At 44.7% G+C, this 116,461-nt stretch overlaps 1 protein-coding gene across 3 annotated transcripts; it reads left to right on the top strand.

Annotated features, from left to right (window-relative positions):
• The first annotated feature begins 5,735 nt into the window (after positions 1-5,735).
• On the top strand, positions 5,736-69,977 carry CEMIP2 (cell migration inducing hyaluronidase 2). Of its 3 annotated transcripts, none has more exons than XM_081930391.1 (24): positions 5,736-5,849; positions 20,808-21,150; positions 24,761-24,901; positions 27,384-27,945; positions 33,278-33,447; positions 36,444-36,632; positions 39,061-39,230; positions 39,780-39,989; positions 46,586-46,791; positions 48,094-48,163; positions 51,447-51,575; positions 53,888-53,976; positions 55,146-55,277; positions 55,494-55,529; positions 55,790-55,945; positions 57,691-57,868; positions 58,012-58,227; positions 60,598-60,809; positions 61,585-61,764; positions 63,705-63,924; positions 65,183-65,281; positions 67,527-67,675; positions 69,286-69,389; positions 69,579-69,977. In XM_081930391.1, exons 2-24 carry the CDS (start codon positions 20,820-20,822, stop codon positions 69,773-69,775), a joined length of 4,146 nt encoding a protein of 1,381 aa, XP_081786517.1. In that variant the 5' UTR covers positions 5,736-5,849; positions 20,808-20,819; the 3' UTR covers positions 69,776-69,977. The 3 variants fall into 3 exon arrangements, with proteins under 3 accessions (XP_081786517.1, XP_081786518.1, XP_081786516.1); XM_081930392.1 differs by lacking the exon at positions 5,736-5,849 and adding an exon at positions 8,404-8,512; XM_081930390.1 differs by lacking the exon at positions 5,736-5,849 and adding an exon at positions 11,660-11,788.
• Positions 69,978-116,461: the final 46,484 nt, after the last annotated feature.

Below are 116,461 nucleotides of genomic sequence, written 5' to 3'. Positions count from 1 at the left end.
CATGAGATCATACATTTATTGTATATGAGCCAGTGGATGCTAAAGGTGTATTAGTACAAACATTATTCAGAATATGAAGATGGATTTGGTTTTTGCTACCTAGGAATTAGCAAATCATTTCATACCTGTAATATATAAAGTCTATACAAAAAAATACCCTTTGCCCCTCTGTCGTGGAAGCATATTAGTATAGTATAAGTACCCTACGCCATGGCTAATATAAGGTTGTATATGTCAGAGATGAGTGGACTCTGGCCCTCCAGTCAACAGACTATGATTTGCATCATCAGTGATCATTTGCCACATGGGCTGGGGCTGAGGAGCACTGAGGAGTCCAACAGTACAGGGAGGACCACAGGTTTCTCATTCCTGTTGTCTGTAGTTGAAATCTATTTTTACAGGAATTAGCTCACTTGCAACATAGAAACGCAGGTGACGCTGTGGTCTAAACCACCAAGCCTCTTGGACTTGCCAATCACAAGATCAGCAGTTTGAATCCACGTGACGGGGTGAGCTCCTGTTGCTGTGTCCCAGCTTCTGCCAACCTAGCAGTTCAAAAGCATACCAGTTCAAGCAGATAGGTACTGCTGCAGCAGGAAGGTAAACAGTGTTTCTGTGCACTCTGGCACTCATCATGGTGCCCTGTTGTGCCAGAAGTGGGTTAGTCATGCTGGCCACCTGACCCGGAAGGCTGTCTGTGGACAAATGCCAGCTCCCTTGGCCTGAAAGCAGAGATGAGCGCCACCCCGCATAGTCGAATTTGACTGGACATACCGTATTTTTCCGATATAAGACAGGGTTTTTTTATTTTAAAATTATGTTAAAAATTTGGGGGTCATTTATACACGGATAGCGCATGGGAGGGATGTGGGATTGGTTGCTGCCTGTGAGCCATAGATTGTCAGCTGGTATTTTATGTGTTATTGGTGGCTGCGGCAAGTGCTGATGTTGATTGGCTGTCGCTGCGGCACTAGGGCGGGCAAATGGCAGCTTCTGCTGGCACGGGGACAGACGATAGGTGTGTTTTGAGAAGCGTGCGAGTGGCACTGTAGGTCAGGTGGGTGAGCTATTTTCGCCAATCCCCCCTAAAATAAGCTCAACAACCCTGGGGCACCCCCCCTCAAAAAGCTCAACAACTCAGGGAAATCTCCCCCCATTTTAAAACTTGTGTGTCTCCCAAAATAGGGGCATGTTATACACAGAAAAATACAGTAACTGTCCAGGGGTCCTTTACCTTGCAACATCCACTTGTTTTTTAGCCAATTATCCCCAGCCACCATGGCTAACAAATAAGAACTCTGGGAATTGTAGTTTAGCGAGTTGCAGTCTAGCAGCATCTGGAGGGCTACAGGTTCACTATGTCTAAGCTGCCCCAAGCACAGGATGTAGAAGGAAGCTGATCTGGGAGAATATACTGAAGATCACATGTATACAAGATTGGTTGTATTCTAATCCATCTCCCCTCATGCTGCCAAGAGTGGTGAATTAAAGTTTACATTATTTTTATCCCATGAGTTTTCACAGCTGCTGCTTTCTGAACTGAGAGCTGATTTGGGCACCTGAAAAATAATATATGCAAGCTGAGTAAGAAATGCATGACAAAAGACATCTGAGTGGGGTGCTAGGTTTATTGGGCCTCTAATGGGTGGGCTTTGTTACTATGCTTAACCCATAACTGGTGGGCTAAAAATGCCAGTTTCATAATGGAGATCTGTGAATGGATTGTTGCAGACAAAGCACTGCACTTAGGTGTCAGCCATGACGGGCATAAGAGTCTAATGTAGGCTGCTTCAGTAATGTGAGCCCCAAGCTCAACCAGACCTTCTGGGCAAATAAATGTTCAGAGCTGAGGCAGGTTTTTATCCTTGTCCTGTGCCCACTTCACTTACATTGTTTAGGTGCAAGGGTTGCAATGTCTGTAAAATAACGCTCCCAGTAAGACTTCCCTCATATTTGGTATCCTAAGGGCTGCTTAGACTAAAGGAAATACTTCGTTAAACTATGGAATTCACTGCCACAAAATACAGAGAGGGCTGTCCAACTTGGTCAGCCTGAAAAGGACAAATTCATGGAGAATAAGGTACCGGTAAGTCTGTCTATGACATGTTTATAAATTACCTCTGGGAGAGGCATGTTGCACCCAAATCTGGTGAGCTTCCTATAGGCATTGGATTGCTCCCTGTGGGAACAGAATTCTAGACTAAGATAAGCTTTTGGTCTGATCTAGCGGGGCTGTTAGATTCTAGCGTCTCTTGTGGCATAACCTTGCTTACACCGGAGTCATTGAAAAGCTCATGTGATGACAAATCTTGCAGCTGTTAAGGCGCCCCAAGATTCTTTCTTTTTGCTGCAACAGTCTAACAGCTACCATGAAAAATGACACTGCGCTTCAGAAAGATGGCAAAGCTAGAACTCTTCTCTCTGACTTCTAAGTTTGAGAGATTTACATTTTTTTCTGAAGCACCTCAGTGAAAATACAGCGTTTTGAAGTGTAGCTTAAATCAAACCTGTTGGACTTTGTTAGAATGAATATGCATGCCCTCTGCTGACATATTGCTGGAATGACTAATAATAGTTAACTCTCCTAGAAGTGTTTGTAACCAGCCAGAAGCTCATGTAATGCATACATGTAAGGCATGAAAACTCAAAACCCAGTTTGAGTCTTACAAATTAAAAACTCGAGAGGGGAAAACTACCCTGTTTAAACAAATTACCAAAAATCCCCACTTTAAATCCCATATATAACTTGTCAACTTTATGTATTTAAAACCAATAAGATTATTTTAAATTTTTGTGTTACTATATTTATGGATTTTATAAATTGATTTTTATTTTACACTTTTAGTAACATTGTAACAGTAGTTCCTAAATCAGAAACAATGAGACATTTCAAAGTACCGGTACCTACCAGTAATACATTCTAAATTGAGGCAAATAGAAGAGAGAGAAAGTATCAATATATCACCCTTATAGCTGCTGTTACAGTAATTTATTTTTTTAAAAAATAGCATCTTTCAGTAAATCTTGACTTCCAAAGTAATTTTTCAAGCTAATTTCTTTCCATACAACTTATATAATTTGCTTATTGGTTGAAGTAATTAAAACTTTCAAATTCAGATTTTGTTCTTAAGTAAAAATATTTGCACATCAATTTATTTATGCACTATCTTATGTGAAAGCTGTAATCATGCATCCATATTGTTTTTCACATAGAATTACATCTAGTTACCCCCTACTACAGTAATTCCTGTATAGCAGTTAATGATTTTAGCTTCAGAAGAGAGAGATACCCCAGATTCCACATGCTGGTACCATGGGTGTAGTCAAGGGGGTAGTGCAGGGGGGCAACTACCCCCCCAGTCAATAAAAGTACTTAACTGAGGTTCTGTCTTCCCTAACAAAAGCCTGCCCCCCCCCACAAAAATCCTGGCTATGCCCATGGCTGGTACACTGTTCATTTTTTTAAAAAGCCAGAAACTGCTTTTTATACTGATCACCCCCACCTGTCTGCTATTTAGTTAGATTAGAGGAGTTTGTCACCTGTCATAATAATTTTGAAGATGATAAGGAGCTGGCTAAAAAGTTCAATGAATAAATGGTTATCTTATCCCCGTGAAGTGAGGATCTTTTCCTTTACTGAAATAATATGGTGTCTGTGCTTAAAACCCTTGAAATTGAGGCTAGCCTGGGTTCTGTGCAGTGACTCATCACGTAACATATTGGAACTCATAGCAAGGCAGCAAATTCACAGTTTAAAGTGGTTTTTATTTGAGAGCCAGCAAGAGAACGGGTATTCTGAAAGAAGCCCATGTACAGTAAAGGGACACAGATCAGTGGGACTTAGATAAATATTCCAGGCAAAGTCATTTGATCTGGACGTGTGTCTTCTAATTAACCAAATAGAGTGGAAGATGAGGAGTCACAGGGGTTGGGAGTGAATATGTATGAATTCAACAGTGCTTACTTTATTTTTTGGTTGCTGTTAATATTGTTTAAAGGTTATGTATGCTATAGTACTTTGTGAATCCTGTAATATGACTTTTGTTGCAATTGAGCCATTTAGCTTATTTTTTTCAGTTGTTTTTCTAATAGTTTTATAAATTGTAATTGTATAACTCATGATTCGTAATTGCTTAACCAATTATTTGTTAATTTTTCTATATAATTTCTGTTGTATTTATGATGTTCTATTATGTTATTGTTATTTGCTGTTTGTAAGTTGCTTGGCCATTCCGTTGAATGAAAAGCAGCATAGAAATATAATAAATCAAACAAATCCAATCTGTCATTTGTATAACTGCTCTAAAAGGCCAAAATGTTGAGCTGCTAAATAAGGTACACCCCTTTCTTTCTGTGTTGTTACAGTACTGAATGTAGCAGGAGCAAAAACAGTTGAGTATTTTTGTCTTGACATAAAACCACTGGAAGTGGCAAAATGAAATTGAACTGAAACTTATAACCTGACCTGTTTCCTGTCAAATTTGGATGTTCAGTCTTTCCCCTTTTGCATATCAAAATGTTTCAGACTGGAGACTTGATAGAAATAGCATTGATCAACATGTGTGCCGATCAGGATCCTGGGACCAGGCGCCTCCCCCAAATCCCACCCCAAATGGGGCTCCCCAAATTCCCAGAGGCTGTTGGGGCCGAGGGGGTGCCCCCCGTCCTCTCTCTGCAGGGTGCTGCAGCCCCCACCCCAGCCAGGCTTGCTGGGGCACCTGCTTTCCCTACTGATGTTAATTTGGGGGGGGGCAGAAATGGGGAGAGCCAGGGAAACGTCCCCAGGGGACTCTGCACCCCATCTCATCTCAGGACCCTCGGGAGGTTTGTGCAGTCGGGGGCAGCTGCACTTAAGGGGGGCACTGAGGCAGTTGGTTTGGGGGTCACAGCCTCCCCCTTAAAGCCGATGGGGCCGCATCCTGCCCCATTTGGGTCTCATTCCTGCCAAGCAACAGGGGCAGCAGACCCTCGCCCTCCTCTTGGCCGCTGGGGGTGGGTGGGGGGCAGCTGCTGCTGCTGGCCAGAGCCCGGCTGGGTCTTGGGGGCTCCTTCAGAGTTGCCCCCCTCCCCCTCCCTTGCGCATGCTCAAGGTCTCCTCTTGTGTCACTGTGTATTATTAAAGAATATTTTTTTAAAAAATGTGTGCCGATTTCAAGGCCTACTGTGAGATCTGGCTGCCACCAATGTCTGTGATGATGATGATAATAATAATAATTTTATTATTTGTACCCCACCCATCTGACTGGGGTGCCAGTAAGCACATTCTGTAGGGGAGGAGGCAAGGTTCTTTGCCTTCTAAAGCAGCAACAGCTCCTGACTTTGCATGTTTCCTAGAGCCACTGTGGTGTAGTGGTTAGCATGTCAGGCTAGCACCTGGGAGACCAGAGTTCAAAGCCCTACCTGACCATAAAGCTCACCTTGGACCTCTCAGCCTAGCCTACCTCACAGGGTTGTTGTGGGGGTTAAATGAGGGAAAGCAGCTTGAGTTCCTTGCAGAAAAGGGTGAGCTGTAAATGCAACAAATAAATAAATAATAGACAAAGCCCTTGCATTTATTAAGTAATTAAGGCTACATCCCATCATCTCACATGGTGCTCCCATGGAAACCGGCTTGTGGCTAATAGGTATTCTGAATCAGCGGATGTCATCATATGTGTTGAGATGGACAATACTCTCTCTCCCCAATCTCTTTTTATTGTTGCCAAAACAGCAACCAAAGCTCATAGCTACTGTGCCAGGAAGTACAAGACGGAGGACCCACCCGGCTCAACTTCCCGCTTGCTTGCTTGCTTGCCTGCTGCTGCCACTGCTGACTGGAGTGACGTGTGGAGCTCCCGTCCTCTCTTCTGGTAAGTGACTGCCAGAGATGACTGCTTTGGCTGTTGCTAATCAGCTCGCTGGGGAGACGGGGGTTGCTTTTGCTTTTTACTATTATGTTATGTGTCTTGGGTTTTTATGTTCTAAACAGCCATAAGATCTTTGGAAGCAGGGCGGTGTGTGTGTGTGTATGTGTGTGTGTGTGTGTGTGTATACATGGGAGACGGGAATGTGCTCTCCAGGATTTCAGCCTGGACTTTTCCCCCGTCCCGTCAGGAGATGCTAGTGACTGACCTTATGCATACAAGGCAGATGATCTACTTCTTAGCTATGTATGGCCTTAATCCTAAATTAGCTCTAATCATGATCATATATTTTCAAGTCATAATAGCCTTTTTAGAAAAAGAGGAGGGAAATGTATTTTATGTACATCTTGCATTGCTGTCAAAAAATCCCTGCTTATGAGATTTTTATTAGAAGCAGGAACAGCAGCAAATAATAATATTTTATTGGCTTTGGCCTTCTTCTGCATGGCCCAGTGAGTTTTATGGGAGGTAGGAGCTGAAGTTGGTCCATCTGGCTTGTTTTGTTAGTGCATTTTTGTAGCATTAAAACAAGGGATATTAAATTTAGAAATATGGAATGGAAGTTTTTGTAAAGGAGAAAACATTGGTTGAAACTGCAAGAGAAAAAAAGCACAACCCACCCGTAGTTAACTTCAAATGCCACTGACTGCATCAGCACAGTTAAAAAACATACTTAAGGTCAGTGGGATTTTGAGTGCTGAACTTTGGCTGAATCATCCACAAAGCAATTATGAAGAGGCAGTGAAATTAGTTGCTTTCCTCCATGTTATCTCATCCTAATGAAATTCAGTGTTATGCGTACCCCAAAAAATAAATTTGAGATTCCAGTTACAAATTATAGCATGCCTCTTTATGATTTTTTCATATGTCATGTATTTCATGAGGCAGCTTTCCTGGGTTTTATTTTTCCTGTAGCTTTACACTCCTCCTTCAAGAATTAAAGGCTAATGTCATGTATCATTAAAAGGTTTGCACATATGTGCAGCTGTATTCAGAGAAGTTCTCTGGGGACTCATGAATCATACTGCATCACAAACATTTTAGCTTTCCAGTAATTGTTGGCATAGTTGCCAGGGACAAGAACACATCAGCAATTATATTCAAACTCTATTTGACTTTTCCAGTTTTATTTGTGGAAGAAAACAACTTCTTGTGAAAGAGGCGTATAGGTAAAATTTACCAGGTGTGAAGTAACCCGAGTTTATTTCTGGACTGTTGGAGGCTGCATTACCTAATTAAAATATCCCATCCAATGTAGTCAGTACATTCAAATGATATACTGTATGTGAAATTGCAAGACCTGGTTTAAGCACCGTTGCATTGTGATCTTATATGTGTTTACTTAAGTGCAAGGGTCATTGGAACTTTGCAAAGTGCAAGTGAGATCACTGGAACTTTGCAAAGGATTGCCGACTTAGCCTTAATCCGTTTAAAAGAGAGATGGGGAGCCTGGGCCCAGATGCTGCTAGACTGCAGCTCCCAGCATTATTGGCGATTGACCACACTGCTTGGAGCTGATGGAATTTGGAGTCCAACATCATCTGCAGGACCAGACTCCTCATGCCTGGAGGGTTCTCTAAATGAGGGGAAGTAGTTGTGTTTATCATTGTGCATATATAAAATTTGCTTTATGACAGTTACCAGATTAATTCAATGAGGTACTGAAGTGTAAAATACTAAAAAGAGGTGCCAGATGTCACATGATTCAGATACTCACAGTAGCCTACAGACTTAATGCTATGTCAAAAAAGAGAACTTTGTGAAGTAGGCATGCATCAAACCCTGAGTTAGAGTCTGCAGATTGCAACATTTAAAATATATCAAGGATCGGTATTTTGTTTGGTTTGAATTTTCATAACCACTTTTCAATAAAATAAAATAAAATTACAGTGAAGATAAAACTTAAACCAATGTACTTAAAACAGTTGTTCCCTGAAAGAAATGTTACCATCAGTATCTCCATGCCAACCCAGTGATGTCATTAATTCACTTTTACACATGGGGAAGTGATATAGTGATTATCCTGTGAATCCGTGACTTAGCATGGATTTGAGCCTTAGTCCATGTACAACCGTCTGCCCAATGGTTCTGTGTCCATTGTTCTCATGCTGAGCAATTGCATCTCTCTAGACAAAGAGGGATCTATTCATAATCAGCAATACCAAATATACTAGCTCAAGTAAGGGATGAAGTCTTTGCATTTAAGGCAGCAATTGCCCCACTATGCCAGGGCTACTTCTGCCTAGGACTGTGATTCAATTCATTTTACACTGAAAAGTATCACTGATAGTAATAAAACATTGGATTTGAAATGGTTGCACAATCCCTTTACCAACAATATTTGGCTCGCATGGATGTGTCACATGAGACAATTCCTGTTTTTGTAAGTCAGAAAAATAAGAATCTGCCGTGACATCCTGAACAGAGAGGATGACAGATAATGCTTTTCCTGTTAGCAGCGTCAAGCCTTTATATTCATTCCCTGAAAGCTTAGATTGTTTGCTCATTTGTTGACTGCCCATATAGACAGAAAACTGCAACTATTATGTGAGAGAAAAGGATTTATAGTTCTTTGCAGATCATTAAGTGTTTTGTATACTCCTAACCAGGTAAGTGTAAAAAGTATTTTATTCTGCAATGTTATTTTGAAAGTTATAATTAAGTACTCAGATATTCTGCTATTAAAATATTTTCACTACTGTTGTATCAGAATGTGCAGGATTGTGACAACTGAAAGCTCAAGTGAGCTGCACTTTACTTTTCAATAAATATTTGTGTCTCAGGACCTCTAATTCTCGCTTATGTTTTATTTTTGTTGCATTCTGTTTCCAATTTGCCTATTTCGCCAATACTTTACTCCCTACCTGAAGTGCCCATATTTGTCATGGTTACTGAACCTTACTATGTTTTCAGTGAAACAAACAATGCTGTTTAAGGATATATGCATCCTCTCACAGGAAGCTAACTGACTGCAAAATCCAGATTTCCACTGACCCAATAGCTACTAGTTGTCAATAATTAAAAAGAGAAATTACACCTTTTTGTTTAACAGTTTCCATTGAATCGATGCCGCAAACCTGTGCTCAGTTGCCTGGTAAAGGTAAAGGGACCCCTGACCGACTCTGGGGTTGCGGTGCTCATCTCGTTTTATTGGCCGAGGGAGCCGGCGTACAGCTTCCAGGTGGCCAGCATGACTAAGCCGCTTCTGGCGAACCAGAGCAGCGCACGGAAACACCGTTTACCTTCCCACCGGAGTGGTACCTATTTATCTACTTGCACTTTGACGTGCTTTCGAACTGCTAGGTTGGCAGGAGCTGGGACTGAGCAACGGGAGCTCACCCCGTCGCGGGGAGTCAAACTGCCAACCTTCTGATCGGCAAGCCCTAGGCTCTGTGGTTTAACCCACAGCGCCACCTGCGTCCCTTTTACCAGTTGCCTGGTAGTAACTTTTAAATGGGTTTACTTCTGAATACACACAGGATTCCACTGAAAACATGTAAACATATTAAACAATAGCTGTTCTCCAACTTTGTAGTGAAGCTCTTTTTAAAATAGCATTTAATCCACTACATTATAATTGTGGTGCAATTACTGTAACTTCTTATGTTCTAATTTTCAGAAAGAACTCTACTTTTTTTGTTTTTCTTGGATCCAGAAGATAATTTTCTGACATGGCATCAGTTCAAACTGTAAATACCAATTGCATACAAAATGGCATTTTGCCATAAGGTCATATAACCTTCAGGAAGAAAAAGTTGAATTCCATGCTGCTTATTTAAGCAGAATGCATATCTGTATGCATAAATCCTTATTTATTTGCTTTGGATAAATAAATAGTATTTAGTGAATACTTTGATAATGACACAGCAGCAGAAAAATGTCAAACAAATATACATGGAAATAGAAGAAAACAGAAACAGTGACCACTTCTCAGGTGGTAATGCCAACACCTGCTTTTTTGGGCACCTGATGGCAGTTTTAAGTTCTACATTGTCAGCCACAGAGCTGTACAAGCTGACCTGTGAAAACAATGAAACAATTATTTGCTTTTACTGGGGTGAGTGTTTTAGGAAAACTTGCACACAATGATCCTGTTCTCTACTTTATCCATACTGGGCAAGATAGAACTGACCCAAAGTGTGGCCCTGAAATAGCACAGTATGGCAATGTCCACTGGGGTACTGCTACTCTTGCACCAGCAAGGTACCTTGGCCAGTGGTGAAAGGGGGGGGAATTAGTGCTGAGGCAAAGGAGGAGTTTTTCACGAGGAATCCCTTGCTTGGCTGTGTGCCTATGGAGTCGCTCTGTTGAGCGGGATGTTTGGGTTCTAGCCTGATGTTTTCCCTGCACCTTTGGAACCCCAAGTCATTGTTGCCGGCAGAACATCCAAAAGGCAAGCTTTGCAGCGTAGTGGGACTCAGCCCCACACCTCGCTTTCAGGCTTCACTTAGGCATCTGGCTGGTCCCTGCGAAAAAAGGGTGCTGGGCCAGAGGCCCCTTTTTCCAACCAAGCAGGGCTTGTTTTCCCACTGCAATGCACTTCCTTAGGGTTACCAGGCTGCTGCAGCCGATCACGGTGACCTTTCTGTTGCTGTTTCTGCTCTTGTGGTTGTAGCCTTTTCCCTAGCAAAAAGTTTGTTATGTCACTAACACAAGTCCTTATATGTGTGTAGCTGTTCTGAAGGGTGTTTGCGGCAGGACTTGAAATATTCTCTTGTGGAATCTTTTGGGTTCTCTGAGCACGCCTTTGAGGAAGGGCCAGAGCTCAGTGGCAGAAATCCTTTGCACACAGAAGCTCCCAGGCTTAATCTCTAGCCTATCCAAGCAGGGTCAGGAAACGTTCTCTGCCTAAAACCCTGGAGAGCAGCTGCCAGTTAGTGTAGGCAATAGCTAGCTAGACCAATGATCTTCCTCAGCATAAGGCACTTCCCTATGTTCCCATGCCTTCTACCCACTGGCAGGGATTTGTGGACACGGATCAGGGTCCTGTGTGTTATGGGTCAGCGGAAGCATGGACAAACAAGTCTTCGTTGGACTTTGCAAGACTTCTGAAGCAAATGATGGGTGCTACCTCACGTATGGCCAAGGGGATGGCCGAAGGGCCCCTTCCTGGAGCACAGCCCCATAAGAATCTGTAGGGTGCAGTGCTCCAAGTTCTGAGTCTACACAGGGGCGGGCGGGCAGGCAGGCAGTCTTTCAGGAAACCAGAGGACGCTGAGCATGGCCTGCTCACTGAGCAACGTTCCCTGGGAGGCAGCGCTGGCATGAGGAAGGTGCCTGAAGATGCTCTTTAAGGCCAAATCCCAAGGCAAGTCCTGCACGGCGCGCAGCACAGAAATCCGGGCAGCCACCGCGGGGAACTTGGGCGGGAGGCCGGCGGGCGGGCTGCGGGCGCGCCAAGCCCCGGGGGCCGAAGGAGCAGCTCTGCCCGTGTCGCGCCGGCCGGGCCCCGAAAAGGGGCGGCGGGGAGGGAAGCCCAGCGCGGCCTCGCCCGCTCGCTCCTCCTGGCTTGGCGCAGGCCCCAGGGCAGCTGCTGCCCGTCGAGCCGGCGCTCTTCCCCCTTCTGGATTCCTCCCTTCGGGCTCCGTCCCAGGGGCGCTGGGAGGACGCCAGGCTCGGCTCTCTCGGCGGAAGCGGCGCTTCGCCAGGGCGCCTCCCCCCCCCGCTCTCCCCGCCTGGCCGGGGGCGGCGCGGCGGCGAGGAGGCTCCTCCCGGAGGGCGGCGCGGGGCGGAGCGGGCCCGGGGCGGCGAGGCGAGGCGGCTGCGGCGGGGAGCCGGCGGCGTCGTCGCTGCGTGAGGAGGGAGGGAGCCCGCCATGCCTCAGCCCCCGCCGCCCTGAGCGCGCCTCCTTCGCCGCCTCTTCCCCGCCTGCGCTCGAGGCCTCGGTGAGTGCCGCCCCCGCCCCCGCCCGGCTCCGGGCCCCCTTCCTGCCCGGCCCCCTTCTCCTCCGCCCCTCCAGCCTCGCCTCGGCCGCCTCCGCTCCCTCTCGCGCCCCCTGGCCTCTGGGCCGGGGCTTCTCCCTCTGCTTTGCTGCTGCTGCTGCTGCTGCTTTCTGCCCTTTCTCTGGCTCGGAGCTCCTTCAGATCAGTTGGGCGAGAGGCGGGCATGTGGAAAGGAGGGGGGGGCATCAGAGCGGCCTGGTCCCGTGAGCCCCCCCCCCGGTCTTCGGGCGCTCCCAGAGGAGCATAGGCTTCCTGGAGGTTAGAGGGTGTGAGCCATTGGATTCCTGTGAAGAGAGCTTAGATGACATTGCATCCCACACTTTTCTGTCATCTCCCTCATCACTTTCCTTATTGCTAACAAAAAGAGTGGAATTGGATTATTGAGCAACGCGTCCTAATCAACTATTAGGCACAGCATGACTTTTAATGAGGTGGAATCCCACCTGAAAGTACAGGCAATGATCATTTTATGTGTGTTTAAAGAACTTGTGGCCATGCACATGCACAGCGCCGCAAACCCAGAAGTGGCAGGAAAGGGGGGCAGGACATGCTAATGTGCATTTATTTTTATAATACGTGCTCTGCCATCACGCACAATGACCCAGAATGCAACCCCCTCCTGCAAATTCCCTGTATCAACAGTTCCCACATTCCTCAGCAGTTTCTCATCTCAAACAGCAGGGACACCCCCCCCCAAAAAAAAATCTTCCACACTTCACTCTGAATGTGAATCTGATCTGCTCTCTTGGGGGGGGGGACTGTAGAAGTTTGGTAGTAGAGCATATGTGTTGTATGTAAAAGATCCAAGGTTTAATGCCTGTACGAATCACTGGTCTGATATCTGCTGCCAGTTAGTGTAGAAAATATTGGGCCAGTTAGACTTTCTGTCCATATCTGTACAAGATGGGTTCCTAGGTTCCTGACCTTTCCCAGCCCTCTTGGCACTGCAAGAAGGAAGCAATTTACAAGTTGCCTTCTTAAACTGAGAGGGAAGGAACCTGGCATCCTATACTATGTTGCTGTTAAGCCCATAGGAAGTTGACTTGCACTGAGTGGGAAGGGTCAGCTAGTCCAGCTCCCTACAGTGCAGAAATCACAGCTAAATGGATCAGCCTAGTTCAGTATTGTCTTCTCTGACTGGCAGCAACTATCCATGGTTTCCCAGCCTTTACCTAGAGATGCTGGAGTTTGAATCTGGGATCTGCTGCTGCTCAGCTACAGTTCTTCCTTTGTTGGAAGTGGTGATGCAAAAACAAAAACCAGTCACTACAGTAAGGAAGAGACTTCTCCCATCTCTCCAGTTATCCTACCTATGCACACTCCGACTTTTGCTTGAGACTTGGCAGTCACAACTCCCTCCAAAGGTGAATGGAATAAGGCAGCAGTCACTTACACTTGAACGCAAGCATGCAAGGATTCTTGGCTTCTCATACATGTATGAAAATTCTTGCATGTTTGGCAGTGTCCCTATTTATGGCCATTGCTTGCTGCTCATTTCATGAATTGCCTGAGATGCTGCCAGAAGTACTGATTTTGTTGCTGGAGCCCATTCTTCATCCCACGTTCTCTGGTACCCCCAGATAAAAGTAACTTGCTTGGACTTAATCTGCATTCCCTTCATCAGATGTAAGTTACTAGCTTTCATCTTGTTTTGATCATACTGTTTGATCAAGTATGAAGAATTACATTGTCAGCAAGTATGTTGATGATGTCCTCTTCTGCTAACAGTACAGAATAAAACTTATTTGGTGTTGTATGGTTCATGTTATTTGAGCCACCTCGCATGCATTTAGACTTTCATGAAGCCATATGAAAGCATGCAATGGAAAAGGCATTTCCTATCATCTTGTAGATAACCTTTATGGTGTGTGCCAGTCGGGGCAGTGGATATCTCTGATATCTCTAAACGTAGTGCTTTTTCTCAGGAAAAAGTAAAAGATGAATGCCAGGTAACCTATGCAACCACTTATAGGCAAAGTATGTGCAGGTGCACATAAAGGTTTGGCTAGTTTGGTTAGCAGTCATAGACCACATGAAATTTAATATTTTAATGAAGTTCATGCTATGCAGCAGTTGCTGATGTAGTAGAACCTCACATTGAAACTACACTGTAGGTATGATAAAACTGCTTCTTTACTGTGCCATTTGTTCTGGTGTAGTTGTGTCCAGAGTTGTGTACATGCTAGTAAATCTAGAAAGTGCAACTTGGCATCTAACAGACCTCATATGAAATGGTTTGGACACTTGTTAAATTTATTGGTCTCCATTAGCTCTCAATGTGAATAATCGTGGCAGGGCTGAAAGAGATTGTTGTGTCTAGGGATGGGTGGGCCACAGCAAGCTTTCCTCCTGTGTAGCTTTTTCAAGACAACAGAGAAGAGCTACAACCTGGCCTCATTCACAATCATGGCTAAGTAGGAATTAACCAGTGTGCTGGTGCACAGTTAGAAAATCTTGGCCACTTCTCTCCTCCCCAGCCACTCTGGGCGGCTTCCAACAAAGATGAAAGATGAAAAATACACTAAAATGTCACATGTTAAAAACTTCCCTGAACAGGGCTGCCTTCAGATGTCTTCTGAATGTCAGGTAGTTGTTTATCGCTTTGACATCTGATGGGAGGGCGTTCCACAGGGCGGGCGCCACTACCGAGAAGGCCCTCTGCCTGGTTCCCTGTAGCTTGGCCTCTTGCAGTGAGGGAACCGCCAGAAGGCCCTCGGAGCTGGACCTCAGTGTAGCCATGAAGATCTAACTGCACCAGCACACGGGTTAATTCCTTCTTAGGCATGGTTTGGTTTGGCTTAGCATTGCATGCAAGCCATTTCAAGGTTTAAAAAAATGTTTTTCTTAATACTGAAGTTGTGTCCAGTGGTACATCAAATAACCCAGACACTATCTCTGCCATGTGCCATGGTCCTTGTAGTATAAGATTCCTTGTTTTGAAAGGAACTTGATATGGAAAATCAAAATATTCCATTAGGTTGCATCTCTGTGCCCAGAGAGTAGCATCACTCCCCCAACTCACTCTCTCCCTCTTGATGCTACCCTAACATGAATTACTTCTCTCCCCCCCCCCCCCCCGCTGCTCCATCTCTGATGTTCTTTGTTACAAGTGAAATGTCATTTATTTATCTGGGGTATTCATCCAAAGGTCCCAGGAAAGAATTAAAAATATCACAATTAATATTAAAGATTTAAACAAAACAACAGTATAGTAGAAGGAAAATATTTCCTTGTACTTATTCCCTCCCCGCCACCCACCGCCTGCCACTTTGAAAGAATTTTTTTAAAAAATAAAAAACCCTACTCTCTTAATTGAGGTTAATGTTAATTGGCAGGAATATATATCCTGTTGGCTCCCAGTCTCTGGAATGCCCTTCTCTATATGTCTAGTTCATGTTGTTTTTGAGTGTTCGGTGCCAGCTTAAAAAAATATTATTTGCCCAGGCCTCTTAATTCAGCTGTTGCTGTTTTCTTGCTACTGATTCGTATGTTTACGGCATTACTTTCTTTCTTTTTTAAATTGTGGTTTTTATATTCTAAAGTCTCATTGGAAGTTGTTTTGAGGTGACAAGGATGTAGTAACTTCTTAGCCAGAAATGAATCAGCTGTCAAAGCAACTGCACAAGGACACTGAGCTCTGTGCCTGGCTGCTAACTTTGAACTTATACTGGTATATAAATATCACAGTGTATTGATTGACATGAAAATGTAATTGTAAGTACAGCTAGATGGCAGATAAGATAAAGACATCTATTCTAAAAACCCAACCATATGCACCTCTGTTTACTCCCAGGTAAATGTAGGATTGCAGCCAAGTAGTCTGAGGGCCTTCATTTCATGCTGACCTGCACCAGAGACCCACTTAAAACAAAATCACAGAGCAAATCTATGCATGACGTCAGAAGGTGGTAGACTCTTCTTCATTGGAGAGCAAAGGCTGGATGGCCATCTTTCAGGGATGCTTTAGTTGTGATTCCTGCATCACAGAGGCTTGGACTAGATGATGATGATGATGATGATGATGATAATAATAATAATAATAATTAATAATAATAATTTTATTTATACCCCGCCCTCCCCAGCCAAGACCGGGCTCAGGACGGCTAACAACCAATAATAAAAACAAGTTGATTAAAAGACAATTTAAAAGATTAAGACACAACATTAAAACATTAGGATGCAGCCTCTTCACAGGAGGAGAAAGGAAAGAGAAAGAGGAGGAAGGAATCAAACTGATTCTAAGCTAAAGGCCAGATGGAACAACTCTGTCTTACAGGCCCTGCAGAAAGAAATCAGATCCCGCAGGGCCCTGGTCTCATGAGACAGAGTGTTCCACCAGGCTGGAGCCAGTGTTGAGAAGGCCTTGGCTCTGATTGAGGCTAATCTAACTTCCTTAGGGCCCGGGACCTCTAGGGTGTGGCTATATATGGACCTTAAGGTCCTCCGTGGGGCATACCAGGGAGAGGCGGTCCCTTAGGTATGAGGGTCCTAGGCTGTGAAGGGCTTTAAAGGTCAAACGCAGCACCTTAAATCTGACCCTGTACTCCACCGGGAGCCAGTGCAGCTTGAAAAGCACTGGGTGAATATGCTCCCATGGCAGAGACCCTGTGAGGAGCTTCGCTGCAGCATTCTACACCCGCTGGAGTTTCTGGGACAGCCTCAAGGGCAGCCCCGTGTAGAGCGAATTACAATAGCCTGGAGGTGATTGTCATATGGATCACTGTGGCCAGGTCGGGGCGGGAAAGGTAAGGGACCAACTGCTTGATACGGCTTGATACGGCGAAGGTGGAAAAATGTCGCCTTGGCTGTTGTTGTAACCTGTGCCTCCAGGAAAGGGAGGCGTCAAGGATTACACCCAAACTCTTAACGGAAGGCAGTGGCACTAATTGGGCCCCCGCAAGAGATGGGAGTTGGTCCCTCATCCCCATGCCATCCCGACCCAGACAGAAGACCTCTGTCTTCAAAGGATTTAGTTTCAATCGGCTCCCACAAAATCATCCAGCCACAGCTTCCAAACATCTGGTCAGTGTGTCTGGGATCAAGTCGGTATGGCCATCCATCAGCAAATAGAGCTGAGTGTCATCAGCATATTGGTGACAGTCCAGCCCAAAGCTCCGGACAATCTGGGCAAGGGGGCGCATAAAGATGTTAAAAAGCATTGGGAAGAGGATTGTGCCCTGCGGCACGCCACACACCTAGTGGCCCCCATCATCTTGTTTGTTTTAGTCAAACTATCATTTTTGTAACTGCTGCTCATTTGCGCTGCACAAGTTATTAAGAAGCATTAATGTATTCAGGTGTCAGCAAAGTTTTGAAAGCAATGGAGTCCTGCAGATATTTTAATCTCCTGCTCAGTGATCACCTCCCTGTGACTTTACAGTTTTATAAATGTTTCTGATTCTGCATTCATTTGAAAGAGGAAGGAAATACTGAATACTTTATATTCTGAAGTTTCAAAATTAGAATAGCTGAAGGAAGAGAGAATACGTACTCTACAAATAAGTAATCTGGCATAAAAATTCTTTTGTTACTGCTTCAAATTAGGGGGTATGGGTGGGGATTTGGCTGAAATTTATACTGTTTTTTTGTCAGGCTCCAGAACAGCACCAACACTTGTGCTGAAAGAGGACTCTCAGAAAATGGCCCCAGGAAATAATTTGTATTATAGGTTCTTACTGTTATGAGCATTTGCCACACTTGGAAATGTGCATGCTGAGGCCTGGGCTGTTCAGAGAATTTACTTGACTATCCTGTGATTTGTGTCTGCTTTGTTTCCTGTTTAGAACAAAGGAAATGGGTTAAACACACCATGTCCAACTCCTTGGTTTTTATACTGGGCTGCCCATTTTGACTGAAGCCTTGGTGTCACAGGGAACAGGGGCAAGAAACATGAAGGACTTGTGTACCCTGCACTCCTTTTAATGTTTTGATCCTGTCTGGCAGGGCATTGTCTCCTCTGAAAGCGTTGGGCATAATGATCTTATCGCAGTGATGAATTGGACTCTGCAGCTTTGAAATTACAAAGAAAGCGTTCTTGCTATGTTTCTGCATAAGATTTGAGATTAGCTGCTATATTTCCTTTGTTTTTATTGTTGGCCCGTTTCAGTCCTTCTGAGCATGCCGTGTATAGTTGAGCACACCAGGCTTCAGTTGGCATACTCTGTACTTTCTTTTTTTTACAGGAATTAGAGCTTCATAGAAAGGTATCTGGGTTTAGGGTTAATCTTGCTTATTCAAGTTAAAGGCATCAAGATTCCATCTAAGGAAATGAGAGACCCACAGTGATTATCCGCAGTTACAGGGAATATTTAAAGCTTGCTAATACTTAGGAGGGTGGTTTACCCCTTGTTGGAGGGAGCAGGAAACAAGGCCATGCTCTCTTATTTGCAAGCTTCCAGGGGTCTCAACCCATAGTTGAGTGGGGGGCAGATGCTGGTTTTCTCTGAAACAGGAGATGCTGCACTAGGTGGACTTTGGATCTGATCCAGCAGGGCTCTCCACGTTTTTATATGGACCATATCCTGGTAATAGAGGAAATAAATTATCACATTAGCCTGTGTGTACAATTCGGAAACAGATCTGCAAGTGGAACTGAAAGTGGAAGACTGGCATAACATTTGAGAGAGCTGTTCATCTTTTATTATGTGCCAGTTTTACAAATTCAGATGGTAGGTGGCACATGATCTCTCTCTAGCTCATTTTAAAACCACTGTTGGGGCAGGTCAGTGCTGGGGAGGATGTATTCAAATAGCAGGTTTTCAGCATGGTGTGGTGAGGGATAAACAGGTCAGAAAAGCTTAGCAGGAATGACCATGCCTTGCTGTAACTGCTTGCATGGCAAAGAAAGAGGAAACTTGTGATAAAACGTTAAGAAATCGCTGAGAGTAGCCAAAAGGTAATGCCTTATAAGGTATTAGGACGGTTTGTGGGTGATTCAAAACCACAAGGGAAAAAGGAGGAAAACAGTTAGAAAGCTATTGCACTTGCTTAAAAGGGCTGTGAATATTAGTCAAGCCGCCCCTGGTGGAGCTAAAGCTAATCAGCATGAAGAAGGGGGGTATGTAACGGTGGGGGTACATATCAAGGGGAAAACATGAAATAGGTGGACCAGGAAGTTGGTAAACTGCAATTTCCTAAACAATAGGAGATTGTAGGAGGGAAATTTGGGTGGGATTTAGCGTATAAAGTACCTTTGTTGTGCCCTCTTTGCAGCATGAGCTGGGGAGTTGCTCATGCAGCGCTGTCTCAGGAATAAGCAACCTTTGGTTTTGCCTGATCTCAGTGTCTGACTCCTTCTCACAGAGCAATTGACTCCCTCTAGGGAGGACTCCTGGGGCAAATTTGTCCAACAGGTGGGGATCTGAAATTTGTATAGGACTTTTGGTTTGAACAGCAGCCAATTTCTCTGCTACCCCTCACTTGTCTTTTTCTTTTAACCAACTAGCCTGCTGAAGAGTTCTGGGGACCTTGAAAGCTTGCACACTATTTTCTGGCATCTTGGTTAGCCTAATAAAGATGTTTTCTTAATATATATTGGACTTGATTGGCACATCAGAAGCTCCAGCCTATATCTTGCTGTGTTTTAATGCCCTGGGGATGATACCATCACCAGTCCACCAATTGTTTCTTATTTAATGCTGGCAGCTCAGCAAGAGTTAGCTTAAAGTGGAATTCTTCAAAGGTAAAGTGTAGAATTTCTTCACTGCTGAGATGTTACGGACAGTGTGTTTACTTTCCTTGAATCTATTCATTGAATATTTGAGATATCCTGAAAAACAGAAAATTGTATAATTTTTTTCGGCAGGAGAAAGGAGGTCAGCTGCTAAAACTAATTCAGTTTATTATCCTAATAGTTTACTTGTGATTGCAGTTTATGATAGTCCTGTTAGCATGGCATGATATGGAGTAATGGTTTTTAACAGTGCTATAGATTTTGAAGCAAACTTCTTCAAAGGTTATTCTAATGGCTATAAAGACAGATCTTTTGTGTGTGATCTTGTGCAAATGTGGCAGAACCTGGATGAAAATTGGCATATGCTTTTGAGCTCTGTTTTTTGCAAAAAAAAATCCTCTAAATATTTGGGACTGGCCAGATGCTGACAAGCGTGCCCTGGGTGAAGGGGTGCTGCAGACTGGGGGGGGGCAGTGGTCTGTAGGGACCTGTACCAGCCAAGAGGCAAGAGTCAGAATCAGAGGAAGCTTCAGAGCTGGAGGAAGAGACAGACCAGGCAAGTGAAGGAGAGGGTGCCTCTCCACCCTCCCCTGTACCACTGTCTCCAAAAACCAGGAGAGAGCAGACGTAGCTTCTGTGCAGGCAGAGTGAGCGCAGCCCGTCAGGGGAAGGTGCATCAATTGGTGGAAGGGGGCTGGTCCCCAGTTGCTGCAACAGTGCCATAGAGTTCAGGCCTAGGAATAGCTGGCTAACCAATAGAGTGAGGTTTCCAGAGCTGTTACCTTGGATAATAAAAAGTTAACTTTCTGCTGTGTCCTTAGCTAGGAAGCACCATTGGCACTACATTAGCTTTGGAGTAACCTGGTGGAATACATAAAAAGGTAAAGGACCCCTGACAATTAAGTCCAGTCGCAGGCGACTTTGGGTTTGCGGCGCTCATTTCGCTTTACAGGCCGAGGGAGCCGGCGTTTGTCCGCAGTTTTTCAGGGTAACGCGGCCAGCACAATTAACACCGAAACCAGAGCAGTGCAAAGAAACGCTGTTTACCTTCCCGCTGGAGTGGTACCTATGAATCTACTTGCACTTTTGGGCGTGCTTTCGAACTGCTAGGTTGGCAGGAGCTGGAACCGAGCAACGGGAGCTCACCCCGTCGCGGGGATTCAAACTGCAGCTCCACCGGCGTCCCTGGTGGAATACATACTCCCACATAAATAATTCCAGGGCATAACTAAAACGACTCCTCGCACACTTCAACATTAATCTTTTTTCCCCCTTTTGTTTTTAATCCAGTGATTGCATAACATGCAAGCCACTGATCCCAGAGGGAGGACTCCTGCCTTCCTTCAGCCTCAGAATGGAAGCAGCCATAAATCTTCTGGCTATTTCCCAGGAAGAATTGTCCCATTTCGTCCTCCTCCTCCTCCAAAGAACCAAGCTTCAGCCAAATTTACCTCTGGAAGACAGGAAGCTCGTGCAACAGTAGCCTCCTCAGCAGATGGGCAGCGCAGTCAGGCGGAAGCGAGCAGAAAGAAAAGACACAAAAACACACTCATCTGCTTTGCTATGTCTAGCTTTTCGTTTTTTATTGCACTTGGCATTATTTTGGGGATAGCATCAAAATATGCTCCTGATGGTGAGTTTCCATTTCTACTACTTAGTACCACTACTAAGTGCCAATAGAAAAATCCAAATATTTGTACTGCTGTTCTGGAAGAAGATTGATAGTTTTCAAAACTTGTTTTTGTATAATTTATAATCGTATAATTTAAAACACACATAATTATTCCTCTGTTAAAAAACAAAAGAAAGGGACCGTTCTCTGTTGTTGACACTAGTGACTGTGATAAAGGCCCATTGGCTTCATCTGTTCTCACGTTCTGTGCTTCCACAGCAAAGTTACATAACGTATAGAACAGCAGTAGAGAACTACTTGTCAGCATCCATATAGTCTCGCTCAAGGTGGCATTTTCCAGAAAAGTGTATACCGTATTTTTCGCTCCATAAGACACACTTTTTCTCTCCTAAAAAGTAAGGGGAAATGTGTGTGCGTCCTATGGAGCGAATGCAGGGGGGAGGCAGGCAGGAAAAGCCGCACACAAGCTTCGTGCGGCTCTTGCGAGCTTTTCCTCAGGAGGGAGAAGGGACTGATGCGGCCAGTCAGTCCCTTCTCCCTCCTTGTAGAAAAGCCCGCAGGAGCTGCACGCTCCTTAAAGGGTGCACGGCTTTTGTGGGCTTTTGCGGGAGGTGGGGGTATTGCCATAGCCGCACGCAGCCTCTCCCGGCTGGAGAGGTTGCGCGCGGCTATGGCTCTTTGCTCTTTGGGGCTGGGGGGGGGACCCGGACTTCCCCGGCATCCCCAAGAAGCTCGCGGAGCAGCAGGAAGGCTGTGCGCCTTTCCGCTGCTCCCCGACCTGCTCTTTGGGGCAGTCGGTGGGCTTCCCCCCGCCAGCCCCAAAGAGCAGGTCAAAAGGAACTCCCGCCGCGCTCCGGAGGCTTCGGGTTGCCTTCACTGAAGCCTAGAGAGCAAGAGGGGTCGGTGCGCACCGACCCCTCTTGCTCTCCAGGCTTCCAAGGTAGCCGCCTGAAGGCGACTGAACGCACCTTGAACGGCATATTGTTTTAGAGGGGGAGAATTTTTTTTCTTGTTCTCCCCCTCTAAAACAAGGTGCGTCCTATGGTTTGGGTGCGTCCTATAGAGTGAAAAATACGGTAAATGTCTTTCCTAGTCTCATTACATGAACAGTGTTTTCTGAACAAAATACAGGACAGCATTGTACACACTGCAGTAGAAGCATGTCTGTCAAGAACACTGGCAGGAACAGCAAAGAACCAGAGCAGAATTTCTCCAGGTGATGAGTATTCTTGTGCAGCGTCATCACAGCTGATATTCCTTCACGCCATGTGCCCAACGGCTAGATGTCATCGTGCATTTAGGGTTGGATTCCCATAATGAGCCCCTTCAGCGGAAGCTCTGCACAAGGACTTTTGCTTGCACACTGAGACTTCCTGCCCCACCTCTTCCCCCTCTGTGCCCCACCCACACTTCCTGAGGTTGGGGGGAGGGAATCATTCCATCTGAACATAAAATTCCTCACATAAACCAATTATTTATGTATTTATTGCATTTATAGCCCAGCCCAAGGTGGTGTATATAGTTCTCTTGCCCATTTTATCCTCACAACAACCCTGTGCGGTAGTGAGGCTCAGAGTGAGTGACTGGCCCAAGTCATGCAGTTTTCATGGCTGAGTGGGAATTTGAACCCAGGTCCTGCTCCTACACTCTAACCATGCTTCTTATTTGACTAACCGTGCAGTTCTTGCTTGGTGGTAATTAAAGTAACTCCTCTCCTTATTAGTTCTGAGATTCACTCCTAGAATGTAAATCAATTACAATGAAGGGAGAAAGAGCTTCTAACCCATTTGAATCCCATGTTTATTTCTACACTGTTACTGGGTTGTTAAAATAACTTTTAGTATCTCTTATGTTAACGTGATAGAGTTGACTCCAGAGGAGAGACTGGATTAGAATTGTTTAAAAAATGCATCTCCCCTCCTCTTCAAACACATCCAATTATTTCTTCTTCTTTTAGCCTTCCCTTGGTCAATTAATGATTCCACAGTGGGTTACAATGTATAAATAAAACAGATCCAATCAGAGATCCCAACCACATAAAAATGCAAATGATAACAGTATTGCTTGCAAACCTGCACTCAGTAGGGGGCCATATTAAATCAAACTCCTGCAAAAACCTTGAGCGAAGAGATGGAGTTTAGACAGTGCATTTAAAACTAAGTCTCTAATAAAAATTACTACAGTGTCAAATAACATTTATTAAGTGTTTCTGATAACTGAAATAGTCAACAAGAATTGTTTAATTACTAAAATTCATTAATATAGTTTTAACCATTATTAGCATTTGCATTGATAATTGGCACAGATGGTTTGAAGAAGTGTGCTTAAGATGAGTGATGGGGAGAAATTCCTAATCTCAGATAACTGGAAAAGGGCAAAAGGGGAGGGATCACAAATGCAAGATCACACGGCAGTATTGCTGAGAACCAGTAGCACTATAATTTGATTTGTCCATGGTCTTTGACTGGCGGGTCATGGTCCTGTCAGAGGTTAGTCGTAACAGAATACGACCGCCATGCAAGTATAGGGTGAAAGATTGAGGAATGAAGTCCCCAAAGCATGTTTGGTTACAAGTGGGTCCTTGGTCTGAAAAGGTTGAAGACTAGAGGATTGAAAAAAAGACGGGCCTTCCAGAACTGGACCAAACGTCCACCTAATATTGTATTCTGTTTACAGCAATTGGACATGCAAGTAACAAGAAGCTAAAGAATAATAAGAAATCTATTGTAATTAAGGGGGAAAGCACTAAGCAAGAGAGGGAATCCAAAGTAATTATGTTTTATCAGCATGAGCCAAATAAGTGTAATAGCAGGAAGCAACTCCTAATAGTCAAGTGAAACTTACTGTAAAGCTTTCTCTAAAAGGAAACAGGAGCAACATGAGTGTAATTTTCACAATTTTATTGCATCCAAGTAAAGTATTGTATCAGGAAATTGTGAATCACTGGTAAGGAAGAATAGAGAGAAGGGAAATGAGTGGTTTGGCTGAATGAGTCAGTAACTTGTGGATATTGTACATGACTCATTGCAGTACATGGGGGCAGAATGGAGCTAATGGCTCCCTTTTTTCACAGAAGGGCTGAAAAGGAGACCATTGCAGGCTGTGATTAGAACAAAACAGAAAATGAGTATCTTAAACAGTAAAAAATGGCAATTGGATGAAGATGCCCTGTAAACACTGGGACCCATGTAAAAATGGTCTTAATGTGGGCCAAAACTCAGAAGCTGAAGAGCAATGGTATTTCCTAATGTGAAATGTATATCCAAATGAATTATGGGAACAGCTGAACAGAGAGAAAAACTGAACAAAAACCCCAGGCATTTTGCATTGCCCTCTGAAACTCAAAGAGGGCATGCTCCTTTCCAGGGGCTATAAAATGAAAAGGTAAGAAAGACTGCCGAGTATTGATTGACTAATGTGAAAGTGCAGATCACTTTACTTGAACGTCATTCAGATTCAGAGGATTTTTCTTATTCTCATGGGTAGAATGGAGAGCTTTTTACTGTGTCTTTATTCAAATCTGATACCAACAGAGTTGGATAAAAATACTTGAAGCATGAGTTGGCTGCCTTGATACTTCAGTTATAAGTGTTTCTTGCTTCTGTTGCAGAAAATTGTCCAGATCAAAATCCTCGCCTTAAGAACTGGAATCCTGGACATGATCGAGAAAACAAAGTTGTACTCAAACAGGGAGATTTGTTTCGCCTCAGTGTGGATGCTACAGTGCACTCTATAGTGATACAGGATGGAGGTATGTAAAGTGACATCCCAGCTTCAACATATCTTAGGGCCAAACTGACAAGATGAAGGAGCTGTGTTTACTTATCCCTATGTTTTTTCCATTTACAAGGAAAAAGGAGTGTATGTGTATAGCCTAAATTTTAGAATGGTATAATAATATAAGTCTAGAATAAAATACTTTTATAATTACAATGTTTTATATTTTATTTATTATAAAGTTACGATCACACACACACAGTTTTGCGTGTGAATATAGAAAGGCGTAAAGTGTTGGACTAGGACCTGGGGTGACCTGGGTGCTAGTCACTGCCTCTTGGCCTAACCTGCCTCACAGGGCGCCTGTGGGATTTCAGTGATGGAGAGAGAGAGCCATATGCATTACACTGTGCTCCTTTGGGGGGAAAGATGGGGTCTTGGTGTCGTCATGTGGCTGAAGGGAGCTGCACACTCCTCACTCTCCTTGGTTGTGCTTGGTCACCAAGACATTTTTCTCCTCAGCCCAGTTCTCTTCTGGTATCAGATCTGGGCCTTCAGGAGGAGATGGATAGGATTCTGTTCCCCTCATAGGCATAAACTTTCTCTTGTAAAGAAACATCTCCATCCCTACTTCCCCTCATCTTTTGTTCTGATAGTTTTGGGGAGGTGTACTAACACATTGAAAGGATATCCTGGGTAAACAATGTGAGGAAAAACTAACACTTTATTTTTCTCAATATTTCTTCCTATCTAAGGCATTTTCTATCGCAGCACTATATAAAATAATGTTGCACATAATCGGTCCATTTTTGAAATTGTTTTTTAGAATATAGCATTTGAAAAGATAGGGAACAATTAACATTGGAATCATGCAGTATTTCCAAATCTTGCAAGATTACATTACGAGAAGGGCGGGGGCAAAGTTCATAAAGTGGTGTCGTGAGTTAGCTCGTTGCTAGGGTATTACTTGGGGGACGCGGGTGGCGCTGTGGGTTAAAGCCTCAGCGCCTAGGGCTTGCCGATCGAAAGGTCGGCGGTTCGAATCCCCGCGGCGGGGTGCGCTCCCGCTGCTCGGTCCCAGCGCCTGCCAACCTAGCAGTTCGAAAGCACCTCCGGGTGCAAGTAGATAAATAGGGACCGCTTTCTAGCGGGAAGGTAAACGGCGTTTCCGTGTGCAGCTCTGGCTCGCCAGAGCAGCGATGTCACACTGGCCACGTGACCCGGAAGTGTCTCCGGACAGCGCTGGCCCCTGGCCTCTTGAGTGAGATGGGCGCACAACCCCAGAGTTTGGCAAGACTGGCCCGTACGGGCAGGGGTACCTTTACCTTTACCTTTTAAGGTATTACTCGGTAATTGTTTCAGTCATTTCTTTTACTGAAAATGCTATTTGGCGTGAGGGGAAAAAACATATGTCCCTAAAACGTAACTTGTATTTGTTATATTTGTGGATATTAACAGATCTCCAAGAAATGACTATCATACTGCAAATGACATAAATTTTTACCGTTTACATTCAGTACAAGTTACATTGGAACAGGGAGCGGGCAGAGCTGAGTAACAGAGCAGCTTCAGAACAGGCATTTGAACCCAATCCATCCAAAAGGAAGTTTCCTCCCAGTTTACTTCCTGTGCAGTAGAGAAAGAAACATTCTCTTCATAGCAGTTAACTTAGAGCATTTGTAGGAAAAAGCAATGGGAGAAGTTTACACTGAGCTCTGCCACCTCTCCCTCCCTTACCTGGGTGGCTCCTATGGGGAAGGTGGGGCGCTCACTGGGGCCTCTTCGGTTTCCACTGCCTGAGGCAGCTGCCTCACCCCATGTCATGGTGGACCGCCTCTGGCTTCAGATGTTTTGGCCTACAACTCCCGTCAGCCTGTAGTCCAAAATATCTGGACACCTGGTTGGTGGTTTCTGTTCTATCCATCCTTATCCTGCTAAATCCTCAGAGGAAAGTAAGCACGGCCATGTTACTTTGACAAGTGTTTTCACTTAATTTGCTTCTTCCTTTTAATATCCTTTCCAAGTCTATACGTCTGCATATCTTCCCCATCTAGCTACTTCTTTGTTATTATGTTGTCGTTCTGGTCTGTTTTCAACATTTATTACTCCTGACTTCCTTCGGTACATTTTTTGCAGCTGTGCCAGGCATATCAAATACCTGCAGATTAAAAATACTGCTTGGTCACCAGTGTTTAAGAGCCTTACACAGCAAGATTTGTTTGGTAACTTTGCAAGGGCAAGATCCGGCTCGTAGGATGCAGTGCAGAATGTTTTGTTCAGCTGCTTTTGGTTCTTTGTACTTTTCCTTCCTCTGATAACTCCTTGACAAACTGAGTTAAGCAGATTTCCATTCGAAAACTGCTTTGTGTATTGAAATATAATGCTCACTAATTTTTTTAAGCTTTGTTATTAATGCAGTGATTAGTGTTTTTTTCTATACCACAGCAAATTTTTATTCCTCAAAAAATAGTTGGTTAATACTTACTTTATCGGTTGCTTACCATTGTTCCCTATAGGATTGCTTGTCTTTGGAGATGATGAAAAGGGATCCAGAAATATAACACTACGAACACGGTTTATCCTGATAAAGGATGGTGGAGCGCTTCATATTGGAGCAGAGAAATGTCGTTATAAATCCAAAGCAACTATCACCTTATATGGCAGAATGGATGAAGGTGATTATGTGCCAACATTTGGCAAAAAGTTTGTGGGTGTTGGCCCTGGTGGAACACTGGAATTGCATGGAATTCAGAAGTTATCATGGACTTCTCTGTCAAAAACTCTGTATTCTTCAGGATTGGCCTCTGGCTCATATACTTTTGAAAAGGATTTTTCCCGAGGCCTCAATGTGAGAGTTATTGATCAAGACACTGCACAAGTTTTGGCAATGGACAGATTTGATACTTATGAATCTCAGAATGATAGCAGGAGACTTCAGGATTTCCTAAAAGGCCAAGATTTTGGTCGCATTGTTGCTATTGCTGTGGGAGATTCAGCTGCTAAAAACCTACTAGATGAAACCAGAACAACAATACAGAATCTTCTGGGAAGTAAGCTTGTCAAAGGATTGAGTTACAGGTAAAAAAAAAAAATGTATTCTGTGCTCTTGTGGGGAAAAAGAAACTAATTTAAATTTCCTTTGGAGTTCAACCTGTATGTTCTAGCTCATGTTTTGACTTATTCAAATGTATGAATATGATAGGTTGTGCTTCAGAATATATCTTTGGAGGCAGCACAAGGAAGATGGTTAGTTTAATATTTTAAAGTTATAAACCCTTGTGAATTATAACAACTCAGCTTGCAGTTGTAACTGTATACCCTTCCTCCCTTGAATTAGGGTATTTCAGTAATATGGCCATGCAACACTCCAAAATTTCATGCATATATTTTCCTTTGGGTATTCATCATGAAGCACCCCTATATTCAAATTTACATTGCATCAAAGTCTTCCCCCTCTGTTATTTTGCTTTTCATTGCAAGAATTAATACTAGCTATACAGACAAGTACCACAGCACTGCTTCTCTTCGTTGTTTTTGAATGTCTGTGTGCCAGTATTTGAAACTGTAAACTTGGTACACATATTTTTACAAATTTTGATTTTAAAATTGAGCTTAAATATTTATTTTCTTACATTTCTTCTATCATGGACACCAAAGCCCATCGTCCCTGGGTGGTCACCCATCCAGGCATTGACCAAACCTACCTAGCCTTCAGGACATGCTCTAGGAATATTGGAGGTTTTGGGCCGGGGAGAGCCAGAGGTTGCTAGTTGAAACCATATACATATTTATTGTTGATCGTTTGGTATAATAAAAGTAAATTCTTTTATTCAGTTCTTTGACTTGTATATTTAACAACTGATAGTCTGAAAGCAAAGTCTTTCCTTCGCACATGAGTCAACTAGTTGTGCTGTAATTAGTGGTTAATCCACCCCTGCATACACGCACTGCAAACATGACACATGCATTTGTTACATGATACATGTAATGTACCTACAGTTTTCCTACATACAAATACTATATGTGCAGGAAAATCATCTTCTAAGAAGCAGCCATAAGACTCACTTTGAATTATGTTCCTTCTGTGAAAGATCTTGAAAGCAGGCCCATTCTGTAAAATTCCCTGGTGTGCTTTTATTCTGCCCTGAAATGGCATTTAAAAGTCATGAGGAGAAAGAAAGGAAGGGAAGGGATTCCAAGGATAATGATGAAACATGCTGTGATTGGTTTACCTTCAGCTCTTGTAGTCCTGAAATTGTTTAAAAGAAAAATGTGGAAAGTTTATTTCATTTCTCTAGCTAACCTCTATGTAAGATTCCTCTGACTGTCCAATTGTTTTAGAAGACAGATAAAACCCTTTTCATTTTTCAAAACATTTTCTTTTATTGTTTGCTTTAATTTTTTTATCTGAAATTTCTGGATTGTATAAAAGGGTACTACTGCTTTATTTCAGTATGGATTCATTTCAGATTGTTTTTATAGTTCGTTGTAGGCCACCGTGATGACACTTAGTGCCGTTCTTTCATTTCAAGTGAGAGGTATCTCACTCTAATAAACTTGGTGCTATAATGGCATTAGAGGAAAGATTAAGGAGTAGATTGCTTTCCAGTGTTGTTTCCTAAGTGAAGTGGTGATTCATGCTGAGCATGAATTAAGAAGTGGTGGATATTTCTGATAGATTAGAGAGAGAATGTGTTGTTGCATGGGCTCCCTAGTAAATGTAAATTTGACTACTACTTTAACTTGGGGTGTTTTAGCAGGCTCTTTTACTTCAGACTTGCACTTCTTTGCCTCATGGGGTGACTGGGCTATTCAGGACCAGAGCTTTGGTCATCTTTATGTGTCACCTGAATATACAGGCATTGGAAGTTGAGCTAGGAATTTCCTTCTCATTCTATTTGTCCCCCTTTTAAATTTTTTTAAAAAGCATGTTCATCTTAGGATGCTGGCTTGGTAGCTGGCTGAGTACAGGCCAGAGTTGGGCAGCTGACTGGCCAGAGGGATTTGTCCCCCGGGGGCACTGCACCACATTGGCTCTCATATGCTGGCTAAAATTCTAGCCCTGTGAGGGCCTGTACTTGACAGCTGCACCACGTGGGTCTGGCTCCAACAACACTGAGCTCTTCCTTGCGCTTGAAAGGCAGAAGCTACAACTGCTGCAGAGCCAAGGTCACAAGCAAGCCGACTTCTGCTCATTGCTGTTTCATTCTTAACTGCTTGCTGAAGGCCCCCTACTACACTCCTTGAACTTTCCAACTTGTGGGAGGGTTGCATTTGCAGTGGCGCTTGAATCATGCCCTGTGCTTATACTAGAGAAACTAGAGTTGTATCCATGGGTGTTCCTCACACGGACAGCAGGGTCCTTGATCCAGTGGAGGCTTCCCTCAATGGAATAGGGTTGGGAAAAAGTTTCACAGTTTTCCTATTTTCTCAGGAGCCGCCCAACTCGGAAGCAAATTTTGGGGCATGCGGGAACTGATGGGGGTGATGAGGATTTTGCAGATACTGCCTTTCTCTTATCTACAGCCAGAAACTTCTTCGGGATCAAACAACCTTCCATTATCATGAATGCACCATTGGATGCAATGTAACCCAATACCTTATATTCTTAAATAGAATTGTAAGGAAACTATTCCATTGATTTGAAATTCTTGGATAATTGAAATACAGCAGCAGCAGACTTATGTGCCCAGCAAATGTATTCTGTAGTTCATAACCATGTTATATGAATGATGTAACATAGAGTGAAGACCTACCAAGAGCTACTGTTCTAGTTTAAAATAAGAATGCCAATTTTATAGCAGTTCGAAAGCATGTCAAAGTGCAAGTAGATAAATAGGTACTGCTCCGGTTGGAAAGTAAACGGCGTTTCCGTGTGATGTGCTGCTCTGGTTCGCCAGAAGCGGCTTAGTCAAGCTGGCCACATGACCCGGAAGCTGTCTGCGGACAAACGTCAGCTCCCTCGGCCATTAAAGCAAGATGAGCGCCGTAACCCAAGAGTCTGTCACGACTGGACCTAATGGTCAGGGGTCCCTTTACCTTTTTACTATGAAGCAACTGGGCTAAAAGCACTGGTCCGGCAGGGGGAGTAGAAATTCTACCTCTCCCCCCTTTCCTAACATCTTGCCATTCTCTATGTTGTTATTAAGGCTTAATTTGTGAGTCAGATCATTTCAGGCACTTTGCCGTACCAGCTGCTTCTCTCCTAGTTCCAAGCAGATATTTCAAATGAAACCATTAATTCTGCGTGAAAAGTAACTCTCCCTGAAAGCTTAAGCCTTTGCTCCAACTGAGGGTGAAGACAAAAGTCCTGTCAAAATATGGGGAGCCTTGAGCCCACATTTTCTGTCCTGAAAACTGATGCCTTGGAATGCAGTAAATGTTCATTCAAGCCATATCCAGTCACATTTTAGGGAGCCTGTGTGTGTCTTTACCTTAACATAGCCAGTTCTGCAGCTACTGACATCCTTGTGCAGCAGCCTGCATAGATGCAGTGTTACCGTTTTTGTATTCTGTGCTAGGTTCTTTGGTAATGCTCAGTTTGTGTCTTGCTTCACACACGCTGTCTGTGGTTCTCTATCAAGTTCAGCTTACAAATCTTCCTTAGCATTCTTGTGACTTGGCAGGGAGGGGAAGGGGTGTCCCTCAGCGATGGAGCATTTGCAGAATGCCCTAGAATATCTAGGTATAGGGCTGTTTGAAAGCCCTAGAGAGCCACTGCCTGTCAATGTCAAAAATACTGAGCTAGTCTGATCTGATACAAGGCAGTTTTTAAAGTTTCTATGAGGAGCTTATAATGTGGAAGCTGGAGGGACCTGGAAGCTTCTTTTAAGAGACACCTTCTCTCTCTCTCTCTCTCTCTCTCTCTCTCTCTCTCTCTCTCTCTCTCTCCCTCCCTCTCCCTCTCCCTCTCCCTCTCCCTCTCCCTCTCCCTCTCCCTCTCCCCCCTCATTTGCATATGAGATGGGGAATGTGTGTGCTCTTATGGTGTTTGCAGAGCAGTTCATGGTTTTGGAGCGCAGTCTTGCAGAGCCCTCACTGCTCTGATTTTGAAAGGGAAGCAGTCTGCTGTTGCCACTCCCTTGTCCCCTTTAAATCCATAACCTGCAACATTGCAGAGGTTCATAGTACAGTCTATGCCTTTTCACTGTAATGGTGTCAGCCCTCTCAGCAGACATCCTGCCAATTCAAACGAGAGTGGATAACATCCATATCTGAGGTGCCTAGACTTGCAGTTGGACTGTTATGTTTAAAACTGGTGACTGTACAAGCTTTTCATAAAGAACACTGAGCTAAAAATATCACACAACAGTTTTCTTGAGCAGTTGTGTGCTGTTTAAATTTAGCTCTCCACTTGTGAAGGTTCTAAATGTAGGAATTGCTGGAAATGTTGATACCAGTTGGCATGCAACTTGAGGGAAAAGAGGGATGGTTGGAAGAAAACGAAATCCCTTGGCTTTGGTGCTGCCAAGTCAGAGCTGGCTTAGATTAAAGCTAATAGGAAAATCAGGAGTAACTAGAGGCATGAACGTAATGCTAGGGCAGTATAGCTTTTCAAAGCTGGAGTTAGAGAAGAGAGTCTGGAGGAGGCTCTTGGCTTGCCTTCTGCTCTTGAACACGTAATTTATGGGGTGTCTACAATGAGGGCTCCATGCCAGCCTACTCAAATGTCCAGCTGCAGCACTGGCAATCTTTTATCAGCAAGGCTCCAGAAAATATAGGCATGGAAACCTTTTTCCATTATTGGTGTTCAGCATGGACCTACCAAAGAGTTTTCTTCAAGATGCCAAGGCACACAGTTAGTTCCACTGTGGTTCAAAATGCCAATCCTGTTTGCCTCTTTATTAGTGAGGCATAACACCCTCTCCATCCCTACCAGTTGTTTCAACACAATAGAAAATGTAATGAATTTCACAGAGTTAGGGATGTAGTATCTTTTACTGTTTTATGATTTTCCTTTTTATTGGATAATATACAAATATATGTAATTGGTTTCCATTTAGAGGAGAAAGTACTCCTTTCCAGACAATTATGGGATTTAATTAAAATCTAATATTTCCATCTCCCACACTGAGAGCTGGGCTTGCACTACTTTTTCACAAGCAATTGTGAGTGGGACACAACAGTCTATATACATCCTCAGGGTTTTTTTTGTGGGGGGAGGGATATGGCAAGTGTTGCAATTTTTTGTGACTTCTGACAAGGGAGATGATAGCAATAGTACTTACAGCCTTATGCCCCAAAGCTATAAAATTCTTTCTCCTTTTTTTAAAAACGGATTTTGAAGAATGTATCAGAAAACTAAGAATAACAGTTTCTAATACATTTGTACATGCTGCATTCTTGCTACTTGTAAACACCTGCACTAAGGAAGAGTTTTGTACTTAAACATGTATTTTATTTTTTCCAGGCAAGCCTGGGCTTTAGTTGGTGTAATTGGTGATGGAGATTCATCATGTAGTGAGTCTGTGAGAAACTCTGAAAACCACAGCACGGGAGGGAAAGCTGTCGCACAAAGAGAATTTTTTACTGTGGACGGTCAGAAGTTTGCTGTGAGAGCTTTCAGTGAATGGGATGATGGTATGAATATACTTTATTCTTTTTTAAAAAAGCAATACAGCTGATGCAATAATTGAAAACAATCTTGTATAGCTGGAACTACTTAACTCTGAACGCACCTTCCTTCCATGCACCTGTGCTGTCCACTGTCTGCTGTGATCCTGCTGGCAACCAGAAGTGTCTGTTCCAAAGCAAAAATCCAAAAGGGAATGTAGTTTATATTATTCTGTTCATGGAATCAAAGAATTGTAGAGTTGGAAGGGACCCTTAGGATCATCTAGTCCAACCCCCTGGGCAGGGAATATGCAGCTGCTCTATATGGGAATCGAACTTACGACCTTGGCATTATCAGCAGTCCTGTGCTTATAGCCAAAATAATAGAATACAGCAAGATGGAAGGATAGATCAACCTGCTGCCAATAATAATAATAATAATAATAATAATAATAATAATAATAAAAGTTTAACTTATTTGCAGATGTTGAATATTATTATAGTTCTTTGTTTCTATATATATTGAGTTGTTGCTTTGGAAAACTCAAAGAATCATAGAGTTGGAAGAGACCACAAGGGCCATCGAGTCCAACCCCCTGCCAAGCAGGAAACACCATCAGAGCACTCCTGACATATGGTTGCCAAGCCTTTGCTTAAAGACCTCCAAAGAAGGAGACTCCACCACACTCCTTGGCAGCAAATTCCACTGTCAAACAGCTCTTACTGCCAGGAAGTTCTTCCTAATGTTTAGGTGGAATCTTCTTTCTTGTAGTTTGGAACCAGTGCTCCGTGTCCGCTTCTCTGGAGCAGCAGAAAACAACCTTTCTCCCTCCTCTATGTGACATCCTTTTATATATTTGAACATGGCTATCATATCACCCCTTAACCTCCTCTTCTCCAGGCTAAACATGCCCAGCTCCCTTAGCCGTTCCTCATAAGGCATCGTTTCCAGGCCTTTGACCATTTTGATTGCCCTCCTCTGGACACGTTCAGAAATGTGCAAAAAAAGCGTCCCAAAGCACCAAAATCCTGACACACCTTTTCCACACAAAAGGTGGCAAACATATACCATCAGTCCTGGAAGTGTTCCAAGCTAAATCCCTAACACAGCTATTATATGGGGCTCAGATCTGGACTGGCACTTACCTTGTATCTATGGAAGCTGTCCAATCAAAGTTTATAAGGCAAATTATTTCTGTGCCACCTTATGTCCCAAACCCATCATTGCACTTAGAGGCCAATCTTCCTTTGGTAGAATTATGGATCTGGCGCAGGACATTTGACTTCTGGCTTCGCCTAAAATTCCCCTGGTCTAATATCGCTAGTGTTGCAAGACTGTCACAAGAGTGCCTGATCTAAAATAGTCTATCAAAAACTGCACAACCCCACAACAGCTACTCACCATGGGTTATAGTAAAGCAAACAGTCTAATTTGTCAACGCCTAAATGATATTGATCGTCAGAACAACTTGGCCACAATAAGGAAATTTTGCCCATGGTATGACCACTTTCCACTTTCCCACTTTGATTCTCTGGCACCCTATCTGCATAACCTAGCAATTCCAAAATACAGACACACTTTTACCCTCGCAAGATTGAATGTATTGCCCTTGGCTGTACTTGGGGGACGATTCCAACAGATTCCATACAAAAAACGCTTATGTCCCTGTGGAGATGGCAGAACTGAATCAGTAGTGCATGCCCTCCTGGCTTGCACTTTTTACAAAGACATTATGACATTATCACCCGTCTTTTATTGTCCATTCCGGGTCGCCCAACCACTTCCACAGTGTCTTTTCTCCTGGCAGATCAAGAGGAGCAGATGACAGCAAAGGTTGCAAGGTTTTTAGCTGGGGCAATCAGAATAAGGTCCACAATTTGACTGCTGATTCAGCAGTGTGTGTTATATAATTGACTGCTTATTTTGTTCTGTGTATGCCACAATGTTTTTTTGTTGCTATGGCTGATGGCTGACGCAAAAAAAAGTTTCATTCATTCATTCTTTCATATGCACACATACTGTTTAATAAAAGGTCAACAACTTTGGGAAGCCCCCCTCAAAACTAAGCTCAATAACTTTGACCTGCCCCCAACCCCCCCATGGGTAGATCAGTGCCACCCCCCCCCCGAGTAGATCACAGTCTCTTGGGAGTTGAATGTCCCTGAGATAGATGGTTCACTCTTTTTTCATTGGTCTCTTCCTTTGTCTTTAGTTCCCCACCATTCCATTCTCCTTCCTACCTTGTTTTCAGTTTGTTTCCTCTTAATCAGAATGGTGTGGTTATTGAGTCTCTATTTAGGCTGGTGTTTTGCAGGGTGTTTACCCCTTAGGAGTCTTTTTCTATTGTTGTTGTTTAGTCGTTTAGTCGTGTCTGCCTCTTCGTGACCCCCTGGACCAGAGCACGCCAGGCACTCCTTTCTTCCACTGCCTCCCGCAGTATGGTCAAACTCATGCTGGTAGCTTCTAGAACACTGTCCAACCATCTCGTCCTCCGTCGTCCCCTTCTCCTTGTGCCCTCCATCTTTCCCAACATCAGGGTCTTTTCCAGGGAGTCTTCTCTTCTCATGAGGTACCCAAAGTATTGGAGCCTCAGTTTCAGGATCTTTCCTTCCAGTGAGCACTCAGGGCTGATTTCCTTAAGAATAGATAGGTTTGATCTTCCTGCAGTCCATGGGACTCTCAAGAGTCTCCTCCTTTTCTACTAAAGACTTTTTGTTTTGCATTTCTGTGAATTTTTAAGTAAACCACAAGTCTGCTGACACCTCCCTCTGAAGCCTGGATGGTGCAGTGTTGTCTTTGCTTCAGTAAGCATGGGAATATTTTGGGGGGTGGGGGGAGTGGATAAGGAATCACATCAGAGAATAAGCAATTGATAATTTCCTCTTAGCTGCTGTACAATGTTTTTAATCTTGTTTATTGGTTTTAATGTGTAAATGTTTTGAGCATTTGCGGAAATGGTATTCATATGTTTTTAAAATAAATTAATATGTTTTGTTTGATTTTATTTATTTGTTTGTTTAAGGTGTTTCAAAATCAGGTTTCCAGGTGGAAGCAGTGCATGGTGTGATCCTGGATCTGTCAGAAGATGTTAGTACCTGGAAGCCTGAAGACCAGATTGTTGTTGCAAGCACTGATTATTCTATGTACCAGGCAGAAGAATTCACCCTCCTTCCTTGTTCAGAATGCAATAGATATCAAATAAAAGTTAAAGGTATGGTGCAAGCTTTTGCTTTCCATGTGTCTGTGGTCCTGATGCCTAGTATAAATGCAGCCACATTGACTTTCTGGCATTGATAAACTTTTCCAGCTGCTTAACATTCACTGCAGTCTAAGATCCTCATTTGACCCTGACGTGACACATACACACACCATTGTACGTATCAGCACAAAGGAAGGGAAGTTTCATATCTCAAGTGTAGCATATGCCAGTGCTAAATTGTGTTTTGCTCTGGACGTGATATAAATGCAGCTTGCCCTTTTGTGCAAAACAGCTTCCCTTTTTACTGATTAATGTCCTATGCGCTTTCCTTTCGCTCGGTTGTTTTGGGCTGCTCTCTTAACCACACAGGCATTTATCATTCTTTGCTGTGTCACTGCTCTTTCTTCCTTCAGTGTTTGTGCCATATCTGCAACATTAACAGCAGGAGATCTCTTGTATGGAGTTAGGAGATCAGGATAGTAGTTCCCCTCCCTCCCTATATCATTTATTCTGTTATCACCAGGTTGGGCATCGCTTTCTCTTGGGTGAAGACAGAGGCAAAGTTCCGCCTTTTCTCTCTCACCCAGTAGCATTTCTCCATCTTCCCCATGCAGAGGACCTACCTTTTGCTTGTTGAGCTCCATCTAGAAAAAGCAAACTGATCTGTGCAGCTTGGAGCTGTGGTGAGACTGGGAGTTATGGTTAGGTGATCACGGTAGAGATGGTTGGTGGTGTATATTTGGGGTTTCAAGGCTTGGATGTGGGGTGGCAGGAAGAGTTGGAACCATCCATACCTGGACCTCGTAACTGTAGGGGGAAGGGAGAGGTAATTCAAGCCAAGAGATGCAGGTAGCATTTGGATACACATTTAGCTGTGTGCAAAGGTAAATAGCCTAAAGTTCTAGGAAGTGCTGTCTTAGAAATTTTTATTTCCTCTTGTGGTCTGTGCAAGTTTCATATGATTTCTGAGGATTCTCTGGGGCAAAACTTTTCTGTTGTGCCCAGCTGCCCCTTTGGCTTGAAATACATATCTCCGCATCTTACTAGTGAAATTTAATTTCTGCTTCTCTTAATCCTTGGACTTCAGCATCTGCAGATGCTCTCTCACATGAATGAAGAAAGGCAAGCAAATTACTCCCATATGGAAGCAGTTCTTCAGCTTTCTGTTCATTTAATATCCAGTTTCCTTCAGTGTTCCAAAAAGGTGTCAAGAGCCTCATCCCTTCCTACTTTTCAAACGTCTACAGTCTTGCTAGGTTTTGATGGAAGAAATAAACTTAATTTGAGCTGTTAACATCTGGAGGTGTACATTAAGTTATTTTCTTTGTTACTTTTTGTAGTTTGCATGCTAACGAGTTTGATTTGAAACTGCATCTATGCTATGTGTGTTTAGAAAAAAATATGTTCCTTACATGGTTATGAAAGAGCTGTTGCACAGGTGGTCAATAAAAGTTTTACAGAACTTGTATTGCTAGACTGAAGTGTTAGCTGAACACTTTCAGAAAAGAGTAATTTGGAACTTAAAGCTTTTATTGAAGTGAGACCAAGATACATGATAGTTTAGCTTTTTTCCCATCTTGGTGCTTTGTTATTGTTCTACTCTATGCCATGAAACCAGCCCACTTAGCAAAGAGAATCTTCACTATGGCAAAAGTGGATTTGGTAAAAATACTGGATTCTGCTAGATAAAAGGCCACTTTTAAACAGGAGAAGTTTGATTTTGGGTTGTTTTTTTTAAGGCAAAGTAAAGGAATTTGTGATAAAACATTGAAGAGAGAGAGCAAGAAAGATATTAAATATTATATTTATCTGTAAAATTATTCCTAACTGTAGCTATGAGACCTGTGAAACCATATCATATTTTCAGCTTCTGAAGCTATTAAAGTAGCTCATTCACTTTCCTTGTCTAATGTAAGTGTCCTACCCTACATTTTGGTGTGAATGTTAAAACTACATAAACTCAGTATGATAAAGGATTTGGAAGAAAGTAATTCTTGACTGCCACATCAACTGTCTCTCATCTCCCATTTATGTTTTTGGTCATCCATCTGCACATGGCCATTGTAGACCACTTTTCATTCCAGATAGTGCTCCTAGAAATAATTTGTATGGCAAAATCATCTGTGAACAAAATAATGAACGCTTGAGTGGGCTTCATTCTTCAAATTTGTACAGATCCTAGGAAGGTTTTCATAAGATCAAACCATATGTGAAAACTTCAGCATACCTGTTCATTTTCTTTCTGACACATGGCAGGCATAGCACTAGATCACATGAACTCCAAGGTGGGACAAGATTCATCTTCCACTCCATAGCTCTGCCTTTCCAGGAATGAAGCTTAACTGTGTTAGCAGGTTGCATACATTCACAACAGATAAGAATCAGAGACCTCCATTTTTCACTTGCTTTGCCTTTGAACATGAACTTCTCTTTCAAACAGAAATCCCTCAGTTCCTTCATATAGGAGAAATTGTTGATGGAGTGGACATGAGGGCTGAGGTCGGAGTTCTTACTCGGAACATCTTAATAAAGGGAGAGATGGAAGATTCCTGTTACACTGGCAAAGAGTGCCAGTTCTTCCATTTTGATACTTTTGGTGGACATATCCAGGTATGGATGTGGGGGTGCTAAATTGCTTCCTGTCATTGCCCCAGTAACTTTTGCTGATGCAGACTTTGCATGGTGATTATTCCCTTCCTGTTTTGAGATATAATATTTAAGTTGCCATATTTCAAAAAGTAAAGACCAGGACACTCCAAAGTTGTTGATCCAGGAGAAAGCACTGGCACGGACAGGAATTCTGCTTTTGAAATCCCGGTAGTGTCCAGGAAAATCCAGACGTATGGCAGTCCTATTACATGTACAAGTAAGGCTTTACACTGAATACAACTATGGCAGTCTTGCCATTGGCAGGGATAGCCAATGTGGTGCCACTGGGGACGTGACCTGGAGCCTTACTCATTTCAAAACTGTGCTCTGTTTAATTCTCTTCAGTGTAATTGGATTTCCAGTGTAATAGTTTTGATGCCGCTCTGTATTGTTGAGTGTTTATCTGGGGGGAAGGGGTGCTTTAAAGCTTGTAAATCACTGAACTGTTGTTGATCTGGGGGGGGGGGAATGAATTGGTAAACAATGAGATTATTTTTTGTGCTCTTCCAGATTCTGAAGAATTTCACCTCTGTTCACCTCTCTTACGTGGAACTCAGACAAATGGGTCAGCAGGTCCATGGAGCTTACCCTGTTCACTTCCACCGCTGTGAAGATGTGGACGAGAAAGGAGGGTACAACTACAGGACTTATGTAGAAGGCCTCTCAATTCATCACTGCTTCTCTAGATGTGTGACCGTTCATGCAACAAATGGCTTGCTGGTAATAGCAGTGCTCCTTTGCCTTCCCCTCTACTTCAAACTTCCTCTGTTATTGACCTCTTTGGATCATGCCATGCTAACCATGGTTAGTTGCAAACTTCTATTTGCAACTGTGGTTAGAAATGGTGTTGCAAACTGCCAGTGGTGCAGGCATAACACGAATCAAGGTTACAGCTGCAAAGGGAAGGGAGGAGAGACTCTGGGGCATTCAGGATCACATGGCCATGGTTAGGAGATCGGGCAGTATTTCACCTGCACAAATCTCTGGATGTGGGTTTTTGGATTTATAACTGTGCTTATCTCTTTCAGTCCCTATGGATATTAATGTTTGTGAGGAGATTTCAGCCTAACTGTAGGATCTGATAAAGATGAATTGGGCAGTTTGTAATTGTTTACTTTTCTTCAGCAAAGAGGATGCACAGGTGTATGGAAGACACATCATCACTTGGCCTAAGCATCAGGATCATCTAGAAGCTTTTTAAATTTGATTGACTGGTCTTACGTGTGATGGGACGATGAGCTGCTTGTGCGTAAAATGCAAGTCCCTCAGAGTTTGATCAGGTTTTCAAACCTCTGCCTGTGACGGAGCCCCTCCAGCATGGCTGCGTCAATCACTAGTAGCATCCGAAAGTGGCTGCTTTCGGAAACGTTTCCAACATAAAAGCTCCTTAACGGAAACACGTCGTCTGGCCTCTCGGCGTGACAGTTTCCGTCGAGGTGTGGGTGTCCCTATAGGAGGTCCTGAGACCTCCCCACTGGTTTCGCTTGAAGCGTCTCTGAGCCATCCCTCCGACTCACTTTCCCTTGGAGTTCTTGCTCGCCCTCTACTGGTTCCTTCTTCCGCTGCTACTGCTCTCTCAACCTCAGGGAGCCTTTGCACCTGCGGCGCTTTAGATGTCAGTTCCCTGACATCCACCTCCCCTCCAGGGCCCCCTTCACCCCCTCCCATCTCCTCTCCTACTGGCGGTGAGGAGGTAAAACCCCTGAAAGAACCTCCCTCATCTTCCGACGTCGCGAACACTTCCTTCCACTTGTTGCTGTTCCTACTCTCCAGGTACTCTTCGTCATCAGAGTCCACTCCATCTTCCAACTCCGACTCCGCGAACCCTTCCATTTCCTCTTCCTCATCGGTGGTGCCGAAATACTCCCTCCTAAACCTTGCTATAGGCTGAGGTTTCCTCGGGAACCTTTGGTGGAACGTTTCTGTTAAAACCTCGTCATTGACTTCCTCTGCACTTACCCAGGTGTTTTCTGACTCCGGTTCCCCTTCCCACGCCACCAAATACTCCACCTGATTACCCTTCCACCTGGAATCGAGGATTTCCGCTACATGGTTGCGGCGTTCCCTCTCTTCCAAGGCTGGTCCCCTGACGTGCTCCCCTTCACGTCCCCCCCTGTATGGTGACAGTAACGACCTGTGGAACACTGGGTGCAATTTCATGTGGTTGGGTAATCGGAGTTTGAAAGCTACCGGGTTGACCTGCTGAATCACCTCAAAGGGTCCCAATCTTCTGGGCCTCAGTTTCTTACAACCCCCTTTGAACGGCAACCCTTGGGTTGACAACCACACTTGATCCCCCACCCTTATGGTTTCACCTTCCCTTCTGTTCTTGTCTGCCTGCTTCTTATATTGTGCCTTGGCCCTTTCTAAGTTGAGCTGGAGCTGCTGATGGATGGCTTCCATCTCTTCTACAAAATGTTCAGCCGCTGGAACGCTCCATCTCTCCCCTCCTTCCCCTGGAAATGCCCTGGGGTGACACCCGTAATTAGCCAAAAAGGGACTCATCCCTGTGGACACATTCTCCGCATTATTGTAGGCAAATTCTGCCAACGCCAACTTTTCGACCCAATCGTTCTCTCTGTCATTGACATAACACCTAAGATATTGTTGAAGAATGCCATTTGCCCTTTCCGCCTGCCCGTTGGTTTCAGGGTGCCGGGCAGTTGAAAAATTAACTTCCACGTGTAGCAAGCTCATGAGCTTCCTCCAGAACCTGGAAGTAAATTGTTTGCCTCGATCTGAGATCACCCTCGAGGGAGCCCCGTGCAACCTAAAGATATGTTCCACAAACAACTTCGCCGTTTCTTCCGCTGTGACTGCATGTGAGCATGCTACAAAATGGCACATCTTAGTTAACAGGTCTACTACTACCATGATGGCTGTTTTCCCCTTGGACCTTGGCAGATCCGTCATAAAATCTATTGATATCGCTTCCCAAGGCCGTTCTGGTGTGGGTAAAGGTTCTAATAACCCTGCCGGCGCCCTTCTTTCCCCTTTGGCTCGCTGACATTGGTCACACCCTCTTACATACTCCCTTACATCTTCCCTCACCTTAGGCCACCAAAATTCCCTGGTAACCAACCACATGGTTTTGTGTTGCCCAAAATGTCCCGCCGTGGGGCTATCATGCAACTGCTTGAGTACTCTCCCCCTCAATTCACCTTCGGGTATATACAGTGCCCCTTTGTAATACAATGCCCCATTTCTTTCCTCAAAACCTCCGGGGCTCTCGCCCTCCCCCCTGAGACCTCTGAGCTTATCCTGGGCATATTCATCATTTTCCGTTTCCTCCACCAGTTCCCGTTGCCCCACCAGCGCCGCCCCACACACCCAGCGGTGCTCCGGGATGACATGTCTCTCTTCGATCACCTCCTCCCCTTCCCAATATTCTGGTTTGCGTGAGAGCGCATCCGCCCTGACGTTTTCTGGGCCTGGCACATAACAAATCTCAAAGTTAAATTTGGAGAATTCCTGTGCCCATCTCACTTGTCGTTGGTTGAGCACTCGAGCTGTTCTCCAATACTCTAAATTTTTGTGGTCGGTGCACACTTGCACCTTGTGTTGTGCCCCAATTAATAAATGTCTCCACCTCCGGAATGCTTCGTGAATGGCAAGTAGTTCCCTGTCATACACCGTGTAATTCCTCTCGGACTTATTCAGTTTCCGCGAGAAGAATGCACACGGTCTCCACTCCGACGCACTCCTCCCCGGTTGAAGAAGGACCGCCCCTATAGCCCGGTCGGATGCATCTGTTTCCACTCTCATGGGTTTTTGTAAATCCACATGCAGAAGTTGTTCTTCCGAGGCGAAAGCCCTTTTCAGTTCTTCAAAGGCTCGATCCGCCTCCACCGTCCAAACAAATTTCTTCTTGCTGCTGAGGCAGTCGGTGATGGGCGCCGTCAAGTGGGCAAAGTTCTTGATGAACTTCCGATAAAAGTTCCCAAACCCCAAGAATCTTTGCACGTCCTTCTTGGTCTTCGGTGTCTTCCATTCCAGTACCGCTTGAACCTTGCCTGGATCCATGGCCAATCCCTTGTCTGACAAGCGGTACCCCAGGAATTCCACCTCCTTGGTATGAAACTGGCACTTCTCCAGTTTCACCCACAGCTGGTTGGCTTGCAGCCTGCCCAACACTTCTCGAACGTCCCTCACATGCTGTTCCTCATCTTCCGAATACACCAACACGTCGTCTAAAAAGGCCACACAGTTCTTGTAGAGCAAAGGTCCCACAACGTGGTTTATAAAAGCTTGAAAACAGGCGGAGCCCCCTTGTAGACCGAAGGGCATAACGAGGTATTCAAAGGCTCCCAAAGGGGTAAACATGGTGGTCTTCCATTCATCTCCCTTCCTTATGCGTATCAGATTGTACGCCCCCCGCAGGTCCAGTTTTGTAAAAATCTTTCCCTTCCTTACTCTGGTCAAAATGTCGTCAATTCGGGGCATAGGGAAAGCCAGGGGCTCCGACACTGCATTGAGGGCCCTGAAGTCACACACCAGTCTCGGTTTGTCTGTGTTCTTTTTGTCCACAAAGAACACTGGGCTGCCCCCCACCGCTCGGGACTCTCTGATGAAACCTCGCTTCAAGTTTTTGTCAATGAACTCCCTCAGCTCCTGCATCTCCCTGTCTGACATGGCGTACAGCTTGCCTACTGGGAGTTGGGCCCCTGGGAGTAGGTTGATTTGACAGTCAAAGGGTCTATGCGGTGGCAGTTTGTCTGCTTCCCTTTCGCTGAATACGTTGCTCAGATCTGCGTATTGCGGGGGCACCTTCCCTTTGCCCATCACTTCCATCCCCGCTAGGGTGACTCTGTCTCCTCCCGAGACCTTCCCCTCCTTGCAGTGTTCTAGGCAATGCGCTGACCCAAAGGAGACCACCCTCTGATGCCAGCCCACTAGCGGATCGTGTAGCGCCAGCCAGCTCATCCCCAAAATGATGGGCGCTCCTCCCAGGATGGCCACATTAAACGCTATCTGTTCGGTGTGCCTTGCCACTCTCATTATCATCGGGACAGTCTGTTGGCTAACTTCTCCCCCCAACAGCTCTCTGCCGTCAATCGTAGTCACCTGCAAGGGGTTACTTAAAGGGATGGTCTGTATCTGGTGCTCAGCTGCAAACTCCTTACTCATGAAATTACAGGAGCTGCCTGAATCCAAAAGCGCCTTGACCTTTAGTGGGTGTCCGTTTGGCAGTTCTAGTAACACCTCTATCACTAAAGCAGGTCTGGGAGGTTCTGGCATGGGCACTTTCATTGCTCTTTGGCCTGGCTGCTGTGCCCCGACGGTGGCAGCCAGGCGTTGGCTTTTACTTGCTCCTTGCTTTCCTCTTCCTTTCCCCCAACAGCTCCTGCCATCCCTTGCCATTCCTTTCTTTGTGGGCAGACTCTGGCAAAGTGCCCTGGCTGTTGGCAGAGATAACATCTCTTGGCGCTCTTTCCCTCCTTCTTCCGCCCTTCACTGGGATTTGAAACTGCGCGCGCCCGCGCTGTTCCAACTTCCATCGGCTCTGCCGGCGGGAAAGATGGCTCTGGAATGTCTGGAATGCGGAACTCCCTCCAACGGTCTCCTTTCCCTTCCCGCCTTTCCAAAGCCCTCGCCTCCTGGCGCGCTCCTATGGCCAGCGCAGATTTGGTTAATTGGTCCATAGACTCCGCCCTGGGCCCCCGGGAAAGCTCATCTTTGACGGTTGAAGAAAGCCCCTCTTCGAAAAGCATTTGGATGGGCTCCGCCGATAGGTCCCACCCCAATTTATGAATCAGCATAGTAAATTCAGTCCAGTACTCACGGACAGATCTGCTTCCTTGCTGGCAAGCCATTAACTGCCTTCGCACCACCCCCTGCTCAATATCGCTGGAAAACATCAGGTCCATGGCACGAAAAAACTTCCTCGTGTCCTTTAAGATCTCATTATTCGCTGCCATCAGGGGTCTAACCCAATCTTTCGCCCCGGATTCGAGATGGCCAATCACATACGCCACTCGCGATTCCTCGTCGGGGAAGTCATCAAACTGCAAGTTTAGAGCGTATTGCATCTCTGTTCTAAAGGCATGATAGTTCCTGGGATCCCCCCCGAATTTCTGCACCAATCCTGGTACCTTTCTGGCGAGCGGGGTGGTTTTCTCCTTTCCCTTTTCTGCATCCTGAGCCCTCCTCTCCTCAAGCCTCGCCGTTTGCAGCGCCAACTGGATCTCCAACGCTCTGTACCTTTCTTCCAGGCTTGGACCCCCTCCAGCTGCTCCTGCACCCCCGGTTCCGGCTGGGTTGCTCATGATGCTTCTCTCTGCACAAGCTGGCTTTCGGTGACTTTCGGATTGCTGTGATGGGACGATGAGCTGCTTGTGCGTAAAATGCAAGTCCCTCAGAGTTTGATCAGGTTTTCAAACCTCTGCCTGTGACGGAGCCCCTCCAGCATGGCTGCGTCAATCACTAGTAGCATCCGAAAGTGGCTGCTTTCGGAAACGTTTCCAACATAAAAGCTCCTTAACGGAAACACGTCGTCTGGCCTCTCGGCGTGACAGTTTCCGTCGAGGTGTGGGTGTCCCTATAGGAGGTCCTGAGACCTCCCCACTGGTTTCGCTTGAAGCGTCTCTGAGCCATCCCTCCGACTCACTTTCCCTTGGAGTTCTTGCTCGCCCTCTACTGGTTCCTTCTTCCGCTGCTACTGCTCTCTCAACCTCAGGGAGCCTTTGCACCTGCGGCGCTTTAGATGTCAGTTCCCTGACATTACGTTTTGATGATAACACTAAGACCCACTTCAATGTTCTTGGCCCTGGGAACCTGGAATCATGAGATTGCCTTTCCATGTTATCAATTGCTTGTATGAAGTGTTGGCTAGATGATTTGATCAAGTGCTAACCATGTCATGGAAATAATATTGGGGAGTGGGACAGGGCTTTCCTAGCACATCAACCAAATAACATGCCACTGGCTAATGTGTCCCTATGAATACATGTGAAAATAGGGTTTAATGTTTTCATAAGATTTTGTTTTGTTTTGGGAGTATGCTAGAATATTTTTTTATAATTTTTGAAATCTGCATTTTGCTCCTGAACCTCATGATTATTGTCAGCTATCTATCAACACATCTGGATAAAGTGATGTATGAGACATAGTATGTAAACATATCTGGCAAGAATTTGAAGCCTAAGTTCATCCTAAAGTTCTGCATTTGTGGGCAGAAAATGTGTGTGGTTCATTATTCTGATTTAACTATTACATTGCTAACAGTGAAGTGTCTGTCCTACTGTAGCTGTGTCGAAATAGTGAAGATGTAATGCAGTATAGGCTTTTGGGAATGACATAAACGTTTATTTCTGCAGATAAAAGACACCATTGGATATGACACACTAGGTCATTGTTTTTTCCTGGAGGATGGCATTGAGCAGAGGAATACACTGTATCATAACTTAGGGCTAGTCACCAAACCAGGCACACTCCTTCCCACTGACAGGAACAGCACAATGTGCCTGGCCATGAAGGATCATGTCTATGGAGCCTATGACCCAGTTCCAACCACTGACTGCATGTGAGTGACTGGCTAAATGATTGGAGGGGGGGGGGCCTGGAATTTCAGGTGCTGATTATTTGATTGGTAATCTATACAGAGGTAACTTCTTTTCAATAAACTACCCACAGTCTGTGTACATGGCTTCAGTGCTGGTATGTTGAAGGAGGCACTGTTGTACAGTGGCTAGCTCTCTATGCTGAGCCATTGAAGACTTGGATTCAAATCAGTGCTGAGCAGTGTAATTCATTAGGCAACTTTAGGCTAGCCAAAGAGATTGATTTGACAGGTTTGTTGAAATATGAGCTTAGCTGAATATATATTGCAACATTTAGCCTGTCTGAAGTCCGTGGAATGCAGCAGGAAAGGTAGTGGGACGAAGACTTTGTGGCTTGGATCCAGAGCTGCCATGCTCCAATTCTCAGGGCTCTCTTCCATTCACGGAATGGCTTTAATCCAGTGAAGGTTTCCACCGGTGGAAAGGAAGGTGGTTTTCATTGATTTCCCTTTCCCCTTGTAGCCATTTCCCATGCTGCTCCAGAGGGCCCCCCCCTCTCCAGAGCACATTTGGAGAAACATTGGAGAGAACTGGTGAAAATCATTCTCCTCTACCTTTTCCCACCAGCAGGTGCATCCTGTGAGAGACATTCCACTCCTGAGATCTCAAGATCCAAGCCAAATATTCCTGTTTTAGGAAACAAAATGCATAGCGTTCCAAACGACAAAAGGCTATTAATGAAGAGATTGTGTTAAATACATCCTCTCTTCCACAGCTGATTCAGATAGTATGTGATTTTACTTCAGGGCCTTAAGTTTCAGTATAGGAAAGCTATATTTGAATTGTTTATCTACTCTTTTAAGCATTGTTGCTCAATCTGCAGAGATCCCCCACCCCAGTAAAAATGAATGTTGCTTAAATTTGCAAGTTTACACTCTTACTGGGAGCCAGTGTGGTGTAGTGGTTAAGAGCAGTAGTCTCGTAATCTGGGGAACCGGGTTCGCTTCCCCGCTCCTCCACATGCAGCTGCTGGGTGACCTTGGCCCAGTCACACTTCTCTGAAGTCTCTCAGCCCCACTCACCCCACAGAGTGTTTGTTGTGGGGGAAGAAGGGAAAGGAGAATGTTAGCCGCTTTGAGACTCCTTCGGGTAGTGATAAAGCGGGATATCAAATCCAAACTACTACTACTACTACTACTACTACTACTACTACTACTATTCTTCTTCTTCTTCTTCTACTACTACTACTACTACTACTACTGTGAGACATATGAGTATCTGTAGGACCTGCTGCTTACACTCTTTCCATTTGTGTCACTTTGCAGGGCTGTTTCCACATTTTGGATTGCTCATCCCAACAATCACCTTATAAATAATGTGGCTGCCGGCTCTCAGGTGAGGCTCTTGGAGCACTGTGTTAACTAATTCCACAAAATGGAAACATACTGGAAGCATATAACGTTCATTCATCTCCCTTTGTTTTCTTATCATAATGTCCTCATTTTTATATTTAATATGCATAAATGATGCACTGTTCAGAAAAGCTCATAAAACCTATATTATAAATCACGGGTTGGATTTGAACTAAGTTAGTTGAACCCAATTAGTTTCAGTGGTAATTAACAGGGCAGTCCTAACCCATGTCTTATTAAATTCAGTGGGGCATACTTCTAGGTAATTGGGATTAAGTTTGCAGCCTAAATTCAGCGAATTTAGCCTGGATCCATTTCCATGTATTTTGCTGAATAATATTTTTCACTTTGCAGACCTTTTTCTTCATGTACAAAGATGTTTAAAGAAGATTTGTTTTTATCTTTTACAAGCCAGTAAAACTGTGTTACTTCAAATGCATTGAAAAATCTCCCTATTCCAAAGAAAAATGTTACTTTTTGCAAATGAGAGGTTGTTAATTTAAGCATAAATCTCTGTGGTCTAACTGGTTGGATGTCTGTTTATTTTAAATGGTAGCTTCGTTTTAGGGTGCTGAGACCTAAATTGGTTAGATTTTATTTGAAAACTCATTTGACTCAATATTTTACTTACACAGGTAGAGTGCCGTACTATTCACTATGCAGTAAGAAACAATGAAATTTACATTTTCTGTTCTTACGGTATTCGTTAGTGGGTTTTGTAATGAAGCTGGAGATTAGGGCCTCAGACTAATCTTAACTCAGAAAGAGTCCCATTGAATCCATTGGAGCCTACAGAGAGGGGTCTATGGGGAGTTAGGGGAGGGGTAGTACCTCTGGTTGTGCTCCTTCTGGGGTAGCTGGTCCACTTTGTACGCTGCTTTCTGGGAGCTCCTGCAGCCATGCTGGTGTCCAATGCATTGCTCTGCTTTCCTTTGGACCCCATCAGTGAGGCTGAGAGGGGGGGTCTTGGCATCTGGGCAGCCCAGGACCTCCAGACACACTGCCCAGCCTTGTGTCCCAGGAAGGCCACTTCAGTGCTGCTAATGGAGCACTTTGACTTCACCCCCAGAGGAACACTCCATTGTCTCCCAAGGCAAGCAGATGCCAACAACTCTCAAGTAAGTAGGGGTAGGAGTGCAGCCTTAAATGTAATGAGAAATGTAAAGTGTATCAAGGAAAAGGAATAACACATGTGTGTTAGAATTCAGAATAAAGATGATTGTGGTGATAACTGCATTTTCCTTTAAAAGAAAAGAGTATTTATGAGTTACTATCAAACTAGATAATAAGTTGGGAGTCCCAGTAGTGGTAATGTTTGTTTGGTATATGAGTTAAAAAGCAGAAGCTGTCCTTTATTGTCTGTCAGTTTAAAGACAGTTTGAAGGGTTGAATCAGAATTCAGGATGAAAAGACCAGATGTGAAGAGCTTATGCATGAACCAAGAGTGAGTGCTTACATGCATGGGGGTTCATAGGTTAGTGGGGAGCACTGAAAATTTGGGTTGTATGTTAAGGCAAGCTTAACTATTTTGACATTTTGAGGTGTAAAATATATGGGGAAATCCAGGGAAGATTTGAAACTGATGAATAAATATTGTGAAGGTTTCAAAGAAGCTAGAGCTTTGCCCAGGGCGTTCTCTGCTGGGAATTTTCCAGGCTGGGTCTTAGGGGTACAGATAGTGTTTTCCACTCAGGCTGCAAGGCGACCCTGGAGAATCACCCTGGAGACCTTTTGCAGCCACTCTTAGAGCTGCACTGCTAGTTCTGGTTGTTTTTTTGCAGTGGCCTCTTTGCACCCCATGGTTATGGGTGCTTTTCTGTCCCCAGACTCTGTGCCTACAAATGGAAACGATTTCTGCACAGCCTCCTAGGCTGCAAATGACAAAGAGATTCATGCAGCCCAGGAAAAGTGTCTCTAACATGTGCAGCCAAGAAGGCTTCACCCTCGGGAAAGGAGGGGAAAGAACTAGGTGGCTTGATGGTTTAATTCAAGCAGACCACTGAGAGGGTTTCAGTGTGTGTGTATGGGTCTTGTTGTTGTTGCTTGCTTGCTTGCTTGCATGCTTGTTTACTTGATTGTTTGACTTGACTGGTTCACCATGCAAACCTTCACTTGCCTCAACTTGGACTGGACAAGGAGACATACTGCAAGGGCCAGGGAATTTTTTGTTTGATCCTGTGCTGGAGAAGGAAAAAGCTTTCTGAATCTACTTTCCTTTGAAGGAGAAAACCTGTCAACAATCCTTTAAGAACTGAATTTTTTTTATAAATATTATTGCTTTCCTTGGCAACCCCAGGAAGAACAGTAGGAAATGAATTTTATAACAACAGCATGATATGAATGATATAAAAGTAGTTATTGTTAATGTTTTAAGATAAGACCATGAGAAGAGCCCTGCTGAGTCCTGCTTGTCCAGCTTAGTCCAGCAGGAGTTTGTAGAATTAGGGGCCATCCCCGTATCCTGGGGTCGGCATTCAACAAAGTGCTGTGTGAAGAATTAATTCTTTTTGTCTGTCTTAATTATTTCTCTTGTTGTAACAGAAAGACTCCTCTCTCTACATCCTGTACAATTCTATAAAGCTTTTATAATGTTCCTCCTTACTCACCTTTTTTTCTAAACCTGAAAGCCCTGATAGTTGTCACTTTCGGTAAAGGGAAGGTGATTCAGCCCCCTGATCATTTTTGCTGCCTCTTTCTTGAGGTTCTTGAGGGATAATTAACAGAACTTTAAGCTGTATTCCAGGTGTGTATAAAAGTATTACTATACTAACTTTTTTAAAAAATCAATCTCTGGCATGGAATTCAATTTACTCAGTGAGCAACAGCTTAAGAGAAAATTTTTACTGAGCTATTCACCACATTCTTAAGAGTTTTCTTAGATAGTAACCACCAGCTGACACCCCATCAATGTGAAGTTGGGGGGGTGTCCCAATGTTCAACACTTGCTATTTTGTTGCCCATTCACCTATTTTGGAGAGATACTTTTTGAACTCATTGCACTATATTTTGGGTTTTACTACCCTAAATAATTTGCTAGCATCTGTAGCTTGGGTCCCCTTGTTGCTCACCCCTAATGCCAGAAAATTTATGAACAAGTTTAAAAACACTCACCAGTCCTTGGAGGACTGTAATTAGCTGGGAGTAGGAAGCATAATGTGCTTTCTAGGATTAGAAAGCACATTATGTAGTAGCAATTATGATTGTGTTGCTGTGTTCCTATCCAAACGGATCCATGACTAAGTTTATTTATCACCTCTTGTTTCCAGGATGCTGGCATATGGTACATATTTCACAAAGTGCCTACAGGAGAGTCTCATGGGTTGTTTCCTGAAACCAAAGCTGAACTAACACCACTAGGAATTTTCTATAACAACAAGGTGCACTCCAACTTTAAGGTAAATAATTCTTCAAATGAACTGAAAAATTATGTATGATTTATGTCTAAAGTACTATATTTTTCTCTCTATAAAGCGCACCTGACCATAAGGCACACCTAGTTTTTAGAGGAAGAAAACAAGAAAAAAAAATATTCTGAATCAAATGTTGTTGGAGAGGAGTTTTAAGTGGGGAGGGAAGAAAAAACACTGAAGGGACAAGGAGCACATGTGGGGTGTATGGAAAAGGAGGTGGCTAATGATGCAGGAGAGGGGTTTAAGGGGAGGGAGGAAAGGAAGGCAAATGTTCTCTCCCCCCCCCCCCCGCCCAAGCCAGCCCTCTCTCTCTCACCTGCATGTTTTCTGGCACCTGCGCGTCCATGGCATGCTTCCCTGGACGCAGCACCGGAGCACAGAGAGGAGGAGGTGGCGACAGCTGTCATTTGCGCTCCTAGCCGCTGGAAGCTGAGCTGGGTGGGCTGGAGCCTGCGCGCCGTCACCTCGCAGCAAGCAGACACGCTGAATAAGGGGAATGGGCCATCACTGGTCTGATCCGAGCAAACACAGCAACCGAAAACACAAGAGGGTGGGCAGTAAGACCCTGAGGGAGAGGGCAGGAAAGGAATTCACTGCAGCTGTGCGCTCCCTGCCAGAAAGGTACAAGAGCAGCAGCTGACTTTAACTGCCCAGTTAAAACCGTATACAGCTAGGAGCACAAAACAAAATAGGAGTCGCAATTGAATCCTTAGGAAGGTGCTACAATAATTAGACAAGGGGAACAGGGCTGATGAACAAATGGTAGCTGTGGGATGCCGTACAGATTGAGAGGCTCCACACACAAGGACACTCAAATGCCCAAACACCCCCTTTAACCACGCACTCTGCCGTGCAGCAACACGACACACACTCCTCCACACACACACACACCAAAATATGCCCGATACAGGAACCCCAGCAGCCTCCTCTCTGCAGCCTTCCCTCCTCCGTGACATACGATCCGATTTTCACCCCTGCACTTTGGCGATTCAGCTCCAGGGACCACACATTCGCTCTATAAGACGCCCAGACATTTCCCCTTACTTTTTAGGAGGAAAAAAGTGCGTCTTATGGATTGAAAAATACGGTAATTGCAAATGATGATGATGAATATCATTTACCGTACTTTTCCATGTATAACATGCCCCTGTGTATAACACACAAACCCCGCCAATTTTGGGGGACCAAAATTAAGAAAAGGGGGGATTCCCCAAGTTCTTGAGCTTTGGGGGGGGCATAGTTGTTGGGCTTTTTTATGGGGAAATGCAAAAAGTCACTCACCCGCCAGACTGACAATGCTGCTTGCGCAGGTAGACAAAGCAACCTATCCTCTTTCCCATCGCTGAAAAAGCCAATTGCCGCAGCGACAGCCAGTCAACAACAGCCCTTTCAGCAGCCACCAATAATAATCTCCAACACGTGGCAGCAACCAGTCCCATGCCCCACAATGCACTACCCATGTATAGAAGACCCCTAATTTTGAACATGATTTTTAAATTTAAAAAAATAGGCTTATACCTGGAAAAGTACGGTAATTTTTTACATTTCTGTACTGCCCTTCATCTGAGGATCACAGGGTGGTTTACAATATAAAAACACAAAAATGCATACCATAGTAACAAACAAAACCAATAACCTCCTCTGTGACGCCCTCTCCCCAAATTGCAGACAGACCCATCTTTTCTCAGGATTCGTGGCCAGATAGACATTCTGAGCATCTCCAAAGAGCCCAGCAAAATCATACATTCAGAAATTGACTATGACGAATTGCCTCCTTGGAATGAACTTAACATTGCCATAATTTTTCATATTCTTGTCATCTTTCCAATTGGTTTTTGATGTCCTTCCAACATTTTCTTGGTGTTCTTCCAACACCAGCCAAGCCAAAAGAAAGGCTTCATATTATTGTGGACATGCTAGGTAGGTTCTGCAAATAGAAAGAATGCATGCTGACATTTTCCAGTTCATTGTCCTGGAGTCCTAGAATTTTAGCTGAAAACACACTCCAAGTCTTAGGTGTGGTAACACGAACTCTTCACTTCCATGAGATGGCTGCTTGAGAAGAAGATGGCATTTTACTGGCTGTGACCTAGGATAGTATAGTGGGTGGAATATTCTGATATGTTCAGTTTCTAATGCAGGAGACAAGACTCTCTGATTTCTTTCAGTCTGTGAAAGCTTCAAGAATATGTTCCCAGGCACTTTTTCCTTCTCATATTAGCTGTTGTAATTAAGAACTGCAAGACTATAAACACCATACTGGTTATAAAGTTATTTGTATCTTTTTATTATTGCAGGCTGGATTGTTCATTGATAAAGGTGTGAAAACTACCAATGCAAGTGCTGATGATAAAAGGGAGTATCTGTGTTTGGACAATAATGCAAGGTAGAACATACTACGTGGAAGGAAATGATTGAGGATTAAATACAGGAGTGTTATTTTTGTTGTCCAGAATTTGCAAACCCTAGCTTAATTCACATGGAATGTCTTAATGTAGTTGTGCACATGTTTTGGCTGCTGAATCCACAATTTTTGCAGCCTTATTAATCATCTGGATAGTGAAACACTTCCAGTTGTTACTCCCCCACCCCCCAAAGGCTACCACTGAAGTGCAAGCATGTTGTTGCTACCTCACTGTTTCATTCAGTTCTGCCTGTTCCTGTTTGTTGAATTGCGGTCCATGGGCACACTTACTATTGGGGTGTATAGAGAAGGGTTGGTCAGTCTCCCAATTACCATTACCACTGCTCTACCTGTGCACAGCCCTCTGCGTAGATAGAAGCATTCCAAACACCACTGGATTTTGTGTTCTAGAATTAGGTAAAGGTAAAGGTACCCCTGCCCGTACGGGCCAGTCTTGCCAGACTCTGGGGTTGTGCGCCCATCTCACTCAAGAGGCCAGGGGCCAGCGCTGTCCGAAGACACTTCCGGGTCACGTGGCCAGCGTGACATCGCTGCTCTGGCGAGCCAGAGCTGCACACGGAAACGCCGTTTACCTTCCCGCTAGAAAGCGGTCCCTATTTATCTACTTGCACCCGAGGGTGCTTTCGAACTGCTAGGTTGGCAGGCGCTGGGACCAAGCAGCGGGAGCGCACCCCGCCGCGGGGATTCGAACCGCCGACCTTTCGATCGGCAAGCCCTAGGCGCTGAGGCTTTAACCCACAGCGCCACCCGCGTCCCCACGCGTCTAGAATTAGGTAGCCATTAAGTACTTGCAGCATTTTTCTTACTTTTTTCCACACTCTCATAAATAAAAGGGAGGAAAGCTTCAGCAATAAATTCCCTCCAGGACTGAAGCATCTGCATCTGTGGGTATGTTGTCCTTTTCCAGTATGAGATTACTGGGGATTGCTTTATGCTATGGAAATTAGGTTTTGCTTAGTGACAAAGACCCCTGGAGTTCAAAAGTAAAACCTGTTTCTTTTTTGCAGTATGCATGTGTGCTTGAGCTGATTTTTTGTAAACATTTGTGTGAGGTGCTGTCGTTTTTATACTGATGTACGCAGAATTGCAGGTGTGCAGGTCCATTCACACCCCCTCTCTTCTTTTTCAAGGTTTCGACCACATCAAGATGCAGATCCTGCAAAGCCCCGAGTTGCTGCTCTCATAGACAGGCTAATAGCTTATAAAAATAATGATCATGGAGCTTGGGTCAGAGGAGGGGAAATCATTATTCAGAACTCTGGGTAGGTTGCCCTTCAGCAAATACCTACACATTGTTAAAGTAAATAAAACAGCTATCTTGAATAGACTTGCACAAGGTGACTGTACAGGTAAAAAACTTTGTCCTGCCAATTTCTGGAAATGTAAACTATCATCATTTTCACCTATCTGGATTGGGGCTTTAGGTTTAGGTTATTGGTGTTTTTCCTGAAATAATTGGTTGTTTTTTTCTCTTCTAGCTTTGCTGACAATGGAATAGGCTTAACCTTTGCCAGGTTAGTGCTGTTTCATTTTTACTACTTCTGTATTAGTCTGTCTCCTTTGAAGTTTTAAATGTCAAATCAGAAAACAGATCCTAACAAGTCTGTGCCTAAGTTACTGTTGGACTCCAGGTCAGAGGCAGCGCTGCCCTGCTGGCTTTCGCAGATAGCTTCAGTGGTTTTTAGCTGCTGTGTTGCACAGGTAGAGAATATTCTGTTCAGGTTCTTAAATAAGCAAGGTTGTAGTTGAAAGTATTATTATTATTTATTTGTAGTGATGGAAGCTTCCCAAGTGATGAAGGCTCCAGCCAGGATGTATCAGACTCTCTGTTTGTTGGTGAAAGCAATAATTATGGCAATTCAGGCGGCCAAAACAAATACTGGGGCACTGGAGGAATAAACAATAAAAATCGTACTTTGCCTAGAAACCGGTAAGCATACAGTGCCTGAAACAGAGTGACCTTTCCAGGGGCGCAGCTCTCGTTCCCCTCCCTGTGAGAAACTCTACAAATATCTTACTATCAATCTCTGACTTGAAGTTGGGTTTCTCCAGCTCTCTACTTTTTATTTTTGGCACATGCCAGCTTCCCTTGCCTTCTTAGTAACACAGGCCCGCCATCCTGTCCAAGCACATTCATGTCTTGAGAGATCCTTCTGGATCCCATCTTCTTCCCATTGACTTGCTCCTGAACCTTCTTGTTAGAGCAGACATGCACTTACACACTGGGACATTCATGTGGGCAGGCCTCCAAGTAATGCTCTTTTAAATTACCTTTTGTGTTTCACAACTCCTGCAGTTTTTCTTACACAGTCTTTGCATTAAAGGAGATGAAAGAGCTCTAGTGACCTTTTAGGGAAAATGTTTGTTCAGCTTTGGGAATGCCAATTTGACTCCGCTTCGCATTCCTGTCAGTAAAAGAGTCTGGAGCTCTTGCTGACCTTGCAGGAGACCTGCTTGCTTAAAAAAAGAATATTTGCTGTCTCCTAGAATGATAGCTTCATGTCAAGGTGCAAGTAGAACCACATACACGAGAGAGTGGATGTGGAGGGAGTCAGTTTAAGTCTGCTAGCAGCCGTCAGTGGCAATTGGACAATGAGCATTTGTGACCAGTTTCCTAAAGCTGCTTGCAAATAAAGTCCTTTGGAGGCTTGGGCACCCTAATTAACAGTATTAACAAGTTTTAGGCTTACCATGCTAGTCTGAATGATAGGCTAGAAATGAGCAAGATCAAAGTGCAAAAGTTGGACTAGTATTGCACAAAATTTACCTGCTAATTGGTACCTCTTCAATACTTTCCTCCACTTTCCTATTTAACCAGCTGCAGGGGATTCAGCTGTCTGCAGATGGCCTTAGGATAATTAGAGTAGAAAGAATAAGGTTAGAGTTCATAAATTCCTGTATTTAAATAAGGATCATTAGAGATACACTCACTTTAAAAAAAGGCTGAGTGCTGAGCCCTTGAGATAGAGTAGAAATAGGAGTTATATTAATTGGGTGTGGATATGGCCAGAATAGGGACGCAGGTGGCGCTGTGGGTTAAAGCCTCAGCGCCTAGGACTTGCCGATCGAAAGGTCGGCGGTTCGAATCCCTGCGGCGGGGTGCGCTCCCGCTGCTCGGTCCCAGCGCCTGCCAACCTAGCAGTTCGAAAGCACCTCCGGGTGCAAGTAGATAAATAGGGACCGCTTACCAGCGGGAAGGTAAACGGCGTTTCCGTGTGCGGCTCTGGCTCGCCAGATGCAGCTTTGTCACGCTGGCCACGTGACCCGGAAGTGTCTCCGGACAGCGCTGGCCCCTGGCCTCTTAAGTGAGATGGGCGCACAACCCCAGAGTCTGTCAAGACTGGCCCGTACGGGCAGGGGTACCTTTACCTTTTATGGCCAGAATAAGCATGCATTGCTTGCAATTAGAACCTTTAAAAAACACAAATACTGTCTCAGCATTGCATTTATATTCAAAAAATTGCTGTAATTTTAAGGCTATGTTAGTATCTTTTAGCTACGAATATTTTATATATACAGCTTAATCCTATACATGTTTACTCAGAAGTAACTCTCACTGTGTTGGGTGGAGTGCCATGGATATTGTCTGCCTAGTCCATATCTAAGTAAAGAAGTGTACTTGGCTGCTGCAGGCAAAAAGGGGTCTCTAAATATGTACCTATCTACTTTTAACAGGACGTATCCCATCAGAGGCTTTCAGATTTACGATGGACCTATACGTCTCTCCAAGTGCACATTCAACAATTTTGTGCCAACTCCAGATAGATTCACTAGTGCAATTGGGTTCCTAATGAAAAACACCTGGCAAATTACTCCCCAAAACAATATTTCTCTTGTGAAGTTTGGTGAACAGGTAAATTTTCAGATTGAAGCTGCTTTTCCCAAATGGGGAAAGGATGACTGAGCAATGTTTGGTGGAAATGCAGGGTACAACAAACAAATATTTATTGATAAAAGATTATTGCCATAAAATTAATGTTGCTCTTGTCTTTTAAGGTTTCTCTGAAAGTCTTTTTCGGTAAACCTGGGCCTTGGTTTGAAGAGGCTGATCTGGATGGCGACAAGAACTCAATATTTCATGACGTTGATGGATCTGTGACTGGCTACAAGGACACCTATGTTGGCAGAATGGATAACTACCTGATTCGACATCCTGACTGTGTTAATCTCACCAGGTGGAATGGTGTGCTCTGCAGTGGGACCTTTGCTCAGGTTAAAGAGAGGCCATTGTTAATATGCATAAAACTTGAGCAGCTGATGTTACTGTTTACCCATTTCTTCCAATTTTTATAAAAGTTATAGTAGAATTCTTTATGTCAAGGGATGGGCAGTCTCCCCCCCCCTTTGTCTTTGTATACTGTCTTAGTTTCATGATGTTAGCTGCCCTGAGCCCGGCTCCGGCTGGGGAGGGTACAAATAAAAAGATATAGATAGATGATAGATAGATAGATAGATAGATAGATAGATAGATAGATAGATAGATAGATAGATAGATAGATCTGTCTGTCTGTCTGTCTGAGAGGTGGGCCAGACCAGAAGCAAAAGTGGCTGAGGGCTGTGTCCCCTGTTTCTGTCTCTCTTTCTGCCCCTGCCCTTTCCCTTCTTTTCCTTTTGTTGCTTATATGTGCATTAAATTAGACCAAGGGTCACATGACATCAGACTGAGGGCAGCCTGTGGTACTTGGGCCCCAGCTTGTCATTTCTGATTTACATCTTTATTTATATTCAGAGCTCAGCCTACTGAATGGGTTCTCTCTTTCACACTCATACACCATCTCCCTGCTCCCAAATTGTCCGCTATTTTTAAAACAATGAATAGGAAGAGGGCAAACATTTTCATCAAGTGCAGGATTAGATGTATGAAGACAGAACCAGCACACAGAGAAAAAAGACTTCCTTTATCATATTTGCACAGCTTAGAGGCGGGAACCTCTGAACTCCATTCTTTGTTATCATTTCATACAAATACTGAAAAAGGCATTGGGCAAGTCACTTTATTTTATTTTTTTACTTTAGCGCTTGGTCTGTGATAAAGTACTTCCTTTATTTAAAAAAACTGTAGAACTACTATGGTTCCATATAAAGAGTACAGTGTTGTTGTTTAGTCATTTAGTCGTGTCTGACTCTTCATGACCCCATGAACCAGAGCATGCCAGGCACTCCTGTCTTCCACTGCCTTCCACTCCCTTCTCCTTGTGCCCTCAATCTTTCCCAACATCAGGGTCTTTTCCAGGGACTCCTCTCTTCTCATGAGGTGGTCAAAGTATTGGAGCCTCAGCTTCAGGATCTGTCCTTCCAGTGAGCACTCAGGGCTGATTTCCTTAAGAATGGATAGGTTTGATCTTCTTGCAGTCCATGGGACTCTCAAGAGTCTCCTCCAGCACCATAATTCAAAAGCATCAATTCTTCGGCGATCAGCCTTCCTTATGGTCCAGCTCTCACTTTCATACATCACTACTGGGAAAACCATAGCTTTAACTATACGGACCTTTGTTGGCAAGGTGATGTCTCTGCTTTTGAAGATGCTGTCTAGGTTTGTCATTGCTTTTCTCCCAAGACAAAGGCGTTTTTTAATTTCGTGGCTGCTGTCACCATCTGCAGTGATCATGGAGCCCAAGAAAGTAAAATCTCTCACTGCCTCCATTTCTTTCCCTTATCTTTGCCAGGAGGTGATGGGACCAGTGGCCATGATCTTCGTTTTTTTGATGTTGAGCTTCAGACCATATTTTGCGCTCTCCTGTTTCACCCTTATTAAAAGGTTCTTTAATTCCTCACTTTCTGCCATCAAGGTTATGTCATCTGCATATCTGAGGTTGTTGATATTTCTTCCGGCAATCTTAATTCCGGCTTGGGATTCATCCAGCCCAGCCTTTCACATGATGAATTCTGCATATAAGTTAAATAAGCAGGGAGACAATATATAGCCTTGCCGTACTCCTTTCCCAATTTTGAACCAATCAGTTGTTCCATATCCAGTTCTAACTGTAGCTTCTTGTCCCACATAGAGATTTCTCAGGAGACAGATGAGGTGATCAGGCACTCCCGTTTCTTTAAGAACTTGCCATAGTTTGCTGTGGTCGACACAGTCAAAGGCTTTTGCACAGTCAATGAAGCAGAAGTAGATGTCTTCCCCCCGATTCCTGGAAGAGGTTTTGTTTCTACCTGCTCTGTCCAGGCAGTCATGTCTTGGGGGACCCAACAAGTCTCCTTCCTCTCTCCTATGTGGCCCCTTTCTCCACTTCCTATTTAAGACTGGCCATAGCTTGTCATCATGTCAAAATTTTATTACTATTATTGAAGGGGATGGTGTAACAGCGGCCAAGCCACCAAACGATGGTTTCTGATCTTGGTTTCCAACTGAGGTCTCGTATGAGCAGAGGGACTTTACCAAAACTTTCCATTAAGTATGTCATGTAATCCAGTGGTAAACCACCATTTTTTCTTAATTCAAAGTTTTTGTTATCCAAATATATTTAGATATCCTCTAGGCCATCCAAACAACTGAGAGCTGGACTGTTTGCAACTGATGTGGTATAATCTATCCTAGTTTTTACATATTCATTCTGTTTTGATAACTGTTAGGTGTACATTCAGACACGGAATCCACAGAATCTTACCATGACTATGGTGCGAGATGAATACCCTTCCAGTCCTATGATACTGAGAGGGATTAATAATCAGAAAGCTGACTACCAGCAATACCAGCCTGTGGTGATGCTTCAGAAGGGCTACACAATACATTGGAATGGACAAGCCCCACAAACAACATTTCTGTACCTCATTAACTTCAACAAGTAGGTTGCCTTTCAATGTCCAGTTTTGTTTAAAAATGCAGATATATTCCATGAACTCTCATCTACCTCATAAAGCAATGTGAAGCATGTATTTCTTTGTTAGTTTTTGAAGTATAATAATGTATTATTACAAACTGAGCAAAACTCTTATCAGCCGTAGACAAACAGCAATGACAACAAAAGGAAGAACACATGGTTTATATCATAGCCTAATCCTCATTGACAGCACTAACAATGCAAATTGGCTAGCTTGATTTAATAAATGATTTAAACTTCCTCTCAGATGAGAAAATCAAGTTGTTCTGTGGCACAAGTCATCAGGCTGTCCTCATGTGCAAGCCACATTGAATGTTCCTGTGTCCTTATCAAAAGAACATTGTGGAGCAGAAGATTTTTCTCTTTTGTTCTAATTTTCCCAGCAGTCCTTTCAACCTTTCAGTAGTATTATGTTGTGAAAAAATATGCTCAGTATTCAGACAAAATGAGTATGGCATGGTGGACAGAACTTTGGAAGGTCTTGGTTTAAATTTATAGCTAAAATAGTTCCCAAAGAACTTTGTTCATTCTGCTGCAGCTAATTTTACTTCCACATCTGTAAACTAGGAATTACAGTTGAAACTAGGAATTTTCTTGTTTCTGTGGTAAGGATACTTGTAAACAGTATTAGAAATCATTTTAGTACTATGTGGTCATGCTGAATGATAACCATCGCAAGCAGCAAATGAAAAAGCTTTTATAAGCATATGGTAATGTTTTTGTCACTTTCTGTTTTCAGGAATGACTGGATTCGGGTGGGGCTCTGTTACCCACCAGACACGACTTTTCAAGTAACCTCTGACGCATTCCGGAGGCCTGCACCTCCCAACAGTGTGGAGGATTATGTGGCTGTATCTTCAATGGCGGAATTGCAGAATAGCCGAATGGAGAGAAAGTTTTATTTTGATAACAGCACTGGGTAGATATTTGCCACAAAACCATAATTTGTAGTATAATTAAATGTTCAGTTTTTTAGTATCTATAAGAACTGGATGACCTGGTTTTTTGTCAGTGGAGAGCTATAGCATGAATGTAATTCAAAGAGGAATCATCAGGATTTGTGGTTATGTATGCAGTAGTTTATCAAACTGTCAATTCCCCAAAGGTCACTGCAGTGTAGGCTGTTCTGAGTACACAGAAAAATATGAAGTTTACATTCAACAAATGCTTTTGTTACCCATCTCAGGCCATTCTGGGTAGAGCTTTCCCTACCCACCCAAGGTTTGAATGCATTCTTTCAGACTGCCCTGTTGTCCCACCAGGCTTCCCAGCAATCTGTGCAAACAGTGCACTCTGCACAGAGGAAGAATTGCAGAATACATCTTACTTCTTTCCCCCCTTCCTCTCTATGTGGTTATGCACTAAAGATGCAACATACAGTGAGGGGGAAAGTATTTGATCCCCTGCTAAATTTGCCCTCTGACGAAGAAATGACCAGTCCATAATTTTAACGGTAGGTTTATTGTAGCTGTGAGAGACAGAATAACAACAGGAAAAACCCCAAAAACCCAGAAGCCAAGAGATTGATGTGCATTATAATGAGTGAAATAAGTATTTGATCCCTTTGCAAAAGATGACTTAGTACTTGGTGGCAAAACCCTTGTTGGCAATTACAGAGGTCAGACATTTCTTGCAGGTGGCCACCTGGTTTGCACACATCTCAGGAGATATTTTGTCCCACTCCTCTTTGCAGATCCTCTCCAAGTCAGTAAGATTTCGAGGCTGATGTGTAGCTACTCGAACCTTCAGCTCCCTCCACAGATTTTTGATGGGATTAAGGTCTGGAGACTGGCTAGGCCACTCCAGGACCTTAATGTGCTTCTTCTTGAGCCACTCCATTAAGGGTGCCTTGGCCGTGTGTTTTGGATCATTGTCATGCTGGAATACCCATCCTTGACCCATTTTCATTGCCCTGACTAAGGGAAGGAGGTGCTCACCCAAGATTTGACGATACATGGTCCCGTCCATCATCCCTTCGATGCGGTGAAGGTGTCCTGTCCCCTTAGCAGAAAAACACCCTCAAAGTGTCCCCCTCCATGTTTGATGGTGGGGATGGTGTTCTTGGGGGCATAGGTAGCATTCCTCCTCCTCCAAACACGGCGAGTTGAGTTGATGCCAAAGAGCTCGATTTTGGTCTCATCTGACCACAACACACTCACCCAGTTCTCCTCTGGGTCATTCAGGTGTGCATTGGCAAACTGCAGACAGGCCTGTACATGTGCTGTCTTGAGCAAGGGGACCTTGTGGGCTCTGCACAATCTCAGTCCTTCGTGGCGTAGTGTGTTACCAACTGCTTTCCTGGTGACTATGGTCCCAGGTGCCCTGAGATCATTGACAAGTTCCCCCCGTGTAGTTCTGGGCTGCTTCATCACCGTCCTCCTGATCATTGCAACTCCACGAGATGAGATCTTGTATGGAGCCCCAGAACAAAGGAGGTTGACTGTTATTTTGAGTTTTTTCCATTTGCGAATTATTGCACCAACTGTTGTCACCTTCTCACCAAGCTGCTTGGCAATAGTCTTGTAGCCCAGTCCAGCCTTGTGCAGGTCTACAGTCTTGTCCCTGGCATCCTTGGAGAGCTCTTTGATCTTGGTCATGGTTGCTAGTTTGGAATCTGCTGGATTGATTGCGTCTGTTGACAGGTGTCTTTTGTACAGGTACTGTAAGGAGCTGGGATTACAGGCAAGACCTCTCCCTTACAGCAGGTGCTTCTAATCTCAGCTCATTACATACAGTGAAGATACCAGGTAGCCTGACTTCTGGCCTCATGGGAGCCATGTGAAATAAGGAATAGTGCCAGCACTGCTGGTTTTGCAATAAAGTGTGATCTGTTCTTTGTTTTTGTGTGTTCATGTACAGGCTGCTGTTTTTGTTTCTTCAAGCCAAATACCACAGGGAGGGCCACAGTTACTGTTCCTTTCGGGGATGTGAAAGAGTCAAGATTCAGGCCAGTTTTCGGCCAAAGTCTGTCAGTAACTGCTTGACAAAAGCTTACCCAAAGTACTTCCAGAAGCCAACTGTGGTGAAAAGAATGCCCACAAAGACTACGGGCTCCTGTCAGAAATGTGGCTCCACTCAGGTGGGAAAAGGGCACAGCATCAAGAGCGATATGGTTGGTTAGCGCATAACCCCTTGCAGTTTTTCCCAGGGTTTTCAACCGTGTTGACAGGACACTCGCTGTCATGAGTAAATGGGGCAGGATTTGAATGTAAGAAGAATGAGGTGGCCTGATGGATCAAAGCAGAGACTGAAGGATGGGATGGATAGAGATGAGATGAGATAAGATGAGAAGTTTTAGGAAATCACATTGCTGAACAGCATCATGTTTAAAATCTCAGCAAAACTTGAAATCATTTGGAAATGACTGCATCTGCATGATATGTATATTTTGAAAGAATAAGAATAGAAGGCCCTTCTAAATTAGGCCAGTGGTCCATCTAGTCTAGCATCCTGTTCTCACAGTGGCCAACCACATTCCCATCATGGGAAACCCTCAAGCGGCAACCAAGCAGGGCTCCATTATACAGGAAGTGGATAGACAGCAGTTTCTTTCTCTCTCTCTCTCTCTCTCTCTCTCTCTCTCTCTCTCTCTCTCTCTCTCACACACACACACACACACACACACACACACACACACACACACAGGAGGGCTTTTGCCCTCACATTTCTGTTCATGGGTTTCCCATAGGCATTTGAATCACCATGGTCAGAAATGGGATCCTAGGCTAGATTGACCTTGGTCTTATCCAGCAAAATTCTTCCTAATAGCACTGCCTCTCAGTGTTAACTGCTAGACAGATACACAGGGCGGTGAATGTGCCTGACCAGAAACTGCACAGCTGGACATTATTTGTGAGGGAATCCTAGGTGGGATTGGGGAAGAGCAAAGCAGCAGATCCAGCCCTGCAGCCCAACCCTTCCTAGGGGGCAGGTGTAGCTGAGGATCCTAAAGATCTAGCTTGGGGAAAGTTGAGGAAAATAAGCCAAACAAAATCACTTTAATCTTGCCTTTCCATTATGCTTTTGAGGCTTTTGTTTTTTCTTTCTTTCACATTTCTCTGTGCTGTGCTGTTTTTTCTGCGGTGTGTTTTTGAAGCTTTCCTTTTACAGGAAAAAAAGGCTTTTAATGAACTGAACAACTTTTTAAAGCTTCAACAGGAATATAAGGTTTTCCATCTTTTATTGTATGATGCTGTACTTGTGAATATACTTTTTCTAGTCCTCACCCAAATCTCAACACAGATTTCTGTCACCTGACATTCCTGTTCTAAGAGAAAAATTATACACTATACACTCATATAATGGCTACTTTTAAACATTAATTGTATTCTATTCAGGTGGCATTTACCAGTGATCCTCATAAAACCTACCTCCTTGTGAAAATTCAGTCTCCGGACACAGTTGAGTTGCAAAGGAACGAAGAATCTTATGTCTCAGTAAGTATTCTTGCAATCTTTCTTTACCACAAGCCTTTATTAACATCATGCAGGAATGCCATAACCTGTGTAGGTGTTTGAAAATGGATCATTTAGGAACAAACCATATCAGCATAAACTTGGGGGGAAAGAATAAGAGAATAATTTGACATCCTCAGCATTCCTGTTATTTGCAGCATCTTTGCATATTGATTTGTTTTCAAAATACCATTGGTAAAATTTAAATTTAAAGCATATACTAGTGATTTAGAATAAGATACACTCAGGTTTCTTGAGACGTATCCTAAGTTCAATCAAGTAGGAGGCAATGTGTGCAGAAATAGACACACACATGATTGAATAATGGGTGTGGGCCAGCACTATAAAATACTGGTTGCACTGCCATTGCCAACCTTCAAGTCTGCTTTTTACTTACTTAAGGACTCTTATAAATCCCAAGGGTTTCAACTCAGATCTTTTGGTATTGCCTTGGAACTCTTGTATAATTCAGGTGATCAATATATTTATTGCAATATTCAAACCAGATTAAGGGACATTGAAAAACAAAACATCGAGTCAGGTGTAAATAAAATTTGGTTCCCCAAGTTCTATGATTTAAATCCAACAGATAACAGGGTCACTTATATTTCAAAAATAATAATTCCAGTCCAACACAGGGCCTTTATGTTAGCCCAACTGAACATTTTCCTCTCAGCTTTTGTCAAGGGCAGATATTTAAACATCCCCAGAAATTATAGACATTGCGGATGTTTTTTGAATGTGCCGGACACTGTAGAACATATTCTTTTGTGCTGTCCATTGTACAATCAGCTATGCAAATGAGTCCTGTCCCCCTTTTTGGGTAGTCTGACATCGTGGCACAGTGAAAACATCAGATTCTAATCTGTCTGACATTAACCTGGAAGCAACTGCAAGGGGCTGAGTTTTTGTCAATACAGTGGTACCTCGGTTTAAGGACAACCCTGTTTATGAACGATTCAGTTTATGAACTCCGCAAAAGTGTCCTGGTTTGTGAACTTTACCTTGGTCTAAGAACGGAAGTCGAATGGTGGGAGGGCACTGGCAGCGGGAGGCCTCATTAGGGAAGAACGGACTTCCGGAATGGATTAAGTTTGTAAACTGAGGTACCACTGCACTATTTCCTAAAGTGGTGAATGTCAGTAGTGCACTGGGTTTCTTACAATTACATGTTCAGAGGGGTGTGGAACCTGTGGTGCTCCAGAAGTTGCTTTATCTTTATTTATAAATTACCCACCCTTCACTCTTCAGGTCCCCGGGAAGTTGCAACACTTAAAGCACAATATTGCTGCAACTCCCACCATCCCTGGCTGGGCGGATGAGGTTTGTGGCCCTCCAGGTGTTGTGGGACTCTAGCTTCCCCACCTCTGCCTTAAAACGATGATTAAAGGCTGTGGGTGGCCCTCATGAGGCAGACCACCGGGGGGGCGGGGAGAGAGTTGCTCCTGAGCTCAAGTCCTGAGTGCAGGTTTCCCACAGGCATTTGGTTCGGCACTGTGAGAAGAGGAGGCTGGACTGATGGCCTTTGGCAGGATCCAGCAGGGCTCTTCTTACTTTCCTAGATGGCTCAGATGGGGATATTTACTTCAGCTCTAAGGGGTTAAATGTAGTGATGAAAAAGTAGTTCTGGTTTGGGGCCAAATGTGCGGCTGGGAAATGAAGGTCTTCAGGCATCAGAGTTTGAAGGTTAGAACTGAATCAGTGGGCAGGTAAATGCACTTGAATCTTTCGGGGAAATCGGAGGAAAATAGAGTTGCAGCATTAGCATTTTTAATTGCCTTAACATGGCAAACTGAAGCTTCTGAGTATGCTTCTCCTCTGATTTTTAAAAGGGGCTTTGAACAACTCTTTCACTGATGACAGAGATGGCCTTCCGAAGGCTAAGCGAAAGAATAATTGGAGCTCTGTAATCACTGGATCAGAAGCCATTATTACAGGGCCCAAAGGGGGTTTGTTGAAAGGACATGGATATGTGTCAGTGGCTTCAGTTACACAAAGAAAACAGGAAAGCCCTAACCTGAGGGCCATAGAAATCTTATCAGCAAAGATTTTGAAGGAAAAGACTAATTCATAGGAAATTGTTCACTGCCAGGAATACACTATTGCCATCTGGAAGCCAAATGATGATAAATGCAGTGGAACTGTGAATTTACAGCAGATTATTGTATTTACAAATTACTGGTTTGGGGAAAGGGGGGAGTGTGATTTATGAGGTCTGTAATTTCAGGTCAGTGGCATTACGTTTCCCTTGAGTGCCGAGGGTGTTCTTACCATAGTCATTGACGCCTGCACTGGCAAAGTAACAAAAGAGAGATTTTTCTCTGAAGCAAACGTAAGGAATCTAGAAGAATATGTAAAAACTGGAATTCCTCAAAGGTATGTGATACAGAATAAACACCAGCTTGCAAATAGCATTTTTGCGGGAGTGGCATTTAAGCTATTTTGCATTTCCTTTTAAAAATGCACAGAGGTGCTTCTTTTCATAATACTTAAATGTTTTTCAGAGAATGGTGCTTAAGGTACCTGTCTTACTGCTATGAATTGTTCATATCACCTCACTTTCTGTGTTTGAAATTAAGGAAAAAACTCTTGTACTCTGTTACAGTGGTATCTGATGTGGACGGGATCCGTTCCGGAGCCCCGTTCGCATCCTGAAGCGAACGCAACCCGCGTCTCTGGAGCGCGATTTGCCGCTTCCGCGCATGACGTCATTTTGAGCGTCTGCGCATGCGTGAGCAGTGAAACCCGGAAGTAATGCGCTCCGTTACTTCTGGGTCTCCGCAGAGCGCAACCTGAAAACGCTCAACCCAAAGCTACTTCACCCCGAGGTACGACTGTACTTAAGAAGCGGGTGGGGTAGTAGGAGTTGTATTCCAGGGCACATCTTGCATATGCTAGAAAGAAATCTAAATTCTATGTCCATAAAAGCTTGATTTTGTAACTTTTGCAACTAAGGCATGTGATTTGTGTTTACCTAATTCTGTTTTTGTTAGCCATATAAGAGGACCAAGTCAATAAACATCACTGAATCCTCATCTCCACAAGGCTTCTGAGACTTCTTCAGGAACTGCCCATATGTTTCCAAGATGACCTTTGCCAACCCCAAAAATTAGAAATTTGCTTTTTTAGGAAAGTAGAGAGTTCCACTCCTATGCAGGTCTACTCAGAAGTAAGCCCCACTGGTTTTGGTGGGCTTACTCTCAAATAAGTATTCAGAGGATGTTTCTGGTACAGTCAGACAAATAAAGCTACTGTTCTGGAAAGCAAGTGAAAACAATCCCTTCCTAACTTCAGTGTGATTTCTTTCTTTCTTTCTTTCTTTCTTTCTTTCTTTCTTTCTTTCTTTCTTTCTTTCTCTCTCTCTCTCTCTCTCTCTCTCTCTCTCTCTCTCTCTCTCTCACACACACACACACACACACCAGAAGCCTATCATTCCCCTCCCCCTCCGGACATCTGGGAAGAAAAAATAGCATTTTCCTCAAGCAATGCAACCAGGAAAATGTAAATGGAAAATTATTATCTTTTTATCAAATGAAAAGGAAGTAAGAAGGAGATTGTGATTGCTTAAATTGTGTCCCAAATGGCATTATGGATATTATAATTCAGTATACATTCATACAAATTGATTGTTAGAGGTCTTGTTTTTTGTTACCATGTTTAACAAAATGTAGGTATAATGTGCTACACCGGATTAATTTGTTATGGATATGCAAATTTTGACATTTGCAAAGTAAGCATGATTTTTATTTCTAAAAAAGTTTGCTTTCTCCAGATGGCAATTTATTATAGAAAAGTGTGTTAGTCATATTGACGTTCCACATTTACGGTTCTATGAATATGATGTCACCAATTTTAACAATTTTATATGCTGCCTCTCCAAAGCAGCTTGCAATAGATATTTACTTAAAACATGATACTTTTTAGTGGCAGTAAATTAGTGTTATTCTCTCCCCTTCAACCTTATCCCTTCATTTTCTTTCTCTCAGGTCTATAGTTGTATTAAGCACCAGAGGGAATATAAAAAACCTTAACATTTCTCAAGCTTTAATGACCCTGGGAGCAGCAAAACCAGCAAATCTTCACAACAAGGGTGTGTTCTTCTTTTTACATATTAAAATGTGCCTTTTCCTTTTCTAGAAATGGAATGCAAAAGATGCTGTGCAAGTTGCTGTTTCATATTCAGTGTTGATAAATTTTCAAAGTTTGCTATGATATTGGAACAGCACATTTTAAATGTTGAATCCGTTGCCCCTTATTGATGCTGTGTTTCCTCTTTCAGGGAGCATAGGCTTCTTTGGGTTCAGAGGGAACTTCAAACCATCTTGGATCAAGCTATTGACCAGTCCGGCAAGACAGGGCCTGGGCCAGATGGAAAAGTATATCCCTCTGCAGCTGGAAGAGTACAGCTGTGCCAGAGCAAATACTAGCCGACGGAAAGATTTGGAACTTCTAAAGCAGGCTACAAGAACACAATAGAAATTAAGGTGCATATGCACACTGAAGACAATGTGAACTAATTTATTTATTTTATGGAATTTTAATGTGTACTATTACCCAAGTACATCACTTTGCTGTTTTTGATATGGACATTTGCCTACGCTGAATGCTTGAATGCCCATCTGTACACCTTTTGGATTGTACAAAATATTAAAGAATTAAAGTATTTGTTTAAAAAACAGTTTTTGTAAGAGGGTGTTATTTCAATGTTTGTCCTTTATTATAAAAAGCCTTTTGTCTTCTACTCATTTTATATATATATTTTTTGCATTTTCGAAAGAAGAACACTAGAAGTGTCAGTCATCTTGAAGGATGGATCAGAAAACATAAAATCTTACCTTTAGATTGGCTGAAAGTCTTTAAAAACATGCATATATGTTTGCAATGTGGGTGCCAGTTTATACGTCACAATTTGTCACTTATTTTCTTTCTTTCCAACTGAACCGTGTGGTCTGCATATATGTACAGTGAACATAAGCCTAGGAGCTGATGGAACAGGCTATGAGATTTTCTGTTCTTTTTTTATTATTTAAAAGTTTATATCCCACTTTTCAACATGCAGATCTAATAGTGGTTTACAACAATAAAACCACTTAAAACATAAATTAAACCTCCAGAATTTAACGATCCCAAACACACAAAAATGTAAAACACATGAAAAGCAATCAGCGTGCAAAGGTCTCCTGAAATAAACAGTTTTGACCTGGCATCTGAAACTTTGTAGGGACAGTGCCTGTTTAACTTCTTGTGGGGCAGAGATATATAGAGTTGGGCCTACAACACTGAACCCACAACTCCTCATTGGCCTATAGAGGCCCATAGAGAAGCAGAGATTTCCCTGTTTCCACTACATTCTCTATTCACATGGTAAATGAAATGAAATGAAATTTATTATTACGGTTGGAGACCAGCTCGTAAAACACAAATGGAACTAAACAAGCAAAACAAACATTTAAAACAATATAGAACAATGGATTTTAAGTTTAAAAATGTGGTAGGTAACACACAAAAACTTTAAGATAGACTACCATAGAGAAATGACCCAGAGTCGCCCATGGATCCGAGTTTGGGAATTTTCTTAACAAACTAGTTAGTCACATGGTATGTATGAGTAAGAGCCGCCTGATGAGGTGGGCAGAAAGCTATCTATTACAATGCATGAATTTACCCCAAGGTTGATTAGTTAGCCAGACCTTGGATAGCTTCATCCAGTTATAGTTCATGTCTACTAAACAAATATTAATGAATACATTTGCTTTCCCCTTCACTAGATGAAGGAGCATTAAGAAAGTTTAAATGAAAATATTTAGTAGCCTCTTCAAAAATTCCCATGTGGTGACTCACATGGCTCCCACTCACATGGTTGGGTTAGAAGAAGTGAAGGCAGGTCTGAAGAGGAAACAGACCACAGCACAAGAGGCCTTCTGTGTGGAGGGCGGGAAAGAAGACCCAGGTAACTACCGTCCAGTGAGCTTGTACCAGGAAAGGTCCTAGAACAGATCGTTCAAGCTGGTCTGTGAGCATTTAGAAAAGGATGCTGTGATTTCTAAGACCCAGCATGGGCTTTTCAAAAATAAGTCATGGCAGATGAATCTCCTTTTCTTTTTTGATGGAGTTACAAGCTTGATGGCTCAAAGGAATGCTGCGGACATAGTGTCTCTTGATTTCAGTACGGCTTTTGACAAAGTCCCCCATGGAAAGATGGGGGTTGAGCAAGGGAAGTATGAGGTGGATTAGCTGAGGTGACCAAATCCAAAGAGTACATATCATTGGTTCCTCTTCATCCTGGTCAAAAGTGACAAGTGGGGTGCCACAGGGTTCTGTCCTGGGCTCATTGTTGTTCAACATCTCTAAAAATGACTTTGACGAAGGAATTGAGAGGATGCTCATCAAATTTGCAGATGACACCAAACTGGGAGGGGTAGCTAATGCTGCAGAAGACACAATCGGGACTCAAAATGACCTTAACAGATTGGAGAACTGAGCCCAAGCTAAGAAAATGAATTTTAATAGGGACAACTGTAAGGTGCAATGGGACTTGCTTCCAGGTAAGTGGGGTTAGGATGCAGGTTTAGCCACTTCTCTTTTACATTGTTCCATAAGAGCTAGTAGTGCGAATCTCACCTGAGATGCATTGTACGCACGCTCCCCTCCTTCAAGAAATGTTTACCCTTCTATAAGACATTACAGCCTCTTGGTGATACTACATCAGTCATCAGTTTTTAAAAGTTTGTTTAAAGACTGCATGGTGTGTACGCTTTTCTCAGTGACGCCCGTGCCCCCTGCAAAAAGCCAGTTGGCACCAGACCACGCAGGAGCAGCTGGCACAGAAGCACTTCGGACAATCAAAAGACTGTGGGAATAGGGACTGTTGCATCCAAAACTAGACACCCCCAACTAACAGCTCAGTTCCTGATCCTTACTAAGTTTTGTATGAATCTGCATACAATATCATCATAAGTAGTAGCAGAACTTTGATTTTTTGCTAAGGAGGGGAAATGAGTGAGCAAAAACTCAAATTCAAGAAACAGAAGAACAAGTATATAAGAAGAGTCCTGCTGGATTCATCTAGTTCAGCATCTGTTTTCCACAATGGCTAGCCAGATGCCTCCAAGAAGCCCCCCAAAGGCACCAACTCTTAGCCTACTCCCAATCATGAGAGCATTTGGGTCAAAATTAAGGGAGAGAAGAATAACAATGACCTCATTGTGGGAGTTTACTATAGATCCCCAAGCCAAACAGAGGACATAGATGATGCCTTCCTGGAACAGATGGCCAAGCATGCAAAAGGAAGGGAGATAGTAGTAATGGGGGACTTCAATTACCCGGATATTTGTTAGATGTCAAACTCAGCCAAGAGCATAAGGTCAAACAGATTCCTCACTGGCCTTGCTGACAACTTCATTGTCCAGAAAGTGGGAGAAGCAACAAGAGGAACAGCCATTTTAGATCTGGTCCTAACCAATGTTGATGACCTGGTTAGTGAGGTAGAAGTGGAAGGATCATTAGGCGCGAGTGATCATGCTCTTCTGAAGTTTACTATACAGCGAAAATGAGCAGCCAAGCATACTAGGACTCAATTTCTTGACTTTAAGAAAGCCGACTTCATAAAACTTAGGGAAGTGCTGGGTGAGATCCCATGGACAGTAATACTAAAAGGAAAGGGAGTTCATGATGGCTGGGAGTTTGTTAAGAGGGAGATAGTAAAAGCACAACTTCAGGCAATACCAATGAGACGGAAACATGGAAGGTGCCTAAAGAAGCCAGGGTGGCTATCTAAAGAACTTTTAACTGAGTTAAGATTAAAAAAGGATGTGTACAAAAAATGGAAAAGGGGGGAAACCACCAAAGAGGAATTCAAACAAATAGCCAGCACGTGTAGACACAAAGTCAGAAAAGCTAAAGCACAGAATGAACTCAGGCTTGCTAGAGAGGTTAAAAGCAACAAAAAAGGCTTTTATGGGTATGTTCGTAGCAAAAGGAAGAACAAAGAAACAGTGGGGTCACTCAGAGGAGAAGATGGTGAAATGCAAACAGGGGACACAGAAAGGGCTGAACTCCTCATTGCCTTCTTTGCCTCAGTCTTCTCCGATAAAGAAAACAATGCCCGACCTGAAGAATTTGGAGCAAATGATTCAGCAGAGGAAACACAGCCCAGAATAACTAAGGAGATAGTACAAGAATACTTGGCTAGTCTAGATGTATTCAAGTCTCCAGGGCCAGATGAACTGCATCCAAGAGTATTAAAAGAACTGGCAGATGTGATCTCAGAACCACTGGCAGTCATCTTTGAGAATTCCTGGAGAACAGGCGAAGTCCCGGCAGACTGGAGGAGGGCAAATGTTGTCCCTATTCTCAAAAAGGGGAAAAGAGAGGACCCAAATAATTACCGCCCAGTCAGTCTGACATCAATACCAGGGAAGATTCTGGAGCAGATCATTAAGCAAACAGTCTGAGCACCTAGAAAGGAATGCTGTGATCACCAATAGTCAGCATTGATTTCTGAAAAATAAGTCATGTCAGACTAACCTGATCTCGTTTTTTGACAGAATTACAAGCCTGGTAGATGAAGGGAATGCAGTGGATGTAGCCTACCTTGATTTCAGCAAGGCATTTGACAAGGTGCCCCATGATATTCTTGTAAAGAAGCTGGTAAAATGCGGTCTTGACTATGCTACCACTCAGTGGATTTATAACTGGCTGACTGACCGAACCCAAAGGGTGCTCATCAATGGTTCCTCTTCATCCTGGAGAAGAGTGACTAGTGGGGTGCCACAGGGTTCTGTCTGTCTTATTCAACATCTTTATCAACGACTTGGATGATGGACTCAAGGGCATCCTGATCAAATTTGCAGATGACACCAAACTGGGAGGGGTGGCTAACACCCCAGAGGACAGGATCACACTTCAAAATGACCTTGACAGATTAGAGAACTGGGCCAAAACAAACAAGATGAATTTTAACAGGGAGAAATGTAAAGTATTGCACTTGGGCAAAAAAAATGAGAGGCACAAATACAAGATGGGTGACACCTGGCTTGAGAGCAGTACATGTGAAAAGGATCTAGGAGTCTTGGTTGACCACAAACTTGACATGAGCCAACAGTGTGACGCGACAGCTAAAAAAGCCAATGCAATTTTGGGCTGCATCAATAGGAGTATAGCATCTAGATCAAGGGAAGTAATAGTGCCACTGTATTCTGCTCTGGTCAGACCTCACCTGGAGTACTGTGTCCAGTTCTGGGCGCCACAGTTCAAGAAGGACACTGACAAACTGGAACGTGTCCAGAGGAGGGCAACCAAAATGGTCAGAGGCCTGGAAACGATGCCTTATGAGGAACGGCTAAGGGAGCTGGGCGTGTTTAGCCTGGAGAAGAGGAGGTTAAGGGGTGATATGATAGCCATGTTCAAATATATAAAAGGATGTCACATAGAGGAGGGAGAAAGGTTGTTTTCTGCTGCTCCAGAGAAGCGGACACGGAACAATGGATCCAAACTACAAGAAAGAAGATTCCACCTAAACATTAGGAAGAACTTCCTGACAGTAATTTGCTGCCAAGGAGTGTGGTGGGGTCTCCTTCTTTGGAGGTCTTTAAGCAGAGGCTTGACAACCATATGTCAGGAGTGCTCTGATGGTGTTTCCTGCTTGGCAGGGGGTTGGACTCGATGGCCCTTGTGGTCTCTTCCAACTCTATGATTCTATGATTAATCTTCGGTATTTACTATCTCTGAATCTGGAATCTTTGCTTAGCTGTCACAGCTAATAGCTTTTATCAGACTCATCATACATTAATTCTTCTTTTCAAACATTGTGAGTTTGGTTGCAGCCAGTGCTTTTTTTCCTGTGGGTACGCAGACCCCTAAGCATTTTGTTTAGAAAAAAAAGCACTGGTTACAGCAACACTAGTATACATTATACAGTACTACATGCAGCACAATGAGAGATCAAAAGTTCAGTTAAACATCAGCTCAGGTTAATTATCAGTGGGTGCACCATGCTGAAATATTTTCTTCTTCCATAACTGGGAAGGGGTGTTTTGTAAAATCTTCAATCATGTTTGTTCCCTTCACTTCCAGAAGGATGAAATTATGGACAGAAGCATCTAGAGCAGAGTTTCAGCGCAGAAAGCTACTGACATAATACTAACAAAGTCTGGTCTATCTAACTGACCAGTGTGCCTTTTTCTGCTTGTGCTCCTCTTTGTTTAGGATATCCTTGAGCTTTCCCCTGCTGATAAACTTTGGCTTCCTCTCAGGAAATTCCATAACTTGCTCCAGTTACTATCTTTTCCTCACTTCCTCTTTATCCCCTCCCTTCTCCGCAAACCAACCACTCTGTTTCAAAAGCAAAGAATAAGATGATGTCACATAAGTGTGGTGCTCATATTTGAAATGTTTTAAATTACTGTTTTAAATCATTGTTAAGATTGGGGAGACCCTGGGAGGACTTTGCCCTAAAAGTCAGTCCATAAAAAGTTGAAATAAGTACTGATTAATCTGATTTCTTCATCATATTTTTGCTGCCCATCTGTTTTCCCTCTGCACTTCCCCTTTTCAAAATATTTGAATTACCTAGGGTAAAAGGGTTTTAAGCTAGTTTTGTGATTTATGCATTACCTGATAAAGAACGGATACCAACTGTTTGCTTGAAACAATTAAAACTAACACTATAGTTTGTTGCAATGAAGCAGACCACTCAGGAGCTCAATCCAAAAGCCTGGTCAAGCAGCTCATGTGCTTTTGCCATTTATCTCCTCAGCGACAAAGGGGTATTTGTGAAGTTATGGAAGGTGTGAGGAAGCTTTGGCACTCCCAATGTTGCCCAGCTCATGCTCCCTCCAGCCAGCATGGCCAATGGACAGGGACGATGGGAGCTGCACTTCAGCAAAATCTGGAGGACCAAAAGTCCCCCCCCCACCTGGGTTACAAGATTCACTTTGGCTGGTCCCCTCCTACACATGAAAGGAAGGTCAGTGGCTCTGTCTGAAGACAGACTTCTAATCCTGTACCCACTTCCCTAGGAGTAAGTTTCCTTGACCTCAGTAGGGCTTACATACATCTGAGAAGACATACTTATGAGTGTGCTGGATTGTGAAATAATAAGTGCCCAGAACTTTATGGAAGCAAAGCCTGGTAGTTACTGTGCAGAATGTTTCTTCATGAAGTGGGACGTATCCATGCTACAGTGGTGCCCCGCAAGACGAATGCCTCGCAAAACGAAAAACGTGCAAGACGAAAGGGTTTTTCGGTTTTTGCATTGCTTCGCAAGACGAATTTCCCTATGGGCTTGCTTCGCAAGACAAAAACGTCTTGCAAGTTTGTTCGTTTTTTTCCCTAAAGTCGCTTGAAGAGGCGCAGTTGCAATGGACTGTGCTTCGCAAGACGAAAAACATCGCACAACGAAAAGACTCACGGAACGAATTATTTTCGTCTTGCGAAACACAACTGTATTTCCTTGATAAAGGTAAAGGTACCCCTGCCCGTACGGGCCAGTCTTGCCAGACTCTAGGGTTGTGCGCTCATCTCACTCTATAGGCCGGGAGCCAGCGCTGTCCGCAGACACTTCCAGGTCACGTGGCCAGCGTGACAAGCTGCATCTGGCGAGCCAGCGCAGCACACGGAACACCGTTTACCTTCCCGCTGGTAAGCGGTTCCTATTTATCTACTTGCACCCGGAGGTGCTTTCGAACTGCTAGGTTGGCAGGCGCTGGGACCGAATGACAGGAGCGCACCCTGCCGCGGGGATTCGAACCGCCGACCATGCGATCGGCAAGTCCTAGGTGCTGAGGTTTTACCCACAGCACCACCCGCGTCCCATTTCCTTGATAAAAATATTGAAATAAACCCACTATGTGAGCTATTGTGGCATATTTATGGTTAATGTCAAAAACATTTTATTCTCCGCAATGTGATATTTTACATAGAAAGGCACACATTGGGTCTTTGTGTTGCCATGTCATGAATTCAGTTTTAAGAGTTTATGTGAAGCTAAACAAATTCCACATTAAACTCCACTTTAAACCAGATTATTTTAAAGTAAATAAAATATACTTACTACCCCTGCATTTTCTTTTTTTAAAAAAAATAGTGAGTTTTATCCACTCTGACAGCTTTTTTTTACCTTTGGACATTGCATATTTATGTGCCCAGGTTATATACTAAAGAAGCTCAAGTGGAATGTGGAAGATCCATTTTCCACCATTCTTGCAGGAGCACACCTGCACACTCTGAGTCTGCACCCATTACCTGCAGTCACAGCATCCTCAAGGGAGGCTGTAATGAAAAGCCTGAATAGTAAATGCCAGAAATTTATCCCACTCTTCCAGAGCCAATTAACACAATAAAGCAATCTAATGTTGTAGACCACGAGACAAGCCTGTTAGCGTTTTCTGTCTTGAATAGGGAGTTTGTTAAGCATCACATTAGGCTTGATTTGACGGCAGCTAGGCAATAAGACTAAACAGCACTATTGATTTTAGAAAACATTGATTCCTTGGTCTTGCCTTCAATGGTCTTGCAGTGTGCTACACATTTCCCTGCCAGACCTACATAATTAATGTAAACCATTTAAAAGCAAGCACAAGAGATTTCATGACGCCTTTGTTAAAAGTTACACATGAGTCTCCTTCAAAACCAAGGTTAGTAAGTTAAACAAACATTAATGAGCACGTGCTAACAGATGCTGTTTATGGGGTGCAATAAAATCTAGAGCAGAACAAAGTATTCAAGTGACTGCTGGTGAGTGCAGGATTCTATGGATACCCACATTGTTTCCCACTTACCCCGTGAGGGCTTACAAGGCAGAGCTGTTTGTTTTGGAGCAAAACCACTTACGCTTAGCTATGGGTTAGAGTAATTCCCTTTCCTGCTTATCCCATCCTCTTTTCTTGCTTAGCAAAATGAGACTGACCTAGGCCTGATACAAGTAAACTACATTACTTACTTACACACACACGCACACACTTGACTAATTTTAAATAATTTTAAAAATAAATAATGCCTGTCATGGGCCAGGAGTCGGCTTCACCTGCTGAGCAGCAGCCTGAAGGAGCAGACGGTAAAGTGAATCGCTGCTGATCAGCCTTCTTGCTCCTGATGAGAACCAGCTGGCTCCAGGTTTCTTAAGCAGGGTTTCTGGCCTCGGTTAGTTGTTGGAAACAACATTCGTTGTTCCTGGCCGGACCTTGCTGCTTCTTGTGACCTTGGACCCTTGACTTTCTTGACCCTCGGATCATCTGACTACATGAGCTGAGATACTCCTGACCTTAGGACTAGGCTGGACCTGGCATAGGGACTCTGCCTCCAGGCAAGTACCCCCCTGAGAAGTGGCTGGTTAGCTGGCTTCTCCCTCCATGGAGCTCTGCTGTGACTGGCAGCACAGGACTGCAGCAATGCCTTTCCCCCTATACACAAACAATTCTCCTTTTAAACGCCAATGGGCAGCTTGCTTTTGGGCGGTTTGCTTTTATCAGCACTGTTTGGAAGCCTGTCACTCAGGTTGTGTCTGGTGCAGCCAGAAAGGGGGTCAAAGGGAGTACCGATTTTCAGACAGTTTCAGCTGGGCCAGTATAATTTTATTGAAATGATGGTCCTCCCAAGTTCAGGAGCAAGCTTTCTTTTTAAATATGTAACACCCATAAATTGTGTTTGCCTGTGATTTGACTCCTGCAGTTTGGCAGACATAAATGGGTGCTTCTCAGGGTTGAAGATGGGCAGGCTAGTCCCATGTGCCCCAGGAAGAGCAAGGAACATGTCTGGGGTCTGCTTTGTGTCCTATGCATTACTTTGCATAGAGACTGGCCTGTTTGTTTTACAGAATGGAAGTAATTGTGGGTAAGTGGGAAGTGGCAGAATTTGGTGGTTAGATGCCCGGTAGCACCAAAAGGATGGTGTTTCATCTTTGTATTATTTTTGTAAGGGCCTCAAAATCCATGTTAGCTGGGATGGTATTCTCTGGGAGGTTGCCAATGGATTGTCCTTTCCTCAGGAAGTCAGTAGTATCCACAAGTATCTTGGAGTATTGGTGGCATATGGGTCATCAATCCAGTTAACGTTCTTGATACTGCTTACCTTTGGGGAATATTCAGGGGCGAAAGAAGGAGAACCAGCACCCGTTGCGGGCTGTCGGGGGCGGGGCAAACCGGCCGGCGTGGCATGTGCTTGCGTCATATGTATGCCGCATGCGCAAAACTGCTACGTACGGTGCATGTGTGCGCGCCATTATATACGGTGCATGCATGGTGCTGTATGTAGTTGGGCGGCTTGCCGACGGAACCGCTTGAGCGCCGTATGGATGGCGGTGGGATCCTCTGCTCATGGCTGTAGCAACGGTGGAGGGATCCTCCACTCACAGCTGCAGCGGCAGTGGAGGGATCCCGCTGCCGTCGGTACGATGCTCGAGTGGCGCTGTGCATGTGCTGCTATGTACAACGCATGTGCGTGCACTGTACGTACGGTGCATGTGCACCATACATAGTCCAGTTTGCCAACGGTGCCGTACGGTGCCATACGGATGGTGGCGGGATCCCTCCACCACCGCTGCAGCCGCAAGCAGAGGATCCTCCGTACACGGCTGCAGCTGTGTGGCAGCGGGGCAAGCCCCCCACGGGGAGCCTTGTCGCCCCCCTCAGAGATGGCACCTGGGACGGCCCGCCTCCCACCCCCCTTCCTCCGCCACTGGGAATCTTGCATCAGTTTTCCTATGTTCCTTTCACGCTGCAGTACCTGCTATGTTATGGCACTATGGCTTTCTGACCACTCTATGAACAGGTCATGCTAACCTTCATTCATACCAGTGGGCCTGGTGTGACACAACAAATGCAATTGGTCAGCTTCCCATCCCCCCTTCTTCCACACACACAGCCTCCTGTTCCCCCATGAAAACAGCAGGCCCCAAATTTTATCACTTTACTCCCACAGTTTTGAGGGTTAAGGGGGCTGTAAATTGATTTTTTTGTGGAATCGAATAACACGGAGATGAGTGTTGTATTCCATTAGTTTTCCTGAAGTGGCTTTTATGTCATGTGAAAGTTCTAATATAATGCAGAAATTAAAAGTTAGGGAAATGCTGAGGAAATGGAATAGACTGCTGTGTGAATGCAGCCTTTGTGTGTGTGTGTGTGTGTGTGTGCATGCAAAAGAGAGAATAAATATAATGGACAGAGTAAGGACTTGGCAAATACATAAACTCTTCAGACAAAGGCTAGTGTCTGCAAAGGTCGCTTACACTCCAGGAGGCAAGAGTCTATTCCTGGCAAAGTTTCCCACCTATCTTGAGTGCTTAACAGTGAATTAACTGTTGCATGCCCTGTTGAATCCAGCCTCCAGCCTCCAGCCTCCAGCCTCCAGCCTCCAGCCTCCAGCCTCCAGCCTCCAGCCTCCAGCCTCCAGCCTCCCCATTCTCTGTTCCCTTTGCCTGGGCAGGGATGGAAAGCCAGCAGCTCTCCTGATCTTGTTGGGCTACAGCTCCCATCATCCTTGCCCATTGGCTGAGACTGATAGGCATTGGAGTTCAACAACACCTGAGGGCAACAGGCTCCTCATCCCTGGCCGAGGAGGAATCCTGCTGCAGGTCTTCATAAAGGTAAAGGTACCCCTGCCCGTACGGGCCAGTCTTGACAGACTCTGGGGTTGTGCGCCCATCTCACTCAAGAGGCCAGGGGCCAGCGCTGTCCGAAGACACTTCCGGGTCACGTGGCCAGCGTGACATCGCTGCTCTGGCGAGCCAGAGCTGCACACGGAAACGCCGTTTACCTTCCCGCTAGAAAGCGGTCCCTATTTATCTACTTGCACCCGAGGGTGCTTTCGAACTGCTAGGTTGGCAGGCGCTGGGACCAAGCAGCGGGAGCGCACCCCGCCGCGGGGATTCGAACCGCCGACCTTTTGATCGGCAAGCCCTAGGGGCTGAGGCTTTAACCCACAGCGCCACCCGCGTCCCGCAGGTCTTCATAGAAGCCTGTTATTAAAGCAGTTGTTTACCATCATCTGTTTGTGGCCCAAATCCAATTATTACATTTCTGTCCCACATTTCCCCGAAGGAACTCAATGTGGCAGACATTTCCTCTCCCTCGTCTTACAACAGTCCTGTGAGGTAGGTTTGGCTGAGTGACAGTGACTGATTCAAAGTTACCCAGAAAGCTTCATGGCTGAGTCAGGATTTGAACTCTTGTCTCTCAGGTGTTCGTCCGAGTCCAGCACCCTAGGCACTACGTGACAATGGCTCTTTATTTATGGTTCAGCACACAGCCCCCAAAATTTGCTATTAACTCTTCCCTGCTCATGCATTGATTTATTTAAATGAATGTACATTTCTACAGTGCCTAAGCTAAACAACAGATGGGTGTAAAAATTAATAGCTCGAAATTGAAATGCAAGCAACATCCATTCCCCAAAGATGCTGCAAAACTTCATTATTTCTTATGTCAGGCACAAAAATTGTGAACCACTTGTAACCCATTGCCCCTTAAAGGAAATATTCAAGCATCATTAGAGTTCTGCACAATGATACCAGACAATAGCCCAATTTCGTTCATACTACAAGAAGCTGCTTCAACATAAGAAATTGCTCTTTGCGAAAGAACGCTGGACGGCGCTGTCAGTGGCCATTAAAACCCGCGACGACAAGAAATTCTGGAATTTAATTAATGCAGGTTTAAGACCCCACTCATTCATCGTTAATAACATCACAGCAGCCAGTTGGCACTCTCACTTTGCTCAGATGTATTCCGCCCCAGATCCCGAAGTAATCGTAGTCTCTACTCTTCCAGTATCTGCCTTGCCCACGTGGGAACCAGTTTCCCCAGAGAGATGTTTACAACTAATCAGCATGCTATCAGGGGATAAATCCCCGGGGGAGGATATGATACCACCTGAGGTATTTTTATTGAACCAGATGTGGTGGGCCCCTATCTTAGCATCTCTCTTTACCACTATTAATGCTACTCTTAAGATTCCACCTAACTGGAAACAGAGCATAGTCATTCCAATACATAAAAAGGGGGACCCACAAGATCCGCGTAACTATCGACCTATCAGCCTGCTGGACATATCATACAAGGTTTACTCTAGATTTTTGCTAGAGAAATTAATTGAGTGGGCAGAAGAAACAAAGCTATTCCACCCGGAACAGGCTGGCTTCCATAAAGGTCATAGTACATCTGGCCAATGTCTTGTTCTATCTACCCTGATTGATAAATACCTAAACAGGTTCAACTGCAAACTACACGCGGCCTTTGTGGACCTGACCTCCGCTTTTGACTCCATCCCTAGAGATAGGCTATGGCAGAAGCTTAGTTACACCAACATAGATAAGAGACTCCTCCACCTTCTTATGGAAATTCATAATGACATATTGGCCAGAGTAAAATTTGGCCCTCTGGGAGCTCTTTCTGATTCTTTCCCTCTGAATAAAGGGGTCAAACAGGGCTGCCTCTTGGCCCCTTTTCTATTTAATTTTTACATCAATGACATTGTTACAACCATGAAGGCCCTAAACCAATCTGCCCCCTCTTTACAACAGCACAAGATCCCCATATTACTCTATGCGGACGACATGGTGATACTGACTTTAACCAAGCAGGGCTTAAACAACATGCTCAGAGGGCTCATGACATATTGTGATACCAACTCCCTCAAAATCAATTTTGCCAAAACCAAAATTCTTACTTTTGGCACGAAAATTCGGAAGCAATTTTGGAATTTCGAGGGCCACTCTATTGAATATTGTTCAGCATTCAAGTATTTGGGTATCACTTTTCAGCATGGGCTTAGCTGGTCAGCTCACCTAAATATGACCATCCTGGCTGCCCGTAGAACCATCAAAGCCTTGGAGAAATTCTTCTATGCAAAAGGCGGCCAGTTGGTTCCACCAATCAGAAAAGCATTTATCAGCAAAGTCCTCCCGATGTTACTGTATGGGGTTGAAATCTGGGGGTGGGATTTAAAAACACTACAACGGCTCGAGATTCTACAAAACACTTTTGCACTGAAGTTACTGGGTCTCCCCAAGGGCTCGGTTGCTGCACAGTTAAGAACAGAACTGGGCCTCCCCTCCATTGATGCGAGAGCCCACATTAGAATTATCAGTTTTTATTGTAAATTAATCAAAGCCCCAGATTCCCTACTAGCCAGGCAAGCCTTTTTAACTTGTTCTCATAGCAACAAATGGTCCAAGGCCATGGAGACTATTACTGCACGCTACTCCCTCCCAGATCTTGACACGCTGTCATCTTGGGACCAACAAGAGACGAGGCCATGGACCGGGCACAGTCCACCACAGCTCGCCTCTCCATGTGGCTCCCTAAAGTGAAAGTGGTAAGATCACTTGCCAACTACTTGATAGACCTGACGGAGCCCAATTTGAGAAGAGCATTTACCATGGCCCATTTCCATTCTATACCCATGGCCTTCTTGCAGGGGATTTATTCTAAGACCCCTATTACTCAGCGTTTATGTCCATGCACAATGAACGAAGTAGAGGACTTCATACATTTCTTTTTCTACTGCCCTATTTATGAGATAATAAGAACTAAGCTCCTCCTCTTGATCCTGTCCACCATCACATCTAAGGAAGACTGTTTGAAATCGCTTCTTGTGGACGCAAATCCCCAAATTTCACGTGGGGTGGCAATCTTTATAGTGCAGGCTTTGAAACTCAGGGCTACTCTGACTGGGTAGTGTGTCCTAGACCTGGACCTGTTTTAATTCTTTTTATTACCTTTTTAACTTAATGTGCCGAGCCTATTTTGGGGCCATTATATGCTTTATATACATCCGCATTTTAGATTCCCGGCGCCGGCAACTAAATCTTTATATTATTGTCTTAGGGTAATTTAAATGTCATAACGCCAGTAATATCGCTTTGAATCTTGTTTGGTTGCTTGTCTCTAGCATCTTTTTTTGTCTTATCCTGCTATGGCTGTATGCTAATGCAATAAAGGTTTGATTGATTGATACCAGACAAATTGGATAGAGGGAGCATAGTGTAGAAATTAATCCATTTTAAGGGGTAAACTATTTAGCCCAGCCAGCAGCAGAATGGAAATAATTCCTCAGAAAGGAACTGGTCTGAAGCTTGGTATCTGACTGGGCTCCTGCTAGTTTGTTTGCAGGCCAAGCTACAAGAAGGTACAGTACCAGATATCTCTAGCAATCCCAAGAACAGCCACACTGAGAACTGAAGGCAAGAGAAAGACCTTGGTAGCAGCAAACCACAGGTTTACTCCGAGCGTTCTCTGTGAAGAAGGTAACATGGCAGTACAATCACTTGTATGCAAAGCACTCCCTTGATGTTGCTGAATATATTAACATAACCAAGGATTAGGCTATTGCTACATGCTCTGTGATACATGATTCAGCTGCAAACAATTCACATTATTATTATTATTATTATTATTATTATTATTATTATTTATTATTAAAAATTTGTATACTGCCCTTCATCCAAAGATCTCAGAGTGCTTCACAGCATAAAAATACAATATAAAAGCATAAAATACATAATGAAAACAAGAACCAAAATTACACAAACCAAGAATACCACAAACACATTTCACATAGAATGTTCATCAGCCAAAGGCCTGCCTGAAGAGGATAGTTTTCACCCAACACCTAAAGGCAAAGGGAAGGGGCCAGGCAAGCCCCACACAGAGAGCATTCCAAACTTCATAAATGTGTGTAAGATGTCACTTTATTGAGCACCCCACTCTCTTGTACTTTAAAAAAACAGAAACAAAACAGAATAAAATAAAATAAGAACAGCTTATTTGTCTTACCTTCCTAAGGGAACTTGAATAATATTTGTGCCTGCGAGAGGGGAGAAGGCTGCATACACACCATATATTTAAAGCACATCTTCCTCCATATAAGCCTGGGAACTGTAGTTTGTTAAATGTGTTGAGAATTGTAGCTCTGTGAGGGGCAAACACTTCCCAACACTTCTTGGGAGGGGAGAGAGAAGGTGCTTTCAAAGTATGGTGCGTACACAGTCAGAGATTAGTGCCGCCATCCCCCGCAACTCCAGGAAGAAATGTTGAGATTGCACAGTTAATGAAATCCTAATTCCTCCTGCTTTCAGAACCATATTTTGGCTCATCCTGGGATCTGAGCTGCACAGTTATGAAGCCTTGGATATTAATTTATTTTTTTGTTTAAATAACAGATGAAACATAATATTTCATTTTATTTTGCAAGACCCCTGAAGCAAAGAGACATTGCAAGCTGCCTCCCTGGCCTCTCAATGGCCTCTATGCCGAGAGTCAGCTGCAGACCTCACAGTTAAAGCTTCCTACATCATTGCATTCCCAACAGTATCCTGATGAGTTTGTTACTGCCAATTAACTGCCAAGATTCTGTCAACAGTTTTAATGTGCTAAGATCCTTTGGGGACTTCACATTTTAGCTAACGGCTAAAAGGGGAACAGTGAAGGAAGGGAAGCTGCAATCTTGGATGAAAATTGCCAGTTGCAATAACAGCGACCAAACTTGTTGACAGCCAGGAAGCTTCCAAAGAATGAGTGTGATGGTGAAGTTAGGCTGAAACTCTTCTTTTCAAAGAGAGAGTGTGCAACAAACACAATGGATTCTTGAAAATGAAGAGGCTTTTTGTAAACAGCGTCAAAGCACAAAGTGTATCACGATGTTGCAGCAACAATGAAAGTGCAAGAATACTCAGGCAGTTACTGGTTTCTTCCTCTGTTTAACCACTATGTATCTTAATGTGAAATTGCTCTGAAACAACAGCCAGTGCATCTTTCAACACAGGCTGTGACAGATCAAGATGCTTTTAATTTGCTTCTTTGATTGGCCAGATGAGTATCATCAGACAGAGACTATTCAAAGAGAAATGTGTTCCTGTGCAAGCAGAATCGTTTAAGGGAAATTATAGACCTGCTGTTTGGGGTGGGCAGGGGGGGCAGACAGCGCAGGCAGGCAGGCAGGCAGGCAATGGCCTTGATGTCCTACCTGTGGGCTTCCTCTGGGTGGCGTCTGGTTGGACTCTGTAGGAAACAGGATGGACTGCGCCATGGAGCCTGAGGGCCACTTTCCCTCCTGAGAAACCTTCATTGGGCCGCACACCACAGGGAAGTGAGGCCAAAGGTCTCAGTGGGTGCGCAGCCCGTCCCTCTCTGTCGTCCATGAACCTTCAAGGGGGGTGCAAAGCCAGGCTGGTGAAGGGTGTGGCCTGAAGTGAGTCACAAGGGCCTGACTGTGAGCCCTGAAGGGCCACACTGGGCCCCTGGGTCTGACATTCCCCATCCCTAGGGTGCTTCTGATGTTAAGAGCAAACATGTAGCTCTTTCTTTTAAAAGCCATTTCAGAAGGGGGGATTGAGGCCCCAAATAAATATGTGGGTATTTATTTTTGTTTTGATAAAGTGAATAGCTGGTGCAGAGAAGCCAAAGCCAGATCAGGGCCAGTCTCTTGCCCCCCCCCCCACCTCACTATTTCAAAACAGCCAAACCTAATTGTGCAAGGGCCAATAAAATAAAGTCACATCTAGTTTGGCCTTGAGGGTGGAACAGCAACAGGCCCGTTCCCAACTGGCCACCCCAACTGCCTCTTCCCTGGCCAGGCTTCCCCAAGATATGTTTGCAATGGCCAGACGGCTGCTGAGGAGAGCAGCATCTTCCCCCCGAAGGAAATTACCAGGGGGAAATGGAAGGAGAGACCACAGGATGTGGCTGTTTCAAGAGAAAGGAGGCTGCTTTGTGGGCTCAATAGCTGTGCAAGCAAACAGGGCAGGAAGTACTAAGCATTTGGTTTAAAAAGGGAGATTTCAAAATCTGTTTACAGTAACTACTCAGAGGCGATGGGCAACCCCTCTAGCTTGCCTGCAGCCTGGTGGTCGTCTTTCTGTTTTTGTATAAGTAAAGGGCACATTATGAACACACAGAGAAAAATACATCTGAATAACGATGTAATATTATAGAGAACATCATATATTAATTTAGCTTATGTGAGTAATATTTAAAAGCATTAAGAAGAAATAAGAACAATACATATTATAGTAGTCTTTTTAATAATCGAGAGGACTGTGTGTGCGCACACACGCATTTGTGTACAGAATGCATACAACTGTGTACATACACAAACACACAATGGATTACACAGAATGGGTCCACAATACTTTCAGGCAGGAGTTAGATGTTGCATCACACTTTATTCTGAACTAGGCTATAGAGAAGTTTCTGTCAGCCAGCTAAATTTTAGTTTTGTTTGTCATACTACATAATTTTATCCTGGATCCTTCCAAAGAATTTTGGAACAAAATGCCCTGTCCCTAGTTAAACATAGATGCATAACTCTTGGAGATGTTTTCACAATGCAACAATACTGTAACAATCTGTTCATGATGTTCCATATCGCCATGACCAGCAAGCCACAGTGGCCCTGCCATTCTTCCCAAGCCCTTGGTATTGTTTAGGATTGCATTGTTCAGGTTAGGCTTCTTGGGTCATTTTTTAGTGAATGGGTCTGATATTAAATCTATTGATGCATATCAATTGAGGGGGAGGAACTGCTTGTCATTTGTCTCTGCTGGGAGGCTCAGTGCTGGTACGCGCAGCTTGGTCCTACAGGCAGAACACTCCCTGCTACAAGCATCATTTGTTGCAGCTGATCTTGGCATGTACCCAACAGAGGCTGCTGTCTGAACAGAAAATCTCCAGAGGACAAAGGGAACCAGGCGAAAGGAGTACCCATCATTCTAACTGATTAAGGTGAAGCCTTTCTCGCAAAAGGTCACTTTAATCATTAAAGTTAATGTATGCCACTAATTTGAAACTCTAATGAAGGAGGGTCTCAAAGTAACCTCTGGTTCAACCAAATTAACACTATTTGCAGAGGTTCGGTGTGAAGAAATACAAAGAGTTGTTGCTATGGATACCAGAGAAAAGTCTGGGTTGGAGGGTGGATTAAAACAGGCACCACAAATGACTTTGAATAAGAAGAGATTTTCCATTTCTGTAGCTTTTACTCTGGAGAATTAATTTACAGATGTAATTTCCATTCCAAAATATTCAGCAGATGTGGCTCATAAAAGGGAACCTGTGCAGTGGATGCTTAATAAATGCTTAGGATCACCTGTCTCTGTATGACGGGTGAACAATGCCACTGTTTCACATCTTATTGTTGCGGGGAAACTTATGTAACCCGAAGAAAGTGAAGGCGTGGTAAGATTCTGGTGCCAGGCCCACGGCTTAGGAATGAAGTTGTTGCTGTTGTTGTTGTTGTTGAAGCTTTGATGAGTCATGTTTTTAGATTATTTTATTTACTTATTTAGGGTACTTCCCCTCCCCCACCCAACAGCCTTTGATTTTGAAGTCCCCCGAGGTGACGTACAACACCAAAACACACATAAAACTCGGATCTGTGCTGATTCCTTCAGTCACCAACATAAATGGGTCAAAAGTCTATTATCTGGGTCATGTCTATTGCTATCTGGCAAACCTGTTTTCAGCTGATGAGCACCACTCAATGCCTGGTACACAATGAGGGCACACACACTTGTATATATAACCCCCCCCCCAAAAAAAAACCCCTGGATACAGTACCTAAATATCCTCCAAGTGTCCTGTTTTTCCAGGGACAGTACTGGAATTCCCAAAGCCATCCTGGCTTCTGATTTGATCCTGGACTGCCACTGTTTCCCCCACCAGAGCCAGGTTTGGGGTGGAGGAGGAGCCGGCACTTGTTCCGAGTGCGAGGGAGCATCCTGCTGCCTCTCTGTGGTTGTCGCTTCTGGTCTCCTCCCTTGGGCAGATTTTAGCAACTGCTGGTGAGCAGGAGAGGAGGAGATGCTGCCACAGCTGAGGCCCATACCCTGGCAGGGGCCAACCCCTGTCCACACCAAAAATGGGGTGTTTCTACATCAGAAACAAGAGGCTAATAAAATCCTCATCGGGATCTGCTGCCCCTGTGGAACCTGCCACCTGAGGCAGTTGCCTCATGTGTGAGCCGGCCCTGCAGTCAGGCAGTTAGGACTATGCCTGTGTCACCTTATCAGATAATTGACTGCCAAGAGCACCAACAGGCTAGTGAGAAAGCTGGATTTAGTCCCAGCTGCTCCTTTTTATTGTTTGGTGCCCACAACATGTGCACACATGTGCAGAGAAGTTTGGTTATGAAAAGGCACAGACTATTTAGGCTTTTATATATGCGCACAAAATACCAGAACAACAAATTATGCCCAGCTGCCCAGCTGACAACCTTCACCATGCAGTTTTTCTTCTTTCTTTTCCACAGTTTGCATGAGAAGAATACAAAAAAAGAAGAAAGGTTAGGTGAGTGTCCAAAAGTTGGGAGGAACAAATATTTTTAATTTTCAAACAGTTTTTATTTTTAATTTCCCAAACAACACAACAAGGCAAGGAAAACATCAAAGGGGAAAATGCAGATAATATATTTTCAATGTCCAACACATTTTTTTTATTCTTCTGTTATGGTAACAGAAATGAATGGTCTACCCTAGACTGTATTGACACAAATGAAGTGTGTGTGGAAATGCATGCAAGGTTTTTAGTAACTAGCATCTTCACCATGTATGTTTCTATTTGCAGAATGTAGTCTTAGCACAGTGTTCTCGAAGCTACCAGCATGAGTTTGACCAAACGGGAGGCAGTGGAAGACAGGAGAGCCTGGCGTGCTCTGGTCCAGGGGGTCACGAAGAGTCGGACACGAATAAATGACTAAACAACAACAGAAGTCATAGCACGTAGCCTTAGTAGGCTGTTGATTAACATGGCGAACAAAAAACTACAGTATAGGAATGCAGAAGTATTAGTGGGACCTGCAACAAAATGCTGCAGGGTAGAGGGCTCCTATTCAGGATCCCAGTCACTGAACCATGCCTTTCCCAGGATACTCCATTCCGTTCCTCTCCCCTCTTTTTCATTCACCCACCTCCAATCAATCTCAACTCCATGCCTGTTAAATATGCTCAGCCATCATTTAGCTGTTTTAGCTTCGTTTAAATCGTGCAGGTCCCCCCCAACACCCCTTAAAGATTTTTTTCATGCTTCCTCAGAGCTTGGCCAAACACACATACGCTTTGCTTGTGTTTTATGCTTTTCAGAGAGTTGCATTCACAATACTCTTCCTTGCTTAGAGCTCCTTTTTCAGCAGAGGGCGATGTAGCCATAAAACTGTCTGAAATCTGATTTCAGTGCTTAGGTTCGGTTCTTCACCCGCCACCCCTGTTGTATTCGCCTTCTGTATACTGGGTAAGTTTAACAGGGAAAGATTAATCATATGATAGAGGCTAACAGAATTGAAAATGGAGGAGAAGTGGATCTCCCTCCCTCCCTCTGTCCCCCCAAACATGGATGAATCCGCGACATGCAGTGGCCTCAGCAACAGGTTCACAAGCAGCTTGAAAAGCGATAAATACCAAGGGAAAGAACGGGAGAGTGGTTTCTGTGCAAGTTCCTTTTTCCTGTTAACCAAGATATGAGCTCCATCAGTCATGTTTGCTTTTCACGTGTGCATCTCTCCCGTTCCACAGATTTCAAGGACACTCTTTTACCAGCACACTAGAGTTGTTTTTCCAGGAACTGTATTTAACAAAAGTTGCATCAGTGCAAGGAAACCATGACACGCTGCCAACAAAGAGTCTTGTGCCACTTTAAAAGACTAACACATTTTATTACATCAGACATTTTTGTGGGCTACGTCCACTACACCCAATGCGTAACGTGGGACATGGTGGTAGGGGGTAGCGTGGTCTTATGAATTATAAGCAGTTAGGCCAGAGGGAATGGAAATGCAAAAGTACAGGCAGTATCAATTGAGTTAGTGCTAGAATGTATGGCAAACTGGCAAGGGGGTGCCTTAAAATTAAACCAACACGTCAGGCTGGTTATTTTATCACTTATCGCTGCTGTTGTAAAGCCCATGTCTGTTCACAACATGTAATGAAATAAAATTCCCAGTTCATATTACTATTATTATTATTATATTCAATCTTTTTTCCAAAGAACTTTGGCCCTATCCATTTCATTCTCACAACATCCTTGGCGTGCAGAGGAGGGCAACCAAGATGGTCAAGGGTCTGGAAACTAAGCCCTAAGAGGAGCGCTTGAAGGAGATGAGTATGTTTAGCCTGGAAAAGAGGAGACTGGAGAGAGACATGATAGCCATTTTCCACTATCTCAAAGGCTATCACATGGAAGATGGAACAAGCTTGTTTTCTCCTGCTCTGGAGGGTAGGATTCGAGCCATTAGCTTCAAATTACAAGAAAGAAGATTCTGACTAAACATCAGGAGAAATTTTCTGACAGTAAGAGCAGTTTGGCAGTGGAACAAAATCCCTGGGGAGGTGGTGGACTCTCCTTCCTTGGAGCTTTTGAAGCAGAGGCTGGATGACCATCTGTCATGGATGCTTTAGCTGAGATTCCTGCCTTGCAGGGGGTTGGACTAGATGACCCTCAGGGTCCCTTCCAACTCTGCAATTCTATGAAATTAAAATAATATTAAAAATACTTACACCTGGATTCACAACTGTGGCACTTTATTTACAGTCAGAGGAGCTAGGGGTACATTTAACGGAATATCAAAATTATAAAAAATAAATAAATCAGAAGATTATTTTATGAGAAATTTGGACACAGTCCTTGAAACACTGTATTAGCTGTTTAATGAATAAGGAAGTGGAATAAGAAAGGTTTAATCCTAAATAATTAACATCATTTTTGCCACAAGGTGGCAGCCGTGATTTAAGCTTGGACTAAAATAATTAGAAAAAGTTTATGGATGTTCAGTAAGTGAAGTAGAAAATGGATGCCAAATAATATTTCTTCCATGGGGCATTGTTAGAATTTTTAACGCCCAATGTGTGTGGATGGAGGTGAGACTGCTCCTGGTCAAAATATACACAGTGCTTTTGCAGGAAACCTAACAATTCTGTGTCTGCTAATGGAAAGTCAGGCTATGTTGTATATTAACACAGCTTGCTCACTGCTGGCAGCTCTGCGAGATTATTAACTTCTCCAGCACACTGGAAACAAAAGCAATCCTGCTGAATAGATTTAATTACTTATAATAAAGTGCCCTAATTATGCAGCTGATGCTTATGAAAGGGTAAAAACAACAACAAATCAGGGGAGAGGTTATTTGTCACCATGTGAAACTTTGGGGCTTTTATTCAACAATTTAAGAGGGTCTGCCTTTCATTAAATCAAAAGGTATATGTACTTATATGTGTATAAGAAACAGGAAAATGCATTAGATGGCAGTATATATTATACTGACTTCTTTACAAGGCGGAAAGATTTTCTCCAACATTTTCAGCTGTTATTTTATGTCAGAGAAATCAGCTTCCCCACTCACCCCAGCCAAACACTGTATATAATGTGGAAGAAATGTTCAGGTACTGCAGTAACAAAATCCTTCCATTTTGCCAGATTGGACTGAGAGAACAAACAACTAAAGTACAGACATTGTGAATTGAACCGCTAAGAGCAGAGGCAGCTCCTCCACCTGCTGGCTGTTACTTGGTCACACTAGAACATATGTAAGCAACCTTAGGCCCGGGGGCCGGATCCGGCCCAGTCAACTTCTAAATCCGGCCTGTGGACAGTCCGGGAATCAGCATGTTTTTAAATGAGTAGAATGTGCCCTTTTATTTAAAATGAATCTCTGGGGACATAGGAATTACTGTATTTTTCGCTCTATAGGACACACCGGACCATAGGAGGGGGAGAACAGGGGGGGGGAATTCTCCCCCTCTCTGCTCAGCACCCCTTCAGCGCAGCCCCTTCCATTTCTCCTCCCGCCTGGCTGAAGGGGCGCTGCGCAGCTCTCCCTCTCTGCTGAAGCCAGGAGAGTCTTGCTCCGACCCCTCTTGCTCTCCAGGCTTCAGAGAAAGCAACGCGAAGCATCTGGAGCGCGGAGGGAGCGTTCCCTCTGCACTTTGGAGGCTTGGCGTTGCTATCGCTGAAGCCAAGGAGCCTGCATTCGCTCCATAGGACGCACACACATTTCCCCTTAATTTTTGGATGGGAAAAAGTGCGTCCTATAATGCGAAAAATACGGTAGTTCATCCCCCCCCCTAATATAGTCCAGCCCCGCAGAAGGTCTGAGGGACAGTGGACCGTCCTCCTGCTGAAAAAGTTTGCTGACTAGAAGGTGCCAGGAGCCAGCTGTTATAGATAGTTTGCATCTGTGTTACCCCTCAGACCTCCCATGGCCTCAGGGTTTGCTGGTGGATCAGAGCCCCCCCCCCTCGCAGACGCTTGGGTAGGGAGGAAAAAACAAAGCAATGAGATAGGAGCCTTTTCATGAGAACAAGAATATTAAGTAGTGGGTTGACATAGTAGCCGGCACAGCGATTTCTTCAAGTAGCTCTTTATTTTGTAAGCTGGAATAGAACTGACTGCAAACAGCTCAGCCGGCCTGCTTTTATAGGCAGCCGGCTGTCAACATTGTAACAACAACAGCCCAGAGTTTCCCGCCTAAAATAACTGATGCGGACCTGAGTGAAAACTATCTACAGACCTGAGTGAAAACTATATACAGTATCCCCCTGTTGGCCCAGGGTGAAACTACACTACATAACACCCCTCCCCACCGAGATAAGGCGTTAGTTACAATCGTAATGGTTTCCTTATATACAGCACTATGCGTAATGGTTCAATTAGGCACAAAAGCATATCGGTTACATTTCCCATACTTAGACCAACAGTGATACATGTCCAACAACATAGTCCTTTAAATAAGTTGGGCGCTTGGAAACTCTGCCAGACCGCCGGGGACTGGTAGCCAAGTCCGGAGGGCCACACAGTTCTCGCTGAGGCTGTGGTGCGACCCTAGGTGGCGTTGGAACCAACTCCCCTGGATCCGCTGCTGTGGGTGGAGCCTCTGCAAGTGGAGTGGTCTGAGTCTGTTCTGAAGCGGCTTGGTTTGGCTCCACGCTGGCAGTTTGCGAGGGAGGTGTAGGTGGGGCCTCGCCATCTGTACGTGTCTCTTCTGGAGCCGCAAGCGCAGTTGGGGGCACCTCGGTAGTGTCCAAGTCCCCAACCCTGCGCCTAAGCTGGTCTATGTGCCGTCGCCACAAGCGTCCGTCTTCGAGTGCCACCTGGTACGAGCGAGGTCCAGTGACTCCCACTACTGTGGCTGGCACCCAAGGAATGTCCCCCACATAGTTCCGGGCAAAGACCTGGTTTCCTGGGACAAATGACCGTGGCGCGTTGGCACAGCCTGGGGTTTCAGCCACGGCCAAGTCCGGGTGTAGCCGGTCGAGCGGTGACCTGAGGCGGCGGCCCATAAGCAGTTCAGCAGGACTCCTCCCTTTGGCCGCATGAGGGGTGATGTGTTGCACGAACAAGTATTCGGCAACCCGCTCATGCCAGTCTCCCCGGTCCAGGCGCGCCAGTGCCTCTTTTGCCGAGCGCACCATTCTTTCCGCTTGCCCGTTGCTGGATGGATGAAAGGGTGCCGTTAGGGCATGGCGGATGCCCAGTCCCAAAAGATACCGCTCAAACGTGCCTGACGTGAACTGCGGTCCGTTGTCAGAGACAAGGACATCAGGACACCCATGCGTTGCAAACAGGCCTCGCAGCACCCGGATGACAGCTTCGGTAGTGGTGGAGGGCATCAGGGCGACCTCCAGCCATTTGGAATAGGCGTCCACCACTACCATAAAGGTCCGGCCGTGAAAGGGGCCAGCCAGATCGATGTGCACCCTCGACCAGGGTGTCTTTGGCATCTCCCAGGTGTGTCCCTTAGCTGCCGGTGGTGCAGGCCTCGACTCTTGGCACGCTTGACAGGCGGACACCCAGGCAGTGATGGCATCGTCCATATTAGGCCACCAGACGTAACACCGAGCCAACGCCTTCATTTTGACAATTCCTGGGTGGCCAACGTGCAGAGCCTCCAGGACGCGCTGACGGAGTCCCTGGGGAATCACGACGCGGTCTCCCCACAGCAGACAGCCGCGATGAGCTGAGAGTTCATGTTGTCTGGTTGCGAAGGGCTGGAACTCTGATGCAAAAGGCCCTTGTGGCCACCCCCTCCACACCCAGTTGAGCACCCGGCTGATGGTGCGATCCTGGGCAGACGCGGAGGCCACAGTGGCAGCCGATACAGGCGCTGCCGGAAGATCCTCAATCAGAAGGAGCGATGAAGCTGGAGCCGGGTCTTCCACAAATGCTGGAAGAGGGCAACGGCTGAGGGCGTCGGCATGGCCCATCGATTTCCCCGGGCGATGGATGAGCCGGTAGTGGTAGGCAGCCAGGAAAACAGTCCATCGCAGCATGCGTGGCGAGAGGACCGGTGGAGTTGGACGATCACCAGCGAGGAGGCCCAGGAGTGGCTTGTGGTCAGTGATGAGGTCAAAAGTCCTGCCATAGAGGTATTCATGGAACCTCTTCACTCCAGCCACAAGTGGCAATGCCTCCTTGTCGAGCTGGCTGTAATTCCGTTCCGTCGGAGATAGTGTCCTGGAAAAGTAGGTGAGCGGTGCTTCTCTTCCATCTGGAAAACGGTGACTAAGGACAGCACCGATGCCAAAAGGTGAGGCGTCGCAGGCAAGGACCAGCGGCCTGGATTCACTGTACTGTACCAGCACACTGTCTGAAGAAAGGAGAGCCTTGACCGCGTTGAAGGCCGCCGTCTCCCGATGACCCCAGGCCCAAGGCGTCTTAGTGCTAAGGAGTCGGTGAAGAGGCTCAGCCACTGTGGCTTTGTGGGGCAGGAACATGTTATAAAAGTTCAGCAGCCCCAGGAATGCCTGCAACTCCGTTTTGTTCTTTGGGGTGGGGGCCTGCTGGATAGCGCGGATCTTGGATGTGGTTGGGTGAAGGCCGGAGGCATCGATAAGATAGCCCAGGAACTCTACCTGTGGAACGGCGATCTGGCACTTCTCCCTCTTTACCTTGAGCCCGGCCTCTTGGAACCTGGTCAGCACGGCACGGAGGCGCTCGAACAGCTGCTGGTGTGAGTCTGCAGACACCAAGACGTCATCAAAATATGGTACCACGCCCGGAAGCCCTTGCAGGAGACGCTCCATAAGGCTTTGGAAGATGCCAGGAGCCACACTCACCCCGAACTGCAACCGGCGGCAACGGAATGCCCCCCGGTGGGTGACGATCGTCTGGGCTTCAGCAGTGGTATCATCGACTGGCAGTTGTTGATATGCTTGGGCAAGGTCCAGCTTAGCGAAGACCTTACCCTCACCCAGGGAATGCAGCAGGTGTTGGACAACAGGAACCGGATAAGCGTGCTGCTGAAGTGCCTTGTTGATCGTGCACTTGTAGTCAGCGCAGATTCTCACCGACCCATCTGGCTTGACAGGTGTGACGATGGGGGTTTCCCACTTGGCGTGGTCAACCGGCTCCAAAACTCCTTGGGCGATCAGTTTGTCCAGTTGTTCGTACACCTTAGCCTTGAGAGCAAAGGGAACCCGGCGTGGCTTTAGCTTGATGGGTGCAACTTGTGGATCAAGGCTAAAGGAGATGGGCGTACCTGTATATTGCCCCAAGGTGCCGTCAAAAACCTCGGCAAAGTCTTTGACCAGACCCTCAGTCTCTGCGTTAGAGATGCAGTTGATGCCGGTGACTTCCAGGCCGAGGGCATCAAACCAGTCTAGCCCTAGGAGGCTTGGCCGCTGACCTTCGACCACCACCAACCGGAGCAGGCCCGAAAAATCCTTGAAGGCGATCCGGAACCGGCCAACGCCTACCACGGGAATGTCGTTTCCCTGGTAGTCTCTCAGGTGTACACGGTGAGAGTCGAGTTGCCTTTTGGACACTCTGGGTACCAGTCTTTTGATGGTGCTCCATGACACGATGGACAGGGCAGACCCGGTGTCGATCTCCATGTCACATGGAGCTCCTTCAATGAGCACTGTGACGTTCAGCTTGCGTCGCGTAGGCGAGTCGGTTTGGCCAATCGTGGTTCCAGACGGGCAGCGGCAGTTGGTGAGAGCGAAACAACTTTCCTTGGCAGACTGGAGTGAAGACTTGGACTTGTGAGTCGATGAAGGGGGGGTGTCAGACGGAGCCGATCGGCAGACCTTAGCGATGTGGCCCCTTCTGGAACACTTCCTACAGATGGCGTCTCTGAATCGACACTTGGCACGGGAATGGTTGCCTCCGCAGCCGGCACATTCCGGTTGGCCCTTGGACTTCTGTTGGAACTTCCTGCGCTCCCGCTTTGTCTGGTGCACGTCATCGTCTTCACTGGAGACCTCATCACTGCTGGCCTCTTCATGATGCACCGGAACTGGCTCCCTAGCAAGACGCGGGCTGCTGGACTTGCGGATCTCCTGGGCGGAGCGTTCAGCAGCTTCTGAGGCCACAGCCTCCTCAATGGCTTTCTGTAGCGTGAGGTCTGGCTTGGCTAGGAGACGCCGTTGCAGATGGATGTCCCGGACCCCGCAGACGATTCGATCCATCAGGGCATCGTCTAAGTCTCGGAACTCACAGTGCATTGCAGCCTGTCGCAGGGCGGTGGTGTAATTGTTGATTGACTCCCCCTCTGCCTGGTTCCGGTGGTAGAACGCATGGCGGGCAGCAATCTTGGACGGCTTTGGTGCGTAGTGGTTGCGGAGCTTCTCTTGGATCGTGTCCCATGGTGTTGCCTGGACTGCTTCAGGCGCAACCAATGCTCGGGCCGTCTCAAACACCTCAGGCCCACAGAGGCTGAGGAATAGGCCCCGCTTCCGATCCTTTGATACTGCTGTCAGCTCGTTGGCTTGGAGGTAGCAGTCGAACCGAGCGAGGTAGGAATCCCATGATTCAGAGGCTGGCGCAAACGGCAGTAGAGGCACAAGTGAAGCCATGATTCCGATGCCGGCGTGAAGGGCGATGGATGGAACACAGTGCTCTAGCCAGAACAGTCAGCTCTGAATTGGTTCTGCCCAGTGATTTCGCTCAGTGATTTCGCTCTGTGATTCAGCTCAGTGATTCAGCTCAGTTCAGAGGCTGGCCGCATCTGGCTGTGCTCTGATGTCCATCTATCCCACCTTCGTCGCCAGTATTAAGTAGTGGGTTGACATAGCAGCCGGCACAGCGATTTCTTCAAGTAGCTCTTTATTTTGTAAGCTGGAATAGAACTGACTCCAAACAGCTCAGCCGGCCTGCTTTTATAGGCAGCCGGCTGTCAACATTGTAACAACAACAGCCCAGAGTTTCCCGCCTAAAATAACTGATGCGGACCTGAGTGAAAACTATCTACAGACCTGAGTGAAAACTATATACAGTATCCCCCTGTTGGCCCAGGGTGAAACTACACTACATAACAAAGAAGAAATTCTTTCCTATCTTTTTCTGAGCCACAGAAACATTACTCCTCCTTTCCAGTCTTGACAGAGCCCGTCTCCATTCCCTCAATTTTGTCAGTCAACAGCTCACTTTAAGGGTACAACAATTTAAGGGTACAAAACCGTACCCGGGTCATAACTGCCGCAAGGAGAAAGTTCAGAGAGATCATAACACTGTCAATCACTGTGACATCAACAGTGGGTCACAAGTTTTGCTGAGATTTATCAATCCAAAAATACTGAACTGTAAATCTGTTTAAATTAAGTTGCCTGTAAAATGGCAGACTACTTTTATTGTTTTCATCCTTACCTTCTCAGACAGAAAAGACGTGTCTGGCAAGAGGGAAAGAATGAACGTTTTACCTCAGGAGTTTTTACCAGGATGATTGTTGCTGCATGGTGGGCAACGGTCCAACAATTATACTGAGATATAATTTTTTAATTAATAGAAGCAGAAGGTACTGTATGAAAATGTCAGATTGTACCTGCAAAATCTGCCTTGCTAGAGTGAGTCAAGACTGAAATCTAGAGGGATCAACTGGTGAGTCTGCTACAGCCAAAACAAGGTAGCTTGAGATCCCAGTGGAACTGGTGGAAGATGTATCCAGTTTCAGCCAATTTTCCCCCAAGCTTCAGCCCTGTCTTGAATCGCACACCTTTGCTTCTTCATTTATGCTGAGAGTAAAGCAACAACATTTTAATCAGGCTAAACCAATGGGAGATGAAAGAAGGGCCACCTGTTTGGCCTCCTCGCCGATTCCTTGTTGCTTAGTAACTCCTTGTTGGTGAAGTAGATCACTTCCTTTCAAGCTTCACTCCCTTCCTGCTTCTCCTCTAAACCTGGTCCGTGTGAGGCAGCCAATGTTTACTTCTTGGCTCTGTCTTGGAGCCAGTGTGGTGTAGTGGTTAAGAGCGGTAGACTCATAATCTGGGGAACCGGGTTCGCGTCTCCGCTCCTCCACATGCAGCTGCTGGGTGACCTTGGGCCAGTCACACTTCATTGAAGTCTCTCAGCCCCACTCACCTCACAGAGTGTTTGTTGTGGGGGAGGAAGGGAAAGGAGAATGTTAGCCGCTTTGAGACTCCTTAAAGGGAGTGAAAGGCGGGATATCAAATCCAAACTCTTCTTCTTCTTCTTCTTCACATGTGAAACCTAAACTTAGAATGACATTGCCTTGAGTTTTCTTTAACCTCATATTTTCTTCATCCCTTCAACCAGCAGTCTTACCAGATTCTTACTTTCTGCACATTGCTGCAATATATTTACCAAACTGGCACCAAAAAGAGCACCTCACAGGAGCCAGGAAAGCCTCTCGGAAGAAGGTATCCAGAACTGGAAAGGTCCCTTGTTTATTAGTCACCCCTCCCCATTTGGCATCCAGAAAATGGCCTCAAAAGGGTCAAAGTACCAATTGAAGCTAAAGAGTGTTGTGGCATCTTAAAGAGCAATAACTTGGTTGTGGGGTATGCTCTTGTGGGTTAAAGCCTACTTTTTCAGATGCATGAAGCATCTATGAAATTAACAGGTACATAAACAAATGTTTTGTTTCATTTTACTTTTTAATAACTCTCTACCCATGTATCTTGGTATTTGCTGGAATTATGTACAGTACTTCATGCATTTGAGGAAATGGGTTGTAAAGTCAAGGAGAACTTACGGCAGAGTAAATAAGTTAGTCTTGAATGCACCATTGAGCTCCAGATTGTACATTGAATCCAATATGCACTCCTGGTATGATTATTTCCAAGTCTATTCCAAAGTTAACAACGGCAGAGTTTTAAAGCACAGTCAGAAAGAACTGCAGGCACAAGGAACATTAGAGCCCTGCAGGATCAGGCCCAATGGCCACTTAGCCCAGCATCTTGTTCTCACAGGGGTCAGTCAGATGCAGCAGCCCTCTCCCCACATAGGGCCCCACAACAGGGATGTGCACTGCCTCCAACACACAAGGCAGAACAGAGCCCTTGTGACTAGCGGCCGTGGAGATTCTTGTTCTTCATTCATTTGTCTAATCCTTTTTTAAAGCCACCCATGTTGGTGGCAGTGGCATAGGAAGGGGGGTGACAAAATGCTGGCTGAACTCATCTCGACGCTGTCTCTGAATTTGTACTCGAGGCGAAGGAGGCGCCCAGGGCGGGTGGTGGGCTGGGCACAGTCTGTGTGCATGTGCATGTTTGTGTGTGTGTGTGTGTGTGTTTGTGCGCACACGATTACCTCAAGGAACCGAGTGGGGTTGAGTTGCATTGCATTCCTTTCCCTCCTCTGTGACCAGGCGCATGTCCCGCCCTCGCTTGGGGGCTGTGTGTGTCTGGGTCCTTCTGGGGCTGACGCGGACTCCTGAGAAGGGCATGGAGGCGAGAGGCTGTGGTTGCCTGCTTTCGCCTTTCATTTAAGGGCCAGGGCCACACGTGACATGTGGGGAAACCCGCATGGGGTTCCTCTCTGTGTAAAGTCTTCACGTTGTGCCTGCGCGCGCCTGCCTACACTCAGGTATTCATGAGATGCTTCTCCTGAGTAATGGGCTGTGTTTTTGAAGTTGTGAACAAATTAAGAGGGCGACACTTTCCTCCTCTCTCTCTCTCTCTCTCTCTGCCCCCTCCCACCTTTCCATATCTCCCCGCTTAACTGTTTCCTGCTTCACTTTAAATCCTTTCTCACGTGGAAAGACACCTTTGGGAAGCCATTTTGCCCTTTCAGCTCCTTTCCCCTAGAATTATAGTATTGTAGAGTTGGAAGGGACCCTGTGGAGGATCATCTAGTCCAGCCCTCTGCAATGCAGGAATATGCAGCTGTCCCATCCTTTTTACATTTGCTCTCAGCCCTCCTTTGCCCTCCTCCTGCTATGTCAATTTACATGTCTCTCTCCCTCTCCGCCCCCCCACATGCACATGGTTGCCTCAGATGCTAGTCCTACTCAGAGTAGACTCACTGAAATGAATTAAAAACCCAAAGATTAATTTCAAGGGTCTGCCCTAAGTAGGATTTAGTTGGATGTAGCCTGTTATTTTGACCAAAGTATCTTACCCAAAAAGATCTGCACAAAGCAGTTTACTGTATCTGAGTGCATTATTCTCAGGGTGGGGGGACTCATTTATTTATAATGGCTTAATCATATGGGACTAAATTGCATTATGCTGTAAGGACCTTTCATTTGTAAAGTTGGAAGGGACCCCAAGGGCCATCTAGTCCACCCCCTGCAATGCAGGAATCTCAGCTCAAGCATCCATGACGGATGGCCACCCAGCCTCCAGTTACAAGCTTCCAAGGAAGGGTCCCAAGGGAGTCTGTTGCACTGTTAAAGGGCTCTTGCTGTCAGAAAAGTTTTTCCTGATACTTCGTCAGAATCGCCTTTCATGTAACTTGAAGCCATTGTTTTGTGTCCTACCCTCCAGAGTGGGAGAAAATAAGCCATGTGACAGCCCTTCAAACATTTGAAGATGGCTGTCATATCTCCTCTCAGTCTACTTGTTTCCAGGCTAAACATACCCAGCTCCTGCAAGCATCCCTCATAAGGCTTGCTTTCCAGACCCTTGATCACCTTGGTTGCCCTCCTCCTTCTCCCTCTCTTATAAAAATGGAAGCAATATAATAAATAAATAAATAAATAAATAAATAAATAAATAAATAAATAAATATTAATAATATAATTTATACCCCACCCTCCCCAGCCAGAGCTGGGCTCAGGGTGGCTAACACCAATAAAATTACAATAGAACATAATGGGGGGGGGAGGAACAACAACAACAAAAAAGCCCAGTTGATTAAAATACGGGTTAAAATACAATTTAAAATGCAGCCTCATTTTAATAGTAGCCCATAGATCAAAACCATAAAGGGAGGGAAACATAAGCGTCAGACTGAGTCCAAACCAAAGGCCAGGTGGAACAGCTCTGTCTTGCAGGCCCTGCGGAAAGATGTCAAGTCCCTCAGGGCCCTAGTCTCTTGTGACAGAGCATTCCACCAAGTTGGGGCCACTACTGAAAAGGCCCTGGCCCTAGTTGAGACCAATCTAACCACCTTGCGGTTTGGGACCTCCTTGCTTCAAGGGCAGCCCCACGTAGAGAGAGTTACAATAATCAAGCCTGGAGGTGACTGTCGCATGGATCACTGTGGCCAGATCAGGGCGAAAAAGGTAAGGGACCAACTGCTTGATACGGCGGAAATGGAAAAATGCCACCTTTGCTGTGGCTGCAACCTGCACCTCCATGGAAAGGGAGGTGTTGAAGGTTACACCCAAACTCTTGACAGAAGGCGCTAGCACTAACTGAGAGGACCTCTGTCTTCGAAGGATTTAACTTCAACCAGCTCCCACGCAGTCATCCAGCCATAGCTTCCAAGCATCTGGTCAGTGTGTCCGGGGCTGAGTCAGGGCAGCGTCCATGAACAGATAAAGCTGGGTGTCATCAGCATATTGATGACAACCCAGGCCAAAACTCCAGACAATCTGGACTTCCGGTCGGCGCCAGCGATCAATGGCAGACTTCTCCCGGAGCTCCGAGAGAAGCCTGCTCCACGGGTTCGGGTCCTGCCACTACGGCGAAGCGGGGACCCTCAGAAATTACAGGTGGTGAAGCCTGTAAACAAGGAGGCTCGGCGGGTACCTTTTGTTGGTTTCTGCTTTCTTCTCTGTGCAGCGAAGTGCTTGTCACGAGACAGGTTGTTTACATTCCACAGTAAATGCACTGTTGGGTTCCCACGGGAAGAGGAGACTGGATGTGACGTACACTGGTTTCCTGTTTTTCACTGTTCTCTCGGAGTTCTTTGTTTCCGAGGAGAGAGGAGTTGCTTCTCTGCTCTAGCAGAGGCAAGATGCCTGCTTGTAATCTCTCAGCATTGAAGTGTAAATAAACTGAAATTAAGCATGTGGCATGTACTACTCATTCTTCTACTGTGTAAAGGACTCTGCATAATCAACATTTTTGGTCCTGGGCCCAGAAAAACGCGATCAATCTGATGGATGGGCTCTGGAGGTCGAGTCGGAATGCGGAGGAACAGAGAAACGGACCGGTCTTATCTTCTCTGCGTCAAGTTGATTGATTGAGAGGTATGTGCTCATGCTCCGGGCAGCCTGCCAGCTCCTAATTAATGGCTTTAAGGCTGGACTTTGAACTTTTAAAGCCGTTTTGCCACAGCACAAGCGTAGAGGCTTGGATGGCTGGGGGAAACCGAAAGTAACATTTAAAAGTGCCTTTGGAATGAGGTTTGAAGCAGCAGAGAAGCAGCTTGTATAAAGCAGCTTGATTTAAAGCAGCAGAGATGATGCAGAAGGCTAATGCCAGAGTCATGATGGCTAGCTGCAGAAGGCTGGCTGATGCAAGTGGGGAATCTGATGCCAATCAGCCATATGCTCAGCTCAGAGTAGCCTGTGATACTGCTGTGATTCAGAATGAAGCAGACCGCCAGGGTGCTAACTGCATGGGTAAGGGGGAGTCTTCACAGACGTCATCCCAGAGTGCAGTGGAACCACCAGATGGCGCCAAAGCTTTGAAGGCAGTGAAATGCTACTCATGTGGACGTCTAGGCCATATGAAGAGGGAATGCAGATATCCCAGGGCCATGACAGAGCAGCGCAGCGAAAGCTCATCGCGTGGAAAAGGCCAAAGCAAAGGCAAAGGTCCGGTGTCCAGGATAACGCAGAACAAGGCAATGGTCTCACCCTTCACACCAAAGGTTGCAAAGGTCCAGAAGACGTCTAGATCTTTCTTCGTGGTGGATTCGGCTTCAACGCACCACATGTGCAACGATAAGCGACTGTTTGTGTCTTTTACACCGCAGGAAGGTGCGATTCACCAGGCGGATGGCCACACGATCCCCAGTCAAGGCTACGGAACTGTTGTTCTTCACAGTTTGGACTTATCGATACGAGATGTTCTTTATGTACCAGATGCCAAGCATAATCTACTCAGTGTTGCACAGCTGAATGAACGGAACATTGACGTTTCCTTCAAGAACAAGAGGTGCACCATCACAAAGAAAAACGATTATGTATTGTATGCTGAATATGTTGATCGTTTGTTTGTTTTGTATTATGATGATGTTGTGCAGGATGAAACTTGTTGCATTGCAGGTTCTAACAAAAGTTTGCATGCAGGATGTATTCACGATTTTCACCGGAAATTTTGTCATTTGCATTTTGAGGCAGTATCAAAAATGCCTGCCTTGGTTGAAGGTATGACTATTAAACCCTGCAGGTACCACATGAAGTGCAAGGCATGCGCAGCAAACAAGGTGAAAATGGCTGCGAAAGGTAAGGTGTCTAGTAGGCAAGCTACAGAACCATACCAGGTTGTTCATGCTGATTTGGTTGGACCACTATCGCCCTCTTTGGGCGGAAATAGGTACTTCATGGTTCTCATTGATGCATTTTCCAGGTATATTTATGTGTACAATCTCAAGCAGAAATCAGAGGCTTTTCCTAGGTTCAAGGAATTCTGTGCTTGGTTGGAAAATGTGCATGGTAAGAAGATAAAGATTTTTTTCACTGATCGCGGGGGGGAATTCACTTCTCAGCAGTTTGAAGCTTTTCTGACTGAGAAAGGAATTCAACACGATTTGTCTAGTCCTCGCGCGCCATGGCAGAATGGACTTTGCGAGAGGGCAAATCAGACATTGCTTCAAGGGTTAAAAACCTTGCTGCATGATGCAAATCTTCCAGAGAGTTATTGGGCCGAATCTCTCTCGTGTTTTGTTTACAGTTATAATCGCAGGTTATCTTCAGCGATTGGTTGTACCCCCTATGAGAAGATGTTTGGCAAGAAACCATACATCAAACACATGAGAATTTTTGGTTCTGACATGTGGGTTCACACACCACAAAACTCCAAGTTAGACAAGCGTGGATCACATGGTATCTTTTTAGGTTATCAGAAAGGTTCTTACAGAATAATGATGTCTGACTCTAAGACAATTAAGCCCACAAGAAGTGTTGAGTACAATGCAAAGTGGGGGGAGAATGTGGGAATTTTCCAATGTTATCCTGATGACAGTGATGAGACTGAGGATAGGCAACAGCAAAAGCAGCCACAACAACCCACACCCACTGATGAAGGTTCTGATTCTGAGTCTGAAACTGAATCGGATGATTCAGAGGATTTCAAGAGTGCGAAAGCCTCTATGCGACCCTCTGAAAGCTCTGATCAAGAATTGGAAGAACCATTGTTCACAATAGGTCACTTTTCTCCTAAGAAGGAAGAGGAGAGTGTTGAGGACTTAAGGCTAATTCGCAGGTCACAGAGAGCCACAAAAGGCAGACCTCCAAAGAGATTTGCTGATGAGTTTGCTAGGACAGCAGTAGCAGCTGTTAAAAGCTCCAAGAAGGTATTTGAACCTTCAAGTTTCCAAGAAGTCCAGGATTTGGATTCATTTTTTTTTTAAAAAAATATATTTTATTGAATTTTGACATAAATATATTTCACAGACGTACAAAAGACAAAATGAAAAAGAAAAAACAGAGAAAAGGATAAAAAGAGGAAAAAAAGAAAAAAAGAAAAACACGAAAAACATACAACTTTAAAAGACATTGATCGACTTCCCCTTATCTCGATTTCGGAAAATATTACCTTGATTATCTATCTGCTGTGTCTATTCCTTAATAAAACTTTTTACGTAGTAAGCGTTATCTCATGCCTACTGTGATTTCTGTAAGTACATATATGTTTCTGATCAACATTTTGATTTTCCCTTTATCTCTATTTCCATATATATCCTAAATTTATCCCATTCATTATTAAATTTTGCACTTCTTTGATTTCTTATTTTCTGTGTCAATTTAGCCAACTCCAAATAATCGGATAATTTAAGTTGCCACTCCTTTAGTGTTGGGATTTTTGGTGTTTTCCAGTACTGTGCTATGAGGGTTCTGGCGGCCGCCATTGCATATTGAAAAAAGGTTCTATCTTCTTCTTTGATATCCTTACCAATTATCCCCAGCAGGAAGGCTTCGGGTTTTTTAACAAACGTATATTTGAGAATTTTTTTTAATTCATTATAGATGGATTCCCAAAATTTTTTGAGAATCTCGCACGTCCACCACGTATGGATGAAATCGCCCTCCTTGCTCTTACATTTCCAACACAATTTATCGCCTGTTCTATACATTTTATGTAGTTTTACCGGCGTTATGTACCATCTGTACATCATCTTATATATGTTTTCCTTTAGTGTCGTGCATGCTGAGAAATTCATATCTTTACACCACAATGCCTTCCATTTATCAAGCTCTATGTTGTACCCTAGGTCTACCGCCCACTTCACCATCACATCCTTTACTTCCTCGTCCTTGGTGTCCCACTCAAGCAACTGGTTGTACATTTTTGATAATAATTTTGTTTTACTTTCTATTATTTCAATCTGAAATCTAGATTTCTTGTCATTTATTCCGATCTTATTATCTTCTCTCCACATTGAATTAATTTGATGGTATTGAATCCAGCCAGTCAGCTTGCTTTTTATTTCTTCGTAAGGTCTAATCCTCCACCCAGATTCTGTTTTGGTTAGTAAATCTTCATATGTCCATCTTTCCCCCTCAATGTTTGATCTTTTAATTGTTAAAATGTCTATTGGTGATAACCACCAGGGCGTTTTCTGCTCCAACAATTTTTTGTTCCTTTCCCACACTTCCAGCAGTGGCCCTCTGAAAATGTGGTTAGAAAAACCTTTATGAACCCTTCCTTTGTCTCGCCATAAATAGGCATGCCAACCGAATCTTAGATTAAACCCCTCTAGATCTAACAAATTTTTGTTTTTGATGACAATCCAGTCTTTTACCCAACAAAGGCATGCGGCTTCATAATATAACCTCAAATTTGGGACCGCGAGACCACCCCTATCTCTTTGGTCTGTGAGCAGTTTAAATCTAATTCTTGGTCTCTTTCCCTGCCAAATGAATTTGGAAAGTAATCTCTGCCATTCTTTGAATATTGAGGTTCCTCTAATTATCGGTATATTCTGAAATAGGAAGAGTAATTTAGGTAGTAAGCTCATTTTAATCGCCGCCATTCTCCCCAACCACGAGAGATGTATTCTGTTCCATGTATCCAAGTCCTTCATTATTTCTTTCCATGTTTTCTTATAGTTATTTTCAATCAGATTTATATTTTTCATAGTTAACCAGATTCCAATGTATTTTACTTTTTTAGTTATTTTAATTCCAGTTTGACTTTCAAGATCGTCTTTGGTTTCTTCTTCCATATTTTTGGTCATTATTTTGGTTTTTGCTCTGTTCAATTTAAATCCGGATAATTTTCCAAATTCCTCTAGTAGCTTTAACACTTTGCCGACGCTCTCTTTTGGTTCTTCCAATGACAGCATAAGATCGTCTGCATATGTTTTCAGTTTATATTCTTTCGCCCCTATTTTTATGCCACGGATCTCTGGGGTTTTTCTTATCTTGTTTGTGATTATCTCTAAAACCATGATAAACAACAACGGTGACAGAGGGCACCCCTGTCGAGTGCCTTTTGCTATTTCAAACTGTTCTGTCAAGGTATTGTTAATAATTAATCTAGCTCTTTGTTGTGTGTAGATTGCTCTAACTCCTTCCAGGAATGTGCCATCTATCCCTGATCTTTCCAGGCACTTTATCAGAAAACCCCAGGAGACATTGTCGAAAGCCTTCTCGGCATCAACGAACATTAAAGCCGCGGGAATTTCATTATGACATTCTAAATATTCGATAATGTCTATCGTATGTCTAATGTTATCTTTTATTTGTCTATTGGGAAGGAAACCGGCCTGGTCAATATGAATGAGATTAGTTAAACACTTTTTAAGTCTGTGTGCCATTATATCTGCAAATATCTTGTAGTCATTATTCAATAATGAAATCGGTCTGTAATTCTTAATGTTAAGTTTGTCTGAGTCTGGTTTCAGGATCAGCGTGATGTAGGCTTCTTTCCAGGATGCTGGCATTTTTCCTCCTCTTAGTATCTCGTTGATTACGTCATGTAGTACTGGTGTTATGTATTCCTCTAGGACCTTGTAATACTTGGCGGATAACCCATCTGGGCCTGGGGCTTTCCCCAGTTTCATCCTTTTGATTGCCTCCCGGATCTCCTCTATTTTTATGGGTTTATTTAAGGCGGTTCTTTCTTCTTCTGATATACTTTTGGGGCTATTTTCTTCTAGGTATTTTGCGATGCCCGTTAAATCTTCTTCTTCTCTTTTATATAGGTTCTCATAGAATTTAAGGAAGTTCTTTTTTATTTCATTAGGGTTTTCCAGGACTTGTTCTTCAACTTTTATTTTATTGATGGTACTAAGTTTTCTTCTTTTTCTCAGTTGCCACGCCAGAAACTTTCCAATTTTATTTGCCGATTCGAAGGACCTTTGTTTCATTAACTTTATTCCCCATTCCACCTCTTGGCTTATTAATATCGAATATTCTGTTTGGAGCATTTTATATTGTTGCTTATGGCCATCATCGTTTGGATTTTTTATCATATTTTTTTCACATTCTTTCAATTGATGGATTAACTCTTCTTTCTTTTTTTCTTTGGCCTTTTTTCTTTGGGTATTTTGTTGTATCAGGAGGCCTCTTAACACAGCCTTGCTAGCATCCCATACTGTGTCTATACCTGTTCCTTTATTGATGTTTAAGTCAAAATAGTCTTTTATGGTAGTTTTAGCTTTTTCGATCACTTCTTCTTTTTCAAGTAGGTAGTCATTCATTCTCCATCTGTACAACCCTTGGATCTTCCACTTTAATTGTAATGTTATTGGGCTATGATCCGATAAGGTTCTGGGTAGAATTTCACATTTCTCCGTTCTTATTATTAGTTCTCTTGAGATCCATATCTGATCCAGCCTGCTCCAGCTCTGATGTGGTTCAGAGAAATGGGTAAATTGTTTCATTGTAGGGTTTTTGTATCTCCATATATCTATTAGGTCCAGATTTTCTTCCAGATCATTAAACGATTTCGGTAGTTTCCCTTGATTTATGTTCTTTTTTCTTGTACTTCTATCTAGTTCTGGCGTCGGAACCGCATTTAAATCTCCGAGTAAGACCAATTTATTGTTATCTAGCTCTAATAAAGATTGTTCCAGTTTTTTAAAGAACTCCATTCTATTTGAGTTTGGGGCATAGACTGTTACCACGTTTATTTTCTCTCCCTGATAGTTAATTTGAATTCCTAAAACTCTTCCATCCTCATCCTTGCAAATTTGTTTGGGTTCTAGTTTCTCCTTCGCATAGATTACTACCCCTCTTTTTTTCTTTGAGTTTGAATTGATGAATTCTATTCCCAACTTCTTGTTTATTAGAATATGCTTGTGTTTTTTGGCAACATGAGTTTCTTGGCAACAAATGACATCAATATTTTTTTTCTTTACAATCTTTTCAAATTTATTTCTCTTGGGCTTATCATTAAAACCATTCACATTCCACGAAAGGAACTTAAGAGACATTTTGGGTTATTATTGCGTGCGCTTTATCCTTGTTTCTGGTTTAGAATCTGGTGTTATTCTTTCTGTTAGATTCTCTGTCTTCTCCTTCCTCTTCTTCCTCTGATTTGGTGTCTTCCGTCTCCTCCTCCGTCCCCCCCCCGCCCCCAACTCCACTCCCCCCTCCCGCATCCAAGTCACCTCCTCGCTGTCTTGCTTCCTCTCTACCCAGATCTTTTTCGTACCTTCTCAGGAATTTTTCTGCTTCATGTGTGTCTGTCAACTTGAATTTTTTGTTCTTGTAATAGAAGGAAACCCCTTCTGGGAATTCCCATTTATACTTGTCAGGGAACTGACATCTAAAGCGCCGCAGGTGCAAAGGCTCCCTGAGGTTGAGAGAGCAGTAGCAGCGGAAGAGGGAACCAGTAGAGGGCGAGCAAGAACTCCAAGGGAAAGTGAGTCGGAGGGATGGCTCAGAGACGCTTCAAGCGAAACCAGTGGGGAGGTCTCAGGACCTCCTATAGGGACACCCACACCTCGACGGAAACTGTCACGCCGAGAGGCCAGACGACGTGTTTCCGTTAAGGAGCTTTTATGTTGGAAACGTTTCCGAAAGCAGCCACTTTCGGATTCTACTAGTGATTGACGCAGCCATGCTGGAGGGGCTCCGTCACAGGCAGAGGTTTGAAAACCTGATCAAACTCTGAGGGACTTGCATTTTACGCACAAGCAGCTCATCGTCCCATCACAGCAATCCGAAAGTCACCGAAAGCCAGCTTGTGCAGAGAGAAGCATCATGAGCAACCCAGCCGGAACCGGGGGTGCAGGAGCAGCTGGAGGGGGTCCAAGCCTGGAAGAAAGGTACAGAGCGTTGGAGATCCAGTTGGCGCTGCAAACGGCGAGACTTGAGGAGAGGAGGGCTCAGGATGCAGAAAAGGGAAAGGAGAAAACCACCCCGCTCGCCAGAAAGGTACCAGGATTGGTGCAGAAATTCGGGGGGGATCCCAGGAACTATCATGCCTTTAGAACAGAGATGCAATACGCTCTAAACTTGCAGTTTGATGACTTCCCCGACGAGGAATCGCGAGTGGCGTATGTGATTGGCCATCTCGAATCCGGGGCGAAAGATTGGGTTAGACCCCTGATGGCAGCGAATAATGAGATCTTAAAGGACACGAGGAAGTTTTTTCGTGCCATGGACCTGATGTTTTCCAGCGATATTGAGCAGGGGGTGGTGCGAAGGCAGTTAATGGCTTGCCAGCAAGGAAGCAGATCTGTCCGTGAGTACTGGACTGAATTTACTATGCTGATTCATAAATTGGGGTGGGACCTATCGGCGGAGCCCATCCAAATGCTTTTCGAAGAGGGGCTTTCTTCAACCGTCAAAGATGAGCTTTCCCGGGGGCCCAGGGCGGAGTCTATGGACCAATTAACCAAATCTGCGCTGGCCATAGGAGCGCGCCAGGAGGCGAGGGCTTTGGAAAGGCGGGAAGGGAAAGGAGACCGTTGGAGGGAGTTCCGCATTCCAGACATTCCAGAGCCATCTTTCCCGCCGGCAGAGCCGATGGAAGTTGGAACAGCGCGGGCGCGCGCAGTTTCAAATCCCAGTGAAGGGCGGAAGAAGGAGGGAAAGAGCGCCAAGAGATGTTATCTCTGCCAACAGCCAGGGCACTTTGCCAGAGTCTGCCCACAAAGAAAGGAATGGCAAGGGATGGCAGGAGCTGTTGGGGGAAAGGAAGAGGAAAGCAAGGAGCAAGTAAAAGCCAACGCCTGGCTGCCACCGTCGGGGCACAGCAGCCAGGCCAAAGAGCAATGAAAGTGCCCATGCCAGAACCTCCCAGACCTGCTTTAGTGATAGAGGTGTTACTAGAACTGCCAAACGGACACCCACTAAAGGTCAAGGCGCTTTTGGATTCAGGCAGCTCCTGTAATTTCATGAGTAAGGAGTTTGCAGCTGAGCACCAGATACAGACCATCCCTTTAAGTAACCCCTTGCAGGTGACTACGATTGACGGCAGAGAGCTGTTGGGGGGAGAAGTTAGCCAACAGACTGTCCCGATGATAATGAGAGTGGCAAGGCACACCGAACAGATAGCGTTTAATGTGGCCATCCTGGGAGGAGCGCCCATCATTTTGGGGATGAGCTGGCTGGCGCTACACGATCCGCTAGTGGGCTGGCATCAGAGGGTGGTCTCCTTTGGGTCAGCGCATTGCCTAGAACACTGCAAGGAGGGGAAGGTCTCGGGAGGAGACAGAGTCACCCTAGCGGGGATGGAAGTGATGGGCAAAGGGAAGGTGCCCCCGCAATACGCAGATCTGAGCAACGTATTCAGCGAAAGGGAAGCAGACAAACTGCCACCGCATAGACCCTTTGACTGTCAAATCAACCTACTCCCAGGGGCCCAACTCCCAGTAGGCAAGCTGTACGCCATGTCAGACAGGGAGATGCAGGAGCTGAGGGAGTTCATTGACAAAAACTTGAAGCGAGGTTTCATCAGAGAGTCCCGAGCGGTGGGGGGCAGCCCAGTGTTTTTTGTGGACAAAAAGAACACAGACAAACCGAGACTGGTGTGTGACTTCAGGGGCCTCAATGCAGTGTCGGAGCCCCTGGCTTTCCCTATGCCCCGAATTGACGACATTTTGACCAGAGTAAGGAAGGGAAAGATTTTTACAAAACTGGACCTGCGGGGGGCGTACAATCTGATACGCATAAGGAAGGGAGATGAATGGAAGACCACCATGTTTACCCCTTTGGGAGCCTTTGAATACCTCGTTATGCCCTTCGGTCTACAAGGGGGCTCCGCCTGTTTTCAAGCTTTTATAAACCACGTTCTGGGACCTTTGCTCTACAAGAACTGTGTGGCCTTTTTAGACGACGTGTTGGTGTATTCGGAAGATGAGGAACAGCATGTGAGGGACGTTCGAGAAGTGTTGGGCAGGCTGCAAGCCAACCAGCTGTGGGTGAAACTGGAGAAGTGCCAGTTTCATACCAAGGAGGTGGAATTCCTGGGGTACCGCTTGTCAGACAAGGGATTGGCCATGGATCCAGGCAAGGTTCAAGCGGTACTGGAATGGAAGACACCGAAGACCAAGAAGGACGTGCAAAGATTCTTGGGGTTTGGGAACTTTTATCGGAAGTTCATCAAGAACTTTGCCCACTTGACGGCGCCCATCACCGACTGCCTCAGCAGCAAGAAGAAATTTGTTTGGACGGTGGAGGCGGATCGAGCCTTTGAAGAACTGAAAAGGGCTTTCGCCTCGGAAGAACAACTTCTGCATGTGGATTTACAAAAACCCATGAGAGTGGAAACAGATGCATCCGACCGGGCTATAGGGGCGGTCCTTCTTCAACCGGGGAGGAGTGCGTCGGAGTGGAGACCGTGTGCATTCTTCTCGCGGAAACTGAATAAGTCCGAGAGGAATTACACGGTGTATGACAGGGAACTACTTGCCATTCACGAAGCATTCCGGAGGTGGAGACATTTATTAATTGGGGCACAACACAAGGTGCAAGTGTGCACCGACCACAAAAATTTAGAGTATTGGAGAACAGCTCGAGTGCTCAACCAACGACAAGTGAGATGGGCACAGGAATTCTCCAAATTTAACTTTGAGATTTGTTATGTGCCAGGCCCAGAAAACGTCAGGGCGGATGCGCTCTCACGCAAACCAGAATATTGGGAAGGGGAGGAGGTGATCGAAGAGAGACATGTCATCCCGGAGCACCGCTGGGTGTGTGGGGCGGCGCTGGTGGGGCAACGGGAACTGGTGGAGGAAACGGAAAATGATGAATATGCCCAGGATAAGCTCAGAGGTCTCAGGGGGGAGGGCGAGAGCCCCGGAGGTTTTGAGGAAAGAAATGGGGCATTGTATTACAAAGGGGCACTGTATATACCCGAAGGTGAATTGAGGGGGAGAGTACTCAAGCAGTTGCATGATAGCCCCACGGCGGGACATTTTGGGCAACACAAAACCATGTGGTTGGTTACCAGGGAATTTTGGTGGCCTAAGGTGAGGGAAGATGTAAGGGAGTATGTAAGAGGGTGTGACCAATGTCAGCGAGCCAAAGGGGAAAGAAGGGCGCCGGCAGGGTTATTAGAACCTTTACCCACACCAGAACGGCCTTGGGAAGCGATATCAATAGATTTTATGACGGATCTGCCAAGGTCCAAGGGGAAAACAGCCATCATGGTAGTAGTAGACCTGTTAACTAAGATGTGCCATTTTGTAGCATGCTCACATGCAGTCACAGCGGAAGAAACGGCGAAGTTGTTTGTGGAACATATCTTTAGGTTGCACGGGGCTCCCTCGAGGGTGATCTCAGATCGAGGCAAACAATTTACTTCCAGGTTCTGGAGGAAGCTCATGAGCTTGCTACACGTGGAAGTTAATTTTTCAACTGCCCGGCACCCTGAAACCAACGGGCAGGCGGAAAGGGCAAATGGCATTCTTCAACAATATCTTAGGTGTTATGTCAATGACAGAGAGAACGATTGGGTCGAAAAGTTGGCGTTGGCAGAATTTGCCTACAATAATGCGGAGAATGTGTCCACAGGGATGAGTCCCTTTTTGGCTAATTACGGGTGTCACCCCAGGGCATTTCCAGGGGAAGGAGGGGAGAGATGGAGCGTTCCAGCGGCTGAACATTTTGTAGAAGAGATGGAAGCCATCCATCAGCAGCTCCAGCTCAACTTAGAAAGGGCCAAGGCACAATATAAGAAGCAGGCAGACAAGAACAGAAGGGAAGGTGAAACCATAAGGGTGGGGGATCAAGTGTGGTTGTCAACCCAAGGGTTGCCGTTCAAAGGGGGTTGTAAGAAACTGAGGCCCAGAAGATTGGGACCCTTTGAGGTGATTCAGCAGGTCAACCCGGTAGCTTTCAAACTCCGATTACCCAACCACATGAAATTGCACCCAGTGTTCCACAGGTCGTTACTGTCACCATACAGGGGGGGACGTGAAGGGGAGCACGTCAGGGGACCAGCCTTGGAAGAGAGGGAACGCCGCAACCATGTAGCGGAAATCCTCGATTCCAGGTGGAAGGGTAATCAGGTGGAGTATTTGGTGGCGTGGGAAGGGGAACCGGAGTCAGAAAACACCTGGGTAAGTGCAGAGGAAGTCAATGACGAGGTTTTAACAGAAACGTTCCACCAAAGGTTCCCGAGGAAACCTCAGCCTATAGCAAGGTTTAGGAGGGAGTATTTCGGCACCACCGATGAGGAAGAGGAAATGGAAGGGTTCGCGGAGTCGGAGTTGGAAGATGGAGTGGACTCTGATGACGAAGAGTACCTAGAGAGTAGGAACAGCAACAAGTGGAAGGAAGTGTTCGCGACGTCGGAAGATGAGGGAGGTTCTTTCAGGGGTTTTACCTCCTCACCGCCAGTAGGAGAGGAGACGGGAGGGGGTGAAGGGGGCCCTGGAGGGGAGGTGGATGTCAGGGAACTGACATCTAAAGCGCCGCAGGTGCAAAGGCTCCCTGAGGTTGAGAGAGCAGTAGCAGCGGAAGAGGGAACCAGTAGAGGGCGAGCAAGAACTCCAAGGGAAAGTGAGGCGGAGGGATGGCTCAGAGACGCTTCAAGCGAAACCAGTGGGGAGGTCTCAGGACCTCCTATAGGGACACCCACACCTCGACGGAAACTGTCACGCCGAGAGGCCAGACGACGTGTTTCCGTTAAGGAGCTTTTATGTTGGAAACGTTTCCGAAAGCAGCCACTTTCGGATTCTACTAGTGATTGACGCAGCCATGCTGGAGGGGCTCCGTCACAGGCAGAGGTTTGAAAACCTGATCAAACTCTGAGGGACTTGCATTTTACGCACAAGCAGCTCATCGTCCCATCACAATACTGAATTGTGCTTCTCTTCAGCACAGTTGTCAACTGTGTATATCCTTCCCTTTTACGTAGAATCCTGACTGGAATTTCTTTAAAAATGATGATTGGACGATCTCCAATTATCAGCTTTTTTTTAAAGCTAGTTCTTAGAATTGTGTCTTTCATTTCTATGGTGTTAAAAATGACTAAGCAGTCTCCCGGGTTTTTTTTTTATTTAATTTGTTGTGGTTTCCCTCTTATTCTAAATGCGTTCTCTATGGTATATGCTACTTGTTCCTCTTTCATCTGCAGCCATTTTGCTAGTTCCTTGACTATTCTTTCCCTTATGTTTTCGTTTGCCTCTTCGGCAATCCCTCTGAATTTTAAATTAAGATATTTTTGACGCAACTCTGCCATGGCCAGATTGTCCCATAGTTGATCTTGTGTTTTATTTAAGTTTTTTACTTCATCCTTTAGCTTTTCTGTTTCTTTCTTTTGATCCCTCAAATCTTTCTGTGTTCTTTTATTTGATTCTTCGAGTATTTTTGATTTGACTGTCAGATCTTGTATCTTTTTTGTGAGTTCGCCTACAGCACTTTCTATTTTACTATCTATTTGTTCCTGCAATTCTCCTAACTTACTTTCCATGTGCATTTCTCTTTGTTTGAATTCCTCTTTGATTTTTAGCCATAGAATGTCTAGGTCTTTAATCTCTTCTT

This window comes from Podarcis melisellensis, assembly GCF_964234715.1.
Source record: "Podarcis melisellensis genome assembly, chromosome: 11".
NCBI lineage: Eukaryota > Metazoa > Chordata > Lepidosauria > Squamata > Lacertidae > Podarcis > Podarcis melisellensis.
This window is presented reverse-complemented; position numbering and strand designations above follow the sequence as displayed.

Bases quoted from the DNA above. Each gene is read 5' to 3' on its own strand.
- CEMIP2 (XM_081930391.1), top strand. From the start codon at position 20,820: ATGCAAGCCACTGATCCCAGAGGGAGGACTCCTGCCTTCCTTCAGCCT. The intron at 67,676-69,285 runs GTATGTGATACA...TCTTTCTCTCAG, and splicing joins AAAACTGGAATTCCTCAAAG to GTCTATAGTTGTATTAAGCA. The intron at 69,390-69,578 runs GTGTGTTCTTCT...TTCCTCTTTCAG, and splicing joins AGCAAATCTTCACAACAAGG to GGAGCATAGGCTTCTTTGGG.